General features: G+C 44.2%; 2 protein-coding genes and 1 non-coding gene across 9 annotated transcripts; 2 read left to right on the top strand and 1 right to left on the bottom strand.

Annotated features, from left to right (window-relative positions):
- The first annotated feature begins 8,968 nt into the window (after positions 1-8,968).
- LOC130297027 (P2Y purinoceptor 1-like) lies at positions 8,969-10,158 on the top strand. The gene has a single exon (XM_056549188.1). The coding sequence runs from the start codon at positions 8,969-8,971 to the stop codon at positions 10,022-10,024; it is 1,056 nt and encodes a 351-aa protein (XP_056405163.1). The 3' UTR covers positions 10,025-10,158.
- A 19,686-nt stretch (positions 10,159-29,844) lies between these two features.
- On the top strand, positions 29,845-30,032 carry LOC130297181 (U2 spliceosomal RNA). Its single transcript, XR_008849441.1, has one exon. It is a non-coding gene; the product is annotated as a U2 spliceosomal RNA (small nuclear RNA).
- A 6,868-nt stretch (positions 30,033-36,900) lies between these two features.
- Positions 36,901-139,834, bottom strand: ARHGAP27 (Rho GTPase activating protein 27). 7 transcript variants are annotated; one of them, XM_056548374.1, is made up of 19 exons: positions 139,286-139,834; positions 138,809-138,929; positions 138,583-138,683; positions 137,535-138,354; positions 65,210-65,641; positions 63,542-63,733; positions 63,192-63,272; positions 60,234-60,344; positions 58,226-58,293; positions 54,489-54,576; positions 53,786-53,887; positions 50,993-51,100; positions 50,503-50,596; positions 50,259-50,360; positions 50,086-50,184; positions 46,631-46,708; positions 42,954-43,088; positions 42,364-42,469; positions 36,901-38,781 (listed from the first exon to the last, which is right to left on the bottom strand). In XM_056548374.1, the coding sequence occupies exons 4-19, from the start codon at positions 138,333-138,335 to the stop codon at positions 38,604-38,606; spliced, it is 2,775 nt and encodes a 924-aa protein (XP_056404349.1). In that variant the 5' UTR covers positions 138,336-138,354; positions 138,583-138,683; positions 138,809-138,929; positions 139,286-139,834; the 3' UTR covers positions 36,901-38,603. The 7 variants fall into 7 exon arrangements, with proteins under 7 accessions (XP_056404349.1, XP_056404350.1, XP_056404355.1 ...); XM_056548375.1 differs by lacking the exon at positions 138,583-138,683 and having other exon boundaries at positions 138,809-139,834; XM_056548380.1 differs by lacking the exons at positions 137,535-138,354; positions 138,583-138,683; positions 138,809-138,929; positions 139,286-139,834 and adding an exon at positions 137,212-137,338.
- Between the last annotated feature and the right edge of the window lie 4,345 nt (positions 139,835-144,179).

Raw genomic sequence — 144,179 nt, 5'->3', positions numbered from 1 at the left:
TGGAAATGCCGATAGGGGAAAGAAAATCCTCCTAAAAAGTGGTGTCTTCTACGGCGCTCTCCTCCGCAAGGTCTGAATCTTAACTTAAACAATTAACCGGCAGAATACGGAACCACTGAATAATAGACAGGCTTGCTCTTCAGAAGTCCTGGAAAGCTGGATGACATCCCCAGAAAATTTGTACTAGCAGATGTATCTATAGACTGTGGAATGTATCATTTTTGGCTGCATGTGATCACCAGGACAGCTCTATATAAGGATTTACAGTACATATTATTGATACAGTAATCGATATGACAGTCAGTACTATGCGATTGAGTATGTTGGCTGCCTGTGGTCAACATACTCAATCACGTAGTACTGACTGTCATATCAATTACTGTATCACTAATATGTACTGCAAATCCTTATATAGAGCTGTCCTGGTGATCACATGCAGCCAAGAATGATACATTCCACAGTCTATAGATATATCTGCAAGTACAAATTTTCTGGGGATGTCATCCAGCTTTCCAGGACTTCTGAAGAGCAAGCCTGTCTATTATTCAGTGGTTCCGTATTCTGTATACTGCCAGTTCATTGTTTAAGTCAAGATTCAGACCTTGCCGAGGAGAGCACCGTAGAAGACACCACTTTTTAGGAGGAATTTCTCTCCCCCATCAGCATTTCTGTTCTAATATTGCACATTGAAAATCCAACTTTTGCACACTTCTTTACCAGCGAAAATACTGTAATTTTCACCTCCCCCACTACTTCTTCAGCACCAACAGATAAACTTATTTCAATTACACAGTTCTGTACACTTTGCTGGCGCACACTTTTTCGCAAAGGCATGTGATTTTCAATTAGACACAGTTCAGACTTGGGGGGTAGGACTTGCGGCAACTTGCCTTCGGCACACACCTGCATACTGTTAATGGGTGGCCTGACTTGACTTGGCTTGGTGGGGGAGTGGTTAAGGCACACACCTGTATCCTATTTGTGATGCCAAGATTGTGGTGGACCACCAGTGTATGGCGGGACCACGGGTGTAGTGGTGTGGTGGGATCAGATGTTATTAACCCTGGGGGCAAGATGTTGTTAACCCCTAGTGTTCATGATGCCAGTGTAGTTTTAGGGTTCCGGAACACCACACACCTGGATTCTCCGCTATCCCAGTTTCTAGTAGTGAAATGAGAGTCCACAACAGTAATGGTCAAAGGAACAGATTTCCCAGAGAGGTGGCCAGGACCCAGAAGGACCTCACAGCTTGCTTACTTGTAATTAACTTGACTTGAGATTGTACTTGACTATATGCAGGGCTTGACTAGTTTCAGTGACAGCAGACATAGACTTGAGACTTACTGGAATGACTGTAGCTTTTGGGGTCTTCCAGATGCTGATCACGTGCACTAAGATCTCTGGTGTTTGCTGTCCCAGTAAAGACTGATGGTACAAGAGAGTGAATTGTAATGGCCGCCCCTTTATATAGTGGGAGGCTGGACTAAAGCCCATTGGTCAAGCTGCGGGTCATAGGTTAAGCTGGTGCTCTCTGGGAGAACATGTGACAACAAATCATGTAACTGCATAACATAACATGTGACAGACTCACACAGGTCCTTGAGACCTCCCACAGGTCCTTTGTACTATCTATACATAAGGATACTGTCTAGGCATTAAAGTGATATACACAATATTATGGAACAACAGGGGAGACCTTGCAGGGGAGCTCCCAGGTCACTGAGGGTCTCAACCTGACAGGATCTAAGGGTAGTACAGGACCATGTCCTGTACTGGGATATCACAATTTATTTTATTGAGATATATAGATGATCTATTTTACCTTTGGTTGGACACTTGAGAATAATTGATTATATAAATTCCTATAATAAATCACAAAACAGGGTGGTCAGGTGCTTCCATACAAAGAAACATAGTCAATATTTGGACTTATCCCTAATAGTTGTTCATACTCACAAATTTTTCAGTGAGAGTTGAGTAGATATCAATAGTTTCCAGTATTCCAGTTGTTACCATAAGAATGGCTCATGAACATTCTCTTCCAATGTATACCTATAAATAGGAATTACATTAACAATGCTTCCATACAAAGAAACATAGTCCGAATATTTGGACTTATCCATAACAGTTGTTAATACTTACAAATCTTTCACTACAGAAAAAAATATTTTAAAGTGAGTTTTGAATAGATATCAATAGTTTCCAGTATTCCAGTTGTTACCATAAGAATGGCTCATGAACATTCTCTTCTACCAATATATACCACTAAATAGGAATTATATTAGTAATATCACTTTCAGGGAACACTTTAAAATTCTGCAAAACATTTTTTTTCTAGCTAAAAGATACCCCTCCAAATGACCTAAAAATGAATACAAGACAGCCACTGGACTCTCAAAAGTGAACTGTTTACAGATTGTTTTTGTTTGGACAGACCCCCCTTACCTAGCACATTTATACTCATTTACAAATATTTATGAGGTACACATCTAATCTTACCAACTTTGCTTTGTGGAAAAACTCCTTTGTGTTTGAGGAGGCACCAGGCACCATATGGTCCCATTTGAGCATGTATGACGAGTGTAATGCCAGTGGGTTATCTCATGTCGTGATAACGTATTAGCCACATAGATGGGCAAAAGCTGCTTTGGTTCTCGGGAGAAAAAAAGTGTCTGCATTACTGAGCGCAGCCTCCAATTTTTGTTTTTCTTTTTATAAGAGCCATGAAAAGTGCTCTTTCACCCAATTGCAAAAAAAAGGATCAACCAGGAAGCGAACAAGGTGGCATCTCTGCCAAAGCGAGACCCAGGGTTGCAGGGAGGTGACAAATCAATTGGCCACACACACCTTCCCCTGGCAGAGAGGAGGGAGACCCAAAAGGGCACCACACCCTGACTGATCCAAGTGAGAAACACACACAAAAAGGGGCACAAGGACTAACAAAATAAAATAAATAAATATATGAGTGCTGTGATATACAGCAAGGTCATTTGGCCGGATTTACAAATATTTTTCTGAATCCAGTTGAAAGACCAGGACTAAAGAGGTGAGTGCCAAAAGGTGAGCGTTGCCAACACCACGAGTTCCAGCACTTTAAAGGGGAACTCCAATGGAAAACATTTTTTTTTAATCAACTGGTGCCAGAAAGTTAAACAGATTTGTAAATTACTTCTATTAAAAAATCTTAATCCTTCCACTATTTATCAGCTGCTGTTATGAGCCATAGGAAGTTCTTTTCTTTTTGAATTTCCTTCCTGCCTGACCAGAGTTCTCTCTGCTGACACCTTTGTCCATTTTAGGAACTGACCAGAGCAGGAGAGGTTTTCTATGGGGATTTGCTCCTACTCTGGACAGTTCCTAAAATGGACAGAGGTGTCAGCAGAGAGCACTGTGGTCAGACAGAAAGGAAATTCAAAAAGAAAAGAACTTCCTGTGGATCATAACAGCAGCTGATAAATACTGGAAGGATTAAGATTTTTTTAATAGAAGTAATTTACAAATCTGTAAATCAGTTGATTTAAACAAAAATGTTTTCCAGTGGAGTACCCCTTTAAGGTCACCATTTGTGGAGATTCGAAGTACCTTGGCTCCAACCTAATGAAGAGACCTGGAGGGAACAAGTCACATAGGGCAGCATTCTCCATACTGAAAGACTAAACTGAAAGTGTCTGTGAAGTGTGGGAGGACACAAAGTAATAAAGCATTGGTGCCAGGAGCAGAATTCCACAATTTATTGCTGCCATCAATGATTTACGTTGCAATGGATCTTTGTATCAGAAATTTCCTATAACATCCTATAAAACATCACAGAAATGATTGGGAGTTTTATACAGATTAAAGGTATTGTTTACCCTCCTATGTGCTGTGCAGACAGTATCCCAAATAATGCAATCCTTACTCTATGTAAATTGTATCCTAGAATGAGGTTTAAAATAATACCCTAACAGCCATTATTGTCTAAACCGAGGCAACAAAAGTGAGTATGCCTCTAAGTGGAAACGTCCATATTAGGCTCAATCGGCCATTTTTCCTCTCCAATGTCATGACCTGTTAGTGTTACAAGGTCTTACATTCTCTAATACTGGTCACTGAAGATCTAAGAATTGTTGCTCTATATAAAGATGTCCTAGGCTATAGAAAGATTGCCAAGACACTGATACTGAGCTGTAGTATGGTGGGCAAGTCCATACAAGGTTTTCACAGGACTGGTTCCACTCAGAACAGGCCTCTCGCTGAGTGCACATGCTCAGCGTCATATTCAGAGACTGTCTTTGGGAAATAGATGTGTGAGTTGAAGGTGTACGGGTCAGCCTGTCAGTGCTCAGACCATATGACGAACACTATCAAATTCTTCTTCAAAACTGTCATCCTAGAAGGTAGGCTTTTTTAAAGATGAAGCACAAGAAAGGCTGCAGACGGTTTGTTGAAGAGAAGCAGACTAAGGACATGGAATACTGGAACCATGTCATGTGGTCCAAGATTAAGCTATTTGTTTCAGATGTGTCATGCATGTGTTGTGGCAACCAGATAAAAAGTACAAGACAAGTGTGTCTTTCCTACAGCCAAGCATGGTGGTGGGAGTGTCATGTTCTGGGCTGGCATGAGTTCTGCTGGCACTGGGAACTACAGTTCATTAAGGGAACCATAAATGCCAACATGTACTATGACATACTGAAGCAGAGCATGATCCCCCTTCCCTTCAGAGACTGGACCGGGCAATATTCCAACAAATTCACCGCAAACTAATAAACCTTTTTAGTGTATCTGAAACTCTTATCACTGAAACTCACTAAAACCTAACATTTATTAGATAACTAATATATTAAAAGAAAAACTAAAACTGATCGGTCTCAAGGCCACCAGCTTACAAATAGTCATAAAAACATCGGGTGCATTTCCCAAAACTAGAGATGCAGACCAGATCAGTGATGAGTGCCTACAGGTCAGGAGCGGGAAAAAGGGGAGGGTGTATAGGAACTAGAGGAAAGGGAAGAGTCTTATGGACATGCGACCTTTACTTATTAGACCATTTATGATTTCCCCCAAAAATACCCCTACAATTAAGTGGAGTAGATACCTACCGCTCCTCACAATTATCCTAAATACATAGGGCTGGAAAGTTCTCTGTCTCATTAGAAATAAAGCTGTCTAGTTCTGTTGGATGGGAGAAAAGGTAGTGCCAAGTATATATGACCTATGTATTTACAAGTAGAATCGTTTCCTGCCCAAATGGAATGCAGTACAGTGTCTAATAGGGAGAGTCATCAAAACCTGTCCAGAGGAAACATTGCTGAGTTGCCCATAGCAACCAATCAGATCTCTTCTTTCATTTTGATGGTATTAGCACAGCAACAGAGTCTGATGAATAAGAAAAGACCTGGTAATATAGCTGAGCTGTTAGAACAACAGAGCTGGTCAGCAAAAAAAATGGTGTGATTGTCAATTTAGGTCATGTACAGGAGAATCAAGCAGGTACAAGGGATGAGGAAGAAGCAGGGTCAGAATATCATACTCGTCAGACATAGGTATTCAAGACAGGAACAAGGGAACAGACTCCATCACTAGGAGAAACTACAATATTGCTCAGGCACCAGAGGAAAAGAGGACTGCTCTCATATAGGGGGTGCAATGCACACGTGCTGCCCCTTTGGGACACACCAGGACCGTTGCAGGATGTGAAATTGAGGTCTGAAGGCAGAGGAGCCTCACGCACAGCACAGTACTGGTAAGCAGTGGTACACGCTGTGCGCTGGTGAATAGTGATGAGCGCCAAGGGCAATATTCAAATTTGCGATATATTCGTCAATATATGGATGAATATTCGTCCTATGTTTGCGAAATTGTCATATTCGCTATGTTTGTTCACTTTTTTTTCATGCAAAATTCGTAAAGAAATTCATATAGTGCGCATGCGCGATTATATAGTGATGGGGTGGGCAACTTTCCTATTGGTTGCTTGGGATGTTGCTAACCTCTGACAACTGTATTTGCATCCTTCTCATTGGCCCACAAGCTAAAAGAAAAGGAGGAATCGGTGTCCTTTGGAAGTGCCAATATTCGCAAATTTTTAGCATTTTCGCATATACGAAATATTCGTGCTACACACTGAATCTCACAGTAAATAATATTGGAGCCTTCTTTGGACCACAAGCTGGAACCAGGGAGGGATGACCAATTTTTTTTTTACACAGTACACATCATTGTCGAATATATAGCGCTATATCCTAAAAATTCGCGAAATCGCAAAGTGACAATATTATTGGTAAAAATTTGCATTTCGAAAATTGGCACTCAACACTACTGGTGAACTCCAACTGCCTGTGTTACATTCACCAGTTGCTTAAATACACACATACACACCCTCACCACTTATGTAGACACGCTAATACACACATATTCCACTCATACATTTATTCACCACATAGTTCATTAGGTTGAAAAAAAGACAAATGTCCATCAAGTTCAACCAATATCTCTACTAGAGGAAGTCAACAACTCTTATGAGGCCGATGTCAATTGCCCCATACCAGAGGGAAAAATTCCTCCCGACCCCAATATGGCATCAGAATAAATCCCTGGATCAACGTTCTGTCCCTATAAATCTAGTATCCATAACCTGTAATGCTATTACTCCCCAGAAATGTATTCAGGCCCCTTTTGAACTCTGTTATTAAGTTCATCATAACCACTTCCTCCGGCAGAGAGTTCCAAAGTGTCACTGCTCTTACAGTAAAGAATCCCTGTCTGTGCTGGTGTAGAAACCTTCTTTTCTCTAGACATAGAGGATGCCCCGTTGTTACAGATACAGTCATATACATGTTCATCATTTACACTACATAGACACACTTATGCCCACATCCACCACTTACAAGATGCAGTCATACCCACATTCACCACTTACATAGACGCTCTCACACACACATTTATCACTTACAAGGTGCAGTCATACACACACTCACCACTTACATAGGCGCAATCACACACATTCACCACTCACAAGATGCAGTCATACACACACTCACCACTTACATAGACGCACTCACACACACATTTACCACTTACAAGGTGCAGTCATACACACATTCACCACTTACATAGGCACACTCATACATACATTCACCACTTACAAGGTGCAGTCATACACACATTCACCACTTACAAGGTGCAGTCATACACACATTCACCACTTACATAGGCACACTCATACACACATTCACCACTTACAAGGTGCAGTCATACACACATTCACCACTTACAAGGTGCAGTCATACACACATTCACCACTTACAAGGTGCAGTCATACACACATTCACCACTTACATAGGCACACTCATACACACATTCACCACTTACAAGGTGCAGTCATACACACATTCACCACTTACAAGGTGCAGTCATACACACATTCACCACTTACATAGGCACACTCATACATACATTCACCACTTACAAGGTGCAGTCATACACACATTCACCACTTACAAGGTGCAGTCATACACACATTCACCACTTACATAGGCACACTCATACATACATTCACCACTTACAAGGTGCAGTCATACACACATTCACCACTTACATAGGCACACTCATACATACATTCACCACTTACAAGGTGCAGTCATACACACACTCACCACTTACATAGGCGCAATCACACACATTCACCACTCACAAGATGCAGTCATACACACACTCACCACTTACATAGACGCACTCACACACACATTTACCACTTACAAGGTGCAGTCATACACACATTCACCACTTACATAGGCACACTCATACATACATTCACCACTTACAAGGTGCAGTCATACACACATTCACCACTTACAAGGTGCAGTCATACACACATTCACCACTTACATAGGCACACTCATACACACATTCACCACTTACAAGGTGCAGTCATACACACATTCACCACTTACAAGGTGCAGTCATACACACATTCACCACTTACAAGGTGCAGTCATACACACATTCACCACTTACATAGGCACACTCATACACACATTCACCACTTACAAGGTGCAGTCATACACACATTCACCACTTACAAGGTGCAGTCATACACACATTCACCACTTACATAGGCACACTCATACATACATTCACCACTTACAAGGTGCAGTCATACACACATTCACCACTTACAAGGTGCAGTCATACACACATTCACCACTTACATAGGCACACTCATACATACATTCACCACTTACAAGGTGCAGTCATACACACATTCACCACTTACAAGGTGCAGTCATACACACATTCACCACTCACAAGATGCAGTCATACACACATTCACCACTTACATAGGCACACTCATACACACATTCACCACTTACAAGGTGCAGTCATACACACATTCACCACTTACAAGGTGCAGTCATACACACATTCACCACTTACATAGGCACACTCATACATACATTCACCACTTACATAGGCACACTCATACACACATTCACCACTTACAAGGTGCAGTCATACACACATTCACCACTCACAAGATGCAGTCATACACACATTCACCACTTACATAGGCACACTCATACACACATTCACCACTTACAAGGTGCAGTCATACACACATTCACCACTTACAAGGTGCAGTCATACACACATTCACTCTTTTCTCACGGTCTAATTCGAGCAGATATGTCAAGCGTGGTGCAGGTGCTTTGCAGAAGCTGCTTCACATCTCAGGATAGAAAAGTATCTGCATTCTCCACATGGAAAGACAAAACTGAAAGTATCTACAAGGTGTTTACAGCAGCACGAGACAGCCAGCAGTGTGGCTAGAAAAAAACTTTGTTTAGTAAAGGGTGGGGCTGTTCTCGCTATGAGATATCAGGTCGCTGCACTCCAGGAAACGTTTTGCACTCTCCACGCTGACTGCTTAAGGTCTCCATCTGAAGTTACATGTCTGCTCCATCCTGAGCAGCCTCTACACTCCATCATGGAAGAGGACTTCTTTGAGTCGCCTATAACTGCAGGAAAATTTAATATCACCTCACAATGTAATGTCAACAAGAGTTTTACTTTTCGCTACTTATCTTCTATTTACCTTCTTGTCTTCCTGTCTGGATTATTGGGCAATGGGTTTGGCTTGTGGAACCTTTGCATGAACTGGAAGAAATGGACGTCAATTAATGTGTTTGTATTGAACCTTGGCATTGCTGACCTTCTCTATGTGGGAACATTGCCCTTATTTGTCTCCTACTACCTCAGTGAAGGCGTTTGGATGTTTGGTTATGGATTCTGTCGCCTTGCACGTCTACTTTTCCACATTAATATGTATGCAAGTATTGCCTTTCTCACCTGCATCAGTGTCCAGCGTTACCTGGGAATAGTACACCCAATGAAAATGATGGGCAACTTACAGAACTTGCGCCCTTCATTTTATATAAGTCTCGTCATGTGGATATTGGTTGTTGTTCAGATCTTACCTAACCTGTACTATACTAATGCCATGAAAAATGACACTTATTGCCACGACTCGACAATAAATGAGCACTTGGAATCCTATGCGCCCTACACACTGAGCATCACAATCACAGGGTTTGTCATCCCGTTCCTCATAATAATGACTTGTTACATCCGGGTACTTACTGTGCTGACAAGAAACAAGAATGTGGACCCAAACCTAAAGAGCAGAAGTGTCAAGCAAGTGCTTATCATCCTGACCCTGTTCGCTGTCTGCTTCTTCCCCTACTATATTTTTCGGAACCTCAATTTACTTTCCAGAGTTTGGCAGCTCAGGGGAACATGCACACAAAGTTTAAAGAATGTCTATATATCCTATCAGGTTACCAGAGGACTGGCTGCCATGAACAGCGCCATCAATCCTTTACTTTATTTAGTAACCAATGAAAACTTTGTTTCAAGATTTAGAAAGATCCAGAGCAAAGCATGGTATGCCCTTGTGTATGTAGCCAGAAACCATTCTCTCCCTGATATCAAGGCTATGCGTATGAATGAGAAAGAAGAAGAGGACATATCTGAAGAACTGTGATGGAGGCATTACTACGTTTTTCCTGGTCTCATCAGGCAGTAATAATACTGCAGAACTTTCCAACATAGGGGTGACGTAAATATTGTATTATTATCTAGCCAGCAACACCCCAAGATGTAGCCCTTTACACTATACAAAACCCACACTGTGAACACAATGGGAGAGTAGATGATGGTGAGAAGACTCATCAGTTATATAATCCCATTGGGATAATAGCCCACATTCACTGTTGTGTGTTTGACAGTTTTTTTTTTATTTCCCTTCCAAATCCTGAAGTGCACATCATGGTGTGCCCAAAAATGCTGAGAAATTAGACAGTCTCTTCATTTTTGCTTGAAAGCCTGAGGGATGTTCCTTTACCTTTGCATACTTGTAGACAGATTTACTATTTCTTTACACTTTTTTTTATCACATTTCTGGTGCTGGATAAGCGAGAATGATAGCAATGGTATGCTTGTAATTTTTTATATACAGGGTGGACTTTTTATATGGATACACCTTAATAAAATGGGAATGGTTGGTGATATTAACTTCCTGTTTGTGGCACATTAGTATATGTGAGGGGGGAAACTTTTCAAGATGGGTGGTGACCATGGTGGCCATTTTAAAGTTGGCCATTTTGAATCCAACTTTAGTTTTTTCAATAGGAAGAGGGTCATGTGACACATCAAACTTATTGGGAATTTCACAAGAAAACAATGATGTGCTTGGTTTTAACGTAACTTTCTTCTTTCATGAGTTATTTACAAGTTTCTGATAAAATGTATCTAATAAAATGTATTCAATGTGCTGCCCATTGTGTTGGATTGTCAATGCAACCCTCTTCTCCCACTCTTGATAACAACACCGCAGGAGAAATGCTAGCACAGGCTTCCAGTATCCGTAGTTTCAGGTGCTGCACGTCTCGTATCTTCACAGCATAGACAATTGCCTTCAGATGACCCCAAAGATAAAAGTGGATCAGATCGGGAGACCTTGGGGGTCATTGAACTGGCCACCGATGACCAATCCACTTTCCAGGAAACTGTTCATCTAGGAATGCTCGGACCTGACACATTCCCTGAGTTTTTCCAGCAAGATGGTGACCACCACATTATGGGTGTCAGTTCCGAGCATTCCTAGATGAACAGTTTCCTGGGAAGTGGACCAGTTGAATGGCCCCCAAGGTCTCCCGATCTGACCCGCTTAGTCTTTTATCTTTGGCGTCATCTGAAGGCAATTGTCTATGCTGTGAAGATACGCGATGTGCAGCACCTAAAACTACGGATACTGGAAGCCTGTGCTAGCATTTCTCCTGCGGTGTTGCTATCAGTGTGTGAAGAGTGGGAGAAGAGGGTTGCATTGACAATCCAACACAATGGGCAGCACATTGAACACATTTGATAAGTTGTCAGAAACTTGTAAATAACTAATGAAAGAAGACAGTTACATTAAAATCAAGCACATCATTGTTTTTCTTGTGAAATTCCCAATAAGTTTGATGTGTCACATGACCCTCTTCCTATTGAAAAAGATGGATTCAAAATGGCCAACTTCAAAATGGCCGCCATGGTCACCACCCATCTTGAAAAGTTTCCCCCCTCACATATACTAATGTGCCACAAACAGGAAGTTAATATCACCAACCATTCCCATTTTATTAAGGTGTATCCATATAAATGGCCCACCCTATATAATGATGCAAATATTTTCCGTTAGCACTTCATTGTTTTATTTATTTTATTAATATATATATATATATATATATATATATATATATATATATATATGCAAATCATAAAATGTTGCAGTATCTTGTAATACCTTTTTTATTGGACTAACAGCATTTTGTAGAGACAAGCTTTCCGGATTCCTCCCTTTATCAAGTCCAAAGCAAATCTAAGCTCACAAGTAGAAGACACGGGTTACATCTCACAAATATGCAGGGGTTAAGACAATAGATGTGAAGAATTCACACTAAGATGGGCCATAAATTATCCTGCTATAGGAACATAGACTAAATAGATAAGGATGAGAAAAAGGGGGAGGGAGGGGGGAGCAGGGGAGAGACTGGGAATTAGCAGGACATAGTGAGATGCAAAAGAGAAAACAGTGCAGGTTATAAGAAATTTTGATAATGAGATAAGAAGCTCAAATCCACATTAAGTCCCCTGTTTTTCGAGTCAAAAAAACAGTATCATTTTGGCTTCAAATGTCTTTCTCTCTTGTGTGTTTATGAAGTTCCCTCTCAGTATCTTGATTGTAAGGTCATGTATGGAGTGGCCCGTTTGAGTAAAATGGTGTCCAACTGGGGTGCAGTGGTCATTTTCTTTATGGCGGTTGATGGAATGTCTGTGTAGATTTATCCTTTCACTGAGTTTCCGGCCAGTTTCACCAATGTAGCATCCCATGTCACACTTGGTGCATTGTATCATGTAGACCACATTTGGGGATGTGCAGGAGTATAGTCCCCTAATGTTATATGTCTTGTTGTTGTGGGTGGCTTCCATCTTAGTGCAGATATGTTTCCCATAACAGGAAAATTTATGGCCCATCTTAGTGTGAATTCTCCGCATCTGTTGTCTTAACCCCTGCATATTTGTGAGATGTAACCTGTGTCTTCTACTTTTGAGCTTAGATTTGCTTTGGACTTGATAAAGGGAGGAATCCCGAAAGCTTGTCTCTACAAAATGCTGTTAGTCCAATAAAAAAAAAGGTTATTACAAGATACTGCAACATTTTATGATTTGCATCTGCATCACTGGACTAATACGGCTACTCAAATTTACTATATATATATATATATATATATATATATATATATATACATATATGTTGTGTGGTCATTAGTTAGTAGTAGTAATCACAAAACATACTGTTGTGTGATGTCATGTTAAATGACATCCTGGCTCCTAACATATTTTTGCTGGATCCTAGATTCCTGACAAATTTATCGAGCCCTGGCCCAGACTGAAGAAGGGTTTTTGAGGTAATAAACTGTTTTGTTTGAGTTATGTCCCTTATTTATACAGTTTCCTTATCCTATATACTCATCAAGTGCGATATCATTGTTGAGTCCTGTATAATTATGTCTTGATACGCAGGCACAATGGTACTCCATCCACATGCACCAAGACACCCCAATGACACAAATACCACAATCTATGCTGACAGTAACATCACATTTACACTTAGACTTTTACCCCACCTACAATAATACCATAGCTGCCATATTGCTGCCTTTATCATGCTTGTGCACGGGTTCTTCAGAAACAGATATTTTTAGTTTATTTTAGAAGTGATCCAAAATCCTGACTGCTTATTTTAGGCTTCTTCCCTGGCAGTAGCTTGAATAATGAATATAAGGCTTTAAGTTGTTTCCATGATACGACTAAGGATTGGATTACATTCCAGACTCGAGGACTAAAAACATAGCCGCTTCCTATTCCAAGATATTAACAAAGATGAGAAACCTGTTTATCCTCAATAATGGTTCCCTGCAGTAAAAGTCAAGCATACAGACATTCCACACAATGTTCAGCCTTACGGTGTATACACATCTGCCACTGGAGCTCTGAGACTTGCAATGGAAACTTAATATCACACATGCATAAACTTGGGCCTGGACTGAGTTGTAATGTTCTTGCGGTGATTGCCAGCTTGGTGAAGTAATGCCACTGCCATGTTCCTGCAAAAGCCAGGAAGCTGACAGGAGATACTGAGAAAGAGCTAGGAAACCAAATTACCACAAAGCCAAATCCCATGTAGTACAAACTATAGTTAAACGCTAAGGCTAAAGGCCTCATAGACCCTTGGATCCCTTCCCTCCAACTTTCCTTCAAAGCCACGAGCTGGAATTTTTTATTTAACTTTTTTTTTGTGGGGGGGGGGGGGGCTGGTTGATGGCCAACATAATGCCATACTGGTTAAAGTTTAACACAGACCCACATTACATTTTTCTCTTTTGCCACATTTTCAAACCTTTTGTGGTGTGGCTCAGGGCCAGTTTTCCAAAATCCCAGTATAGTGCTTTTTTCAGGAAATCTTGCCATTTTTGCTCCCATGGGAGGAAAACAATGGCAAGATAAGCACAATGTGTATTTCCAATTGGCATCCCGTCTTCCCCCCTACTGAAGAAGACTTCACTTCTCCCCTACTGAAGAAGACTTCAGTAGAGTTTCATGAATGAATGAATCACATGATGAATCACATGATGTGCAAAAATGCAGATGATAAAAGGTCATAGAAAAATGCCTCTACTAAAACACATTAAGAGTAGGGCCACACACAGAGCATCCGTATAGTATTTGACGCTGTGGATGCGCTGCCAGCAGTCACAGAGCAACTTCAGAGAAAGCTCCCTACTGCGACAGAAAGCTCTGCGACTGCCGGCAGCGCATCTGCAGTGTCAAATACGCTGCGGATGCGCTGTGTGTGACCCTACTGTAATTCTGAAAGAACACCACAAAAACGGCATCATGGGAGTGCACAACAAGAAGAAAAACCCCACACAAAAGTTGTATAAAGTCTCAGTCTAATACCTTTCAGCACAATTACTGAACAATGTTTCATATTGGCCAGACAATGTAGAAAAAACATCAAATAATTCTTTCTTTACAGCACCCAGATAATCAACCATAAAGCAGCAAGATATACAGCCACACAATATTTATGTCTAGCACAGGGTACTGTGGACATTCTGCCCGGAAATATTCATTGGAGGAATTCCATAGTGTGCACTGTGCAGCAGGATCTCATTGACACAAATGAGACGCTGCTGCACAGGAATTTGGAATGGAATTTTGTTCTAAAACTCTGTAGTATGAGCCGACCCGTCTACCTTGTTTCTTTTGTTAATGTGAAAAATGACAAAAATTTAATAAATAAACAGTTATATAAAAAGAATCAGAATCATTGTGATCTGTACAATGAACAGATAAATGTAAGGATCCTTGGTGGTCTAGGGCAAATATTTTTTAGAAATCCTTAAGACCTCACAGGCATCATGTACCATGAGTACAGGTCATAATTCACATCGCAAAATTACTTTTACTTAAGTTTTAGTATTAAGTTTTAATATTGTTGAAGTTCTGAAACCACAAAAATGACTGCAAGCATATGCAGAGATAAAGGAGGTAATAAATAAAAATCCCCAAAAAAGTCATGTCAAGCCAAATGTTCATTCACGCCATCAGAGCACCTCAAAGCATACGCAGCAGATGCCAGAGGCGTAGCTTGTAGCTTTGGGGCCCAAATGCAAAATCTGCAACAGGGCCCCATATGCCAATTAGGGCAGATAAGCTTTGTGGCCCCCTTAGGCACCAGGTTCCCAATGCGACTGCTACCTCTATAGCTATGTCCCTGGCAGATGCAACTGTAAGTTCTCCAAAGCTTACTACCCTGTTTGGTCCCATTCTTATTACCCTGTTTGGTCCCATTCTTACTAACTACCCTGTTTGGAAGTGCATTCTCAGCAAATTAATGATAGGGGTCATGGAAATATTGCCTTATTTTTAGTGCAATTAGGAAAAATATTGGTAAAATTCTGGTGGTATGTGGTAACGCTAATTAAAGGAAATCTGTCATCAGAATCACCCGCACTAAACCTGTTACACAGGCTTGTAGTGCGGGTGATCCTGATTAAAACGCTTCTTACCTGGTTAAAAATGGTTCAGCGGTTCTTCAGATATCTTTATTTTTAGTTTTCTGTTATTCCCTGGCTTGAGACTCAGTGGGAGGTCCCCATCAGCTCGGACTCGGCTCTACGTCATTCTAGCTGGGCGGAGCGGCCGCCCGGCTCATGAATATTCATGAACTTATCATTGTAGTCTAACTCCATTTTCTAAGTCACGTGGTGAGGGCCGCGCATGCGCCACGTTCCGTACACCCAGAAGCGACATTCTCCCCCCGGCTTAACTTGAGCTGCGGCCCAATACAAGTAAGAAGACGGGCTGCATGAGTGAAAAGCCGGGGGTGGGAGGAAGGGAGGGACGGAGGGTGTTACTCATGCAGCCCGTCTTCTTACTTGTATTGGGCCGCAGCTCGAGTTAAGCCAGGGGAAAACGCCACTTCCGGGTGTACAGAACGCAGCGCATGCGCGGCCCTCACCAGGTGACCTAGAAAATGGAGTTAGACTACGATGATAAGTTCATGAATATTCATGAGCCGGGCGGCCGCTCCGCCCAGCTAGAATGACGTAGAGCCGAGTCCGAGATGATAACACCTCCCACTGAGTCCCAAGCCAGGGAATAACAGAAAACTAAAAATAAAGATATCTGAAGAACTGCTGAACCATTTTTAACCAGGTAAGAAGCGTTTTAATCAGGATCACCCGCACTACAAGGCTGTGTAACAGGTTTAGTGCAGGTGATTCTGATGACAGATTTCCTTTAAACATTACATTTGAACACAGCCTGAATCTGATGGCCAATTATAACTAATTGGACCCAAAATGAATTTAAAAAAAAATCACTAATTTCATGTCACTGTATAGAAATACGATTTTTCTATATGGCAGTATTCTGGAAGCCTTGTGCGTACAGATGTATCAGTCATTTACACCGTTGGAATAAGTTCCAGCCCTTTTGGGATAAATGTGGGACATAATAATAGGTCCCAGGCACGCAGGTTCATGGGTGATGCACACGTGACTGGATTTAGTGGCGGACACTGGAATTTCCTCTATAAACACAGGACAGGGAATGTTGTCTGTATCCAGTCAGCTTTCCAGGGCTGGAATCTGTCACCATGTTCAATGTAGAAAAGTAAAAAGAAGAAAAAGACCATAGGATGGCGCCTCGTGCGTTACCCTGGATACAGAGGGGGAAGGGATTTTCCCTTGCGGGAGGGGGTTCTTGCAGGCTCTATAAATTAGCCGCTCACCTTGAGCATATAGGCAATATTCGTATCACCCCGTAGGGGGTTAGTAAAGATGGTGTGGATCTGTACAGCCCAAAGGTCCAAGGTGCAACCGGATGGTGTGCTATAGGTAAACTGGATACATATAAGATAAAAACGACCTTAGCAGCAGGTGCTCAGGATCCCAGAGGAAGTGGTAAGGTCATGAAGTGCAGCAACTTTATTTGATGTACAGCAATAAAACAATGACGCGTTTCGGGGTGAAACTACCCCTTCATCAGATTGACTGTAGTACATACACAACATGAGGCGTGTGGGCTTTAAATAGACAGGATAATTATCATACAAGATGGAGGATGGTGTAAAGGTAAAAGGTCATCATCTACATAACAGAATGATTATACTGAAATATACTTGTACTGAACCACTGTAGAGACTGGGGAGAGGAATATAATGTATATTATATGACGGACGATAAAAACAAACCCCAAGTAAACAGTAACACTGTGTAAGAACTGATACACTGTTATGTGAATAGGGGCTTGGGGCTTGATTCGCACTGTCAGTGCGTCACGGCAGTAAACACCGGCACGCTCAGGCTCTGCTGGTCAGCGGGGATATTTTGCTATAGACGCATTGCTAGTGAGGCAGACGCATCTATGCAGGCAGCCAATAGGAAGGAGATGTAGATGGAGAGCGTATGTCCTGTACACATCGTTCATTGACAGCTGGTTTGCGTGTCTGTGTAAAGGCAGGTGCCGTCTAAGGAGGTTATTTTATGAATGAATGGCTAGAAGGAGCGTGTCTGCACCTAGGAAAGCCGGGTGCAGCATAAAGTGCCTAGTGATAGATGGAATAGTTAGAAATGCTGGGGAAAGTTTGCATATCTGCATCCAGGAAAGGCGGGTGTAGTGTTAAGTGCGTGTTTGGTGACTCAATGAGGAGGGAAATTAACCCCTTAAGGACCGAGGTTTTTCCGTTTTTGCATTTTCGTTTTTTGCTCCTTGCCTTTAAAAAAATCATAACTCTTTCAATTTTGCACCTAAAAATCCATATGATTGCTTATTTTTTGTGCCACCAATTCTACTTTGTAATGACGTCAGTCATTTTGCCCAAAACTCTACGGTGAATCGGAAAAAAAATCATTGTGCGACAAAATAGAAAAAACCCGCCATTTTATAACTTTTGGGGGCTTCCGTTTTTACATAGTACATTATTCGGTAAAAATGACACCTTATCTTTATTCTGTAGGTCCATACGGTTAAAATGATACCCTACTTATATAGGTTTGTTTTTGTCGTACTTCTGGAAAAAATCATAACTACATGCAGGAAAATGTATGCGTTTAAAATTGTCATCTTCTGACCCCTATAACTTTTTTATTTTTCCGTGTATGGGGTGGTATGATTAACGGTACCATTTTTGCATTGATAGGACTTATTGACTTATTATTCATTTTTAAATGATATAAAAAGTGACCAAAAATGCACTATTTTGGACTTTGGAATTTTTTTGTGCGTACGCCATTGACCGAGCGGTTTAATTAATGATATATTTTTATAATTCGGACATTTCCGCAGGCGGTGATACCATATATGTTTATTTTTATTTACACTGTGTTTTTTTTTTATGGGAAAAGGGGGGGTGATTCAAACTTTTAATAGGGGAGGGGGTTAAATGATCTTTATTCACTTTTTTTCACTTTTTTTTTTGCAGTGTTATAGCTCCCATAGGGACCTATAACACTGCAAACACTGATCTTTATCATTGATCACTGGTTTCTCATAGGAAACCAGTGATCGATGATTCTGCCACTTGACTGCTCATGCCTGGATCTCAGGCACTGAGCAGTCATTCGGCGATCGGACAGCAAGGAGGCAGGTAGGGACCCTCCGGCTGTCCTGCAAGCTGTTCGGGATGCCGCGATTTCGCCGCGGCTATCCCGAACAGCCCACTGAGCTAACCGGCAGTTTTTACTTTCACTTTTAGCCGCGTGGCTCAGCTCTGAGCGCTCGGCTAAAGGGTTAATAGCGCGCGGCGCAGCGATCGGCTCCGCGCGCTATTAGCGGCGGGTCCCGGCTTCACTATGGCGCCGGGCCCGCCGGGATATGATGCGGGGATACCGGGAGCAGGACCAAGGGGTTAAAAGATATACTATATTTGGTGTATATCAGATAGAGGACTGCATGATGGCAGAAGAATATAAAAAAAAATATATATATATATATATATATATGATATCGGTATTCTATATAAAATATACATTGGTATGAATATAAATATAGCTATGAAATTGAAGTGGTATTGAGGTATAGCATGGTAGGGGTGGATAGCAAAATGTAATAGCATAATAAAATTAACAGTGTAGTACATATAAAATAATATAATGGAGGGGGGAGGTAATGTAATGTGTATGAAATGCATCATAGGTACAATAAAAAACCATAATTTATGCAATGTGAAATGGTGAACTGTAAAAATGAATTAAAATTATAATTATATTAAAAACAATTATAAGTTACTTTCTATGCATTCATTAAGACCTGAGGGAAATAAAGTACATAACTTAAATATCCAAAAGTTTTCTCGCTGTCGCAGTCTATTAAACCTCTGGGGGACATCATTATCAATAAATTCGATGCAAGTCACTGTGAAATCTGAAAAATTACCCCGATGGTGGGTCGAAGCATGTCTCGGAACACTATGTAATTGGTAATTTAAACGTATGTTGCTCAAGTGTTTGTTCGTACGATTACGGAGGCACTGGATGGTACGGCCTACATACTGTAGTCCGCAAGTGAACTCCAAAAGATATATGACATATTGGGAGTCACATGTCTTGTGGCTTTTGATTTGGAAAGTGTCTTTAGTGCTGTTGGACATAAAAGAGGTTTTTCCGTGTTCAAGAGAAGAACAGCACTTACACCGTGTGCGATTGCATTTAAAACACCCATTCTTGTGGAGAAATTTTTTCTTTTCATATTTTTTCTTTATTTAGATTTTTCTGATTGCTGGGGCAAGGATGTTCTTCAGAGACCTTGCTCTTGGGTAGGTAACTCTAGGTTTTGATGGGAGGGCGGATCGAAGAAAAGGGGTCATTGAGTAAAATATCCCAATATTTGGTAAGAATGGTTCTGATTTGGGTAGCATTATTCGAAAAGGTAGGGATGAAATTGCAAGACCTTTCGTAACTGAGATTTTTGCTATTCTGAATACTGGGTTCAGATTTAGATAGACATTCAGTTTGGGTTAATAGACTGGCCTTTTTGCTTGTTGCATGAGCCCCCTTGAGCTTGGGACCATTGGCGACTCTGCGCCGAAACTACCCAACAACAGCTTTGACATTATGAATTTCAAATCCACAAGACTCAACAAGAGAACCCTTCTTTTCCAGACTTCCGTCTCCACCTGTAAACATCTATACCCACAGTCTACCAATAACACCAACAATGAAGGTAGCACCAATCCTACACCATTTAGACAGCTCCTTTCTGAATATTGGTTGCTATGGGCAACTGGGCAACTTTTCTTCTGCACAGGTTTTGATAAATCTCCCCCGATGTGTACAGGACATACGCTCTCCATCTACATCTCCTTCCTATTGGCTGCCTGTATAGATGCGTCTGCCTCACTAGCAATGCGTCTATAGCAACATATCCCCGCTGACCAGCAGAGCCTGAGCGTGCCGGTGTTTACTGCCGTGACGCACTGACAGTGCGAATCAAGCCCCAATCCCCTATTCACATAACAGTGTATCAGTTCTTATACAGTGTTACTGTTTACTTGGGATTTGTTTTTATCGTCCATCATATAAAATACATTATATTCCTCTCCCCAGTCTCTACAGTGGTTCATTACAAATATATTTCAGTATAATCATTCTGGTATGTAAATGATGACCTTTTACCTTTGCTCCATCCTCCATCTTGTATGATAATTATCCTGTCTATTTAAACCTCACACGCCTCATGTTGTGTGTGTATGTACTACAGTCAATCTGATGAAGGGGTAGTTTCACCCCGAAACGCGTCATTGTTTTATTGCTGTACATCAAATAAAGTTGCTGCACTTTGCCATGTTCAATGGACTCATTCCTCCCCTTGCAGGGGGAAATATTGACTCTTCTCTTACAAACTTATTGGGTGACTGCAAGTTCCAAGAAGAAGCTCTCTCCATTCATGTGTCCGAGAGCAGCCATAAATCCACCTAAACACTGTATAATAGCTCAGCAAACGTATCACACATAATAGGCTTGGATACAGCAGCAGCACAGACAGATATGCTTAGATATAGTGGCTAAGCAGACAGTATCCCACATGCTAGCCTTGGGAACCCAATACACGGTGCTCGTTTACTGTAGAGGATTGGGTCGTTTAGGTGCCTTAGATACAGCAGTTCAGTAGACAGTATTACACATGATAGGATTAATAGAGTGAATCAGTAGAAGGTATCATATCATAGCCTTAGATACAGTGGCTCAGTAGACAGTATCACCCCCCTAGATGGGGGTGTTGCTGACTTTAATATAAACACCAAAAAAAATCCAGAAAAGAGATCTTTATAAAACATTTCAGGTACGGACCTTGTCTACACTTGAATATGATTTTCCTCCCAAAGTCTTTCCTTTAGCTACACAGCAATTTTCAACTCTATTAAGCAGAAAAATTGGGGAATGTCTGCCCAGAAAACAGTGGACATTTCCCAAATTTGCATGTTCTGCTGGTGCTAGGAATGCTTGGAAATGTTCCATTTTCATAGATCGTAATACATTTCCGAGCGGAATCCGCAGAATCAATGAAAATGGGATTTCCGCTGGAGATACAAATTCAACCATGTGCACGGTGCAGAAGAAGGTTCAAACTCCCGACTCTGCTGAAAGAATGAACATGTTTTTTGTTTCGGTGGAACTCTGCGCAGCCTGTATTCCGTTTAATGGTGACAGCACATGTCCAGGTGGTTCTAGCAGCAAAGGACATTTTGCTGCACCCAAAAGTGGAAATCTTAGGGCAGAGATGACATAGGTTTGCACCACTCAAGCCACAAGACACTTCAGGGGCTCCACCATTATCATTACAACCTTTTTTTCTGGCATCACATATTGGTCTCCTCTTGGGCATCACACTTCTCACGAGCCTGGGGAATGCAGCCTTACTATCGGGGAACCCTAATAACAAGGAACTCTTCTCTCACAGAAGATCTGTGCAAAGATGGGGGATACATTGTAGAACTTTATGTTCTGCCTATACCTGGTCCTGAACTCTGTGGCTGTTTTCGGGAAATACTGGAATTGAACTGTGGTGTCCTGGTGCAGAGCACCTTTGTCTACTTGCCCTGGATGTCACTATATGATGCCCGCTTCTGCCACCCCAGCTCCATCTCTAAATGTATTTCTTTATGGAAAATGCCTTTATTGTGTTTCTCACTTTTTAATGCCATTGTACCTTGAATGTCATGTAAGGAGTTAATAATATTTATTTGTGAGAATGGGTAGGAAACCACATGAACAGTCCAGACAATCAGGGCCCTCCTGCCCTTCCTCCACCCAGGTATGACCAGACAGGGAGGAGTTTAGTCTAGTCAGTGTGTGACAGAGGAGTTGGGAGAGACAAGACCTTTCCTGTGTGACCTGTCCCATACCTCAAGGGGACAGGCCCTAGACCCAGTTGCAAAATTATCGATTTAAGAATGTGGCAACACTCTTCGCATGGATCTTGCCAACCAGGTCGTCAGTCCAGTCCAAGTCAGCTTTGGGGACAATAAAAGTTTCTGACGGACCCCATAGCACCAAAGGTAAATATCCTCAAGCCACATCTGTCCGTTATAGTTCATCCTGGCAATAAGCACCAAAATTGGAATTCCTACTGTGAAGCAGTGCAAGTGTTAGTCAGCTCCCATAAAGTCAAGTCAAGTCTAGAAAGTCAAGTCCTAGTCAAGTCAGAAACGGTTAAGACTACAAGTCCCAGCAAGCTCTTTAAATGCAACTGTGGTTTCTTGCCACATTCATTGCTACAATTGCACAACTGTTGACAAGTATTTGAACTGTACTTTCAGCACTACTACCCTGCAATTTTTTATTAAAAATAACGGTATTGGCAATTAATACAGTCAATTGTCAATTACTTGAATACAATGAATAATACATTCCCCACACATAGCATGACAGCACAATATACAGCACACGTTCCCTACACTATACATCGTACCACATGCTACACTAACATTCACCCAAGTCACCCAAGTGCAAGCAAAAAGTACTAAGCGTGTTCACACAAAAAACGAGCAGGAGATTGCAGTCCATCACAAGCTGTTCTCCGAAAGAAGAGAGCCCCCCCCCCCCCCAAAAAAAAAAAAACTTGCACATGCTAGGTTTCAGGTACAATTTCTCCTTTTGCCAAAGCTACTCGGGCAATGTCAGGGAGGTAAGGAACCTTATGGCCACACACACCTCCCTAGACCGTCAGAAGGGACACCCAGAAGGGCTACCGCACCCTGACCAATCCTAATGCACATAAAAGAACACAAACATGAGCACAGTGACAAAACATAAAGAAATAATAAGTGAATGTGTGCAGCGTAATACTGCACAGACATTCAGCCAGATCTATAAAAAATCGTCTACTGATCAACAGCCAGAAGGCCGGAACACTAGAGGTGAATGCTCAGAAGAGTGAGAGGAAAAGTGCATGCTATGTGCTTTCTTTCAAGTGTGGTCGCAAATCCCAAGTGAATTCTGGCACCCTGGGGTTACCACTCCCAGGGCACTTTTGCACCTTGGCTCTTACTCTATCCAGACCTTAGGGCCAGATCCAGAGTGTACAGGTTGCTTCAGAGTCCACCACCAGGCCATACAGCTGACCCTGATACATCAGTCTTACTCTGTGTGGTTCCCCATCCTGCCTTGGGGGTCTACCACACCGCCAACTAACAGGAAAGGTACTACACTTGATCTTAGCCATTCAGTTATCATTAAAAGTCATACAATAAATTACAATCATACAAAGCATGACGGTACAATAGACAGCACAGGTTGCCTAAGCTATACACTATACCACATTCAGCTCCATCACTCATACATTACAGTCTGTGAATGGAGAGGAACGTGCTCTCTATCCCCCAAGTGTAAGAAAAAGTGCAAGACTCTGGGTCAGATGTTTTTGCCGAAACTACTAAGGGACCTCAAATGCTCCAGACATCAATCTAGGTGTTTACCAAGGTGTCAGCCAATGACCCAAAAGGGCTACCGCACCCTGACAATCCTGGTGAACAAAGACACAACAAACATGGCACAGTGAAAAAAAGTGTCATACAAATAAATATGTCTGTGATCTGAGCTTTATTGATCATATAGTCAGTACAAGTCATATCATAATTTACAATCTACAGTCACAATTAAAGGAGTAGTCCAGGGATAGGATAGGGGATAAGTTGCAGATCGCGGGGGGTCCGACCCCTGGGGCCCCCCGCGATCTCCTGTACGTAGCCCCGACAGCCCGCGGGAAGGGGGCGTGCCGACCTCCGCACCAAGCGGCGGCCAACACGCCCCCTCAATACAACTCTATGGCAGAGCCGAAGCACTGCCTTCGGCAATCTCCGGCTCTGCCATAGAGATGTATTGAGGGGGCGTGTCAGCAGCCGCTTCGTGCGGGGGTCGACACCCGGTATCTCGGCGGAGAGCCGGGGCCCCGTACAGAGAGATCGCGGGGGGACCAGCGGTCGGACCCCCCGCGATCTCAAACTTATCCCCTATCCTTAGGATAGGGGATAAGTTTTTCACCACTGGACTACCCCTTTAAGTGCTCTCTGCTGGTGACTGTGAAACAGCAGTGATAGCAGAATGCTTGAGTGGTAATGGTGAAATCTATAGTTACTATAGTGCTGGTTACCTATGAGAACTGCAGTCATAAGTGAGTGATGTATGATGGTCACTTCAAGAACTGGGGTCACAGGTGAATGCTATTAGGTGGTGACTATGAGAACTGCAGTGATACAGGAGGGATCTCTGGTGGAAGTTGTGAAAACTAGTGACAAGAGAGTGCTCTCTAGTGGTGATCGTGAGAACTTTGGTGACAGATTGGTGTTCTCTGGTGGTAATTGTGGGAACTACAGTTACAGATGGGAGCTCTCTTGTGGTGACAGTGAGAACTGCAGTCATATATAAGTGCTCCTTGTGGTGACCGAGAATTGCAATGACAGGTGGGTGCTCTCTGGTGTGAATTTGAGAACTGCAGCGATAGGTGTGTTCTCTTGGGGTGAGTGTGGGTACTGTATTGACATGATAATGCTTTCTGAAGATGACAATGAAAACTATATTTATAGGAGAATGCTCTTAAGTGGTGTCACTAAGAACTGCAGTGACAGGAGTGTGCTCTATAACGAGGACTCGTGACTGCAGTAACATGAGAGTGCTATACCCTGGTGGTGACTAAGAACTGTGGGAATAAGTCAGTGCATTCCAATGTGACTATTGCAATAATATGCCATCTTGGATAGCCCGGGTATCAGTGAAGAAGAGGAACAAAGACACCTCTCCTTCCCCATGTAGTTATTGTCCAGTAGTTTGGCCCTGTGATTCGCCCCCGTCCTACCCCCATAGTCTCCCATGCAGACCCTGAAGCGACCTGTACCCTCTGGATCTGGCCCTAAGGTTCAGGTAGAGTAAGAGCCAAGGTGCAAGAGTTCCCTGGGAGTGGTGACCGCAGGGTGTTGAAATTCACTGGGGAGTAGCAACCCCCACTTGAAAGATGCCACATAGCATGCACTTTTATCTCTCACTCTTTCCGAGCACTCACCTCCAGCCTTCTGACTGTTGTTCTGCAGAGAAATTATCATAGATCCGACCGATGTCCAGGCAGTTCTACACTGCGCACATTCACTTATTTATTATTTATGTTTTTGTTCCTGTGCTCATGTTTGTGTTCGTTTTATTAAAACTAGGATTAGTCAGGGTGCAGTAGCCCTTCTGGATGTCCCTCCTGCCAGTCTAGGGGCGGTGCAGGGCCGGACTGGCCTAGCGGGATACCGGGAAAATCCCCGGTAGGCCGACCGCACAGTGGGCCGGCAGGGGCCGGCCTGTGTGCGGCCACACAGTGGCTGCTCACTCACACAAGGCGCTGACATTAAGTCAGGACCTTGTGTGAAGCGGCCACAGAGAGGCAGAGCTATGTGCTGTAGGCTCCAAGCCCCGCCACTCAACCCAGTACCTGCGCATCCAGAGCACAGTGATTCCCAACCGTGTTTTTTTTTTTTTTAATTTCCCTCCCCGGCGCCACAGGGGGGAGGGAAGTTTATTTGCGCTATAACAGGACCTGCGATGATGTCACCGTCATGTGATCAGTCTCATGGAGGAGGAGGAGTCACATGATCAGGGGCCGCTGTTCTAGGCCTTTGCATACCCCTACGTCCCCCAGCCTCCCTTAGCTTCCCCCTCCCCCCTGCGACTCAGAGAGGGGAAGTATGCGGAAGCTGTGCCAGGCCGGTGTAGTGACCCGTGCCGCAGCGTACACCTCCCCCCTGTGGCGCAGTGAATGATTGCCCTGCCGGAGAGGGGAGAAAAATGGCTTTATTAAGGTACTGTACCATGTCCATCCCCCCCCCCCCCCTCACCCATGTCCATCTCCCCCTCACCCATGTCCATCCACCCCCTCCCTCACCCATGTCCATCCCCCTCACCCATGTCCATCCCCGCTCCTCCCTCACCCATGTCCATCCCCCCCTCCCTCACCCATGTCCATCCTCCTGTCATTCATGTTCCCCTTGTCCACCCCCTGTCCATCCCTGTCACCAATGTCCACCCTCCTATTCACCCCTCTGTCCCCGCCCTCTTTTATCCCCCTTGTAATCCATGTCCACCTTGGCCACCCCTCTGTCACCCCTGTCCATCCCCCTGTCACCCATGTTCACCCCCCTGTCCATCCCTCTGACCACCCCCCTGTCTACATCTGTCACCTATGTCCACCCCTCCATTCACCCCTCTGTCACCCCAGTCCACCCTTCTTTGTCACTCCTGTCCATCCCTTTTACCACCTTGTCACTCCTGTCCACCCCTGTCACCCCTGACGCCTCCCTGTCACCCATGTACAGTCTTCTACACCCCTCTGCCACTCATGTACACTCATCTACACCCCTCTGTCACCCATGTACAGTCTTCTACACCCCTCTGCCACTCATGTACACTCCTCTACACCCCTCTGTCACCCATGTACACTCCTCTACACCCCTCTGTCACCCATGTACACTCCTCTACACCCCTCTGTCAACCATGTACACTCCTCTATACCCTTCTGTCACCCATGTACACTCCTCTACACCCCTTTGTCACCCATGTACACTCCCCTACACCGCTCTATCACCCATGTACACTACTCTACACCCCTCTGTCACCCATGTACACTCCTCTACACCCCTCAGCAACCCATGTACACCCCTCTACACCCCTCTGTCACCCATGTACACTCCTCTACACCCCTCTGCAACCCATGTACACCCCTTTATACCCCTCTGTCACCAATGTACACCCCTTTATACCCCTCTGCCACCCATGTACACTCCTCTAAACCCCTCTGTCACTACTCAACACCCCTCTGTCACCCATGTACACTCCTCTACACCCCTTTGTCACGCATGTACACCCCTCTGTCACCCATGTACGCTCCTCTACACCCCTCTGCCACCCATGTACACTCCTCTACACCCCTGTCACCCATGTACACCCCTCTGCCACCCATGTAATTTCCTCTAAACCCCTCTACCACTCCTCTACACCCCTCTGTCACCCATGTACACTCCTCTGTCACCCATGTACACTCCTCTACACTCATCTGTCACCCATGTACACTCCTCTACACCCCTCTGTCACCCATGTACACCCCTCTACACTCCTCTGTCACCCATGTACACCCCTCTTTCACCCCCATATACTCCTCTACACACCTGTCTCCCAGGTACACCCCTTTGTCACCCATTTACACTCCTCTACACCCCTCTGTCACCCGTGTACACTCATCTGTCACCCATGTACACTCCTCTACACCCATCTGTCACCCATGTACACCCCTCTACACTCCTCTGTCACCCATGTACACCCCTCTTTCACCCCCATATACTCCTCTACACACCTGTCTCCCAGGTACACCCCTTTGTCACCCATTTACACTCCTCTACACCCCTCTGTCACCCGTGTACACTCATCTGTCACCCATGTACACTCCTCTACACCCATCTGTCACCCATGTACACTCCTCTACACCCCTCTGTCACCCATGTACACTCCTCTATACCACTCTGCCACCACTGTAAACCCCTCTATCAACCCCTACACCCCTCTTTCACCCCCATATATTCCTCTACATGCCTGTCTCCCATGTACATCCCTCTGTCACCCATGTACACTCCTCTACACCCCTCTGCCACCACTGTAAACCCCTCTATCACTCCCTACGCCCCTCTTTCACCCCATATACTCCTCTATGCACCTGTCTCCCATGTACACCATTTTGTCACCCATGTACAGCCCTCTGTCTCCCCTGTATACTCCTCTACACACCTGTCTTCCATGTACACCCCCTCTGTTACCCCTTTACACCGATATGCCCCTGTATTCCTCTTCACTTGTAAAATGCTGGTAAAGTGCAGAGCCTAATAGATTTGTTTTGCAGGTTTAACGGTGAAGAGTTGTGGCTGGAAGAAATGGTCAGGACGGTCCAAACCAGACGAACGACGCTGATCAGAGAAGATGTCACATGTGAGTTGCAGTATAAAGCAGCACATTAAAGTACATACCCACTGATAAATAGATATTGGAATTTGTGTGCATTGCGGCTTTAAAAAAAAATAAAAAATTGTTTTTGCTCGTCAACTTTGGTCAGTGTGCCCCACAAAAAAAAAATTTCGGAGGCGTGCGCCGAGCCGAAAAAGGTTGGGGAACACTGGTATACAGGATTTGGTCAGTAACAGTATGATGTTAATATGTATGGTGATAATATTCCTCCTTTTATAGTGCCATTATTGTTAATATCAGTCTAAGTATAGAAGACTTGGTCAGTTACAGTGTGATGGTAATGTGGTAGGCCTCAGGGGTAGTGGTAGTGTATTCAGGGTATTGCTTCAGTATATCAAGGGTTAAGGTTAACCCTATTGTTCGTGACGCCAGGCTGAGGGCTAGTATGCTGAGGTAATTCTCCGGCCTATCACCCTTCCCAGTAACGCTAGGTGCATGCATAAAATGACTGAAGGTCCACAAGGCAGTTGAACTTGAACTTGGATAAACTTTACTTAAAGACTTGCGGTACATCCACTGAACAGTAACAGTCTCATTAATACAGTCTCCATACACTTCAGTGACTGACAGTTGTTGCGGACCTTGACTTTTGATATAAGTCTCAAAATTTAGGGTAATTTGCGAAGATCCGTCCAGATTTAGGGGTTAGATAAGGTCTGGTGATCTTAGGGATTGGGGTGCTTAGGGATTCATTACACTCACAGTTTTATAAAGATCAGCCGTCGCCGCAAGGCTCGGGCCTAACTCATTGATGACAGCAACGCAGATCCTTCCCTGTCAACAGCCCAGGAACAAGAGAGAGAGTAATGGCCGCTGCTCCCTTATATGGGCAGGGGCAGGGCTGTTTTGGATTGGTCCAAGTCAGCTGTCACTCACCGTTACATGGGTAAACACCTGACTTCTCCAAAGGTCCTTGAACTACAAACCATAGAGTCTTTGGAACGCATCACGTGACCCGCAGGTCCTGTGACGCTAACTAGGCAAGTACACATACTATATAAATATACACATTAAATTTAAATAATTTTAATTACAAAAGGGGTGACAAGGGGCTGAATAAGGATGAGGACCCCACCTACACCTAGGGACTCTGTCTTTGGGGACCTCACCACAAGGCAACGGATGCAATCCGGTGCCGGGACACGACAGTAATATTTCCTTTCCTCCCATACTATTGTTACTTGGTAAATGTATGACTTATATAGACATCGCTTCTCGGCCTTTTGGCTAAGATCAAGTGTAGTATCTGTTCTTATCAGTTTTTCATGCCGGTGGACAGTAACGCCGGTATGGGGCTGGTGGGGATGGGTGCTGCATGGAGGATGCAGGTGTACCAGGGCTTTCCGGGGCTGGTTCTGAGGAATCAGCTCGACGGCTGCCCCGATGTGACCTGTTCCCTCCGGGTCTCGCCATGAGGCTGAGAGGGTCTAGAGCCGAGGTACTTTGTGCCTCGGGGAGTGGTGACCCCGAGGTGCCGAAACTCACTGGGAGAATAGGCTCACTGAGTTGAAGCACGGGCACCATAATCTCTTCACCTTGTGGCACTCACCTCTTGATTCCCGGCCTTCTGGCTAGGATCAGAGAAATTTTTTATAGATCCGGCCGGATGTCCGGGCAGTATATCTGCACACATTCACTTATTTATTTCTTTTTTGTCTCACTGTGTCACTTTTTGCGTGTTGTGTGTTCACAGGATTGGTCAGGATGCGGTAGCCCTTCTGGGTGTCCCTCCTGGCGGTCTAGGGGAGGTGTGTGTGGCCATTAGGTTCCGCACCTCCCTGCAAACACCCCGGGTACTCCTGCTTTGGCAGGGTACCTACCGTAATCGGCTCTGCGGGCAGATACCTTGGCTAACGCCAAGGGGGATGCCGGGAGCATTTGTGGTCCCCTAGTAGCTTCGGCGAAAAGGGACATCGAACCTGGAACCTCGCAGGTACCTTTTGGTCCGGAGGCGAAGGGTAAGGTTTGTTGGGGGGCCTCTCTCCTATCGGAGAAGGGCTTGCGATAGACCGCATCCTTTGTGCACGTTTTTTTAGTGTAACACGTTTGCACTTTTTCTTGCACTTTGGGTGAATCGAAAGCACGTTCCTCGGCTTTAGAAAAAAAAAAAAATATAGACATATTCAGTATTATAATGCATGGAAAATTGACACATATATAAATTGCTCCAGCATAGTGAAATACAGTAGCAATTTATTTCTTCGAAATATATACCGAGGAAATATATATATATATATATATATATATAAAAAGCAAAATCATCGGTAGTTGCAGTATCTTGTAATACCTTTTTTATTGGACTAACAAGATTTTGTAGAGACAAGCTTTCGGGATTCCTCCCTTTATCAAAAGCTTGTCTCTACAAAATCTTGTTAGTCCAATAAAAAAGGTATTACAAGATACTGCAACTACCGATGATTTTGCTTTTTGCATCACTGGACTAATACGGCTACTCCTAACTAATCTATATATATATATATATATATATATATATATATATATATATATATATATAGTGTACTGTAAAGGGATAAATCTAGGCGTGGCTACCGATGGCTGATGCGATGCTATGGGGCTGGTCTGCAATTATTTCCAGGGCTGATTTTAATCCCCAGTCCGGCCCTGGGGAGGTGTGTGTGGCCATAAGGTTCCTCACCTCCCTGCCATGCCCTGGGTATCCCTGCGTCCGCAGGGATGCCAAACAGGTTTTACTGGTTCCTTGGTGACAACCTGGCTAACAACTAGTTGCTCTCCAGGAGCACTTTCAGTTCTTGAGTAGCTGTGGCAGAGGCCTTTTGGCCCAAAGGTAAAGGGTTTGGTTTATTGGGAGCCTCTCCCCTTTGAACAGGGACTATAGATCCCACAACCCTCCCCAATCACAGACTGTAATGTATTTTTTTTTTTCTGACATTGTTTCCTTTATAATGAGTGATGGAGCGGCAAGTTAGTGTAGCATATGGTATAGTGTATAGCTTACGGAGCCCATGCTGTATATTGTACTGTCATGCTTTGTGTGATTTTAATTTATTGTATGACTTGTAATGATTACTGAATGATCAATATAGCTCTTTCAATACCTCATCCTCATGCAGGTTTTTGTGTAAACACACTCTGCACTTTCCGCCATTAACCCCTCAGATGCCGTGATCAGTACAGATCACGGCATCTGCGGCAGTGCGCATGTTAAAATAGATGATCAGATCACCCGCAGCGCTGCTGCGGGGTTCCGATCATCTGTAATGCCGGACAGAGGTCCCCTCACCTGCCTCCATCCGTCTCCCGGCATCTCCTGCTCTGTTCTGAGATCGAGCAGAGCAGAAGATCACCGATAATGCTGATCAGTGGTATGCCTTATGCATTGCACTGAACAGTATTAGCAATGAAATGATTGCTATAGATAGTGCCCTATGGGGACATAAAAAGTGTAAAAAAAAAAAGTTGAAAAACGTTTAAAAAAAAAAGTGAAAAATCCCCTCCCCTAATAAAAATGAAAAATGTCAGTTTTCCCACTTTACCCCCAAAAAGCGTAATTTTTAAAATAAACATATTTGGTATCGCTGCGTGCGTAAATGTCCGAACTATCAAAATGTAATGGCGTAAACGTAAAAAACAAAAAAAAGTCCAGAAATGCTGCTTTTTAGTCACATTTTATTCCCCAAAAAATTTATAAAAAATTATCTAAAAGTTTTATATATGCAAATGTGGTATCGATAAAAAGAACAGATGATGGCGCAAAAAAGGAGCCCTAATACCGCCCTATATTCGGAAAAATGAAAAAGTTATAGGTGGTCAAAAGAGAGCGATTTTAGATTGTTGATTTTGTACAAAAAGTTTTATATTTTTTTTAAGCGGTACAAAAATTTAAAAGTATGTAATCATGGGTATCCTTTTAATTGTATTGACCCACAGAATAATGAACACATGTCATTTTTACCGTAAAGTGTACAATGTGAAAACAAAACCCTCCAAAATGTGCTAAATTGTGGTTTTCATTTAAATTTCCTCCCTAAAAAAATATTTTTGGGGGTTTTTATTGTACATTTTATGGTAAAATGAGAGGTTTCATTACAAAGTACAATTCGTCACACAAAAAACAAGCCCTTATATGTAGAGTCTGTAGATGGAAATATAAAAGAGTTATGGATTTTAGAAGACAAGGAGGAAAAACGAAAACGCAAAAATAAAATTGGCCTGGTCCTTAAGGTTATAAAGGGCTTAGTCCTTAAGGGGTTAATAGTATCCCACGCTAGTGGAGTATCCAGATATTGAAGTGCCAGACTACATCCTTTTGCACAGATTTCATAAAAATGTATCTATCACATGCCCTGCACCATTTGATACATTTGGTGCACATACATATTACCACCACCCAAATTAAAGGTGTAGAAAAATTGTTCACCTACACCAGCCTTAAAAAATTCCCTCCAAAGTCACTACGTATTAGAGGTGTTTGTGGCCTATGGGCCAATAGTGCTGTTGGTGAATGTGAGAACTGTGATGGGTCAGCACGCTCTGCTGATGACTGTAAGAACGGCAGTAATAGGTGAGCGCTCTCTGGTGGTTACAGTAAAAACTGCAGTAATAGGTGAGGGATGCATAAAGATTAGTGTTGAGCGGCATAGGCCATATTCGAATTTGCGAATATATGGACGAATATTCGTCATATATTCGCGAATATTCGCATACTCGTTATATTCTCGTTTTATTTTCGCATATGCGAAAATCCGCATATGCGAAAATTAACATATGTGAATATTAGTATATACAAAATTAACATACGGGAATTTTGCATATGCGAAAATTAGCATACACGAATATTCGCACGCCAGTCTCACACAGTAGTATTACAGCCTTCTTTACACCACACAAGCTGGAAGCAGAGAGGGGTGATCACTGTGATGTGTACTGTGAAAAAAAAAATTAAAAAAAAACCCGAATATTCGTAATTACGAATATATAGCGCTATATTCGCGAAATTCGCGAATTCGCGAATATGCGATATTCGCGAATAATATTCGAATTGCGAATATTCGTGAGCAACACTAATAAAGATGAATGCTGGATATGAAGAATACAAAGAACAGTGCAGAGCAGGATAAGGACATGTCAGGGTTTGACCCTGTATACTTCTGTGCCCTTCAGTAACTCTTTCCACTGAGCTACTGGTTTGGCTGTACAGCTTACCTGCTATATCCATTGTCTAGGTTTTTGCCTTAAAGAGGTTCTCTGGTGGAAAACTGTTTTGCTTTTTCTTTTAGGTCTTTTTAAGTCAACCGGCTCCAGAAAGTTAAACGGATTTGTAAATTACTTCTATTAAAATGTTTTAATCCTTTCAGTACTTATTAACAGCGGTATACTACAGTGGAAGTTATTTTCTTTTTGGATTTCTTTCCTGACTATCCACAGTGCTCTCTGCTGACACCTCTGTCCATGGCAGGAACTGTCCAGAGCTGGAGAAAATCCCCAGAGCAAACCTATGCTGCTCTAGACAGTTCCTGACATGCACAGAGGTGTCAGCAGAGAGCACTGTGGACAGACAGAAAAGGAATTCAAAAAGAAAATAATTTCCTCTGTAGTATACAGCTGCTAATAAGTACTGGAAGGATTAAGATTTTCTAATAGAAGTAATTTACAAATCTGTTTAACTTTCTGGCACCAGTTCATAAAAATAAAAAATAAAAAAGTTATCCACCGGAGTACCCCTTTAAGATTCAGGTTTTTTTATTGATGGGCTCTGTTTTGGACTTCCGATATAAGTCTGGCTCTAGCACTTTCACCTGTATGCCTTTTTTCAAGTTTACCACTGCTTTACTGCCATTCCCTAAGATACTGCTCCGTATTACTTGTGTACCGACAGTGACTGACTATGCTTCAGTCTTGGTCGCTATCAAAGGGGTTATCCAGCTTAGAAAAATGTATCTGTTGTGGCCCAGCATAGGATGTCATCCTGTGGGCTAAAGGTTGCCTTGGGCATCATTGCTGCTACTGTGCTGGACCCACTAATCCATCGTATATGTTGTTATATTGCACTTCATGATAAATTATGTTACTGTCTTTTTAAGGGAATGTTGCAGAGTAACCCAGGTGATCCTGACGCCCCATTGGGAGCCCGGAAACATTGGCCTTTATATAGTGTAGGGGGGAGGATCTGTTCCATTTAGTTCAGTCTAAATTTGAGTGCAGAGCTCAGTGTGAGCTGAAGTACAGTCAGTGTGTGTTGTAAGGATAAGTATAAGGAAGCCTAAGGAGAAGAAAACTCTCAAATCTGCAGCCATACCAATCTCAGCAAAACCTCACTGCTCAGGGGAAAGAAGGTCAAAGCCTGGCGGTAAGCACAAAGCTCCAGGGGAACAAGTCTTCTGTCAGTCTCTAAATTCCGCGTGGGCTGTCATTTATCTCAAATCTACAGTCTCAGCAAGGCGTCAGGCTTCCCGGCTTCATTCTGCACAAATCTTCACTGTGAGGATATTAAAAATTCCTGCTTCAGTAAAGATAATTATCCTTAACCCTGCATCGATGTCATCATTGTCCCCGCGCTTGGCCCAGCAGAAGCTATCTCAACCTCAGACCGCGTAGGTTTACGGTGCCCTGGCTTCACTAAGTGTACATCTCACCCACATTCCTCCCGTGTCACCACATATCCCCTAACAGGGACACCCCGGCTCTCCTTCTGCACGGAGGGTGGGTCAGCATATGTCCTCCATTCATCTCTACTGGAGAGCTTAAACGCTGTACTAGGGTATCTCCAGCGCTCCCATAGAGATTCATGGAGGGGGTGTGTTGATTTGGATTTGTGTGGTGGTCGACACGGCTTCATTTATGGGGAGAGCCAGGGCGCCGAGCAGGAGATTTCGGGGGGTCCCAGCGTTTGAACTCCATGCAATCTGATACTTATCCTCTATCCTTTGGATAGGTGATAATTTGTTTTTTTCAACTGGACTACTTCTTTGATATTATTGAAGTGTACCTGTCATTGGCAAAAACTTTTGTATAATGTAGATAATAACATATATATATATATATATATATATATATATATATTTGTTACATACATTGGTTAAAAATGTGTAGATTTTTGTGTGAATAAATGCGCGCAGACACACGCACACAAAATTCTGTGCCCCCCATTGGAAAGAGGGGATCAGAGGAAGAAGGATTAAAATGGCAAATGGGGGATCAGGGGGGGATTTAAATGGCACAAGGCCTCTGTGCCATTTCAATCTCCCTTCTCTGACCCCCCCCCCCCCCGTGCCTGTTCCATCCCCCCCCCTGATCTCCCCTGTGCAACTTCAATCCCCTCTGATCCCCCATGTGCCAATTTAACTCTACCCCCTCTGATACCCCCCTGTGGCTTTTAAATACCTTCTTCCCCTCTGATCCCCCCTGTGCATTTTCAATACCCTCTGATCCCCCTGTGCCTTTTTAATGCTCCCCCTCTGATCCCCCCGTGCCATTTTTATCTCTCCCCTCTGATCCCCCTATGCCTTTTCAATACCCCTTACCTCTGATCCCCCTTTGTCTTTTTAATTCTCCTCCCCCTCTCTGATCCCCCGCTGGCGCTGTCCTATACCACTACTCACCTGACCTGTGTCTACAGCAGGCTCAGGTGCAGGCAGCATCTCGGCAGGTTTGGGTGACACTGACGAGTGACGTTTTCCTGCACGGTTCCTCAGCAGAACATCAGGGCTGTTCATTATCAGTCTTGACTCCCAGCAGCCATTGCAGCTCACTGATTTAAAGTGGCCGCGGCTTCGGCTGCCTGTTTAACAGCTCATGCTGCGGTCAATTTAGAACAATGACCTGCAGCCCTGAAAAATACCTCCTATTGCATGGACGGTATTTTTTATATAAATATACCAGCAGGCTGGTCGAAATATCGTCGGTAAAATACCGGTCAGGTAGCAACCCTAGTCGGGACTTTTTCCACCCTCACTTCCTGTATTTTGTCTCTGCACAGAGTCACACAGACAATAGCTGCAGGGACAAGGCTGCATTTTTCCATCCAAAAATCTACACATTTTTTAACCAATGTATATTACAAATATAATGTTATTATCTACATTATATAAAATGTTTTTGCAAATGACAGGTACACTTTAATATCTGTGTACGGACCTCTGGCTGATCAGTGGCCATTTATTGTTTATACCTGTGTCTTGAGCTCTGACTGATCTCTGACCATAGTAACATAACTCATAATGTTGAAAAAAGACCAGAGTTCAGCAAGTTCAACCTACAGTATATATTTCCTTATTGTGTTGATTCAGAGGAAGGCAAAAAACCTTATGAGGCTGATGCCAATTGCCCCATACCAGGGGGGAAAATTCCTTCTCGACTCGAAATATGGCATCAGAATAAATCCCTGAATCAATCTTCTATCCACATAAATCTACTATCTATAACCTGTAATGTTATCACTGTCCAGAAATGTATCCAGGCCCCTTTTCAATTATTTTATTAAGTTCATGATAATCATTTCCTCAGGGAGAGAATTCCACAGTCTCACTGCTCTTACAGTAAAGAACCCCAGTCTGTGCTGGTGTAGAAACCTTCTTTCCTCAAGACATAGGGGATGCCCCCTTGTTATAGATACAGTCCTGGGTACAAATAGATCATGGGAGAGATCTCTGTGCTGCCCCCAATATATGTATAAATAGATATTAGGTTACCCCTAAGCCTTTTTTTATTATTATTAAACTAAATAACCCTAATTCTGATAATTTTTCTGGGTACTGTAGTCCTCCCATTCCCCGTATTACTCTGGTTGCCCGTCTTTGAACCCTCTCCAGCTCCACTATATCTTTCTTGTACACTGGTGCCCAGTACTGTACACAGTATTCTATGTGTGGTCTGACTAGTGATTTGTACAGCGGTAGAATTGTTTCCTTGTCGTGGGCATCTATGCCCCTATTGATGCACCCCATGATTTTATTAGCCTTGGCAGCAGTTATCTATTGCTGATACCATCTGTTGGTGATACCTGTGTACTATGTACAGAGATGTTACTTGTACTCTAATCCTGACTCCAATACAGGAGAGTGCAGCAGGATGTAGGCTAAAGAGCAGGATAAAAGGAGTGCAGAGCAGGATGACAGATCACCCTCTGCTTTCTCAGATACCTTGGTTAACACCTATGTGGATGTCGGGAGCATTTGTGTTCCCTTAGTAACTTTGGCAAAAAGGGGCATTGAACCTGGAACCTTGCAGGTGCCATTTCACCAGGAGGGGAAGGGTAAGGTTTGTTGGGGGCCTCTCTCCTTTCGGAGAATGGTTTGTGATAGACAGTATCCTTTGTGCGCGTGTTTTTTTTTTTGTGTAACACGTTTGCACTTTTGATGACTGAGAGCACGTTCTTTGGCCTCTGCTTTTTCGCCTAAAAATTGGAAACAAACTCTGCATAAATTGGATAAAACAAGTGAGTATTTGTGAATGATAGAACCAGCGCTCAGCGCCTCTTACAGATACAATTGACAGAGATGTAAAGTGACAGCATGCATGTGTGATGCGGATACATAGACATTCACAGAGGCCTCCCGCCTTCCTGTCATGTATCGGGGTCCTGTATTTCTTACTATGCACACCCATGTGTGTGTGGATACAGAAGGGCTTTAGACTGAACCAGATAAGAGGTAGGGAAAGACAAGGTGATGGAGGACCCTGTACAAAAACAGAGGACCCTAATGTTCCTGCCAGTAGCGTCCAGTCAAAATGTCCCGAGAGTTCCGCTCGCCACAATATTATATTGTCAGATACTTTTCATACAGTCTGTTCCTTATATTATATAGATACATGGAGTATAAGGCACATGTCTTGCTTTTTCGCTCACACTGTGCAGCTAAATCCTTTCCCATAAAGCTGATTTTCAGGATATGTACATGTGGAATGGTCTATACATTAAATAGGGAGACGTCTTCAAGCGACCTGCGCCTTCATGTTACTGTCGGTGAGTGTCCTCTCAGGGGCCCATCAGCTGCTACCGAAGATGAACTTGTACTGGATGAGGATCTGCTCAACAATCTGATTTTGGTAGACCATGTTCATGGCAATGTTGCTACCCTCCAGCTCGGGCCTCAGCAGGGTCGGCCCAAACACGATGGCGACACTCTGGACCGACATCCGGTTTGAGTCTTTATATTCGATAACCCTGAAATCACAAAATGAAGACATAAGAGGTTTTGTGTAAGCAGGTTGTAACAACCCCTTTTAATAAGGATCCCCACAGATTCTTCAGCTCACATTAGTTTTGGCATAAATTAGACAATTTTTTTTGCAACTCCTGCCATAACTGATGGGCTTTAGTCTACACTGTACATAGTAAAACATAGATCGTAAACAGTAAAAATGTAGGCACAATTACATGACATACATTTATAATATGTATATATGGGGAGATAGGGAGAGAAGCCAGGGGGCCGGGGGAGACAATGTGAAGTAAAGAAAATTATATAAATTTAAAATAACAGCAACTATGTATAACAAACATGTCACTAATATGGGCCCCAAATGAGTTAGTCGCACCTCAACACCAGTCCACCCACAAACTGAGCCACTACCCATCACTTACACTAGACAGGACACCACAGCTCAAATGCCCATGTTCTCCCACTCTCTAGCGCTAACACGGTAACACGAGCCATAACTTATACACTATAGGGATTCCTAGAGCATCAAGGTAAAGCTATCAAAGACTGTTATAAGGAGAAGAACATCTCAATTCTTTTCCAGAGCAGATTTGGAGAAGTTGCTGACTTCAGACTACGTAAGGCTTCCTAGGGCTCTCTGTCTGGGAACAGACCCCTGCACACGGCAGCTTCATGTTGCCCAGAGCTGAGACTTTCCCGCTAGGCATTTTACCTTGACATAAGTATTAAAGAGTAGTCAGAAAAAACAAACTTATCCCCTATCCTGTGGATAATGGGGGCCTGACTGCTGGGACCCCCCACTATCTCCTGTGCAGGGCCTGTCCTTCTTACTCAACCTCAGAACACTCATCCGGCGCCTGTACTGTGGAGGGGAGAAGACGCGGGCCCTGCAGCTGAGGAGATCGCTGCGTGGGATATCAGGTGACCATCCTTTTTTTTTTTTCTCAACTCTGCATACACCTATGGGGAAGGGGAAGGGGGGGGGGGTTACTCTACATATATACCTATACGGGAGGAGGGGGGTTACTCTACATATATACCTATACGGGAGGAGGGGGGGGGTTACTCTACATATATACCTATACGGGAGAAGGGGGGGTTACTCTACATATACCTATGGGGGAGGAGGGGGAGGAGTTACTCTACATATACCTATAGGGGAGGAGGGGGGGGGTTACTCTACATATACCTATGGGAAAGAGGGGGGTGTAACTGCATATACCTATGGGAAAGGGAGGGGTGTAACTGCATATACCTATGGGAAAGAGGGGGGGTGTAACTGCATATACCTATGGGAAAGAGGGGGGGGGGTGTAACTGCATATACCTATGGGAAAGAGGGGGGGTGTAACTGCATATACCTATGGGAAAGAGGGGGGGTGTAACTGCATATACCTATGGGAAAGAGGGGGGGGGGAGGTAACTCTGTCTATACCTATGGGGAAAGGGAAGAAAAGGGGGGGGCAACTGCCTATACCAATGGGGAAGAGGGGGGTAACCCTGCCTATACCAATTGGGAAGAGGGGGGGGGGGTAATCTGCCTATACCTATGGGAAAAAGGGGTTTAACTCTGCCTATACCTATGGGAAACGGGGGGAGGTTTTTCTTTTTAACTCTGCCTATACCTACGGGGAAAGGGGGTGGGGGGACACTGTTGCCTATACCTAAGGAGAAAGGGGGGGGGTTAACTCTGTTCCTATACTTATTAGGAAGGGGGTTTAACTCTGCTGCCTATACCTACAGGGAAGGGGGGCTACCTAACTTTATACCTGGATGCCTAACTACTTACCTACATACCCAGCTACCTATGTACATACCTGGCCTTCATACATGGCTGCCTAACTACCTAGCTAGCCGCCTACCTACCTAACTTGTCACCTACCTACATATCTGGCTTCCTGATCTACCTACCTAGTTACCTATTTACCTGGCTACCTACCTACTTGCCCTTTTACTGTGCAGGACACCAAGGAGGGCATTATTACAGTTTGTGGGCCTATAGATGGAAAGTTTGTGTAGAGGAGGGCACTGGAAAAATGCAGAGTCTGACATGTTTTTCCTGCAGATGTTAAGAGATCCACATGGCGGTTTTATCCGGATGGAGAAGAAAAGTAAAGAAGACGCCGCTGATAAGAAAATACGTAATTGTGAGTCCCAAAATGTAACTGCAATCACTTATATGGTATATACATTCTGTGTACAGCTGTTATCTACCACCATATGGTCCTGTATATAATCACTTATATTGCATACAGATTCTTTATAGTATACTGATCTGTGTATGGTGGTTTTATTCAGTACAGTATGGCGATATTATCCAGTTATTGTGTGGTGGTATTTATTTACTCCTTGTATACCAGTATTATTGGTCATGGAAATTTACCTACGTTAAAGTGTTTCTTATATTTATACATTTTAGTTTATTGTGTGTGGGATTTAGGTGGAATATTGGTGTGGCAGAAGATTGACGAGCTGCCGAGCCTAGCAGGGGCCCTTGCTTTTTTTTGTCCGTGGGCTCTGAGTGTTGTCAGTCCGCTCCTGGGAGGGGGTGTAATTAAGGGGGTGGGGTGCCAAACAAAGGGTCCGCCCCTGGTGCCAAATGCTCTAGGTACGCCCCTGAGTATATATAATAGATATACACCTCAGCTTCGGCTCTATCTGTATACTGCTCTTCTGCTATCTCTATGGAATCCGGATGTATAGTAGATATACACCTCTCCCGAGGCTGTGTTCACTCATTTCTTACTGCGTTCTTTATGTTTTTTCTGTGAAATCACAGCAAAAAAGGTGCTATTTTACTGTGTCAGTAAACCCTGTTTTGCAACATGTCCTCCCCGGGTCACTGCACATGCACATCTGCATAAAATAGTCAACAATGATCTGAACCTGTGATGGTGTGCAGTGGTATCTGTACCAAAAGGTCAGCCGCAAATCAGAGGTGCATCCTCCATAAAATGGATTGAGATCCAGACAATTTGGATGTTGAGTCACCTCCTTCATCTCTTTGTCATGTATGAAGTGTAGCTGCGCTTTATTCTGATGAAAGAGAGGGTCCCTGCCATGAAGTGCTCTGTGCAATCATTATGTAGGTGGTACGTGTTACAGTAACGACCACATGATGTCAAGTTAAGGTGTCCTGAGATTTGACAAGTTTCTAGCATAGATTTTCAGCAGTTTGCTCTACAGAAGGTTTTCATATTGGCTAGCCTTCAACCCACACACATCAGAGAGTCTTGGGCCCCATGACCCTGTTCCTTGTCACTGGTTGGTCAATACTAACCCCTACATACTGGAAATACCACACCCTAGAGATGCTCTGACCATGTCATGTACATATTACAATTTGGCCGCCACGCCCCCTCCCATAGACATGAATGGAGGGGGAGTGGCGTGACATCACGTCCCAGTCCCGGAAACCTGCAGGGTGTTCGCGGGGGGTCTCAGCACCAGGCCCCCCCCCGCAATCAGACATCTTATCCCCTTATCCTTTGGATAGGGGATAAAATGTTTTTGCCCGGAATACCCCTTTAACACGCATTTACATGCCCATATTCCAGCACAGCAGAACACATTTCACCTACTGACCTGCACAGATGCCTGAATAGCAGCCGCATGGTCTCCAGGTTTGGCAGTGGCAGCGATAGGATCAGTTCCTTCAGGCGTTGGATCTTTTGATTCTGCTCACTAAATTCTTACAAAGAAAGAAAAGTCAATTTATTAAGGAACCTACTGATAAGAAGGAAATAAGAAAAGAGGGTCTTTTAAATGAGCACTGTCAGATTCAAAAATGTTTATATGTTGTACATATTGACAAAAAAAATTAACCTTTCAAATATACTTTATGAGAAAATGTCATTTCCTTTTATAGAAATCATGGTTTATCTTTGTCCCAGCTGAAGCACAGGCAGAGACAAAGTCCAGTTAGTGAGGGTAGGACTAGCACTCCTCTGTGCTCACTCCAGTCCTATCAGATATTAGCATGCATAAAAGAGAGGAGGGGTTACAGAGCAGCCTGCAGTGATTGGACAGCACAGCAGACTCAGAGAGGAAGATAAATCCTGCAGAGTGAGGACACGCCCCCTCTATAATCAGGATTAGGTACTGGGTAACATATAAATTCTTGCATGTTGTGTATGAGTTTACCCTACAGGTACCAGCATGGGACAAGGACTTACTTATGGCTTCAACAAACTGCTCATAATGACTGTAAGGAAACAAAGGTTCTGGCAGCTCCCGGAAAAAAAGCTTTAAGGCGCCAGTGATCACGTGGACGTCCTCCCACCGACCATCGTCTAGGCTAAAGTTCTCACCTGGAATACAATATAAGAATGTTATGGGTGTTGGAAAAGAATATGGTTTATGCGGTTCAGGAACAATGTGTACAGGATACTATGTCCGGGTCTCTGATGACAGAGAGTGCTGTACAGGATACATTGTCAGAGTCTCTGGTGATGGAGAGTGCTGTACAGGATACATTGTCAGAGTCTCTGGTGATGGAGAGTGCTGTACAGGATACATTGTCAGAGTCTCTGGTGATGGAGAGTGCTGTACAGGATACATTGTCAGAGTCTCTGGTGATGGAGAGTGCTGTACAGGATACTATGTCCGGGTCTCTGATGACAGAGAGTGCTGTACAGGATACATTGTCAGAGTCTCTGGTGATGGAGAGTGCTGTACAGGATACATTGTCAGAGTCTCTGGTGATGGAGAGTGCTGTACAGGACACATTGTCAGAGTCTCTGGTGATGGAGAGTGCTGTACAGGATACATTGTCAGAGTCTCTGGTGATGGAGAGTGCTGTACAGGATACATTGTCAGAGTCTCTGGTGATGGAGAGTGCTGTACAGGATACATTGTCAGAGTCTCTGGTGATGGAGAGTGCTGTACAGGATACATTGTCAGAGTCTCTGGTGATGGAGAGTGCTGTACAGGATACATTGTCAGAGTCTCTGGTGATGGAGGGTGTTGTACAGGATACTATGTCCGGGTCTCTGATGACAGAGAGTGCTGTACAGGATACATTGTCAGAGTCTCTGGTGATGGAGAGTGCTGTACAGGACACATTGTCAGGGTCTCTGGTGATGGAGGGTGTTGTACAGGACACATTGTCAGAGTCTCTGGTGATGGAGGGTGTTGTACAGGATACAATGTTAAAGTCTGTTGTGGTGGAGGGTGCTATACAGGATAAATTGTCAGGGCCTCTGGTTACAGAAGGTGCTATACAGGATACATTGTTGGGGTCTATGATGACGGAAAGGGAGCTGTACAGGATACATTGTTAGGGTCTATGGTGATGAAAAGGGAGCTGTACAGGATACATTGTTAGGGTCTATGGTGATGAAAAGAGAGCTGTACAGGATACATTGTTAGGGTCTATGGTGATGAAAAGGGAGCTGTACAGGATACATTGTTAGGGTCTATGGTTACAGAAGGTGCTGTACAGGATACATTGTTAGGGTCTATGGTGACGGAAAGGGAGCTGTACAGGATACATTGTCAGGGTCTCTGGGGATGGAGGGTGTTGTACAGGATACATTGTCAGGGTCTCTGGGGATGGAGGGTGTTGTACAGGATACATTGTCAGAGTCTCTGGTGATGGAGGGTGTTGTACAGGATACAATGTTAAAGTCTGTGGTGATGGAGGGTGCTATACAGGATAAATTGTCAGGGCCTCTGGTTACAGAAGGTGCTGTACAGGATACATTGTTGGGGTCTATGGTGACGGAAAGGGAGCTGTACAGGATACATTGTTAGGGTCTATGGTGACGGAAAGGGAGCTGTACAGTATACATTGTCAGGGTCTCTGGGGATGGAGGGTGCCGTACAGGATACAATGCTGTAGTCTGTGGTGACAGGTAGTAACAGAGGGTGCTGTATAGAACACATTGTTAGGGTCTCTTGTAAGGGAGAGGAATCTGTACTTGATATAATATGGGGGCTGTTTACAGAGGGTGTTGTACAGGATACATTGTTGGAGTCTCTGGTGATGGATGGCGCTGTACAGGATACACTTTCAGGGTTTCTAGTTACAGAGGGTGCTGTACAGATTACAATGTTGGGGTCTTTGGTAACAGAGAGTCCTGTACAGGATACAATTTTAGGGGTCTCTGGTGCCGAAGGATGCTGTAAAGGATACAATAATGGGGTCTGTGGTGGCAGAGGATGCTGTACAGGAGATAATATTGGGGTCCTCGTTGACAGAGGGTGTTGTACAGGATACACTATTGGGGTCTCTGGTGACAGAGGGTGCTGTACGGGATACATTGTCAGGGTCTTTGGTGACAGAATGTCACAGGGACATGCACAGGTTGACTAGAAAGGGGGCTTGAGCCCCTGACAAAAGTGCATTCATGCAAGTCATCATGGCAAGGTCATAGCTAAGGTGTGGCAAATGAGGCAATGGCCTCAAGTGCAGCTGCTAGGGGTCTAACCCACCCCCTAACAATGGGAAATGATTGTCAATGCATACAATGCATGCATCGCAACTCAGCATTGTACAAGTGCAGTGCAGGCTTATGCTTTAGGCTGCATGCAATGACATCATGCCATCACTATGTGGTGTAATGGAAATGGTCATGGTGTGGCGGAATTATTTGTCTCTTGTATAGAGGTGTTATTGGTGAAATTGGTCTGTGTATAGTGGTTCTTATTGAGAATCATTATGGTGGTATTATCCAGTCACTATGTGATGTAAGGGTAGTGATCATGGTTTGGCAATTATTTATCTCTTGTGTATTAATGTTTTTGGTGATCTTGTTCTGTGTATACTGTTTGTTGTTTTTTTTTTGGACCAATATGATGATTTAGTCACTGTAGTAGTAATATATTGTCCTGGTGTGGAGGTATTATTTTATGTTTCTAAACCCCAACCTATGATAAAATCCAGTGTGTTCCCTGGGTGAGTGGCTATGAATACGCCGTATGCATCGTCACTCGGTTAGTGGTGGCTACTGGGCAGTGGTGGGCAGTGTGACATTATTATGTAGGCATTTAAATGAATAATTATGAGAAGTGCCCTCCAAATATCTGTGCTCGCCCCTGGAGTGTCACTTTATATGGGTTTTGTTGTGATAGATGGTTGTATATACAGTGGTCCCTCAAGTTACAATATTAATTGGTTCCAGGACGACCATTGTATGTTGAAACCATCGTATGTTGAGACCAGAACTCTGTGGAAACCTGGTAATTGGTTCTGAAGCCACCAAAATGTCATCCAAAAATAGATAAAAGTCAGGATTAAAGGTAAATAAGTAAATAACTTAAACAGATAAAGCAAATCCTTACATATATAAAAGTAAGAAAGATCTGCTGGGAGCGGTAAATCACTGTCTATTTCAGTGTTCCCCAACCAGGTGCCTCCAGCTGTTGCAAAACTACAACTCCCAGCATGCTCGGACAGCCAAAGACTGTCCGGGCATGCTGGGAGTTGTAGTTTTGCAACAGCTGGAGGCACCCTCTTTGGGAAACACTGGTCTATGAGGACAGAAGCTTCTTCAGGGTCCTGTACAGAACATGCAGTGTCCTAAAAAAAAGGAAAATGGAGCCGCCCTCACCTGATGCCCAAAGGAGCAGCTAACTCTGGCACAGGTAAAGAGTACAGAACATGTAATACCTCCCTGTACTGTAGGGAGGCGCTACCAGACATCAGTCAGTGCATACACTTTAGGAATACAGGGGTTTTACCAGTGAAATATCCATTCTGATTGGTCGGTTCTTCCAGCCATTGACACGTTTCGCAGATTCCATAGCATTGTATGTTGAGTCCGGTTTCAAGTTACAATGGTCCAGAAAAGACAATTGTATGTTGAAACTATTGTATGTTGAGGGATCACTGTACACATTACACACTCACCATGATCCACCTTATAGCGTAACTTCTGAATGACTGCCAAGTTCCCACTGATCCTGTATAAGCCATCAATGTCCAACCCTATTAGCACAAAAGATAAGATAGAGGATGGTGAAGCAGAAGGGGTTAATCTGTAAGATGCCAGGGCACACATTGTATAGACTAGGACTACTGACAACTCAGACTTTTTTTTGTCTCCCTTCCCTTTTCACATCCTGGCTTTCACATCAACCTCAGCTAATATTAGGTATATTTCTGCAAAACGGAAACCATAGACAATAGTAACTGCTTCCAGGTTTTCTTTTCTTACTTTTCATACTGCTTAGATATTCCGGAGAATACCTTTCATAACCTGTGGACAGTCTCATAGAGATGCTCAGAGATGTTTTGAGTGAGAGGTTAAAGGGGACCTCTCATCAAATAAACTTTTGATATATTTTAGATTAATGAATGTTGAATAACTTTCCAATAGCATGTTAATGAAAAATATGCTTCTTTCTATTGTATTTTTCCTGATCAGTCCTGTCAGCAAGCATTTCTGACTCATGCTGGAGTCCTAAACACTCAGAGCTGCCAGCCTGCTTTGTTCACAGCCAAACAGGCTGTGAGCAAAGCAGGCTGGCATCTCCGAGTGTTCTCCTTTGTGAGCAAAGCAGACTGGCAGCTCGTAGTGTTTAGGACTCCAGCATGAGTCTGAAATGCTTGCTGCCAGGACTGGTAGGGAGACCCCTAGTGGTCATTTCTTCAAAGTGGAAAATTAAATAGAAAGAAGCATATTTTTTAATAACATGCATGTTTTTTTGATGAGAGGTACCCTTTAATAAGTCCATCAGATGAATGTCCTATAGACAGCAGGAGACCTCTACACTCTCAGTACTAACAGACATACAATGCATTTGGAATGTCTTCAGACCCACTTTTTTTTTTTTTTACATTTTCTTATGTTGTAGCCTTGTGCTAAAAAATTCCCATAATCAGAATGGGAAAACTTTTACAAATGTTACACATGTTTGCAAAGATATAAAAAAGGCTAAACTAAAATGTTGCATGGATATAAATATTCAAACCCTTTTCAATGAAACTTGAAATTGAGTCAGATGATTCGACAATCTGGAAAGACACAGCCTTGTCTATACAGCTCACAAATGCATATCAGAGCAATCACCAAGCCATGAGATGGAAAGAACTGTCTGTAGAGCTCAGAGACAGGATTATTTTGAAGCGCAGATCTGAAGAAGGGTACAAAAAAATGCTGCTGCACTGAAAGGTTGAAAGAGCACAGAGACCTCCAGAGACCTTCAGAATTCTTGAATTGGAGAAATTTGGAATAAATAGGACTCTTCCTTCCCTCAAAATAAGTAATTGGGGGGAAGCCTTGGTGAGAGAGGGGACAAAGAACCCAAAGGTCAATCTGGCTGAGCTCCAAAGATCCTGAGTGCACAGGGATGTGCACAGACATTCTGGGGGGCAGGGGCTGAACTAAAAAAAATTTAAAAAAAAGCCATGTTTTATAATTATTTATATAAATGCCCACCCCTTTGTAGTCAACCTGTGCACGTCCCTGTGTGTGCACATTGGAGAAACTTCTAGAATATCAACCATCACTGTAGCACTCCACCAATCTGGGTTTTATGGCAGGTTGACCATAAATAAGCCTGTGAGAAAACTTCTCTGGTCTGATGAAACCAAAAATTGAAATGTTGATGTTAACTCTAATCATCATGTATGGAAGAAACCAGTCACTGCTCATCACGTGCCCAATACCGTCTCTATAATAAAGCAGCATCATTGTATGGATGTATTTTTCATCACCCATGAGACTGGTCAGGTTTGAAGAAAAGCTGAATGGAGCAAAGTACAGAGAGATCCTTAATTTTAACCTGATCCAGAGTGCATTAAACCTCAGACCAAGCCAAAGATTCCCCTTCCGAAGACAATGACCGTAAGCACACAGCCATGGCCCTGTTGCTTGTTCACTGGTTGTCCTAACCGCTGCATACTGGGAATACCCCACAAGACCTGCCAATGTGGAGATGCAATGCAACTAACTATTTACTAATCACAGAGGCGTAACTTGTAGCTTCTGGGCCCCAATTCAAAATCTGCAACAGGGCCCCATGTGTAAATTATAATACTGGTCTCTTATGGGGCAGATGTGCTTTGGGGCCCCCTTAGGCACCAGGGTCCCGGTGCGACTGCTACCTGTGCACTCCCTATAGCTATGCCCCTATGCCTAATATATCCCACCCCTTGACAGATGTCATTGTCACAAAATAATGAATGTCGTCTGTCAGTCTTAAATGTTTTATGCTGAACAGTGTGCATGTTTCCCTGTACAGAAAGGGCTTCTAATATCAGTGTTGTCCTTGAGTAGCCCAGCCAGGGCCCAGACTTGAACCCAATGGAACATTTCTGGAGAGACTTGAAATTGGCTTCTACCAAAGCTCCTTATCTCACCTGACCGAGTGTGAAACTATGTGCGGAGAAGAATAGCAGAGAATCCCCAAATCCAGGAGTGTAAACCTTGATGCATCATCCCTAAGAAGACTGGAGGCCGGAATCCCTGCCAGAGGTGCTGCTACCACTACTGAGTAAAAGGGTTTGAATATTTATATCAAGTATATTTTTTACATTCTGCTTTCACTTTGTAATTCTAGAATATTGAGTGCACATTGATGGGGGAAAACCTAATATTTTTTTAAGCACATCATAACAAAATATATGAAAGTGAAAAGGTGAAAAACTTTCCAAATGCATTGTAGTCTATTGAAAAAAGACCCAACAGTGTTTACCCGACAGGGCTTTCAGTAAACACAAACAACGACTCTTGCTGCTTAAAGGGGTACTCCGCCCCTGGCATCTTATCCCCTATCCAAAGGACGACCGCCACGCCCCCCTTCCCATAGACTTGTATTGACGGGGGTGGGTCGTGACGTCACGAGGGGCAGAGCCATGACGTAACGATGCTCCGGACCCTGTATTGCCTCGCTCTGCGCAGTAATGATAGCGGGGTGCTGCAGCAGCGATCCCCGGGGTCCCCAGCAGCGGGACCGTGGCAATCTGACATCTTATCCCCTATCCTTTGGATAGGGGATAAGATGTCCAGGGGCGGAGTACCCCTTTAATGAGTCAAACCATAGTTTTTTAAACTAATTCAGATTATATTCCCTAACTACTCCTAACACCCCTCCTGACCATACAAAATTTTTCCGAGCTTTAAAAAGGTCTGTATCATACCTTTCCCTTTGCTCACATTGTGTGAGTTCCTCTGACTAGGTGCTCTTTTAGCTAGAATTACACATCTAGAAGGACACTGTTCTGGTGGGACCTCAAGGGCACACAAGGCGATGCACATGATAAATTACATTTTCCACAGCAACCAACACATATCAGTAATGCTTATACACCAGCAGGAGACAAGGCATAAATTATCTATATCTCTCTCCTTATAAATTTACCTCGTCTCTCTACCACTTCAATGGATTGACTGACAAACTCGGGCACGTCCCTCTTCTCTCGTTCGCACAGCTGATTCAGGGGGCAGCCAAAGACTTGGTCTGTAAAGAAATAATGTCAGCATGGCAGGCACACGTACAAGGGATTTGCGCTGTCAGGCCGCAGCTCTACTTACCACGGATGTAACCTTTGTCTCGGAGGGACTGTAGCGTTGGCCTTCTCTGCAGAAACTTCCTCAGCTTGGCCCGCACATTGCGGTCACTGTCAGAGTTCTGTCCTGTGGATACACAACATGAGGCACTTTTCTGCTTGAATAACATTCACGGTAAAATTGTCATCATTGTCACTGATCTCAAAGGTTGTGATGCCATAATGCTAATGTGTCCATTCCCAGAGGGAGTATTGTGTAGTTTTCTTACCAGGATTCTTCTTCTCCTCTTTTATTCCTAACTTCTCTGTTGAACCAAATTCACTCAGTGACTCGGTCTCATTCTCTGAGGCATAATCTGAGGACTAGAAGAAAGTTACTCAGTCACAGAGAGAAGTTGAGGAACACAAAAACACAACACAGATAGTGATCTCAACCAGTGCCCCATTTATTTCCAAGTCTTGAGGAAGAAGCAATGACTGGTGGTAGCTGGAACGGGCATGAGCACAGCTTCAGAGAACATCAGTATATCACAGATCCCACTAAGGCAGGGCCATAAAAGGTGCTGGAAAGAGGATCTATAGGATATGACGTCCCTTCCCTATGACTCCCCTAAGATGTGCTCTAAGCCTATTATTTGCATGCATTAAAGTCAACTGCACTAGTGAAGTCAGCAGGTAAATGAACACAGCTCAGGATTTCTACCCTGGTGAAGCCCATGCCAGACTCTTGTCAGTCACATGACTGGGCTGAATACTTACTATGTGCACGCTCTTGCCAATACTCTTGCTTATAGATGCGAACCAATCTTTAGTGATGGCCTCAGAGTCATGGTGAATCAGATACTCGCACCCATCCCGCGTTCTCAGCTGAAGAATGAGAACAACTATATTAGTCCAAAGACAACTTCAACATAAAACATTAAGACTGGAGGGCTGCAACCGGTGAAAGCCACAGGGGGCAGTACTGACAACCAAGGCCCCCACAACCTTCAGAATGGGGGGACAAAAAACAAAGGTATTTAAGACTCTTTGTTTTTGGAATAGGTGGGTCTCCCCAGGGGAATATACAGGGTACAGGACACAGCAAGGAATATACAGGGTATGGAAGATGGGGGAATACACAGGCTACGGGATACAGGAAAGAATATGCAGGGTATGGAACATGGGGGAATATACAGGGTATGGAACATGGGGGAATATACAGGGTATGGAATATGGGGGAATACACAGGCTATGGGATACAGGAAAGAATATGCAGGGTATGGAACATGGGGAAATATACAGGGTATGGAACATGGGGGAATACACAGGCTATGGGATACAGGAAAGAATATGCAGGGTATGGAACATGGGGGAATATACAGGGAATGGAACATGGGGGAATATACAGGGTATGGAACATGGGGGAATATACAGGCTATGGGATACAGGAAAGAATATGCAGGGTATGGAACATGGGGGAATATACAGGGTATGGAACATGGGGGAATATACAGGGTATGGAACATGGGGGAATATACAGGGTATGGAACATGGGGGAATATACAGGCTATGGGATACAGGAAATAATATGCAGGGTATGGAACATGGGGGAATACACAGGCTATGGGAAACTGTAAAGAATATGCAGGGTATGGAACATGGGGGAATATACAGGGTATGGAACATGGGGGAATATACAGGGTATGGAACATGGGGGAATACACAGGCTATGGGATACAGGAAAGAATATGCAGGGTATGGAACATGGGGGAATATGCAGGGTATGGAACATGGGGGAATATACAGGGTATGGAACATGGGGGAATATACAGGGTATGGAACATGGGGGAATACACAGGCTATGGGATACAGGAAAGAATATGCAGGGTATGGAACATGGGGGAATATACAGGGTATGGAACATGGGGGAATACACAGGCTATGGGATACAGGAAAGAATATGCAGGGTATGGAACATGGGGAAATATACAGGGTATGGAACATGGGGGAATATACAGGGTATGGAACATGGGGGAATATACAGGGTATGGGATATAGGAAAGAATATGCAGGGTATGGAACATGGGGGAATATACAGGGTATGGAACATGGGGGAATATACAGGGTATGAAACATGGGGGAATATACAGGCTATGGGATACAGGAAAGAATATGCAGGGTATGGAACATGGGGGAATACACAGGCTATGGGATACAGGAAAGAATATGCAGGGTATGGAACATGGGGGAATATACAGGGTATGGAACATGGGGGAATATACAGGGTATGGAACATGGGGGAATATACAGGCTATGGGATACAGGAAAGAATATGCAGGGTATGGAACATGGGGGAATATACAGGGTATGGAACATGGGGGAATATACAGGGTATGGAACATGGGGGAATATACAGGCTATGGGATACAGGAAAGAATATGCAGGGTATGGAACATGGGGGAATATACAGGCTATGGGATACAGGAAAGAATATGCAGGGTATGGAACATGGGGGAATATACAGGCTATGGGATACAGGAAAGAATATGCAGGGTATGGAACATGGGGGACTATACAGGCTATGGGATACAGGAAAGAATATGCAGGGTATGAAACATGGGGGAATATACAGGGTATGGAACATGGGGGAATATACAGGCTATGGGATACAGGAAAGAATATGCAGGGTGTGGAACATGGGGGAATATACAGGGTATGGAACATGGGGGGATATACAGGCTATGGGATACAGGAAAGAATATGCAGGGTATGGAACATGGTGGAATATACAGGCTATGGGATACAGGAAAGAATATGCAGGGTATGGAACATGGGGGAATATACAGGCTATGGGATACAGGAAAGAATATGCAGGGTATGGAACATGGGGGAATATACAGGCTATGGGATACAGGAAAGAATATGCAGGGTATGGAACATGGGGGAATATACAGGGTATGGAACATGGGGGAATATACAGGCTATGGGATACAGGAAAGAATATGCAGGGTATGGAACATGGGGGAATATACCGGGTATGTAACATGGGGGAATATACAGGCTATGGGATACAGGAAAGAATATGCAGGGTATGGAACATGGGGGAATATACAAGCTATGGGATACAGGAAAGAATATGCAGGGTATGGAACATGGGGGAATATACAGACTATGGGATACAGAAAAGAATATGCAGGGTATGGAACATGGGAGAATATACAGGGTATGGAACATGGGGGAATATACAGGCTATGGGATACAGGAAAGAATATGCAGGGTATGGAACATGGGAGAATATACAGGGTATGGAACATGGGGGAATATACAGGGTATGGAACATGGGGGAATATACAAGCTATGGGATACAGAAAAGAATATGCAGGGTATGGAACATGGGGGAATACACAGGCTATGGGATACAGGAAAGAATATGCAGGGTATGGAACATGGGGGAATATACAGGCTATGGGATACAGGAAAGAATATGCAGGGTATGGGACACAGGGAAAAATGTTGAGTACAGGACATAAAAAAAATTCTAAACAATATATGGTGGGTTGAGGTACTCACTTCCATGACGTGCTTTTTACTAGACTTGTCCTTGGGGGCCCAGCTGAGTGTCGCCCCCTGTAATCTGACAGTGTGCTCCGGAACAGTGAGCAGAGATTGCTTCTGAAATGGGAAAAAAACAACGAAAATAAATTATGTTATTTTTATTCTGTGGGTTGGTAGGATTATGGCGATACCCAATTTATATAGTTTTTTATGTTTTTTTCCTACTCAACAAAACCCTTCCCCCCCCCCCCCCCCTTTTTATGTATTGCCATGTGCGGACAACCATAACTTTTTAATTTTTCCTCTGAAATCTCCTTTCCATTGTTTACATCTTCTCCATATAATCCACGTTACTCTATATATTCTGCATCACTCAGTTGTGTGATGCCATCATGCCCATATGGAGCAAAATCTCTGAGGAATGTTTCCAGGTCCATATGTATATATCAGGGTGGACTGACACCTTATTTCTTCTCTAAAAATCTACTTATCCCCCGTAGATTATACATCCCCCCTATAGTTTATACATCTTCTCTCTATTATCTATATCTCACCTATATATTCTACTTCCCCTCACAATAATCTGCGTCACCTTTGTAGATGTATCTCATCTATATCATTTATTCCCCCCCCCCCGCATGTATTCCACATTGCCCTTTTATGATCCATATTCCTCTATAATCTACATCCCCTTCATATAATCTATATCTTCCCTCACCATGCTGTTGGATGAAAGGTTTTTCGTATCCTTGAAGAATGTCAGTATTCCTCCTTCCAGCACAGTCCAGGATGAGCTCCAGTTTTTCCTGCTCAAGGGAAGACAATGGTGGCTCAGTCAGGTGGTCATGTATCAAGCATTCAGTGGAACACTTTAGTAGTCCCATGTTTATTGGTCCTTTCAAAAATTTTTAACCGGTTAAGACGGTCTCTTATGTTGGACTTGCCTCGAAAATTGAATATCACAAAATCTTTTATTATTCTTTTCCTAAGTCTATGTCTCCATTGACCCCCAGATGTTCTTATCCAGGGTGAGCCTGAGAACTAGGTTAAGAAGATACTTGATTTCTGCTCTATTCTCTTAGAATAGAATGGAGGGGTTATGGTCCAAAGAAGTCTTGGGAGCCAGCTAGAAATATCCATGTTAAAGGGGTTATCCAGGAAAAAAAAATTTTTTATATATCAACTGGCTCCATAAAGTTAAACAGATTTGTAAATTATTTCTATAAAAAAATCTTAATCCTTTCAGTACTTATGAGCTGCTGAAGTTGAGCTGTTTTTTTTTCTGTCTAAGTGCTCTCTGATGATACGTGTCTCAGGAACCGCCCAGTTTAGAAGCAAATCCCCATAGAAAACCTCTTCTACTCTGCTCTCTGCTGACATCTCTGCTTGTCTCGGGAACAGCACACTGCTGCCAGACAGAAAACAACAACTCAACTTCTGCAGTTTATAATTATTGAAAGGATTAAGATTTTTTAATAGAAGTAATTTACAAATCTATTTAACTTTCTGGAGCCAGTTGATATATAAAAAAAAAGTTTTTTCATGGAATACCCCTTTAACAGCCTGATAAGAACCTTTCATGCAGCCAGTGTAGATAAACCCAGGAATAAAGGGGTGGTCCAGTATAACAAAAATTATTCTAATCTATTTTTGCAAAAACATCAGCTCTCCTGTTCATAGGTTAAGTGTAGTACTGCAGCTCAGTCCCATTTACTGCAGTGGAGGTGAGCTGCAATACCAGACACAACCTGTCGACAAGAGAGGTGCTGTTTTTGCCAAAAAAGAAGCAGCATTTTTCTAATACTTGACAACCCCTTTAAGGGCTCTACAGCCCTCCCTCAGTGGAAAAGGACTAATGGTGCCAATATAAAGAACCTTTCTGTAGTAACTTGCTTAACCCCTTAAGGACCTAGCCCATTTTGACCATAAGTACCAGGCCAATTTTATTTATGCACTTTCGCTTTTTCCTCCTCATCTTCTAAAAATGGTAACTCTTTTATATTTTCATCCACAGAGTAAGGGGTTTGTTTTTTGTGCGACCAGTTGTCCTGCGTAGTGACATTACTCATTTTACCATAAAATGTATGGCGCAACCCAAAAAATACTTTTTGTGTGGGGAAATGAAAAAGAAAAACACAATTTAGCAAATTTTGGAAGGTTTCGCTTTCACGCTGTACAATTTACTCTAAAAATGACATGTTCTTTATTCTGTGGGTCAATACAATTAAAATGATACCCATGATACCATACTTATCTATCTTTTTACCAAATTAGTATGTTTAAAATCCTTCTATTTTGACGACCTATAACTTTTCCATTTTTCCGTATAAGCGGCAGTATGAGGGCTAATTTTTTGCGCCATGATCTGTACTTTTTATTGATACCACAGTTATGTATATAAAACTTTATTTAATTTTTTTATTAATTTTTTAAAAATAAAATGTGATAAAATGTGACAAATTTTTTTTTTTTTTTTTACGTTCACGCTGTTCACCATACGTGATCAATAACATTATATTTTAATAGTTGGGATATTTACGCATGCGGCGATACCAAATATGTGTATTAATGTTTTTGTTTTTTTTTACACTTTATGGGGGTAAAATGGGAAGAAAGGACATTTTTATTGGGGAGGGGATTTTTCAAATAATTGTAACTTTTTTTTTTTACTTAAATTTTAACACTAACAGTCTCCATAGGAGACTATTTATAGCAATCCTTTTATTGCTAATACTGTTCAGTGGTATGCATAAGGCATAGCACTGATCAGTGTTATCGGTCATCTTCTGCTCTGGTCTGTTCGATCTCAGGCCAGAGCAGAAGACTTGTGTAAAGCGGCGGAGGCAGGTAAGGGGACCTTCGTGCACCGTTCTGGATGATCGGATCGTCGCGGCAGCGCTGATCTGTGTTGGTCACGGCATTCGAGGGGTTAATGGCAGACATCTGCGTGATCGTGGATGTCGGCCATTACTGGCGGGTCTCTGGATGCGATCAGCAGCCGGGATCAGCCGCCCATGACCCGAGCATTGCTCTGATGCTCGCGGTCATGTACAGAATGTTAATAAACATCCTGGTGCGCTATGTACCGCAGCACCAGGATGTAAATTTACATCCTTGGTCGTTAAGGAGTTAAAGGGGTACTCTGCTGGGGGGGAAAAAATGTAAATCAACTGGTGCAAGAAAGTTAAGCAGATTTGTAAATTACTTCTATAAAAAAAAAATCTTAATCTTTCTAGTACTTACAAGCGTCTGTATGCTCCACAGGAAGTTCTTTTCTTTCTGAATTTCCTTTCTGTTTGAACCACAGTGCTCTCTGTTGACACCTCTGTCCATTATTCACAGTTATGTCCACTAAGGGATACTTTGAGTACCAGAGAGTACAAAAATTCACAGAGGGGTACACACTTTAAAATATAACTTTTAATCAGACACGTCTAAAACCAATCAATAGCACAGGCCCCACAACAAATAGCCAGTACAATTGAGTTGACACCAGATCTAAAATATCCAAAACAGACCACAATGGATGGAAGTATGTCTGTATTGGGGGATAATGAGGAGAGCAGGGTCCCAAAATAGTGCATTAATCACCCTAAAATTCCCTATCGGGGAGATATAGTGAAGACTACCCCTGCTCCCACAGGGACCGTCGGGGCACTCGTCCTAAAAAGAGCGACCCCATTTTAGGAACTGTCCAGAGTAGGAGAAAATCCCCATAGCAAACCTCTCCTGCATTGGACAGTTCCTGACATGGACAGAGGTGTCAGAAGAGAGCACTGTGGTCAGACAGAAAGGAAATTCAAAAATAACTTCATGTGGAGCATACAGAAGCCTATGAGTACTAGAAGGATAAATATTTTTTAATAAAAGTGATTTACAAATCTGTTTAACTTTCTGTCATCAGTTGATAAAAAAAAAAAAAAAAATACATTTTTTTTTCCAGTGGAGTACCCCTTTAAGGTATTTGCAATGCAATTCTCTCACAGCTGACCTATTGCTGGATTAGGTAATCATAATTGCTCTGACCTGGATAGCGTTGGGTAAAGTCACAGGGATATTGCAGGGACAGTGAGGTTAGATGTCTGCGGATAGGTAAATGTTCAGGGAATAGGTCTAGGGACAGTTAATGCTTGTATTCTATTTGTTCTTGTTTTGTCACAAGATTAATTTCGGTCAGCCATCAACATTGTTCATTTCATTATGTCTGGTTCCTGTTGTCTATTGGTGAGTTGCTATTCTGGCTCTTTTTTTATCTGACAGTATTGATACATGCTTTTAGCTGCCTGCTGTTCATACTATTCAGCCCTAATGTAAGTCCCGGGGGTATTTAAGTACTGCGAGCTATAGTTAGGGTCAAGTCTATCCATCTAGTGACCAGCCAGTTATTACAAAACCTACACAGGAGAACGTCCAGAATTGGCCCCAGTCATTTTACATCTGTCAGCCACCACTTACCGCATCCTCTTCCCGTTCTCAGTGATCTTGGTCTTGTGTAGAACTCCCGCTTTCTCCAGACCTTTTGTCTGCAATGATGAAGAAAACAAGAAGTGAAGATAAGAAGTCAAAAGAAAGTCCATGAGCCCACATCCTACAGAACTACTGCTTCTCCAGCATATCCACACACTGCAGAAGGGATCATTTATTATGGATCGGTTGCTCAAATTACTCATTACCCCTGACCTAAGGACTTCACCTGCATCTGAAACATCACAGACACCACGTCTCTACCTTTACTCATAGCAGCGGGGACACCCAATGGCCCTGATTTACTAAGAATGGAGTGTACTTTCCTTTGTGGGTTTTAATTACCGACAACTTTTTTTCCATTGTACAGTGGTCCCTCAACATACGATGGTAATCCGTTCCAAACGGACCATCGTTTGTTGAAACCATCGTATGTTGAGGGATCCGTGCAATGTAAAGTATAGGACAGTGGTCTACAACTTGCGGACCTCCAGATGTTGCAAAACTACAACACCCAGCATGCCCGGACAGCCAACGGCTGTCCGGGCATGCTGGGAGTTGTAGTTTTGCAACATCTGGAGGTCTTCAGGTTGAAGACCACTGGTAATGGAGGTTATACTCATGGGTCCCCGCCGCTCCGGACCGTCACCGGTGCCCTGGATGTCGCCTTCCATCGCTGTCGCCGCGTCCCTGGGGTGTCCCCGATGCTCCGGCAAGGCCTCTGCTTCCCCGGCATCCTCGCTCTCCGTCGCCGCCATCACGTTGCCATGCACGCCGCTCCTATTGGATGACGGGACAGCGTCTGCAGCGAATTGATGACGACAACGGAGAGCGCCGACGATGCAGGGGATCGCGAAGAGGACGCGCCGGAGCCCCGAGGACAGGTAAGTGATCGTCAGTGGACCACACGAGGCACCGTAAACGGCTATCCGGTGGCAGCTGAAGAAGTCTGAGCTGCCGGATAGCAGTTTATGCGATGGCCCCGACATACAAAAGCATCGTATGTTTATGCTGCCTTCAACATGCAATGGCCTCTGAGAGGCCATCATATGTTGAAATGATCGTATGTCGGGGCCATTGTAGGTCGGGGGGGTCACTGTATTTACTAAGGTTTCCCTACATTTTGCACTTTTCCCTACATTTTGCTTTTTTTTTTACACATGCTCTGATCTGTAGGGTTTTCCTTAGAGATGAGCGAACTTACAGTAAATTCGATTTGTCACGAACTTCTCGGCTCGGCAGTTGATGACTTTTTCTGCATAAATTAGTTCAGCTTTCAGGCGCTCCCGTGGGCTGGAAAAGGTGGATACAGTCCTAGGAGACTCTTTCCTATGAATGTATCCACCTTTTCCAGCCCTCCGGAGCACCGGGCTGAACTAATTTACTAAGGTTAAGTTATCAACTGCCGCGCCGAGAAGTTCGTGACGAATCGAATTTACTGTAAGTTCGCTCATCTCTAGTTTTCCTCAGCTTAAATACACCACATTTTCTGTGGAAACCTAAGTAAATATGTTGGGTATTTCGCCCCTTTTTTGCGGCCACACCCACTTCCCTGGCAGCCACGCCTCTTTTTCGGTATTTCACAGTAAAATGGAGAGTTAGTCTGTTTTTTTTTCGAATTCTGGCGCAAATTCTGGTGCACATTCTGGCGCAGACAGAATTTCTGGTGCAATGCTCAAGAATCTGGCGCACAACCCGACAAAATATGTCGGGTTTACAATGGTAAATCAGGGCTAATGTGTTTACACAGTAAAGCCCATACTGCATCCTTCACCACCCTGTACAGCCTCATACATGACAACTGCTGAAGGACTAACTGTTTAATACCTGATGTACACTCAGGATTCATAATATAATGGTTAGCACCTGAGACTGACGGAAATTGTTTCTATGATTTATTATTGTGCTGTTAGATCTGCAAAGGGGGCCTCTGATGGCAATGTTTAAAGAGATTTACCAAATCTGACAACAGAAGACACTGAGGGTATTGGGGTCTTACCTCTGTCTGTTTCGGCAGGGAAATTGCAGTAAAATTGTGTTGCCAGGTGGTAAAGACATTGCTATTCTGATCGAGGTCACTGCTTCCGGTCTGTAGTTCTGAGGGTCCAAGCTTTAAGTAAAAAGTCAAATAGTTATTATAACAGATATGAGTAATCTAGGGATGATTAGGGATTAGAGGAGTGTGACCCAGGGATCATGGGGATATGAGGAGTGTGACCCAGGGATCATGGGGATATGGGGAATGTGACCCAGGGATCATGGGGATATGAGGAGTGTGACCCAGGGATCATGGGGATATGAGGAGTGTGACCCAGGGATCATGGGGATATGAGGAGTGTGACCCAGGGATCATGGGGATATGAGGAGTGTGACCCAGGGATCATGGGGATATGAGGAGTGTGACCCAGGGATCATGGGGATATAAGGGGTGTGACCCAGGGATCATGGGGATATGAGGAGTGTGACCCAGGGATCATGGGGATATGAGGAGTGTGACCCAGGGATCATGGGGATATGAGGAGTGTGACCCAGGGATCATGGGGATATAAGGGGTGTGACCCAGGGATCATGGGGATATGAGTAGTGTGACCCAGGGATCATGGGGATATGAGGAGTGTGACCGAGGGATCATGGGGAAATGAGAAGTGGAACCAAGGGATCATGGGGATGTGATGGGTGTGACCCAGGGATCATGGGGATATGAGTAGTGTGACCCAGGGATCATGGGGATATGAGGGGTGTGACCCAGGGATCGTGGGGATATGAGGGGTGTGACCCAGGGATCATGGGGATATGAGGGATGTGACCCAGGGATCATGGGGATATAAGGGGTGTGACTCAGGGATCATGGGGATATGAGGAGTGTGACCCAGGGATCATGGGGATATAAGGGGTGTGACTCAGGGATCATGGGGATATGAGGAGTGTGACCCAGGGATCACGGGGATATAAGGGGTGTGACCCAGGGATCATGGGGATATGAGAAGTGTGACCCAGGGATCATGGGGATATAAGGGGTGTGACCCAGGCATCATGGGGAAATGAGAAGTGGAACCAAGGGATCATGGGGATGTGATGGGTGTGACCCAGGGATCATGGGGATATGAGGGGTGTGACCCAGGGATCATGGGGAAATGAGAAGTGGAACCAAGGGATCATGGGGATGTGATGGGTGTGACCCAGATATCATGGGGATATAAGGAGTGTGACCCAGGGATCATGGGGATATAAGGAGTGTGACCCAGGGATCATGGGGAAATGAGAAGTGGAATCATGGGGATATGAGGCGTGTGAGCCAGGGATCATGGGGATATAAGGGGTGTGACCCATGAATCATGGGGATATGAGAAGTGTGACCCAGGGATCATGGGCATAGGAGGGGTGTGACCCAGGGATGATGGGGATAAGGAAAGTGTGACCCATGGATCATGGGGATATGAGGAGTGTGACCCATGGATCATAGGGATATGAGGAGTGTGACCCAGGGATCATGGGGATATGAGGAGTGTGACCCAGGGATTATGGGGATATGAGGAGTGTGACCCAGGGATCATGGGGATATGAGGGGTGTGACCCAGGGATCATGGGGATATGAGGAGTGTGACCCAGGGATCATGGGGATATAAGGGGTGTGACCCAGGGATCATGGGGATATGAGTAGTGTGACCCTGGGATCATGGGGATATAAGGGGTGTGACCCAGGGATCATGGGGATATGAGGGGAGTGACCCAGGGATCATGGGGATATGAGGGGTGTGACCCAGGGATCATGGGGATATGAGGAGTGTGACCCAGGGATCATGGGGATATGAGGGATGTGACCCAGGGATCATGGGGATGTGATGGGTGTGACCCAGGGATCATGGGGATATGAGGAGTGTGACCCAGGGATCATGGGGAAATGAGAAGTGGAACCAAGAGATCATGGGGATGTGATGGGTGTGACCCAGGGATCATGGGGATATGAGTAGTGTGACCCAGGGATCATGGGGATATGAGGGGTGTGACCCAGGGATCATGGGGATATGAGGGGTGTTACCCAGGGATCATGGGGATATGAGGAGTGTGACCCAGGGATCATGGGGATATAAGGGGTGTGACTCAGGGATCATGGGGATATGAGGAGTGTGACCCAGGGATCATGGGGATATAAGGGGTGTGACCCAGGGATCATGGGGAAATGAGAAGTGGAACCAAGGGATCATGGGGATGTGATGGGTGTGACCCAGGGATCATGGGGATATGAGGGGTGTGACCCAGGGATCATGGGGAAATGAGAAGTGGAACCAAGGGATCATGGGGATGTGATGGGTGTGACCCAGGGATCATGGGGATATGAGGAGTGTGACCCAGGGATCATGGGGAAATGAGAAGTGGAACCAAGGGATCATGGGGATATGAGGCGTGTGAGCCAGGGATCATGGGGATATAAGGGGTGTGACCCAGGAATCATGGGGATATGAGAAGTGTGACCCAGGGATCATGGGCATAGGAGGGGTGTGACCCAGGGATGATGGAGATAAGGAAAGTGTGACCCATGGATCATGGGGATATAAGGGGTGTGACCCAGGGATCATGGGGATATGAGGGGTGTGACCCAGGGATCATGGGGATATGAGAAGTGGAACCCAGGGATCATGGGGATATGAGGGGTGTGACCCAGGGATCATGGGGATATGAGGGGTGTGACCCAGGGATCATGGGGATATGAGGGGTGTGACCCAGGGATCATGGGGATATGAGGGATGTGACCCAGGGATCATGGGGATATGAGGGGTGTGACCCAGGGATCATGGGGATATGAGGGGTGTGACCCAGGGATCATGGGGATATGAGGGATGTGACCCAGGGATCATGGGAAACGTGACCAAGGGATGATGGGGACATAAAGACTGGGGCCCAGAGATGATGGTGGGTGTAAGTAGTGTAGATGGGGGTTATGGTGTCGCTCGCTTACCTGTGGCAGCTTCCACTGGGAGTTGGAGCCATCTGGAGTGTAGAAATATGTCTTGCCGTACTGGTCCTCAGACTGCAGCCACTGCAATGAGGAGGTGTAATATTTGCACACACATTTATATAGGGTAGAATCTCTTCCATAACATACGCTGTATCCGGTAATGGCTTATTCTTACTTGCTGGCCACAAAAAATGAGAGCTGCAGACCTCAGAGCATTAGTTATCACTGCCCAGAACACATACCAAGCACCCATTTTGTGGATAAACTATAACGCCTCCATAATATGCCCAGTATGCACTGATCTGCAGGATGTTTTCGCAGTTTAGGAGGGGGTTGGGTTTGGTACTCACCCTTTCACCACTGTAGTTGTTGATATACAGTTTCTGTCCATCCTTGATCTGACAGGACCAGCCTGAGAACTGACCATTTGTTGGTGCTTGCTGGGGGTGAGGGGGTATTAAATGTCCATCATAATCTGCCTCTGGATAATTGTCTAAGTTGTCATGAGAATATTCAGGATAGTCGGCTTCTGGAGTTGGAGGCTGTGGACATAAAAGGAGATATTGATCTACATTTCTGGCATATTACAGAGACATGGGAGTGTGAGCAGCAGAGGTCCTGCACTGAATGTTAATCAAATTCCAAAAATAACATACAGTATATGTCAAGTCTATCTCACAATAAGGATCCCCCCAAATACCCCAAGAGACCGCAGAACAGCTCATATACATCCCTTCTTGGCCAGTGTCATTATCAGGACCATATACAGGAGAAGGTAAAGGCTGAATTACTGGGGACTCTTCCACTTGATTCATGGGTATAGGTCACCATGAACGCTGACTGAGTCTTTGTAAACAATCTCTTTTTGATTAATATATTATGCTAGGACAGTGCTCCCCAACCCTTAAGCCCTGATCCGGGGTTCCCCAGAACACAGCAATATCAAGGCTTGTCACTTTTACAATATAGAAGGCAAAGTGATGTCATCCTGCTCAACAAGTTATACAAGACAATAAACTTATCTGAGCCAAATGATAGCACTGGGTAAGAATTATAAGACGTTTTACCCATCCCTACGCAAAGATTCCTTGAAGCTGTAATGTGGTGTCCCAGCACCAAAGGCTGTCCTGTGGGCTGCGGATCTCCTCGGGCATGCCTGCTGCACCTGTGTTGGGTCCGCGGTTATATTGTTTACTATGGTTATGTATGTTATTATATTTACTGTATTCTTTTATTGTATATGCACTGTACCTTTAAGAAGGAGATGCAGAGTAATCAGGTGACCCTGTCTGCCCAATGGGAACCCCCAAATTGTTCTGTATATAGTGTAGGGGAGGGGAGGAGTTGCCCCAGTCTAGTTCAGTCAGAGCTAAGCTCAATGTAGGAAAAGTGTGAGGTGAATCTAGAGGGAAGCCTGAAGAAAAACTCCTAATCAAGTCAGCCCCGCCATTCTGAAAGTGTTCCCCCATCCAGGAGTTGGTGAGTCATACCCTGGTGGTGTCAGTGAAATTGTACCTTAGCAGAACCCTAGTCAGTGTGGGATATCTCCTAATCTACAAGTCTCAAGCATATCTAATCCAAGTGGGTGAAAAGCACCATAAGTTCCAGCAAGGCAACAGGGCTCCAAGGGTTACACTACATCCCTTCTACTCTGCTCCGTACTGTGTGTAATACCATCTGCACCCTGCTCAGTAAAAGACAGTTATCCGTAACCTGACGTCAGTTTGTTTCATGTCTGGCCCAGGAGAAGCTGTCTCCACCTCAGACCGTGTATAGGTTAATGGTGCCCTGGCATCACAAATTGACAAGAATCCCTTGCATCCCCGTGACACCACAGTAATATCATCAAGGGTTCCCCAGGAGTGGAAACATTTTTCAGGGTTTCCCTGCAGTAATAAGGTTGAGAATCAAAGTGTTAAGGAATAGTTTTAGATTCTATCAGCTAAATGAGCCATAATGCAGACAGGGACAATGCCACCAGCTGGTACTGGAGACACACTAAACACTCATATACCAACCCTTCTGTCCACTGATCCATAAGGGGAAAACATTGGCTTCTCCCCTGGAAGATGCAGCTCACTTTCAGGAGGTGGATCCCAGGAGGTCTCTCTCGTCACTGAATTATAGAAATAGAACTGCCCACTGGATTCATCAAAATGTTTCTCCCACTCCACTTCTCCAGACAGAGGGCTCAGGGAGGCTGGAGAGATTGGTGACTGAAGTGCCTCCTCTGTTTGGTCAAATGGACAATCCCAAGTGGTCTCCCCAGTGACAGAGTTGTAGTAAAACTGTTGACCACTTCCCTTATCAGTGTGGGTTTCCCAGTCCTCTATGGTGCTAGTGGAGTAGCGCTGCTGGGAGGACGTTCTTTGCCTCTGTCTGTCTCTACGAAAGTCTTCCAAGTTGGCATAAATGGGAGATGGAGAAGGAGTCTCGTCTTCATTCACCACCTACAACAGAATAAAGAGCAGTGGGTAGTACTGGCAAGTCTAATAATGTCTGGCTATTACACCCAATATTATAACATATTTTCAGAACTGCATACAACATATTCCCACACATGTGCATGACTGGGTAGCTTTGTATAAGGCTCTGATATATGCAGATACAGTGTAAAGTGGTTCCAGTAAGAGAGATATAGCTTTCCAATAAGTGCCTTATCAAGAGCCATTAGCTATTTTACCAGCACTTCCAGTACTATATCCACTGTCATGTGTGTTCGGTGACACTTCCTTGCTCATCAGCATTTTTGTTCTGTCATTGTCTCCAGACTCCTACATAAGCTACAATTATTTCTCTGTATCTTATTGTCTGTGCTGAATAAGTAATCCCTTACCCATAAAACATTAAAGGTTTGTAGGCAAAAACAGGGATAATAGAGGATGCATCCTATTTTCCACCCTGACAACCACTGTAGGGTTTCCCCCTGGGGGCACCTAGACCAACTTCACAATTGGCTGTGCACCTGTTGCATAAACGGGATAATGCTGACAATGATGGAAGTGAACGGCCACACAAACCATCAGACGACGATCTACTTGTACATAGATGATCAGAACCTCTATCTGGCAGCTGTCGGCCCATGTAAAAAGCCCCTTATTGCTTTAGACAATATCATCCGTGTAAAGTTGATTATATTTATTGTAACAACAAATTCAGTAACATCAATTGTAAGTTGACTCCCCAATGGCAAATAGCCTGATATTTGGCCTATGAACTTATGCTTTTGGGCATTGTTGGGCTTTGTTTAGGAAAATTTTAAATTCCCCTCTTCATTTTCTAGATAAATTTCTTTTACTTACTTTACTGTAAACTTTACTACTTATAAACTCTTAACTGCTTTTCTTTACCATGAGATAAGGAGCTCCTGCATATCAGTAAGACTGTCAAGAGACACAATTTTTTTGCCCTTTTTGGCCTTAAAGGGGTACTCCGGTGAAAACCTTTTTTCTTTTAAATCAACTGGTGGCAGAAAGTTAAACATATTTGTAAATGACTTCTATTAAAAAATCTTAATCCTTCCTGTACTTATTAGCTGCTGAATGCTACAGAGGAAATTCCTTTCTTTTTGGAACACTGATGACATCACGAGCACAGTGCTCTCTGCTGACATCTCTGTCCATTTTAGCAACCATGCATAGCAGATGTATGCTAAGGACAGCATGGTGGCTCAGTGGTTAGCACTGCTGCCTTGCAGTGCTGGGGACTTGGGTTCAAATCCCACTAAGGACAACAATAAATAAAGTGTTATTATTATTATAATAATAACGTCATCAGAGAGAACTGTGCTCGTGATGTCATCAGAGAGCATTCCAAAAAGAAAAGAATTTCCTCTGTAGTATTCAGCAGCTAATAAGATTTTTTAATAGAAGTAATTTACAAATATGCTTAACTTTCTGCCACCAGTTGATTTAAAAGAAAAAAGGTTTTCACCGGAGTACCCCTTTAAAAAACAAAAATTCCCCTAAATATTCTCCTACATGTTTTTTCTCTCAAAATAGTGTGTATTAGTAAAAGCGTTTTCCTCAGTACAAGTCATGAGGAAAACAATACATATATACATATAATACATATATACATATAATACAAACATACATGTACACATGTGTTTGAATGTTTTTTCTTTACACTTATAGAAGTCTACAAATTCTGGAAAAAATGCCAAAGTCAATATTGCCACTGAGTCAATAAAGCCACTAAAGGGTGAGAATGTCAAAAATTTAAATGCCATTTGTGTGGCATTTCATATTTCCCTGCTGCTTCCCAGATAACATCTGGCCAGCGTATTTTTATGTCTTTGGCCCAAAAAAAGGGCATTTTTTTCTTTAACACAACTGACATGTCTGTAATCCAACCCTAAATTATGGTGCATTCACATCACGTTTTTTACATACGGTTGCCGTATTTGGTTATCAATGTGAAAACCTTATGCAATCGTCTGAAAAATGTATTAATCCACATCCCATACAAAGCTGTGCACAGCTCGATGTATCCAGTTATGTACGGTTTTGATCCTGTACGTCTTTTTCCCATTTACAAAACTGCGGTGTACTAAGGTTTTGGGCAAAGGACTGTCCTGTTTTGGAATCTTAATGTTATAAGAACCGTATATGGTTTTTTATAACATTGCACTCAATGCAAAATGCATTGAGCATTAAAGGGGTACTCCACTGGAAAACATGTTTTATAAATCAACTGGTGCCAGAAAGTTAAACAGATTTGTAAATTACTTCTATTAAAAAATCGTATACCTTCCAGTACTTATCAGCTGCTGTATGTTCCACATGAAGTTCTTTTCTTTTTTAATTTCCTTTCTGTCTGACCACAGTGCTCTCTGCTGACACCTCTGTCCATGTCAGGAACTGTCCAGAGTAGGAGCAAATCCCCATGGCAAACCTATCCTGCTCTGGACAGTTCCTGACATTGACAGAGGTGTCATCAGAGAGCACTGTGGTTTGACAGAAAGGAATTTCAAAAAGAAAAGAACTTCTGATGGAGCATACAGCAGCTGATAAATGCTGGGATTAAGATTTTTTTTTTTTTATAAAAGTAATTTACAAATCTGTTTAACTTTCTGGCACCAGTTGATTAAAAATGTTTTTTTCCAGTGGAACATCCCTTTACAATACATACAGTTGTGTCCGTTTTTTGTTCCCTGTTTAGGTAAACAAAAAAATTATACAGCAACCGTGTGCCATAAACGTGATGTGAATATAGCCTTAGGGTGCGTTCACATGCTGTTTGTTACTGCGGGTTTTCCGCTGCGTATTTGAAAGTGGGTGGGCTCTTCTCGGCTGTCTGTAGCAGATTTTCCGCATGGGAATTTACGCTGAGGAAAACCTGCCACAGTCCCTACTGAAATCAATGGGGCTTGCGACGGATTTTCTGCAGCGTGAATTCCTCCGTGGAAAATCTGCTGCGGACAGCCGAGAAGAGCCCTCCCCCTTTCAAATACGCAGCGGAAAACCCGCAAAAACAAATAGCGTGTGAACGCACCCTTAGGGCTGAAACGCCGCAGTTTGATTTGCTGGAGGATGATGCTTCCCTCCGATAACCTGACTGCATTGAATCTGCGTGGCTGCTATTCAGCTGAACTGCAGACAGACCACACAGTAATAAGCCACATAATAAGCCGTCTTCCTGTCAGTGTAAGCAGGATGTATGTATATAGGAACTAGAAGACCTCACAAAACACCGTTCAGGCAAAATGCTAAATATTATACCAGTTATTCCAGTTCTATGAAGGTCCCGTTACACCTCCCCATCATGGTACTATGAGGAGGAGGACAACTATTTCTAGAGGTGTCAATGTTAAAGGCACATATTCGGGAATAACATTGCCAGGCTGCTTGTGAAATTCACAACTTCTCAATAAGGTTTCCTGCTCGAAAGCCGCAGGTTTACAAAACATCCAGCCATCACACCAATGAACCTCCTAACATGTAGCATGCAGAGAGCCTGGACCGGCAACAACATGAACATCTGGACCTCCTACGAGTTCATGGACACATTACAACAAATAAAGTGTATGAATGGGTGTCGGGCCATCGTGTCTTCACTAAATACAGGTTCCTAAAAACCCGAGAGGGCAGAATTCATGTAAGAGCTGCCTCAACCATAGTGGTGGCTGAAGTATCTGCAACTTCTATGTCAGTGACCACTACTACATTAAAGTATTAGGCTGCATGCACACCTCGTTTTTGCAATACAGTTCCCGTATCAGGTTTTTGATGAAAAACGGATTCCTCAAAACCGGACTAAACTGTATCAAAACGTGTGTACAAATTTGAACCCATATACGATTGAAAACCAGATAGGGTTTGAAAAATGATGTCCAGTTGCATCATTTTTTTTAAAGAAAAAAACTTATATGTTTTTAACTTTTCACTCCATTTTGAATAAAGTTTCAATTGTTTGATTGAAATTCCAAGAAAAAAACTGAGCAAAGTCAAAAACCGTATGGTTTATGGCTCTGTACATATGGTTCTGTACAGTTCCCATTGACTCCCATGTTAAAAAAAAAAAAACGTATACGGTTTAATACAGTTTTTCACCCGGACCAAAAAACGTGGTAGACTACGGTTCTGGGTACGGGCAAAAAAATGGACAAAACCATCTAAGAAGCAAAACAGACTAAACCGGATGATGCGTTTGACATACGGTTACCAATGTTAAGTCAATGCATACAGTTTTCTATACAGTTCCATACGGTTTTTAACTTGAAACTGTACACGGGAACTGTATAGCAAAAACGTGGTGTGCATGTACCCTTATAGAGATGGTAAAAAAAGAGGGAGCCACATCATATCTGATCGCCAACTTAAATAAAGTTCCTTGTACCATGCTGAGCAGACACAGAGCCTCAAGAAGTTCATTATGAAGCCAACTAGACGTCAGATGGTGGCCATGGACATGCACTGTGTAAAAATGTCAGGTTATAGCCACTTATGGGGGGGAGATTTATCAAAACCTGTCAAGAGGAAAAGTTGCCCAGTTGCCCAATAGCAACCAATCAGATAGCTTCTTTCATTTTTAAAAAGTCCTCTGCAAAATGAAAGAAAGAATCTGATTGGTTGCTATGGGCAACTGGGCAACTTTTCCTTTGCACAGGTTTTGATAAATCTCCATGGATCCTATAAAGTGTGAGCCCCGATACAGATAGGAAAAAATCCACAGCACCTGGAGAAGGCAGTACACAAACCATAGCTCCATACTGAGCAGCATATCTGTGCAATGACACAGGACACTATATAATATGGATAAGGGAAGGGGGTGGGGGTTGCACTAATGGGCAACACGCCACAACCCCCCCCAAATTCCACAGAGGTCAATGTGTTCTGTGCTGCTGTCCACAAACAAACCCCAGGTCATCATACCTCAGGGATACTAGGCGGCTGTGGCCCCTTCTTCGTCATCCTCCTAGAGCTTCTACTGAAGAAATCCATGATTGTCCCAGAGCCCTTTCCTCACATTGGCAGTGCCCATCACCTCATGCACACAGTTACACGGAGCAGCCCCACTGCAAGTGTTGAGAAAGAAGAAGTAGACGCAGTTGTGAAGAGTTTTGCACATTTCCTGTATGAGGTGGAGGAAGGAAACTCTCTCAGTGGAGAAGATCAGATGGCTTGTCCATAGACAGACAATGGCCCTCATTTACTTAGAGTGTTGTGTAGGTTTCTTTGTGGGTTTTAATTCCCTACAATTTATTTTCCACGGTATTTACTAAGGTTTTCCCTACATTTTCCACTTTCCCTACATTTTGCTTTTTTTTTTTTTTTTTTTACACATGCTCTGATCTGTCTGGTTTTCCTCAGCTCAAATCCACCACATTTTATGTGGAAACCTTAGTAAATATGTTGGGTTTTTGTGAAAATGTCAGGAACACGCCCCTTTTCGGTGGCCACGCCCCCTTTTCGGTGTTTCTTAGTAAAATGGAGAGTAAGTCGGGTTTTTACAATTCTGGCGCAAATTCTGACGTAGACAGAATCGCTGGCACAATGCGACAGATTCTGGCGCACAACCCCACAAAACATGTCGGGATTGCAATAGTAAATGAGGGCCAATGAGTTCTGTACAGAGGAGACTCTGTTCCCCTGGTATTTCCCACTGCTGGTTCCATTCTGGCTAGGGTTGCCACCTGGCCGGTATTTTACCGGCACAGCCAGTATTTTGGCCACCCTGCCATTTTTTTTATACTGAAAATACCGGCTATGCAATGGCCGGTATTTATCCAACCCATCCTTCAACTCCCAAAATTTGGCACCATATACTATACCAGTGTTTATTAACCAAAGCGCCTCCAGCTGTTGCAAAACTACAACTCCCAGCATGACCGGACAGCCAACGGCTGTCCGGGCATGCTGGGAGTTGCAGTTTTGCAACAGCTGGAGGCACCCCTGGTTGGGAAACACTGACTTATACTGTATACTAGTTGTAGTTTTCATTTGGGGCAGCTGCTGAGCCACAGGCTGTATGAGGCCATGCTGGGAGTTGTAGTTAGTAACTAACTGCAACTCCCAAATTTAGTAAAAAAAAAAAAGTGATCAGAAAGTCCCATCAAAACAAAAATGGTACTGGTCGGGTCGCAAAAAATTAGCCTTCATACAGACCCGTATAAGGAGAAATGAAAAAGTTATAGGGGTCATAATAGGACAAAATTAACAACCCCCCCCCCCCCCCCCCCCGCATATGTGTATCCTGTGATGTTATACATATATTATTGATTATGCAAATTACCATGGCCGGTATTTTTGGGCAAGAGAGGTGCCAACCCTAATTCTGGCCTACTGCGAACTTCACAGATTACAACCAAGTATAAGAAAGAATGTGTGTACTGTGACACTCCTGCCTGGATACATCTCCTGCTCTCCCATCGTTGAATTGTCTCTTGGCTCTTCTCCTGCTCCAGTTTATGTGATGGATGGCCTCTATTTGGCATTAGTAATTCCTGCATCTTTAGAAGGCACCTCCTTGCTATATAAAGGCTAGAGCCCTGTTATTACATAAAATGCCAAGACCCACCTTGTACTGCTTGTAGTCCTATCTTCTGGCTTTTCCTACTGGGGTAACCTCTTCATTCCCCCCCTGAGAGACAAACTTCTTGTAGGTTAAATAAAGAAAAACTAAAGGAAAATTGGACATCCAAAGTGGCGCCTACACTGAGGGAATAAACAATGCCGAAAGGTAGAATCAAATGGTGTTTAGTAGATAAATTGCAGCTTAGTCGTTTCGAACCCCTAAGGGGTTCGAAACGACTCAGTTGCACTTTATCTAATAACCACCATTTTATTCTATATTTTGGCATTGTTTATTCCCTGGGTGTAGGCGCCACTTTGGATGTCCAATTTTCCTTTAGTTTTTCTTTTTTTAACCTACAAGAATAACCTACACGAAGCCCAAATTTTAGGTGGGTCCAGTTTGGCAGCAGCTGAGACCAAGACATATTGTCAGGATCTGCAAACTGTTAGCCATAGGCACATTGGTTGTCAATGCAAAAATGAAATGGTAAGTGGAAACCTCACAGTAGGCAGTGAGGCATTGCACTGGTAGACAGGTACCTGAGCCAGAGCACCAGTACGGTAAACATTCGGTTTTCAGCGGCACAGGTTAATCTCCAAAGAAACATCCTTCTGTTACAACAATTTCTAGGATCCGATCTATCTATTGGGAAGGATATACTGGGAAATGCTGTTTCACCAGCAAGAATGCTACTACCTATCTTTAACCATCTTAAACAAAGCATGCTACAGCCAGGCCGAAAAACAGTGCCATCCAGTGACTCATTGGTGATGTCTTCTCTGACTACAGACAAACATTCTTCTTTCCTTCCACATCTGGTCAAGACCTTCATAATTAATTGACCCCTCACTGCAGATGCCCAGATGTGTTCTGCTTCTCACTTTTGAAGAATATCCCAATACTGTTCTTCCTAGATATACTGTGCCCACACACTAACCATATAGTATGCCCTCTGAATACACTGAGCCACACACACTAACCATATACTATGCCCTCTGAATACACTGTGCCCCACACACTAACCATATACTATGCCCTCTGAATACACTGTGGCACACACACTAACCATATACTATGCCCTCTGATTACACTGAGCCACACACACTATAACCATATACTGTGCCCTCTGAATACACTGTGCCCCACACACTAACCATATACTATGCCCTCTGAATACACTGAGCCACACACACTAACCATATACTATGCCCTCTGAATACACTGAGCCACACACACTAACCATATACTATGCTCTCTGAATACACTGTGCCCCACACACTAACCATATACTATGCCCTCTGATTACACTGTGCCCCACACACTAACCATATTATATGCCCTCTGATTACACTGAGCCACACACACTAACCATATACTATGCCCTCTGAATACACTGTGCCCCACACACTAACCATATACTATGCCCTCTGAATACACTGTGGCACACACACTAACCATATACTATGCCCTCTGATTACACTGAGCCACACACACTATAACCATATACTGTGCCCTCTGAATACACTGTGCCCCACACACTAACCATATACTATGCCCTCTGAATACACTGAGCCACACACACTAACCATATACTATGCCCTCTGAATACACTGAGCCACACACACTAACCATATACTATGCCCTCTGAATACACTGTGCCCCACACACTAACCATATACTATGCCCTCTGATTACACTGTGCCCCACACACTAACCATATTATATGCCCTCTGATTACACTGAGCCACACACACTAACCATATACTATGCCCTCTGAATACACTGTGCCACACACAATAACCATATACTATGCCCTCTGATTACACGGTGCCCCACACACTAACCATATTATATGCCCTCTGAATACACTGAGCCACACACACTAACCATATACTATGCCCTCTGATTACACTGTGCCACACACACTAACCATATACTATGCCCTCTGAATACACTGTGCCACACACACTAACCATATACTATGCCCTCTGAATACACTGTGCCACACACACTAACCATATACTATGCCCTCTGATTACACTGTGCCACACACACTAACCATATACTATGCCCTCTGAATACACCGTGCCCCACACACTAACCATATTAAATGCCCTCTGAATACACTGAGCCAAACACACTATAACCATATACTGTGCCCTCTGATTACACTGTAACCATATACTGTGCCCACACATTGTAAATATATACCATGCCCTCTAAACATCCCAATACTGTTCGTCCTACATATACTGTGCCTCACACACTAACCATATGCTATGTTCTCTGAATACACAGTGCCACACACACTATAACCATATATGGTGCCCTCTGATTACACTGTAACCATATACTGTGCCATACACACTAACAATATACTATGTCCTCTGATTACACTGTGCCCCACACACCATGCCCTCTGAATAAACTGTGCCACACACACCATAACCATGTACTGCGCCCTTTGATTACACTGATTATATGTGCCCAACACACTGTTAACATATACTGTGCCTTCTGATTACACTGTGCCACACACACCGTAACCATATGCTGTGCCCCCTGATTACACTGTAACCATATACTGTGCCCACAGACACTAAACATATCATGTGCCCTCTGATTACACTGTAACCATATACTGTGCCCCACACACTAACCATATACTATGCCCTCTGATTACATACACTGTGCCCCACACACCTTGCCCTCTGATTACATTGTACCACACAAACCGTAACCATATACTGTTCCCTCTGATTACTATGTAACCATATACTATGCCCTCTTATTACACTGTGCCACACACAACATGCCTTCTGATTACACTATGCCACACACTGTAACCATTTACTATGCCCTCTGATTACACTGTAACTATATACTGTGCCCCACACACTGTGCCCTCTCATTACACTAGCAAAAGTACAGAAAATTATCCCCCTCTAGGCGCTACTTCTCCGGATGGAATCATACAAGGGATGGTTGAGAATAAAATAGAATATTTTATTTTACCAATGACGCGTTTCGGGTATACACACTTCCTCAGATATGCCAATCTGAGGAAGGGTGTATACCCGAAACGCATCATTGGTAAAATAAACAATTCTATTTTATTCTCAACCATCCCTTGTATGATTCCATCCGGAGAAGTAGCGCCTAGAGGGGGATAATTTTCTGTACTTTCGCTATACTACTTGTGGACGGACCGCAGCCTGTCTCCGCATCCCTATGGCTTTGCAGCACTCCTAGGAATCCACCAGACATCTATACCCACTGAGTTGGGTGATATGTGCATTTATTTTGTGCTCCAGGTGAGCGCAATACAACTTTGTATACCCATTTGGATATTTGGGATAAAACACTAGGCGCCCTGTGTGGTTCTGTTTTTTGTCTCTTTTATTAGCTCTCATTACACTGTGCATGTGCCTTTATGTCAGATACTAATATAAAGCACCTGATAAATGATCTATGTCTGCAATTTATAAGGATATGATGAAGCTGATGAGCTATGTTTGTCTATAGGTCATAATACTGATTTTCGAGGCCGGAAGAAGCGCACACAGCGTGAAACCGCCGGCAGTCACCTCTGAGCACCCTACATCAGGTCTGGAACCGGTGATGTCCGTGTGAACAGTTGAAGTGGAGTCGGCCGACTGAAGCCTAGCGGTGAGTGCGGGTATCTGTGTCTCTTCTTTGCTATTAATACTGATTTTATCAAGCTGATAAGTCATGTTTCTTTACATCAGACACTAATATTATAAATCTTATACGTGATATGTGTCTATAGGTCAGATACTAATGAGATGAAGCTGATAAGTGTTATGTCCTTAGATCTGATAATGATATTATCAAGCGGATAAGTAATATGTCTATAGTTTAGATATTGATATGTTGAGGCCGATAACGGATATGACTTAAGGTCTTATACTGATATTATTCATCCGATTAGTAATATGTCTATAGGTCAGATACTGATATGATGAATCTGCTATATGATTTGTTTCTATTGGTCAGATAAATATATGATGAAACTGATAAATGTCTATAGGTGAAATACTGATATGATGACGCTAAGTGATCTATGTCTATAGGTCAGATATTGATACAATGAAACTGATAAGTGATATGTCTGTAAGACAGATACTAATATGATGAAGCTGATAAGTAATATTTCTTTAGTTCTGATACTGGTATTATTAATCTGATAAGGAATATATCTATAGGTCAGATATTGATATAATAAAACTGATGAGTGATTTGTGTAGCCAATAAGTGATATGTCTTCAGGTCAGTTTCAGAGATATCCAGGGAAAGGGAGATGTATCGCGCTGCCACCAGACATAGACCTGAAGGATAAGATTATTTTATTGAACAAAAGGGATCCACGAAACGCGTTTCAAAGCCGCTCTGGCTTTTTAACGCGTTGCGTGGATCCCTATTGTTCAATATAATAATCTTATCCTTCAAGTCTATGTCTGGTGGCAGCGCGATACATCTCCCTTTTCCTGGATATCTCTGAACCTGTACTGTGCGCTTGGACGCTGGGAGCCACAGCAGCCGCCGCCTTAGGAACCTGAATCAAGCTCCTTGAGTGTTGTGCCTCTATTCGTACAACGCGCACAGGTGAGTGTGTTTTGATCGGGTTCCATATTAGCCTACAAGATCGGATTCCACCTGGGGGAGTGCACCCTGTGTTCTTCTTGTATGTCTTCAGGTCACATACTGAAATGATGAAGCTGATATATGATTTGTTTCTATTGGGCAGATAATGATACAATGGAGATTTCATCAGTGTTTACTGTATAAAGATAAGAAATACAATACTCGCCATAGACATGGTCATAAACATCTCCTATTTTAACAGACTTTCAGCAACACTCAAAACAGGAGTAGCACTGGATGTACACAATAGCGATCTCAACTAGCCCCCAACATCTCTTATGAAGGGATGCCAGAACTCGATGGGTTGAAATTACCCAGGTAAAAAGTGCAAGTGTTCGCACAAAAAAAAAAAAAGAGCAGGAGGATGTGGTCCATTGCAAGCCCTTAGCCCTTCTCTGAAATTAGAGAGCCCCCCCCCCCCCCCCAATAAAAGCATTAACCCAGATGGCAGGCGTTAAAACGTGTTGGCATCCCTGCCAAAGCAGGAATACCCAGGGATAGGTAGGGAGGTGAGAAACCTGATGGCCACACACACCTACTAGACCAGCAAGAGGGACACCAAGAAGGGCTACCGCACCCTGACCAAATCCTATGGACAAATAAACACAAAAATGGACACAGTGACCCAAAAATAAATGAATGTTTCCAATCCATTTTAGATTGTCAGCTCTCTTGACAAAAATGTGCAGACAGGTTTATGGGGAAGGCATATCTGTTTGAGGTGTGTAGCCAGCATAATAGGATGCTTGAGGACTACTAGGATTTGTAAGTGCCCGGTCGTATGGGTGTGTTACACTCGCTCATGACACAAATTTTCTGCGTGACAACAACACAAAACAAACAGCAGTGACATTCTGTCTCCCACTGTCAGGTGTGGCACATGCAGAGCTGACATACTAAATTACTGGATGTAATTGATTGAGCTGCAGGAAACTTGTCTTCAGTAATGTTTGGTTCTTTGCCTTTTCCAAACTTCACAGACATAGCGTCCACCATTAAATCATGCAGTGCCTGTAATATAACAGACCATGGTCCAGGGAAGGATTTCTCAATCACTAACAACCCAAATGGTCGCCCAGATGAGGAGAGTTATGGGCTGTACAGTACCTGCTGCCACAGATCCTGGCTCTGATGTCCAAATCCACCTGGAGAGGGAGACACTGGAGGTGTAGGTCACCTGTCCTTCCTCGGCTCTGGTTCTCACAGCCACATCCTGTGTCAGGTGACGCCGCATGCTATTTGAAGAGGGAGTGGCCAGCAGCCTCTGCACCTTTTCTTATGGATTTAACCCTATAGTGAATGAACGTGTAATTCTGGTCTAACCGCTTTTCATTGCACTCTGTGTCACATTCTTGTCATTCACCGTTATTATCTGCATTGTAAACCTGGCGTAAATAACCAAATCTACGTCGTTCTTTGCTAGGGCTAGGGTCCATATACTCACAGTATTAGTGATCTGGGGTAAATATTGATAGATAGATTGATTGACAGAAAGATAGAATGGATCCCTCTCATATTTATTGAGTTCAGGTGTTCAGCCACACCCATTACAAGTAGCTTCATAGAATCCAACATGCAGCCATGTAATCTCCATAGATGTATATCAGTTGTAGTATGGCCCCTAGTAAAGACTGTAAAGTGGTGCTGCCATACTCATTAACTTCCTGATCTTCTAGTTCTGGTGATCTTTAAAGAGTAGCTCCCACCATCCTTTTTTTTTCTGTCCCTGCCTATTGCCCATCTATCCCCCTCCCTGCCTTTACATTTGTTATTACTATATTAAAAATGGCTTTTTGTCTGCCTGGTAGTTTGCTCACAACCAGGCAGACTCACCCATCAGTCACGTCACTGATGCCTGCTGGGGCCGACACTTACGCCCTTAGTTCACTATACAGGGTGCATCCAGCTGTTTCACCACTACAACTCCCAGCTTGCCCTAACATCTCCTGGCTGTCAGGGCATGCTGGGAGTTGTAGTGGTGAAACAACTGGAGGCATTAGAAAAAGGTATCCAGCACTGGAGAACAGATAAAACTCTTTGCTTTTCAGGTCCGAAAGACGCCAGAGTTGCTTCTCCTCTCCACCATACCCACATCGTTTCCCCATCACTCCCGCAAACTCCTCCGCTTCCTCCTATTAGCAGCCAGGACTGTAATCCCCAGGTTGTGGAAATCCACGACCCCTCCCTCAATATCATCCTGGATGCAAGAAGTATCCCATGTCTGTAGGATGAAAGAACTGACAGCTGATTCCAAACGACAGTATGATAAATTCTATTACGTATGGCAACCCTGGTTAGATTACATGTCTGCTCCTGACTTCCTCCAGGCACACTAGACAACAGGCCCCTCTAAGTAGACTAAATATCTATAACACTCACGTCCTTTGTGTGGTGTCGCCCGGGTCAGGGGGTCCCTCCGTTGGGCGTTCGGTTTGCAAGGTAAGTCCCTCCCTTAAGCCTGTGATACTTTTCTCGCCTCTCCTACCTCCCAACCTTCTCTTATAGACCTCTCTTTTTCTTTTCTTCTTTTCTTTTCTTCTCTTCTTTCTCCCTTGCGCACTCCTGCTCGCTCTCCTCCACATTCTTTGTAATGCCAGTTTTTGCCACCATATTAGTCACACTTAATTTCTCTTAAGGCTTATGTATAGTTGATGGTGCGAGTGTCCGGATGCTCTCCAACATTGAATATTGTTACGGACACTTGAACCTTGTAGCCGCTCGGTTATTCTCATAATTTCCATAATGTACTACTCAGATGGCTACCCATTTTGACTGCCTGGGACGTGCTGTCCCCTGGCTGTTGCCCTGGTTGCTTTTCTTGCATGTTGATATGGCATTTACTGATGACTGTTACTGACTTGTTTTCTTACCATGTGAAATTTAATAAACTTCTACTTTAAAAAAAAAAAAACTCTTTGCTTTATTGAGGCGACTACGCTCCGGTGTATGTACGTTATGCAGATGCCTCAATAAAGCAAAGAATTTTATCTGTTCTCTGGTGCTGGATACCTTCTTCTATTGCTATTTCCAGTGTGGAGGGGAACATCACCCCCCAGTCCAAGCACGGCAGCAGATACAGAGATTGGAGCGGAGCTATCAAGCATTAGTAAACAACTGGAGGCACCCTGTGTTGAAAACAATAACTTAATTAGCGCCATGGCGCTATCCCGAACCCCGCTCTCTCTCCCCCCCCCCCCTCGTTGAAATCAATAGTTTTGTATGGGCCGCGACGCTATCCGGAACCCCGCTCCCCCCCCCCCCCCCCCCGTAAAATCTATAGTTGCCACAGCGCTATCCCGAACCCCACTCTCCCCCAGCCATACCCGAGTGCAGAGCAGCAGCAGCAGCGGCGGCAGCAGCGGCGGCGTGTAGATGCCGGGAGGCAGGGCCAGCGTGTGAAGCCAGGAAGCCAAAGCACTCTCAGTGCTCGCATCCGCCTGTCTGATTGACAGGTAGGGAGAGAGCGCAAGCTAAATGAATTAAGACCGATGCCCGGCCGGCATCGGTCCGAATTCATGCGTGACGTCACGCAAGCTTTTAATGAAAAAGTACATACATAAGTACTACAACATATAAAAAAAAAAAAAAAAAAAGCTTGGTGACAGTGCCCATTTAATGTAGTACTCCTGAAGGAAAACATTTTTTCAAATCAGCTGGTGCCAGAAAGCTAAACAGATTTGTAAATTACTTCTATTTAAAAACCTTAACCCTTACAGTACTTATCAGCTGATGTATGCTCCAGGGGAAGTTGTATAGTTCTTTCCAATCTGACCACAGAACTCTCTGATGCCACCTTTGTCCATGTCAGGAACTGATCACAGCATGAGCAAATTCCCATAGCTTTCCTCTCCTGCTCTGAACAGTTCCTGACACAGACAGATGTGGCAGCAGAGAGCACTGTGGTCAGACAGGAAAGAACTACACAACTCTGAAGCATATCGCAGCTGATGAGTACTGGAAGGGATAAGATTTTTAAATAGAAGTAATTTACAAATCTGTTTAACTTTCTGGCACCAGTTGATTTGAAAACATTTTCAACCCCTTTAATCCCTTAATGACATAGGACGTAAATGTACTTCCTGGTGCCCTGGTACTTAATGCAGCAGGACGTACATTTATGTCCTATACATGATGCGAGCACCGGAGCGGTGCATCATGCATCATGCATGGCAGGTCCCGGCTGCTATCAGCAGCCAGGTACCCGTCGGTAATAGCAGACATCAGTGATCGCGCTGAAGTCCACCATTAACACCTGATCACAGCATCTGCAGCAATGCGGCAGTGCTATGTATAGCACTTAGCAGTATCTGCAATCCAAAGATTGCAAAAATAGACACATAAAAGGTGTAAAAAAAAAAGTAGCAAAAAAATGTAGCAAAAAAAAAGTTTTTATAGCTCTCAGGAATGCTTTTTCTCAGGCACAAGGCAACAAAGATCCGACAGGGAAGTGAGGAGGGTGGAGGAATTTATCAATGAGCCACAGGTGAATTACACTTATGAGCGCACTGGCCCTTTAAATCTTAACGCTCCGGCGCACGCACACCCTGGTGGACAGGGACACGCATGCCGGAGCAGAGAGGCAGAGGCTAGGGCAGCAGAAGCACCAGGTGAGTGACGGCCTGGGGTTCACATGCGGGAGCGTCCCTCGAAGGGAGTCCCAGCCCCGCCGGCAGCAGCAGGTAACAGGAACATGCGCTCACGGCCAGTGTGTTTGGCAAGAGCGCATAACGTAACATACGTAAAAAAGTGGTACCAATAAAAACTACAGTTCACGGCGCAAAAAATGAGCCCTCATACAGCCACATATATGGAAAAATTTGAAAATTATAGGTGGTCAAAATAGGGCAAGTTTAAACATACTTATTTTGTAAAAAAAAATTGTTATAATAATAAGTTTGTTTTTTAAAAAGCAGTACAAAAAGAAAAGGATATAAACATGGGTACCATTAAAAATATTGACCCACAGAATAAAGAAACATGTAATTTTTACCTTAAAGTGTGCAGCGTGAAAACAAAATCCTCCAAAATGTGCCAAATTTTGGTTTCCTTACCCAACACAAATAATATTTTTTGGGATTTGCCATACATTTTATGGTAAAATGAGTGATATCATTACAAAGTACAATTGGTTGCGCAAAAAAAAACAAGCCCTCATATGGATCTGTGTATGGAAATATAAAAGAGTTGTTATTTTTAGTAGGCGAGGAGGGAAAAAATGAAAATGCAAAACATTTTATTAGCCTGGTCCTTAAGGCCAAAATGGGCTGGTTAAGTGTAAATATTATGGAGTGGATGCATCTAGGAGTAAAAATTATGATCCTCAGTTATATCATCAATGGAAGAGATACAAACTGGTTCTGGAAGTGACATCAACACAAGAACTGCACTATGGAAGCTTCATAAAATGGGTTTCCAAGGTGAACACAAGCCTAAGATCAGCATTCACAATGCCAGGCATCAGCTAGAATGCTGTAAAGCTTGGCATCACATGCTTATGATTAGTGTGCACCATGCTAGGCGTCAGTAACAATGGTGTAGAGTACATCCTCGTCGTACCACATGCGGTGCACATTCGCTGAGGAAACAACTTTGCACCTTTTTTGGCACTGCCTATTTGCCGAGGCCCTCTGTGAACCCCTGAAATATTAACTCAGAGACTCTGTTCCCAGGATTAGCCTATGGCATCATCATTGGTGCTTTACAGACTATTTCCTGGGGATCACACAGTTTGTGGTCTGCCAGGAAAAACCTTGGTATAAATTCGGAGAGCATGTCCATCCAGTACTGCCACAGTCTGGTCCGCAGCCTGCTTAGAGACTATTCCACCAGGGAAAGTCTAGACTGTGAGGAAGTAGAGAACTAACACTCTCCTTTCCTCTCTCTCCTCCTCTTGTGTTTTGTATTTCAATAAAGCTTGGGCCTGTAAAAAGAAATGTCCATAAACACATGGAGTGAAGGATTAAGTGTGAAGAAACTTAAGTGGCTGCTACAAACCCGGCCTCAACACCATTCAACGTCTTTGGTATGCAGATTGTGTTGAGTTGACCTAAACCTTCTCCCCCAAACATTGTTGCCGGACCTTATAACTAAGGCATGATTTCCCACCAAAACACCCTAATGGTCAGTCCACTCACTGTTTGCTATATATCTTCCACTATTGACTTTTAAATTTTGATCCAGGTGGAATAAAAAAAAAAAACATGGTGAATCAAGAGGGGGGAGGGGACCTCACGTTGAGCACAGACAACTCGTACTACAAAGCAATACACGTGTAAATGTCCTTGTACTCCTCTATAAAATCTGACGTCCCCTCACACTATAATGGCCGCTCCCAGCTAGTAAAAACAGCGGTAGAGCTATCTATAGAATACATTATGTTTTCATTAGGAATATAATGCTCTTAAGCCTTATCAGACACTCTGTGTCCCCAGCCGAACATTTATAGACAGCCAGAGGGTCCACCAGGTTTGCAGATACTGTAGTCATACAGAGGATACGACTGGTCTGAAGATCCTGCTGTAGTCACATAGGGGGAGAGTTATCAAAACCTGTCCAGAGGAAAATTTGTCTAGTTGCCCATAGCAGCCAATCAGGTCGCTTCTTTCAATTTTCAGAGGCCTTTTTTTTTTCCAAAATGAAAGAAGCGATCTGATTGGTTGCTATGGGCAACTGGTCAACTTTTCCTTTACACAGGTTTTGATAAATCTCCCCCATAGAGAATACACTAGGGTCCTGATTTATCAATCTGTCTGAGACAGAAACTGGAGTGATTTTCCCAAGCAACCAATCACTGCTCAGCTTTCATTTTACCAGAGCTCCCTAAAATATAAAACATGAGCTGTGATTGGTTGCTTGGAAAAATCACTCCAGTTTCTGTCTCAGACAGATTGATAAATCAGGGCCTAGGTGTAGAAATACTGCTGTAGTCCATAGCCCATAAGATCATGGATGTCTGGGTGCAGAATCATTTTTTAGCTATCTTATTAGCTCCTCCTTTACAAATGTCTCCTCCCCTTTACAAACAATAATTTTCCATTATAATTCCATATATCTCTAAATAACTCATACAATTACCAAAATAGACTAATATTTCCAATAATACCAGTATACAAGCAGCAAATATTAGAACCATACATATAACACCATACTGACCAAATCCTGTATACTGAGATTAATACTACCAGTATACAAGGGATAATAATACCGCCACACCACAACCACATATTGCCACCATGTAATGACTATTACCACGTTACTTAATAAAATCCACTATACAAAGACCAATATATATCCCCCATACAGTGACCATATAGTGGTACATACCAGCACTACACAGGTGCTGGAGACCATATACCACAGGTGACGTATTGTTAACTTTTCCTTTTTCCCCTACCTAGCCCAAGGCATCTTGGAGATTTCTCCTGGACACAACTCGTCTTCTCTGAATCTGCCAGACAAACATTTGTGGCTCCTTGTTGGAACACCCTTCAAACCTCTTTGGTAGCCCTTGGGGGGTGTATGGTAGGGATGGTATGATGTTGGTATATGAGGGGTTAATATTAACCCAGTCACTCGTGACGCCAGGGTGAGGGCTGGTATGCTGAATCTATGTTCCGGCCTATCGACGCCCTTCCCAGAAGCGATAGGTGCAATGAAATGACTGAAGGTCCACAAGCAGATTTAACTTGAATAACTTTAATGCAGTGCTTGCAATATCCAATGTGTAGTAACAGTCTCATATAACAGTTCTTAGGTTGCTTAGCGACTGGCAGAAGTTGCGGACCTTGCATTAAACTTATAGTCTCTGAATTTAGGGAGTGATGTGCAGATCCGTTCGGATTTAGGGGAAATATTGGGTCCGGTGATACTGCAGAGTGCTTAGTGGATGGCACACTCTATAATTTTGATCATTCAGCCTTTGCCGCAAGGCTCAGGCCTAACTCACTGCGATTACTGCTATACAGGTCTTGCTTGCTTGCTATCCCAGGAACAAGAGAGAGATAAGATGGCCGCCGCTTCCTTATATGGGCAGGGGGCGTGGCGATTTTGATTGGTCCGAACGTCTGCCACTCACTTTACATGGTATCATGGGATTGCTTACATCACAGGATCTATATACATTGCAAAAACCCAAAATGAGGCTAGAGATACCAAAGTGAGGCCTGGAACGCATGCAGAATGAGGCTTGGAACGCATCACATGACCCGAAGGCCCTGCGACACCATGGAAACAAGTAATTAACCATTTATATGCAGAAATAATACTATATACATTATTCTACGGATAAATTTGGAATCTATACACTATAATAGAGGCGACAAGGGGCGGACTGACTAACAGATATTACTAAGTCCTAGGGACTCTGGCTATGGGGACCCATAGATAAATAAGTACCGTAAGAAATGCGGTACTGGGACACCACACCTCCATACAAACTCCCCCATGTATATTGCCCCATACAGTAATAATGCCAACAGTAATAATGCCAACTTTGTGCCCCAGTAGAGTAGTTATATTCCCTGTGTTCTCCCCCATAAAGTAGCTAGGTCCTCTCTGTGCTTCTATATACAGTAGTATTAGGCACCCTTCTGGCCCCCCATGCAGTATTAGGCTCCAGGACTATGCTCCCACACACTGTGGTACAGTAACCCCCCGACATGCGATGGCCCCGACATATGATCAAATCGACATACGATGCTTTTATATGTCGGGGCCATCGCATTAATTGCTATCTGACAGCGCAAAATGCTTAAGCTGCTGTCGGATAGCAGTTTAAGCATCCCAGACAGGTTCACTTACCTATTCCCGCTGCTCCGGGTCCACTTCGCGATCCTCCGGCGTTTTCTGCATCTTCTCCGGGGTCCGGGCCTCGCTTTCCGGCGTCGTTATTATGTCGTGCGCACGCCATCCCGGCGCCACAACATAATAACGTCACCAGAAAGCGAGGCCGGGACACCGGAGAAGATGCTGAAAAAGCTGGAGGATCCCGAAGAAGACGTCGGAGCAGCGGGACAGCATCAGGAGCCCCTGGGACAGCATCGGGAGCGGTGAGGACGCGGTCCGGAGCGGCGGGGACAGGTGAGTATAACTTCCTATACTTTACATTGCACGAATCCCTCAACATACGATGGATTCAACAAAGGATGGGTCGTTTGGAACGAATTACCATCGTATGTTGAGGGACCATTGTATTAGTGGTAAATGAGTCATTATCAGACTTATAAATAAAGTCCAGGAGATATGGGACTACTTAAAAATTGCTTTATTGAAAGCATTAGAAAACTGGCTTAGGTTTGGCAGTAAAAGCAAAAAAAGGAAGAAACCATTGTGGTACTCAAAATAATAAATAAAATAAAAAAGCATTTAATAATCATAAAAAACCCAAAGCATGAAGGTAGACAAATCTATAAGATTAGGCAGAAAGAAGCCTAGCAAGTTATAACAGCTTCTAAAACACAAGTAGAAGAGAAACTAGCTCAGTCATTGAAAAAAGGGGATACGACATTTTTCAGATATAGTATCTCACATAAGTGAGTCCTCCCCTCACATTTTTGTTAATATTTTATAATATTTTTCATGTGACAACACTAAAGACACTGTGCTACAACATAAATTAGTGAGTGCTAATTTTGTGTTCCCTCAACATAACACACAGTTAATTAACCCCTTTCCGCTATTGGACGTATGCATACGTCCAGGCGAATTACACGTTCGCGCAAATGGACGTATGCATACGTCCAAGCGATCTCCTGCTCTGCCGCGGGCAGCGCAGGAGATCGCGGGTGGGACTCAGCTGTCAATCACAGCCGGAGTCCCACCGCAGCTGCCGGGGCCGCGATCGCGCCGATCCCGGCAGCATTAACCCCATAGATGCCGTGATCAGTTCTGATCACGGCATCTATGGTGTTTACAGGGGGAGCGCTCTCCCCCTGCCCATCAACGGCGGCTCCGCGATAAAATAAGGGGGATCGAGGGTGTCCAAGACACCCTCGATCCCCCTTGAAGAGATAGGAGTGAGGTGGCAGGGTTGCCACCCCTCCTATCCCTGCTATTGATCGGCCGAGCGACCGACCAATAGCAGACTGGGGGCGGGGGGGTTAAAGTTCGGTTCCCCCCGCTATGCCCACCCATCGGTGTCCGGGCACAGCGGGGGGAACCGTGTAGTAGCGGCGGCGGCTGTGATCACGGCGGCGGTGGAGGTGAGTATGACGCCGCGTGTCCGGGAGTCTGTTGCCTAGCAACATCTGCAGGGCGACAGTTTAGAGAGTGGTCTCTAAACTGTCGCCCTGCAGATGTTGCAAAACTACAACTCCCACCATGCCTTGACAGCTGTTTGCTGTGTTGGCATGCTGGGAGTTGTAGTTTTGCAAGATTTAGAGGGGTTCAGGCTAGAGATCACTGACAGTGGTCTCTAAACTGTAGCCCTCCAGATTTTACAAAACTACAACTCCCAGCATGCCCAGACAACAGTTTCCTGTTTTAGCATGCTGAGATTTGTAGTTTTGCAACATCTGGAGGGCCACAGTTTAGAGACCACTGTCAGTGATCTCCATACTGAACCCCTCTAAATCTTGCAAAACTACAACTCCCAGCATTCAGGAACAGCAAATGGCTGTCTTGGCATGCTGGGAGTTGTACTTGCGTGCCTCCAGCTGTTGCATAACTACATCTCCCAGCATTCCCTTTGGCAATCAGTACATGCTGAGAGTTGTAGTTCTGCAACAGCTGGAGGCACACTGGTTGGGAAATACCGAGTTAGGTAATAGGTTCTATTACCTAACTCAGTATTTTCCAACCAGTGTGCCTCCAGCTGTTGCAAAACTACAACTCCCAGCATGCACGTTCTGTCAGTGCATGCTGTGAGTTGTAGTTTTGCCCCCCCCCCCCCTCCCATGTGAATGTACAGGTTACATTCACACTGGCTGCGGATTACAGTGAGTTCCCTGCTTCAAGTTTGAGCTGCAGCAGCCGCAGCTCAAACTCCTAGCGGGAGACTCAGTGTAATCCGCCGTCAGTGTGAATGTAACCTAAAAACACTACACTACACTAACACAAAATAAAGAGTAAAACACTACATATACACACGTACACTGCCCCCCCCCCCACCACCCCTTCCCCCCCAATAAAAATGAAAAACGTATCCTACAGCAGTGTTTCCAAAATGGAGCCTCCAGCTGTTGCAAAACAAAAACTACCAGCATTTCAGGACAGCCATTGACTGTCCAAGCATGCTGGGAGTTTAGCAACAGCTGGAGGCACCCTGTTTGAGAATCACTGGTGTAGAATACCCCTATGTCCACCCCTATGCAAATCCCTAATTTAGGCCTCAAATGCACATGGCGCTCTCACTTTGGAGCCCTGTCGTATTTCAAGGCAACAGTTTAGGGCCACATATGGGGTATCGCCGTACTCGGGAGAAATTGCCTAAAAAATTTTGGGGGGCTTTTTCTTCTTTTACCCCTTATGAAAAGGTAAAGTTGGGGTCTACACCAGCATGTTAGTGTAAAAAAAAAAACATTTTTGTACACTAACATACTGGTGTTGCCCCATACTTTAAAATTTCACAAGCGGTAAAAGAAAAAAAGCCTCCAAAATTTGTAACGCAATTTCTCCTGAGGACGGAGATACCCCATATGTGGGCGCAAAGTGTTCTGGGGACGCACAACAAGGCTCAGAAGGGAGAGTGCACCATGTAAATTTGAGGTCTAAATTGGTGATTTGCACAGGGGTGGCTGATTTTACAGCGGTTCTGACATAAGTGCAAAACAATAAATACCCACATGTGACCCCATTTTGGAAACTACACCCCTCACGGAATGTAACAAGGGGTACAGTGAGCATTTACACCCCACAGGTGTCTGACAGATCTTTGAAACAGGGGTCTGTGAAAATGAAAAATAAAATTTTTAATTTGCACAGCCCACTGTTCCAAAGATCCGTCAAATGCCAGTGGGGTGTAAATTCTCCCTGCACACCTTATTACCTTCCGTGAGGGGTGTAGTTTTAAAAATGGGGTCACATGTGGGGGGGTCCACTGTTCTGGCACCACGGGGGGGCTTTGGAAATGCACATGGCCAAATTCTCTCTCCAAAAGCTCAATGATGCTCCTTCTCTTCTGAGCATTGTAGTTCGCCCCCAGTGCACTTCACGTCCACTTATGGGGTATTTCCATACTCAGAAGAGATGGGGTTACAAATTTTGGGGGGTATTTTCTGCTATTATCTCTTGTAAAAATGTAAAATTTGGGGGAAAACAATCATTTTAGTGTAAAAAAAATAATTTTTTTTTTACATATGCAAAAGTCGTGAAACACCTGTGGGGTATTAAGGTTCACTTTACCCCTTGTTACCCCAAGGGGTCTAGTTTCCAAAATGGTATGCCATGTGGGTGTTACGCCGAGCGCTCCGGGTCCCCGCTCCTCCCCGGAGCGCTCGCTTCACTCTCCCCGCGGCAGCGCTCCGGTCACGTCCTCTGACCCGGGGCGCTGCGATTCCGCTGCCAGCCGGGGTGCGATTCGCGATGCGGGTAGCGCCCGCTCGCGATGCGCACCCCGGCTCCCCTACCTGACTCGCTCTCCGTCTGTTCTGTCCCGGCGCGCGCGGCCCCGCTCCCTAGGGCGCGCGCGCGCCGGGTCTCTGCGATTTAAAGGGCCACTGCGCCGCTGATTGGCGCAGTGGTTCCAATCAGTGTGTTCACCTGTGCACTTCCCTATATCACCTCACTTCCCCTGCACTCCCTTGCCGGATCTTGTTGCCTTAGTGCCAGTGAAAGCGTTCCTTGTGTGTTCCTTGCCTGTGTTTCCAGACCTTCTGCCGTTGCCCCTGACTACGATCCTTGCTGCCTGCCCCGACCTTCTGCTACGTCCGACCTTGCTTTTGCCTACTCCCTTGTACCGCGCCTATCTTCAGCAGCCAGAGAGGTGAGCCGTTGCTAGTGGATACGACCTGGTCACTACCGCCGCAGCAAGACCATCCCGCTTTGCGGCGGGCTCTGGTGAAAACCAGTAGTGGCTTAGAACCGGTCCACTAGCACGGTCCACGCCAATCCCTCTCTGGCACAGAGGATCCACTACCTGCCAGCCGGCATCGTGACAGTAGATCCGGCCATGGATCCCGCTGAAGTTCCTCTGCCAGTTGTCGCTGACCTCACCACGGTGGTCGCCCAGCAGTCACAACAGATAGCGCAACAAGGCCAACAGCTGTCTCAACTGACCGTTATGCTACAACAGTTACTACCACAGCTTCAGCAGTCATCTCCTCCGCCAGCTCCTGCACCTCCTCCGCAGCGAGTGGCCGCTCCTGGGATACGCTTATCCTTGCCGGATAAATTTGATGGGGACTCTAAGTTTTGCCGTGGCTTTCTTTCCCAATGTTCCCTGCATCTGGAGATGATGTCGGACCTGTTTCCCACTGAAAGGTCTAAGGTGGCTTTCGTAGTCAGCCTTCTGTCCGGAAAAGCCCTGTCATGGGCCACACCGCTCTGGGACCGCAATGACCCCGTCACTGCCTCTGTACACTCCTTCTTCTCGGAAATCCGAAGTGTCTTTGAGGAACCTGCCCGAGCCTCTTCTGCTGAGACTGCCCTGTTGAACCTGGTCCAGGGTAATTCTTCCGTTGGCGAGTATGCCGTACAATTCCGTACTCTTGCTTCAGAATTGTCCTGGAATAATGAGGCCCTCTGCGCGACCTTCAAAAAAGGCCTATCCAGCAACATTAAAGATGTTCTGGCCGCACGAGAAATTCCTGCTAATCTACATGAACTTATTCACCTAGCCACTCGCATTGACATGCGTTTTTCCGAAAGGCGTCAGGAACTCCGCCAAGATATGGACTCTGTTCGCACGAGGCGTTTCTTCTCCTCGGCTCCTCTCTCCTCTGGTCCCCTGCAATCTGTTCCTGTGCCTCCCGCCGTGGAGGCTATGCAGGTCGACCGGTCTCGCCTGACACCTCAAGAGAGGACACGACGCCGTATGGAGAACCTCTGCCTGTACTGTGCTAGTACCGAACACTTCCTGAGAGATTGTCCTATCCGTCCTCCCCGCCTGGAAAGACGTACGCTGACTCCGCACAAAGATGAGACAGTCCTTGATGTCTACTCTGCTTCTCCACGTCTTACTGTGCCTGTGCGGATGTCTGCCTCTGCCTTCTCCTTCTCTACAGTGGCCTTCTTGGACTCTGGATCTGCAGGAAATTTTATTTTGGCCTCTCTCGTCAACAGGTTCAACATCCCGGTGACCAGTCTCGCCAGACCCCTCTACATCAATTGTGTAAATAATGAAAGATTGGACTGTACCATACGTTTCCGCACGGAGCCCCTTCTTATGAGCATCGGATCTCATCATGAGAGGATTGAACTTTTGGTCCTCCCCAATTGCACCTCGGAAATTCTCCTTGGACTTCCCTGGCTTCAACTTCATTCCCCTACCCTGGATTGGTCCACTGGGGAGATCAAGAGTTGGGGGTCCTCTTGTTCCAAGAACTGTCTAAAACCGGTTCCCAGTAACCCTTGCCGTAACTCTGTGGTTCCTCCAGTAACCGGTCTCCCTAAGGCCTATATGGACTTCGCGGATGTTTTCTGCAAAAAACAAGCTGAGACTCTACCTCCTCACAGGCCTTATGATTGCCCTATCGACCTCCTCCCGGGCACTACTCCACCCCGGGGCAGAATTTATCCTCTCTCTGCCCCAGAGACTCTTGCCATGTCCGAATATGTCCAGGAGAATCTAAAAAAGGGCTTTATCCGTAAATCCTCCTCTCCTGCCGGAGCCGGATTTTTCTTTGTGTCCAAAAAAGATGGCTCCCTACGTCCATGCATTGACTACCGCGGTCTTAATAAAATCACGGTTAAGAACCGCTACCCCTTACCCCTCATCTCTGAACTCTTTGATCGCCTCCAAGGTGCCCACATCTTCACTAAATTGGACTTAAGAGGCGCCTATAACCTCATCCGCATCAGAGAGGGGGACGAGTGGAAAACGGCATTTAACACCAGAGATGGACACTTTGAGTATCTGGTCATGCCCTTTGGACTGTGCAACGCCCCTGCCGTCTTCCAAGACTTTGTCAATGAAATTTTTCGTGATCTGTTATACTCCTGTGTTGTTGTATATCTGGACGATATCCTAATTTTTTCTGCCAATCTAGAAGAACACCGCCAGCATGTCCGTATGGTTCTTCAGAGACTTCGTGACAACCAACTCTATGCCAAAATTGAGAAATGTCTGTTTGAATGCCAATCTCTTCCTTTTCTAGGATATTTGGTCTCTGGCCAGGGACTACAGATGGATCCAGACAAACTCTCTGCCGTCTTAGATTGGCCACGCCCCTCCGGACTCCGTGCTATCCAACGCTTTTTGGGGTTCGCCAATTATTACAGGCAATTTATTCCACATTTTTCTACCATTGTGGCTCCTATCGTGGCTTTAACCAAAAAAAATGCTGATCCCAAGTCCTGGCCCCCTCAAGCAGAAGACGCCTTTAAACGACTCAAGTCTGCCTTTTCTTCGGCTCCCGTCCTCTCCAGACCTGACCCTTCCAAACCCTTCCTATTGGAGGTTGATGCCTCCTCAGTGGGAGCTGGAGCTGTTCTTCTACAAAAAAATTCTTCCGGGCATGCTGTCACTTGTGGTTTTTTCTCTAGGACCTTCTCTCCAGCGGAGAGGAACTACTCCATCGGGGATCGAGAGCTTCTAGCCATTAAATTAGCACTTGAGGAATGGAGGCATCTGCTGGAGGGATCAAGTTCTCCTGTTATTATCTACACCGACCACAAGAACCTCTCCTACCTCCAGTCTGCCCAACGGCTGAATCCTCGCCAGGCCCGGTGGTCTCTGTTCTTTGCCCGATTTAATTTTGAGATTCACTTTCGTCCTGCCGATAAGAACATTAGGGCCGATGCTCTCTCTCGTTCCTCGGATGCCTCAGAAGTTGAACTCTCTCCGCAACACATCATTCCACCTGACTGCCTGATCTCCACTTCTCCTGCCTCCATCAGGCAGACTCCTCCAAGAAAGACCTTTGTTTCTCCTCGCCAACGCCTCGGAATCCTCAAATGGGGTCACTCCTCCCATCTCGCAGGTCATGCGGGTATCAAGAAATCTGTGCAACTCATCTCCCGCTTCTATTGGTGGCCGACTCTGGAGACGGATGTTGTGGACTTTGTGCGAGCCTGCACTATCTGTGCCCGGGATAAGACTCCTCGCCAGAAGCCCGCTGGTTTTCTTCATCCTCTGCCTGTCCCCGAACAGCCTTGGTCTCTGATTGGTATGGATTTTATTACTGACTTACCCCCATCCCATGGCAACACTGTTATTTGGGTGGTCGTTGATCGATTCTCCAAAATGGCACATTTCATCCCTCTTCCTGGTCTTCCTTCTGCGCCTCAGTTGGCTAAACAATTTTTTGTACACATTTTTCGTCTTCACGGGTTGCCTACGCAGATTGTCTCGGATAGAGGCGTCCAATTCGTGTCTAAATTCTGGAGGGCTCTCTGTAAACAACTCAAGATTAAATTAAATTTTTCTTCTGCATATCATCCCCAGTCCAATGGACAAGTAGAAAGGATTAACCAGATCTTGGGTGATTATTTGCGACATTTTGTTTCCTCCCGCCAGGATGACTGGGCAGATCTCCTCCCATGGGCCGAATTCTCGTATAACTTCAGGGTCTCTGAGTCTTCCTCCAAATCCCCATTTTTCGTGGTGTACGGCCGTCACCCTCTTCCCCCCCTCCCTACTCCCTTGCCCTCTGGTCTGCCCGCTGTGGATGAAATTTCTCGTGACCTTTCCATCATATGGAGAGAGACCCAAAATTCTCTCTTACAGGCTTCATCACGCATGAAGAAGTTCGCGGATAAGAAAAGAAGAGCTCCCCCCGTTTTTTCCCCTGGAGACAAGGTATGGCTCTCCGCTAAATATGTCCGCTTCCGTGTCCCTAGCTACAAGTTGGGACCACGCTATCTTGGTCCTTTCAAAATTTTGTGTCAAATTAATCCTGTCTCTTATAAACTTCTTCTTCCTCCCTCTCTTCGTATCCCTAATGCCTTTCACGTCTCTCTTCTCAAACCACTCATCCTCAACCGTTTTTCTCCCAAATCTGTTCCTCCCACTCCTGTTTCCGGCTCCTCGGACATCTTCTCGGTCAAAGAAATTTTAGCTGCCAAAAAGGTCAGAGGGAAAAATTTTTTTTTAGTGGACTGGGAGGGTTGTGGTCCTGAAGAGAGATCCTGGGAACCTGAGGACAACATCCTAGACAAAAGTCTGCTCCTCAGGTTCTCAGGCTCTAAGAAGAGGGGGAGACCCAAGGGGGGGGGTACTGTTACGCCGAGCGCTCCGGGTCCCCGCTCCTCCCCGGAGCGCTCGCTTCACTCTCCCCGCGGCAGCGCTCCGGTCACGTCCTCTGACCCGGGGCGCTGCGATTCCGCTGCCAGCCGGGGTGCGATTCGCGATGCGGGTAGCGCCCGCTCGCGATGCGCACCCCGGCTCCCCTACCTGACTCGCTCTCCGTCTGTTCTGTCCCGGCGCGCGCGGCCCCGCTCCCTAGGGCGCGCGCGCGCCGGGTCTCTGCGATTTAAAGGGCCACTGCGCCGCTGATTGGCGCAGTGGTTCCAATCAGTGTGTTCACCTGTGCACTTCCCTATATCACCTCACTTCCCCTGCACTCCCTTGCCGGATCTTGTTGCCTTAGTGCCAGTGAAAGCGTTCCTTGTGTGTTCCTTGCCTGTGTTTCCAGACCTTCTGCCGTTGCCCCTGACTACGATCCTTGCTGCCTGCCCCGACCTTCTGCTACGTCCGACCTTGCTTTTGCCTACTCCCTTGTACCGCGCCTATCTTCAGCAGCCAGAGAGGTGAGCCGTTGCTAGTGGATACGACCTGGTCACTACCGCCGCAGCAAGACCATCCCGCTTTGCGGCGGGCTCTGGTGAAAACCAGTAGTGGCTTAGAACCGGTCCACTAGCACGGTCCACGCCAATCCCTCTCTGGCACAGAGGATCCACTACCTGCCAGCCGGCATCGTGACAGTGGGTTTTTTTTTCTGTCCTGGCACCATAGGTGCTTCCTAAATGCGGCATGCCCCCAGAGCAAAATTTGCTTCCAAAAAGCCAAATGTGACACCTTCTCTTCTGAGACCTGTAGTGCACCAGCAGAGCACTTTTCATCCCCATATTGGGTGTTTTCTGAATCGGGAGAAATTGGGCTTCAAATTTTGGGGGGTATTTTCTGCTATTACCTTTTTTAAAAATGTAAAATTTTTGCTAAACCAAGCATTTTTGGTAAAAAAAAAAAAAATTTTTGTTTTTACATATGCAAAAGTCGTGAAACACCTGTGGGGTATTAAGGTTCACTTAACCCCTTGTTACGTTCCCCGAGGGGCCTAGTTTCCAAAATGGTATGCCATGTCAGTTTTTTTTTCTGTCCTGGCACCATAGGGGCTTCCTAAATGCGACATGCCCCCCGAGCAAAATTTGCTCTCAAAAAGCCAAATATGACTCCTTCTCTTCTGAGCATTGTAGTTTGCCCGTAATGCACTTCAGGTCAACTTATGGGGTACCTCCATACTCAGAAGAGATGGGGTTACAAATTTTGGGGGGTATTTTCTGCTATTAACCCTTGAAAAAATGTGAAATTTGGGGGGAAACACACATTTTAGTGAAAAATTATTATAATTTTTTTACATATGCAAAAGTCATGAAACACCTGTGGGGTATTAAGGCTCACTTAATTCCTTGTTACGTTCCTCAAGGGGTCTAGTTTCCAAAATGGTATGCCATGTTTTTTTTTTTTTTTTGCTGTTTTGGCACCATAGGGGCTTCCTAAATGCAACATGCCCCCAAAAAACCATTTCAGAAAAACGTACTCTCCAAAATCCCCTTGTCGCTCCTTCGCTTCTGAGCCCTCTACTGCGCCCGCCGAACAATTTACATAGACATATGAGGTATGTGCTTACTCGAGAGAAATTGGGCTACAAATTCAAGTATAAATTTTATCCCTTTACCCCTTGTAAAAATTCAAAAATTGGGTCTACAAGAACATGCAAGTGTAAAAAATGAAGATTTTGAATTTTCTCCTTCACTTTGCTGCTTTTCCTGTGAAACACCTAAAGGGTTAAAACACTTACTGAATGTCATTTTGAATACTTTGGGGGGTGCAGTTTTTGTAACGGGGTCATTTATGGGGTATTTTTAATATGAAGACCCTTCAAATCCACTTCAAACCTGAACTGGTCCATGAAAAATAGCGAGTTTGAAAATTTTGTGAAAAATTTTAAAATTGCTGCTGAACTTTGAAGCCCTCTGGTGTCTTCCAAAAGTAAACACTTCAAGACAAAAAGAAAAAAGGACACGCGCCCCTAGTGTAATACTTCAAAAACTTTGGGGTAAGGGAAGGGGTTGGTATTCCACTTACCAGATGGTGTTGCGCTATGGGCACAACACCTAGATGAGCTCGAGTGATGATGCTGTGTGCTGAATGCAGCCTGGATCCTCCGGTATCAGCGTGGCTGGCCGGCTTTCAGAGATATCAGGAACAGGAAAGGGGAAAAAAGATCCTCAATAGGTGCAATGGACAGCAGTGAAGGAGAATTCAATGGTCATCCATCATTAATATAAAGATATTTATTGAGCACACAATGGCAACGCGTTTCTTGCCCGGATCGGGCACTTCCTCATGCACATTTGCCTGAGGAAGTGCCCGATCCGGGCAAGAAACGCGTTGCCATTGTGTGCTCAATAAATATATTTATATTAATGATGGATGACCATTGAATTCTCCTTCACTGCTGTCCATTGCGCCTATTGAGGATCTTTTTTCCCCTTTCCTGTTCCCAAAAGTAAACATTTGTCAATTTTATGATGAAAATATAAAGTAGACATATTGTATATGTGAATCCAAAAAAAAAATATTTGGAATATCCATTTTCCTTACAAGCAGAGAGCTTCAAAGTTAGAAAAATGCAAAATTTTCAATTTTTTCATCAAATTTGGGGATTTTTCACCAAGAAAGGATACAAGTTACCACAAAAATTTACCACTATGTTAAAGTAGAATATGTCACGAAAAAACAATCTCGGAATCAGATTGATAAGTAAAAGCATTCCAGAGTTAATGTTTAAAGTGACAGTGGTCAGATGTGCAAAAAAGGGCTGCGTCCTAGAGGTGAAAATGGGCTGTGTCCTTAAGGGGTTAAAGGGGTACTCCGGTGGAAAACTTTTTTTTTTTTTTTTTTTTTATCAACTGGTGCCAGAAAGTTAAACAGATTTGTAAATGACTTCTATTAAAAAATCTTAATCTTTCCAGTACTTATTAGCTGCTGAATACTACAGAGGAAATTATTTTCTTTTTGGAACACAGTGCTCTCTGCTGACATCTCTGTCATATGTTTACTATGGGGATTTTCTCCTACTTTTCTCCTACTCTGGACAGTTCTGAAAATGGACAGAGATGTCAGCAGAGAGCGGTGTTCCAAAAAGAAAATCATTTTCTCTGTAGTATTCAGCAGCTAATAAGTACTGAAATGATTAAGATTTTTTAATAGAAGTAATTTACAAATCTGTTTAACTTTCTGGCACCAGTTGATTTAACGGCACAACACCTCATGACCCCCTTCACAAGACCCCATGACCCCCCTTCTCCTGGACCACTGTGAGCTGAGGGGAGGAGCGGTCGCACGTTTGACACCCATGATTTAACCCCTTGGGAACTGAGCTCATTTTGACCCTAAGGACCAGAGTATTTTTTGCAATTCTGACCACTGTCACTTTAAGCATTAATAACTCTGGGATGCTTGTACTTATGAATTTGATTAAGAGATAGTTTTTTCGTGACATATTCTACTTTATGTTATTGGTAAGTTTTCGACGATACTTGCCTCATTTCTTGGTGAAAAATTCCAAAATTTGATGAAAATTTTGCATTTTTATTACTTTGAAGCTCTCTGCTTGTAATGAAAATAGCCATACGAAATAAATTATATATTGATTCAACAATATGTCTACTTTATGTTGGCATCATAAAGTTGATATGTTTTTACTTTTTGAAGACATCAGAGGGCTTCAAAGTATTGCAGCAATTGCTCAAGTAAATTTCAAAATCTGAGTTTTTCAGGGACCAGTTCAGTTTTGAAGTGAATTTGAGGGTCTTTTTTTTTTTTAGAAATACCCCATAATGGACCCCATTATCAAAACAGCACCCCTCAACATATTCAAAATGACATTCAGAAAGTTTGTTCACCCTTTAGGTGTTTCACAGGAATAGCAGCAAAGTGGAAGCGAAAATTCAAAATCTTCATTTTTTACACTAACATCTTGTAGACCCATATTTTTTTATTTTTACAAGGGGTAAAAGCAGAAAAAGCCCCCCAAAATATGTAACCCAATTTCTCTCAAGTAAGGAAATATCTCATATGTGGATGTAAAGTGCTCTGTGGGCGCACTTGAGGGATCAGTAAGAGAAGGAGCGACAATGGGATTTTGGAGAGCGAATCTTGCTGAAATGGTTTTTGGTCGACATGTCGCATTTAGGAAGCCCCTATGGTGCCAGAAAAAAAAAAAACACATGGTATACTATTTGGGAAACTACACCCCTCAAGGAATGTAACAAGTGGTACATTGAGCCTTAACACCGTTGAAGTTGGATGTGAAAATTTAAATTTTTATTTTTTTACTAAAATGCTGATGTTATCCCCAATTTTTTATTTTCACAAGGGGTAATAGGTGAAAATGTCCCCCATTTCTCTCAAGTAAGGAAATACCTCATATGTGGATGTTAAGTGCTCTGTGGGTGCACTAGAGGGCTCAGAAGGGAGGGAGCGACATTGGGCTTTTGGAAAGCGAATTTTGCTGAAATGGTTTTTGGGGTGCATGTCACATTTAGGAATCTCCCATGGTGCCAGAACAGCGAAAAACACCCCACATGGCACACTATTTGGGAAATGACACCCCTCAAGGAACATAACAAGGAGTACAGTGAGCATTTACACCCCACTGGCGTTTGACAGATCTTTGTAACAGTGGGCCGTGCAAATGAAAAATAAAATTTTTCATTTTCACGGACCACTGTTTCAAAAATCTGTCAGTCACCTGTGGGGTGTTAAGGCTCACTATACCCCTTGTTATGTTCCGTGAGGGGTGTAGTTTCCAAAATGGGGTCACATGTGGGTATTTTTTTTCTTGCGTTTATGTCAGAGCCGCTGAAACCAGCAGCCACCCCTGTGCAAATAACCAGTTTAGGCCTCAAATGTAGATGGTGCTCTCACTCCCGAGCCTTTTTGCGCGCCCGTAGAGCATTTTACGCCCACATATGGGGTATTTCCGTACTTGGGAGAAATTGTGTTAGAAATGTTGTGGGTCTTTATTTCCTTTTACATCTTATGAAAATGAAAAGTATGGGGCAACACCAGCATGTTAGTGTAAAAAAAATTTTTTTTACACTAACATGCTGGTGTAGACCCCAACTTTACCTTTTCATAAGGGGTAAAAGCCCCCCAAAATTTGTAGCACAATTTCTCCCGAGTACGGAGATCCCCCATGTGTGGCCCTAAACTGTTGCCTTGAAATAAGACAGGGCTCTGAAGTGAGAGAGCGCCATGAGCATTTGAGTCCTATATTAGGGATTTTCATAGGGGTGTGCCCGGATGCCTCCTCCACCAAAAATACTGTATGTCAGTTTCCCCAAACAGGGTGCCTCCAGCTGTTGCAAAACTCACCACATGCCTGGACAGTCAATAGCTGTCCGGCAATAGTGGGATATGTTATTTTGCAACAGCTGGAGCCTCCATTTTGAAAAAACTGACATAGAAGATGTTTTTTTTTTATTTGGGGGGGGGGAGGGGCAACAGTGTAAGGGTGTAGTGTATATGTAGTGTTTTACTCTTTATTTAGGGTTAGTGTATTGTATTGTTTTTAGGGTACATTCACACGGGCCGGGGTTTACAGTGAGTTTTCCGCTGCAGTGGAAAATTTGCCGCATCTCAAACTTGAAGCAGGAAACTTGCTGTAAACCCCCACCCATATACAGCAGTGAATATCACTTTATGGCAATCTTCACTGCTGCATCTGGGAAACCGCCACTGCTGCCTCCAATTGCCTGCGCCTCCTGTCAGCCGCCGGTCCATGGTCCCCGGTCCCCGCGTGAAGCCAGGTAATCGGCTCCGCATCCACAGGCCCCCCACACATCGCCGCCATCTTCCCCCGCTCTGCCCCGACATCCAGGGGTGGGCAGAGCAGGGGAAATGAATGTTCACCCCTGCCCTGCGATTCGCTGATCAGTCCTGATCGGCCAATTGCAGGGGATAGGAGGAGGTGGCACCCCTGCCACCTCACTCCTATCCTTTAGGATGATCGGGACAGTGTCTGACAGCTCTCTTCCAGGCTATCGGGTCATCAGAGACCCGATCAGCCCGGAATCGCTGATCTGAATTGATCTCTGAATGGTCTCAGGACCCCCCAGGCATTTGCATGGGATGCCTGCTTAATGATTTCAGCAGGCATCCCGTTCCGATCCCCGTCTGGCTAGCGGCGGGCATCGAAATTCCCACGGGCGTACAGGTACGCCCTTGGTCCTTAAATACCAGGACACAAGGGCGTATCCATACGCCCGTGGTCCCCAACAGGTCAAAAAAAAGTTTTCCACCGGAGTACCCATTTAATGGAATAAATGTATGATCGTGGGGGTCCAACCGCTGGGACCCCATGCAAACTTCTGCCCAGACCCCCCGGTTTTCTGAAGACTTCTGTTCAGAACACCAGCTCTCCTCGTGCAAGTGGCGGCAGTGGTTGACATGCCAGCTCCATGCACTGTCTATGAGAGAGCCGGAGATTCATGAGTGCTGTACTGGTGCATCTCCAGCTCTTCCTTAGACAGTGCATGGAGAAGGCCTGTCAACCACCGCCACTCCTTGCATGAGGAGAGCTGGTGTTCTAAAGAGATTGCAGGGGGTTCCAGCGTTTGGACCTTCGCGATTATACACTTATCCCGTGAATAGGTGATCAGATTAAAATTCTCAGAGTTCCCCTTTAATGTCTAAACCTTGGCAACAAAAGTTAGTACAACCCTAAGGGGAAATATCCAAATTTGGCCCAATTAGCCATTTTCCCTCTCCGGTGTCATGTGACTTCTTATTTTTACAAGGTCTCAGGGTTAAATGGAAGCAGGTGTGTCTTAAATTTGGTGCTGACTTCGGTCAGACTCTCTAGTCAGACTTCGGTCAGACTTCCTTCACACTGCTGTTAGCACACGGCAGTGTGACAGTCGTCAGGGGAGCCCAGGGAAATAGAGGAGAAAAATTACTGCTTGCGCCGCCTTTTTTTCCCGCTAATCCCGTCATAAAACAACAGCGCCCGGTGGCCCCCATAATAGTAAATGGGAGCCGCCAGGACCTGTTGTTGCCAGTTGCTTCCTGTCACGAGAACGGCCATTAAAGTCACAAAAAAAAGAGATTTTAACGGCCATCCTTGACGGGGAACAACAGCAGTGTGTAAGGGGCCTAATACTGGTTGCTGGAAGTTCAACATAGCCCCAAAGAACTGACAAAGAACATATGACAAAGAACTCTCTGAGGATCTGAAAAATTTATTTTTTTGTTCTACATAAAGATGGGCTAGGCTATAAGAAGATTGCCAAGAACCTGAAATTGAGCTGCAGCACAGTGGGCAAGACCATATAGTGGTTTTACAGAACAAGTTCTACTCAAAACAGGCCTTGCCATGGTCAATCAAAAGGATGAATGCAAGTGATCAGCATCATATCCAGAGGTTGTCTTTGGGAAATAGACGTGTATGTGCTGCATAGGTTGTAGGGGTGGGGGGTCAGCCTTTGCTAAGATCATGCACCACATACTGCATCATGGTTGGCATGGTAGTAATTCTCTTTTAACCACTTAGGGACATAGGGCGTACAGGTACACCCTGGTAGTTAAGAAGCCATGGCGTATCCGTGGGAATTTCGGTCCCCGCTGCACGCAGGGTGGGGACCAGAGCGGGATGCCTGCTGAAATCATTCAGGACCCCCTCCCCCGCCCCCACACACACACACCAGATCTGCAGCGATTCTGGTCATACGGGACCCGATGTACTATACACCGCCATTTCACCTCCTGTGGCTGGGGGGAGGTGGCGATCCTGTTACCTCCCCAGGAGCGCTGCTATTGGTTGGATGGTCCGATCAATAGCAGCCAGCAGAGGAGGGGTTAATGTCCAGGGACCCAATGCCAAGATCTGTGCCTCTCAGAGCTGAAGAAGAGGTGTTAGTGCAGGGTGAGCTTCAGTACAGGGACAGGTAGGAGGTAAAAAAAAAAAAAAAAAAAAGGAAAACAATATTTTTTTTTTACCCCCCCGACCCTCAAATAGGTCCTCAAAGGTCTGCCACAGATTTTGCAGTGCGACCCGGCCTCTATTAGGGTTTCAGGGAGCTGCATTTGGCCCCCCACTTTTTTTTTTTTTGGGCAGCAGCGTTGTTGTTTTTTTTTATAACAGTGTGTGATTTATAATACTATTATTATATTATACTGTTATTATATATACTGTTATATATAGTATATACACCAAGCACATACACCACACACTTCCCCGCCCAGTGACGACTTTGTAAATCATATGGTGGAGCAAACGAACTTGTACGCCCAACAGTTCATTGCCCACCACCCTGATTTGTTTTTGGCTAGGTCCAATGAATGGTACGCCATCAATGCAGCCGAAATGAGGACATTTTGGGGCCCGTGCTGCATATGGGCCTAATCAAAAAAAACAAACGTCAGGCAGTACTGGAGTGGGGACGTCTTCTACCAGACCCCACTCTACAGTATGGTAAAAGACACAGAAGTAGTTTGAAGCCATTCGGAAATGCCTGCATTACACTGATAAAGAAAGAAAAAGCAGGTCGGCGTTCCCAAGGAACTGAAGTTATAGGTGCCAGGATCATTCCAGGCCAGCACTTTCCAGGGGAGGTCCCCCACAATGGAAAGAAGGGAAGATCCCAGAAAAAATGCAGAGTGTGTTACAGGAGGAGGAGACGGAAGGACACTCTCTCCACCTGAGCGGTGCGCGCATTTAAGGCAACAGGTTAGGGAAGGCCACACACATCACATTCCCAGAATGATGATTCAGAGCATAGGGTTTGGGGTGCGGGTATTTTTTTGTTTTGGCTATGCTCTGGGTCATTATTCAGGGAACATAACCTATTTTGTCATTTTACGGCCCACTGTACCCCACTTTACTAACTTAGATTACCCCATGTAACGTTCCTTATGGGGGGGTCTCGCTGTTCTGGCTCCATAGGTAGCTATGTAAATGCTCAAGGCCCCTGACTGCCCTCCTGCTCTTCGGAGACCGGTGTCACCCACAGAGCAGTTTACTTCCTAATATGAGGTATGTCCTTACTCCAAAGAAATGTATTTACAAATTTACAGTGACATTTTCTCCTATTGCCACTTGTGAAAATTTAATATTTGGGGCATCCCCAGCATTTTAGTGTAAAAAATTACATTATTTTTCACATCTCACTTTATTGAACATTTATCAAACACCTGTGGGGTGTTAACCCCTTAAGGACCCGGGTTTTTCCGTTTTTGCATTTACGTTTCTTGAGGGGTGTAGTTTCCAAAATAGCATGCCATGTGGGTTTTATATATATATATATATATATATATATATATATATATATATATTTTTTTTTTTTTTTTTTTTTTTTTTTTTTTTGCTGTTCTGGCACCATAGGGGCTTCCTAAATGTGACATGCCCCCCAAAAACCATTTCAGAAAAACTCACTCTCCAAAATCTCATTGTCGCTCTCCTTCCCTTCTTAGCCCTCTAGTGCCCCCACAGAGCACGCCAGGTGGGAAAGCACCCTAAACAGTTTGCTGAAGGCAAGCAGACTAAGGGCATGGATTACTGGAACCCTGAGAGCCTGTGTAGAGAATAAATCCCATCAGAAATAATAGTCTATTATGTCCTCTGTACAGGCTCTGCTGCTCCTCCTATTATTAATAGATCCAGGTGAAGAGAGTTGTATAAAGGACATCCAGAGCTGCTTTGCACATCACATTGTACAGTAACAGCTCATTCTAGTAGAACACATGACGTCATAGTGACAAAACTCATAATAAATACTGTTTTTTTTTGTACAAATTGGACCAGAAATTGGTTGCCTTAAAAGTATATACAGTGGTCCCTCAACATACAATATTAAATAGTTCCGGGAGGACCATGGTATGTTGAAACCATTGTATGTTGAGTCCATAACTCTATGGAAAACTGGTAATTGGTTCCTGAGTCCCCAAAATTTCATCCCAAAGTAACACAAAAACTGAGTGTGGCACCAAAGGACTAGTATAGCGACATATAACGTAAAACTGTTTGGAGGTCAGAATGAAATATTACTCATGAAAAGGTAGCTTTGTCCGCCATATTACGCTATGGTAGTAGTGACTGCTTATTATTATTATTCAGAATTTAGATAAGGAGGTTTAGGGTGGAGCCCAAGGAGCCTAATGTGGCATACCCTCCCCCAAAGAGCCTAGTGCCAGGGACCATTCCCTGCTCAGCAGAATACGCAGGTCAGCGCCCGCTCTTTACCACACAGCGCAATGACAGGAGCACCAGTTACTGCGATCTTTGAATGGATTATATTATTTATTGATTTCTGTACAGAGACCCGCCCATCATCACTGCAGAGACAGAGAGAGACAATGACGTGTTTGCAGCGAAAGTGGACCGCTGTATTGTCACATGATCTGACGTTAAACAATACTTAGGCTGACTCACGTGATGATGAGAGACACTTTCAGTTTGTAAGCGGAAGTGTGGATGTCCGTCATTACTTGTCAGCGAGCAACATGATGATTGCTACGTATGTTAGGAGTTCGGGGCAGTGGACAGGGTCACATGCGGCGCATCCGCAGCGTATTTAATGCTGTGGATGCGCTGATGGCAGTCACAAGAGGGACTGCAGAGAAAGCTCCGGGCTGCGGCTGGGAAGCTCTGTGTGTCCGCTCGTAAGTGACGGATTTCAACAGAGGGAAATCCGCCCCTAGGATGTGACCTGAAGTGGTCACCTAGACAACAAGAGAAGGTGACATAAGACTGTGTAGGGGAATAGAGGAAGAGTTTCCCATAGCAATCAAATTGCTTCTTTCATTAATTAAAAAAAAGGGTATCTTAAAAATTAAAGAAGCAATTGGTTGCTATTGGCAACTGCACCACTTTCATATTAACATAGTGGGAGAGTCATCAAGACCTGTGCTGAAGAAAAGTTATCTAGTTACTCATAGCAACCAAGGTTCTTTTATTTTTCTGAGTCTTCCCCATAGTTTGTAAGGTCCATCAAGTTCAAACTAAAACCCTACTATGTTGATCCAGAGGAAGGCAAAAAAAAACACCATGAGACTGATGCCAATTGCCCCATGACAGAATGGAAATCAGAATAAATCCCTGGCTCAACATTCTATCCCCATAAATCTAGTGTCCATAACCTGTAAAATTTTTCCAGAAAAAACATCAAGGCCCCCTAGAACTTGTTTATTGAGTCAGACATCCCAACATCATGTAGCAGAGAGTCCCATAAATCTCACTGCTCTTACAGTAAGGAATCCCCGCCTGTGAAGATGGTAATACCTTCTTTCCTCTAGACCTAGAGGATGCCCCCTTGTCATGGTTACCGGCCTAGGTATAAAAAGATTACTAGAAATATGTCTGTACTGTCTGTGGTAGACGGTGTGATTCAGGGCAGATGGAATTACCCTAGGGGCAGATGGCATTAACCCCTTGTATTTGTGTTTATCATCAATACCACCTGAAGGTATACCACTGGATCCTGGGCTAGGCACGGGGGCAATAATGACTCTTACACCAAGTTACAGACAACGGTAGCTTTACTGAGGTTAGACAGGTGAAGAAGTCTACACAGTTCAGCCAGGCCCATGGAGGTGACCAGTGACTTCAGAGACCTTATGGGCTTGCTGGGACTTGTAGTAGAACGGGACAATTTAGTGCAGGCCACGCTGACTTGACGGATGACTTTGACTTGACTGGCTTGTGACTGACAATGCTGTGACTGTGGCTTACTTGTAGTTTGTGGCTGCAGACTGGACTTGAGGCCTCCTATGACTACAGACACACTCCTAGACTCGACTGCACTGGACCTCAGCAAAAAGAGCTCTAAGCTCCAAGAGAGCGAGCAGAGGCTCCACCCAGGGCTTATATGGGGGAGACTCTGGTGGGGTCCCATTGGTCACCCCTAGGTCACCTGGTCACTGATACCTCCTGGGTAACAATCACATGACAACTCACATGTTAAACAGTCTTAACCCCTTAAGGACTCAGGGTTTTTCCGTTTTTGCACTTTTGTTTTTTCCTCCTTACCTTTTAAAAATCATAACACTTTCAATTTTCCACCTAAAAATCCATATTATGGCTTATTTTTTGCGTCGCCAATTCTACTTTGCAGTGACATTAGTCATTTTACCCAAAAATGCACGGCGAAACAGAAAAAAAAATCATTGTGCGACAAAATCGGAAAAAAACGCCATTTTGTTACTTTTGGGGGCTTCCGTTTCTACGCAGTGCATATTTCGGTAAAAATTACACCTTATCATTATTCTGTAGGTCCATACGGTTAAAATGATACCCTACTTATATAGGTTTGATTTTGTCGCACTTCTGGAAAAAATCATAACTACATGCAGGAAAATTTATACGTTTAAAAATGTCATCTTCTGACCCCTATAACTTTTTTATTTTTCCACGTACGGGGCGGTATGAGGACTCATTTTTTGCCCCGTGATCTGAAGTTTTTATCGGTATGATTTTTGTTTTGATCGTACTTTTTTATCACTTTTTATTCATTTTTTAATGTTATAAAAAGTGACCAAAATACGCTTTTTTGGACTTTGGAATTTTTTTGCGCGTACGCCATTGACCGTACGGCTTAATTAATGATATATTTTTATAGTTCGGACATTTACGCACGCGGCGATACCACATATGTTTTTTTTTTTTTTTACACTGTTATTTTTTTATGGGAAAAGGGGGGTGATTCAAACTTTTATTAGGGAAGGGGTTAAATGACCTTTATTAACACTTTTTTTTAACTTTTTTTTTGCAGTGTTATAGGTCCCATAGGGACCTATAACACTGCACACACTGATCTCCTATGCTGATCACTGGCGTGTATTAACACGCCTGTGATCAGCATTATCGGCGCTTGACTGCTCCTGCCTGGATCTCAGGCACGGAGCAGTCATTCGTCGATCGGACACCGGGTAGGCAGGTAAGGGCCCTCCCGGTGTCCGGTCAGCTGTTCGGGACGCCGCGATTTCACCGCGGCGGTCCCGAACAGCCCGACTGAGCAGCCGGGTCACTTTCAGTTTCACTTTAGAAGCGGCGGTCATCCGCCGCTTCTAAAGGGTTAATACCGCACATCGCCGCGATCGGCGATGTGTGGTATTAGCCGCAGGTCCCGGCCGTTGATTAGCGCCGGGACCGACGCGATATGATGCGGGATCGCGGCGCGATCCCGCTTCATATCGCGGGAGCCGGCGCAGGACGTAAATATACGTCCTGCGTCGTTAAGGAGTTAAAGTGACAACGCTTTCTTCACACATTACACAGTATGCATGGTAAACATATGTACATAAGGGGACAAATGCAAGGGGGGCCCAGAGGACACTGAAGGAAGGCTGCTGCACAGGGCAGCAAGGGTACGGGGCAACAACTCCAATACTGGGCCACCACACACTCCCCCTCTTAAACACAGCCGTCCTCGGCGCCAAGTCCTGGAGGGTGGACAACCGTAAGTGGCCACTGGGGCTTAGTGACAACAGTTCCTGGGGCATATGTGTAAAATGTCCTTTACAGGTCTGATTATAGAAAGCAAAACAGAAACGAGTCCATGTAGCACTTAACGAAAAATGTCCATACATGCTCTTGGTGATATCAAAACTCAAACATGTTATATTCATTACCCATGTAACTGCATTTGTAACACACTCTAAACACTGAAGCACATAATTTGCAGATTGGGCTGCCAGAGGCTCTTTACCCAATGCCTTAGCTGCTGGGGCCCATCGGCACTAACCACTTCTCCCCAGAACTCAATAGGTAATTATATACTATACAACGAAGTTACCTTTCCCTACCGCACTCTGTCCCTACACGTGCTTATTTATCTTTTCAGAGGAACCCTCTGGCCAGTAGAGAACCCTGTACACATGGACAGGAAAAATGTTAGACATACATACCTTTGATATTTGTGGACTGGGAATATACATTTTGCTACAGTCCTAATCTAGACATTACATATGACTAGACTAAATTAGTGATATATAGACTTACTACAGTGGACTATATGTGGTACAACTTTATACAATGTACTGTGACTTACTCTTTGTACCTATCTGGCATTTGTCCTTGTGTTGGCCTTTGGGACCTGCGCAACAACACTTCTAGAGAGTCTGGAACTCTTGTGTTTTCTGGAGCTCTTGGTTCTTCTGGAGCTGCGGCTGGCTCTTCCTCAGCGAACTCAGGAGCTGGTATTAATTCAGGACTGGCTGGACCCAGAGTCACTGGCATCGATGCTGGAGAGGCTGGAGACAGGGATGGCACTCTGGAGACTGGTGTGTAGGCCAGAGCCAACTGTGACAAGACTGGGACTGGCGTGGAGAATAGTATGGGTTGAACCAGCCCTGGGGTTGGTGAGACACAGATCGCAGGCTGATTTGGAGAAAACATGGGGAAATCCGTGGATGGGTGGATTCCTTCATCCGGGACGTACTCTCTCGCAGGTCTGACAGCCAGAGGAGGTGGTGTTGGAATCACTGGTAGATCTTCTTTCAGACATAACTTGATTCGGTTTTGGTGAACAACTTGCGGCTCGTACTCAGGCTTTTGTACTTCATATACATCAGATTCCAGATAAGGTACGGCCATCACCCTGTACGGTTCTGTCTCCCAGATAGAGTCTAACTTGTGGGTCCTTGGAAACTTCCGCAGCTAGACTTTATTGCTCATTTTAAGTGGTTTGGCAGAGGCATGGCGGTTATACCCCTCCTGTGGTCTCTGCCGGGCCTCGCTCATCTTCTTGCTGTCAATTTCTTTGGCCTCTTGTATTCTTCTCTGGTGGTCAGAGACCCACTCCAGGGAGGCTTGAGGAGAGTTGTTAAACGGGGCTTGGAGACCAAATGTTCGGTCCTTAGGCAGCTGCCCATGTCTCCCCATCATCAAATAGAAAGGGGTGTACCCCATAGAACAGAGGACTGTGTTATTATAGATCTCCAATAGATCGGGCAGCAGTTGGGGCCACTCTTCTTGTCTTCACAGAGGCTGCTCGCAACATGTGGATAAAGACTTGATTGATGCGCTCACAGAGCCCGTTCCCCTGGGGGTTTTAAGCCGTAGTCCGGATTTTCTTGGAGGCATAGAATTGACATACTCTTGGAAGAGTTGGGCCTCGAAGGCCATTCCACGGTCTGTTAGGACAGACTCCGGACACCCAAGGGTTTGCACCCAATTGGAGTAGAACATCTGAGCCGCTGTCTTAGCTGTGATGTCTTTAACGGGTAAAACGACAACCCATTTAGAGTAGTGATCCACCATGGTGAGAGCACAAGTGTAACCGGACCGGGTAGGAGACAACTTGACATGGTCTAGCGCGACCAACTGGTTAGGCCTTTCACTCTGGATGGAATGGAGGGGTGCTCTTGCGTCCTTGCGCATGTTCTTGGTGACGTAACAGACAGCACATTCACTGCACCATTTCTCTATGTCACTCCGCATTCTGATCCAATAGAATCTTTGCCTGACTGTAGCTTCGGTCTTGTGGACTCGAAAGTGTCCTGACTGGTCATGGTATGCATTGAGGACCATCACCGCGTCTCTTCAGGGAACCAGAATCTGATGAAGTCGATCACCAGTGACCAGATCCAAAGAATTTCGGTACAACAGTCCTTTGAGCACAAACAGTCGCTTCGTCTGTCGACAAAGACGTTTCAGTTCATAATCACACTGGGCCCAGGTTGATACCTTTTTCATCAGAAGGTAGTCCAACAGATCCCCCAAGACTCGACTTTCATCTTGAAGAGTCTTCCAGGTGTACAGGTCTTCTTTAACCTTTTCGGACCTGGGCTAACCATCCATGAGGGCGGTCACAACATTCTGATTCACGAACCGTTTATAGAATGGGGCATCTCCATGTCTTCCCACCAGTCTTCGACGGGGGTTCCTCGCCGTCCTCATTTGTGGCAGTACATCGGCATTGACATTTGACCTGCCGCTTCTGTACTTGATGGTGAAACTGTAATTGGCTAATCTTAAAGTTCACCGCTGTTCGATGGCACCCAACTTGGCAGTGTTCAGATGGGCCAACTGGTTATTATCCGTGTAGACAGTGAACGGTGTGGCAGCCAAGTAGTCTTTAAACTTTTCAGTCACGGCCCATACCAAGGCGAGAAGTTCCAACTTGAAGGAGCTGTAATTTGCATCGTTCTTCTCTGCTCCTCGCAGGTTACGACTGGCATAGGCAATTACTCGCTCTTGCCCTTCCTCGACTTGGGACAGAACAGCTCCCAGACCTTCAAAACTGGCATCAGTATACAGCCGGAACGGTCTGGAAACGCCAAGATGGGTGGTTCTGTCAGCATACGTTTAAGAGCTCGGAATGTGATCTCTTGCTCTTCGTCCCATTCAACAGGTAGTCTTCCACTGTAGTTCTCCTTCGCTGTACCCCATAAGAGAGCTGTGCGGGGTTCTGCAATCTGGGCGAAGGGTGGGATTAAATGGCATTTGTAGCCGGCAAATCCCAGGAAGCTCCTGACATATTTTACCGTGTGTGGGGTTGGCCAGTTCTTTACAACTTCCATCTTTTCAGGATTGGGCTAGACTCCCTCTGCACTGACAACATGACCCAGGTAATGGACTTGAGGTTTGAGTAAATGACACTTTGACGGTTTAATCTTCAATCCATGCTTGATTAGGACTTGAGGCACATCTGACAGATGGCTGAGGTGTTCCCAGTAGGACTTGGAATACATAATAACGACGTCCAGGTACAATAGGGCACTTGGAAAGGTGCCTGGCCCATCTGAATTTTCAATCAGACGTTGGAACATACGAGGGGCATTGCACAGCCCAAACGGCATACTTTTAAACTCGAACAGTCCCATGGGTGTCACAAAGGCAGTCTTTTCCCGGTCCTCCACAGCCATGGGCACTTGTCAATATCTGCTGGTTAAGTCCAGGGTGGAGAAGTAAGCAGCAGACCCGAGGGCTGTGAGTGACTCCTCGATCTTTGGCAATGGGTAGGCATCCTTGTGTGTAACATTATTAAGTTTCCTAAAGTTGACACAGAAGCGGATGGCTCTGTCTTTCTTCTTGACCAGGACAAGTGGCGCTGCCCAGGGGCTCTGACTCTCTTGGATCATGTCTGCGTCTTTGGTGCTGGATCACTGAAGTCTGCCCAAAGTCTGTGGGGAGCTTTCTGAAAGCCTCATGGTACCTCTTGGCGACACTGATGATTCTATTGACTTGGTCCCTTGGGGTAGTGTCGTCGCCAACCTGGAGTTGCGCCCACCAGGACTCTGGAGAGCTCCTGCCGGATCCTTCGGCCACTTGAGCTTCACACTGTCGGGCCACCAGACATTCCATCACAATGTCCTTCGACTCTAGGAGTCTCCCGTTGGTGAAAGTGACAAGGCTTCTCCCAGCTCGAACCTGAGGATGATCTTCCAAATGCATGGGTTCCAGCAGGGTTTGATAGTCCCTATTCTTGACTCTGGGATGGGCACGACACCAGATGATGGTCTCCATGTTGGGTTGTAAGGTCACCAACCTGATGTCTTAAACTCGTACTCTGCAGATTTCACCTTGCATGTTGGCACACTTCTGCTCCGCCTATAGGACTTTCAAGTGGTGCTGCGCAGCCCGCTGGCCTAAAGGGGACATATTGGGAAGAGAGACATGCAAGGCATCTAACACTTCAGTGAAACAATTCTTCATAATGTACAACACAAATAGAGAAACATAGCCGCACATCCACCATTTGTAAATTGATTTACTCAGCATAATTTAAAAAACTAAAAGGTTGTTATTATACATTTTGATGTCACCACATCAAGGCCACCTAGCCAGTTGATCAAAATGTATACTTACAAACTGTTAGTTTTTTTAAATTATGCTGAGAAGCAAGTAGATCAAAATACAAATGGTGGATGTGCGGCTATGTTTCTCTATTTGTGTTGTACATTTGTAGTCTCTCCCTTCTTCCATGGCCAGCACTCCACTCCACCCATTCGGCCCAGGCATTTTTAAATAGCAGGAGACAGCATAAGGATTTCCTCCTTACATTCTCCCAGCCCTCTGACAGGGAGCACATGGTAAGTGTTCACACTGGCGTGGTTCTCTGTGGCGGCCATTGTTTCTGTGATGCTTTGACTGTGGGGTGATGCGGCCCAAAGCCAGGGGCTTGGTTGGGCAGCAGTGGGGCTGCCTGGCCACTGGGTCATTCCCCCCTGTGGGCATGGTGTCTCGGAGGCAGTGGTCGCCGCCCGACGCTTGGCCAGTGTTAAGTTAGGGACCCACTCTGACTATGTGACCTTGACATGGTGAGTGGGCTTATACTTTTTGATCAAAATGCATACTAACAACCTGTTAGTTTTTTTTTTATTATGCTGAGAAGCAGGTAGATCAAAATACAAATGGTGGATGTGCAGCTATGTTTCCCTATTTGTGTTGTACAGTTCTTCATAATGTTCATCCCTAAGATAAACTTAGCAGACCCCTTATATGTCACATTAGTTACAATCACTCCTTGCCCGCTAAGTACATGTTCTCCCAACTGAATGGTTGGCTCCCAGTATCCATGTCTAGGGACTGGTTGCCCATTACCAGCAACTACTCAGAAGTTAACATCATCAGGCTCACACAATAAACTAGCACCCCAATGCTGATAGAAAACACTTTTAGGTATAGTAGACACTTGTGACCCTTTATCTATCAATGCCTCAAACGGTACACCTTCTACAACAATTTTTACATAGGGACAGTAGGCGACATAAAATGAGAGTCTTGACTTTGGTCATTCGGGGATTGGACCTGATGACTGTTTTCCTGAGGGCCGGTCCTCGTTCTCAGGGGAAATCCGTTTAAATCCCAACACTGCATTTTCCAATGTCCTGACTTATTACAGTAAGTGCAAAAGGGTCTTTGAGGCCCTCAGGGTCTACTGGGCAGAGGATAGTGGTAATTGAAATTGCGTGGAGGAGCAGGGGCAGGTATTCTAGGCAGGGGCAATTTGCGGTCAGGTGGAGCGGCCCGGGTGGCAAGCTCCTTCATAGCCTTAGTCAGTTGTTCAATGTCCTGCCTAACACTGTAAATCTGAGGCTGCGGTGACTGGCAAAGTAAAGGACACTGGGGCGGGGGCTGATGACTGTGGTGGTATAGGTCTGGATACCACCCCTAGAAGCTCTAGAACGGATGTAAGGGGTGTACAAACTTCCTCTAACTCAGTCCAGGACTCAATCACTTGGATAGCCAGACTTTTGAAAGCAGGGCACGACATGTTGGGGTTTTGGACCGCTAACATTCTACGCTGTGCCTTGTCCCAATTACTAAGAGCCCCATCGATAAATCTGTCCATTAACACCTTGTTGCCCTGCTCGAGAGTTATACCATCTCATTTTAGGACAGTCTCTAGGGGATTCTGGAGGGCTACGGCATATGTTTTCAAGGTCTCACCTTGCTTTTGTCGCCTTTCATACAGCCGGAGACGTACCTCTGATGGAGACTGTGACTCAAATACCTGGTACAGTCCTTCAAAGATCTGCTCTACAGTTGCCTTCTCGGAGGCTGGCCAGTTGCGGACTTCCTCTAACACTGGTCCTTGTAGTTGTCCTGTGAGCAATTGCACCTGTTAGTTAGGAGGGAAAGAGTAAAAGACAAACAAACTCTGGATCCTCTCTTTAAAATCCCTCAAGGTGAAGGGGTCTCCATTGTAGGTAGGGAGGACAGGGTTCCCCATGAATACCGGTGCAGATGCTGGAACACCAGGACTGTTGATGTTGACTGCAGGCAGGGCAGGCAAGGTCATGACAGCTGGGGCAGGGGATGACCTCGCTGCTGGAGATGAAGGAGCGCTGGCACCTGGTTGATCTGGAGATCTGGGTTCTGACATCCTGTTGATTTTTGAGTGGGCTGTTGCTTTAAGAGAAATAAGGTGCGTCCTCCTTTAAGATGCTTAATGTAGCGCTGCAGCGGCTTTGACTTGGCTAATGGGGGTACTGTAATGGATGCTCCCCCTCTATTTTGCAGGCACTCGGTTGTGAATAGTCTTGCGACCAGACTTGCAGGCACTAATGGGTTAAGACTGACAGCTACTGACACTGGAGACCTAATACTGGCAATCGTTGGTGCTGCAGAGTCTGCGCTGCAACGGGTGCTTGACAAATAACCACAGAGACGAACACAACAGCCAGAGCTTCCAATATGGCTGTGCCCAGAGAATTTCCTGCTTTGGTCTGGTCGGCAAAATCTTCCCCTGTGCAACACAGGGCGACTCTTCGGTTCCTCCTTGCCGTGCTGAGGAGGCATCACTGCTGGGGACTGATGGGGCCGAGCTGTGACCGCTCGGGCGGGAAACACCGGACCAAGTTAACCCTTTTAGGTACCAACTCTCAGCAGTTCACAATAGCAAATAACAGTCCTTTCTTCACCTCTCCCCTCTATTTCACAAGCGCCTCGGGTAAAACACTTTCCACTGACAAAGTCCCGTACACTTTCTGGCGAAAATTTTATTCACAATGGCATGCGATTTTTGGACAATACTAGACACAGTTCAGACTGGGGGAGGACTTTAGGCATAAAGCACACACCCATATCCTGTTTGTAGGAAGCCAAAAGTTGTGGTAGAGGGTGTGATGCAGGGCAGATGGAATTGCCCTAGGGGCAGATGGTATTAACCCCTTGTATTCATGACACCAGGGTGTGGTTTATCCTCAATACCACCCGACGGTATACCGCTGGATCCTGGACTAGGCACGGGGGTAATAATGACTCCGACTCCGAGTTACGGACAACGGTAGCTTTACTGAGGTTAGACAGGTGAAAAAGTCTATACAGTTCAGCCAGGCCCACGGAGGTGACCAGTGACTTCAGAGACCTTACGGGCTTGCTGGGACTTGTAGTAGAACAGGAAATTTAGGGCAGGCCACGATGACGTGACAGATCACTTGACTGACTTATGACTGACAATACTGTGACTGTGGCTTACATGTAGCTTGTGGCTGCAGACTTGACTTGAGGCCTCCTATGACTACAGACACACTCCTAGACTCGACTGAACTGGACCTCAGCAAAAAGAGCTCTGAGCTCCAAGAGAGCGAGCAGAGGCTCCACCCAGGGCTTATATGGGGGAGACAACACACATGTTAAACAGTCTTAAAGTGACAACACTTTCTTCACATATTACACAATACATTACATGGTAAACATTAGTGTTGCTCGCGAATATTCGCAATTCGAATTTTATTTGCGAATATCGCATATTCGCGAATTCGCGAATATTCGCAAATATAGCGCTATATATTCGTAATTACGAATATTTGTTTTTTTTGGTTTTTTTTTTCACAGTACACATCACAGTGATCATCCCTCTCTGCTTCCAGCTTATGTGGTGTAAAGAAGGCTCTAATACTACTGTGTGAGACTGGTATGCAAATTTTCGCATATACGAAAATTTGCATATGCTAATTTTCGCACATGCGAATTTTCGCTTATGCTAATTTTTGTATATGCTAATTTTCACTTATGTTAATTTTCGCACACGCGAATATTCGCATATGCGAAAATAAAACGAGAATATTGCGACTATGCGAATATTTGCGAATATGACGAATATTCGGCCATATATTCGCGAATATTCGCGAATTCGAATATGGCCTATGCCGCTCAACACTAGTAAACATATGTACATACGGGGATAAGTGAAAAGAGGGCCCAGGGGACACTGAAGGGAGGCCGCCTGACAGGGCAGCAAGGGTACGGCGTAACAACTCCTGTACTGGGCCACCACATGTCCATTCATATATTTGTACATTGTGATCAGATCGCCCCTAAGACGTCTCTTCTCCAAACTAAATAACTCCAAGCTTGATAACCTGTCTTGGTCCTGTAATCCTCCCATACCATTACTTATCTTTGTCACCCTCCTCTGCACTCTCTCCAGTTCAGCCATGTCCTTCTTATATACAGGTGCCTAAAATTGGACACAATACTCCATATGTGGTCTAATTTATTGTATGACTTGTAATGACTGAACAATCAATACAGAGGAAAAACTATATCTATTTTTTTGCTCTTGCACTGTGCAAGTGTATACGGAGGGGCCCACATTTATCATTGTCTTTAGACTGTTTTTTGTGTCAAAAAAGGGGCAAAAAAGGGAGCAAGCAGGGTTTTTTTGCACCTTTTGGTTTACACATTTCTGCTGATTTTGAGTTGCAATCCACTGATTTTGGCAATACACATGATATAGAAGGGTTTTATCAACTGCGCCTTTTTGTGTAAAGGAGCAAAAAAGGCGCAAAGCCACTGAAAAGTCTCTAAAACTACACCAGCCCAGACATGGTGTAGCTTTTTGGTGTATGTGAAGAGAGAAATTTCAGTAAATGTGACCTGCACAAAATGTATCAAATGCTCTTTGGCCATTTAATAAATTTGGTGCTCCTACACATTACCAGCACACAAAAAAAGAGGTCAAAAAATGCTTCACTTACACTAAAATGATAAATGTGGGCCTATATGCCTCTATGCATCTCTTGATACATCCCATGGTTTTGTTGGCCTTGGCAGCAGCTGTATGGCACTGATCACTAAAATTGAGCTTACTGTCCACCAGTACCCCCTAAGTCCTTTTTGGTAGTTTTACCTAATGTCATATTTTTTAGCACCTAACTGTACATTTTTTTCTACACCCCAAGTGCAATCCCTCTGTAATATTATATTGTCCTCCTCTGTGCTGATCACCTTACCCAGTTTAGTGTCATCTGACAATATAGAAATTATACTTTGTAATGTAAGGTTATTAATAAACATATTAAAGAGAAATGGACCCAGTACTGACCCCTGTGGTACCGCACCCTCTGCTTCCTATCATAGAGCTACTTGCTAACACATTTACATATAGCCTCCCCTAGTCCTAGTATCCTCATTTTATGTACTAACCTTTTGTGTGGCACAGTATCAAATGCCTTAATGTCCAGTTATACAACATCCACAGCTTCACCCAGGTCTAATCTATAACTGACCTTCTCATAGAAGCTGATCAGAATAGTCAGACAGGGCCTATCCCGTATAAACCCATGTTGGTACAGTCTCTGGATTAATGGCGGATCCAGGAGGGGGGGGTCAACGGGGCCGTGTTTGTGCCCATAGAAAAAGAGCGGAGCAGCTAGAAGGAGGACACTCGCATAATAGGTTACCAGCGGCACGTCATCTTTGGTGCTCCGACCACCGCTCCTCCGGTCCCTAATTTAATGGCCAATAGGCCATAGCAGTAGATCATGACCCTTGACGGGAGGAGTGGTGGTCGGAGCACAGAAGTACACAGACATACAGCTTCCAGCCATACACTGTATATGGCTGAAGGCTGTATGTCTGTGGGGGCCACTGCCTACCAAGATGTGGGGGGAACTATACTGCCAGCCTAATGGGGGGGGGACTATACTGCCAACCTAATGTGGGGGGAAATAAAATAAAATATAATCAGGAGGATGGTGCTGCCAATGGATGATTGGGGTGCCACTGCCAGGGGGGGTGGAGGGCAGTAGCACCCCCATCATCCATCGGCAGGATCATCCTCCTGGCAGTAGCACCCCTATCATCCAGGAGGATGGTGCTGCCGATGGATGACAGGGGTGCCACTGGCAGGAGGATGATCCTGCCGATGAATGATGGGGGTGCTACTGCCGGGGGGGCAGTAGCATCCTCATCATCCACCAGCAACACCCCCCCCCCCAGCTGTAGCACCCCCATCAGCAGATCCTGCTGACGAATGATGAGGGGTGCTAATACCACATGGGGGAGGGGAGTTGCTGGTGGATGATGGGGGTGCTACTGTCAGGAGGATGATCCTGCCGATGGATGGTATAGATGCTACTGCCAGGCGAGGGGACCCTTGGCAGGGGACCCTAGGTGAGGGGATCCATCGGCAGGATCATCCTCCTGGCAGTAGTAGCACCCCAAAGGCTGTTTGAGAACACACTGCTTTATGGATGCTCTCCCCAGTGGAGAGCACCAAAAAAATGTTGTAATGTACCATTTTCTGTGCTTTTCTTTTCTTCTTGTTTCAGATACGTGTATCCTGTGGACTACATCGATGACCTGCGTTAAAAAATGTCAATAAAATTGTTAACAAGGGCTGGTTGTGGGGGGAGTTATTTTTGTAATAAAATGTTTTTTTCCGTGTGGTGTTGTATTTTTTTTTAAATTTACTTTACAGGCTTAGTAGTGGAAGCAGTCCTTATAGACATAGTCCATTACTAAGCTGGGCTTAGCGTTAGCCCCAAAACCAGCTAGTGCTAACCCCCAATTTTTACCCCGCCACAGGGGTGCCGGGAAGAGCCGGTACCAACAGTCCGGGAGCGTCAAATATAGCGCTCCTGTGCCTAGGCGGTAACAAGCTGGTGTTATTTAGGCTGGGGAAGGCCAGTAACAATGGTCCTCGACCACCCTGGTAATGTCAGGCTGTTGCTGCTTGGTTGGCATCTGGCTGAGAATGAAAAGACGGGGAAAAACAAACTTAAAAAAAAAAAATGGATTTAAATTCAAAAAACGCTGGTCATTGACGTAGTCCATAGAAATCAATAGTTATCCTCAGCATACACGTATCTGAAATTAGAAGAAAAGCACAGAAAATAGGTTAGTACATTTTGGCAGTGTGTTCCCAAACAAGGAGCCTCCAGCTCTTGCTGTGGAGGAGACACAGTAATGCAGGGGTGATGATGAGGGTGACATGAGAGGGGTTTGGGGGTTAAGGATACTTGGGATACTGACATCCACTAGTGTATAATTGTTTTATGGGGCATAGTTTGTTTTGCATTTATGAAGGAATAGTGTATATTGTAAGGTATATATGGGGTGGAACGTTTTTTGTGGGCTACAGTATGGGACAGGGTTATATTCTGAGGGAGCGCAGTGTGTGGGGTAGTATTATATTTAGAGGATACAGTGTCTGGTTGGGTTTTATTAATTATTGTTTTCATATAGAGGCTCAGAATCTGCTGACACCGTGAGGAGCCATCTGGGTTCTAGTCAAGTTCGACAGAGTGAAAATGTAGCTGGAACCAGTCCTAGCGGTATGTACCGACTGAATTATATAAGGAAAGACAATAAAGGAGACATCACCTGTAGTCACTGATATTATTGTGTATTCTCCTCACCATAGAGAAGACGTCACCTGTAGTCACTGATATTATTGTGTATTCTCCTCACTATAGAGAAGACGTCACCTGTAGTCACTGATATTATTGTTTATTCTCCTCACTATAGAGAAGACGTCACCTGTAGTCACTGATATTATTGTGTATTCTCCTCACTATGTCCCATCAGAGCTGTAGTCACTTGTAAGTTCTGTAGTTATGATGAGTGAAACTACAACTCCCAGCATAACCTTACCACTGCTTAGGTCCTACTGGGAGCTTTAGTTTTAAATGGTGAAAACTTCTTTAGCGCCATTCTGTGGCAATTGGTATATTCGATTATTATACTGGAATTTTTCACAATGTGCTACACCAGTGGCGTCTGTCTCAACAGGCTAAAAACTCATTTGGGGGGTTGTAGGTATGGGGTGACACCATTTTCTACCACACCGGGTGACACCAACCCTCGCAACGCCACTGCTGGTGTAGTCACACAGAGTATACACCAGGTGTTGAGATACTACTGTAGTCACACAGAGGATACACCAGGTGTTGAGATACTGCTGTAGTCACACAGAGGATACACCAGGTGTTGAGATACTACTGTAGTCACAGAGAGGTTACACCAGGTGTTGAGATACTACTGTAGTCACACAGAGGATACACCAGGTGTTGAGATACTGCTGTAGTGACACAGAGGATACACCAGGTGTTGAGATACTGCTGTAGTCACACAGAGGATACACCAGGTGTTGAGATACTACTGTAGTGACACAGAGGATACACCAGGTGTTGAGATACTGCTGTAGTGACACAGAGGATACACCAGGTGTTGAGATACTACTGTAGTGACACAGAGGATACACCAGGTGTTGAGATACTACTGTAGTCACACAGAGGATACACCAAGTGTTGAGATATTGCTGTAGTCACACAGAGGATACACCAGGTGTTGAGATACTACTCTAGTCATACAGAGGATTCACCAGGTGTTAGGCTAAGTTTCTATTTGTTTTTTTGTGCTGCGTTTTTTGGGTTAAATAAAACGCCGGAAAATACGCCTGAAAAAACGCCAATGCAATGTCCTGCGTCTGGCGTTTTTTCTGGCGTTTTTTCATTTGTGTGGAAATTGCACCTTGGCAGTTTTTTTTTGGTACCCAAAATTGAGTACCAAAAAAAAAAAAAAAAAAAGGATGCAGCAGTGATGGAAAAAAAAATTATTAAACGAAATGTATATCTTTTATATTTTTTTAAATAAAGTGTGTGTGTTTCACTTTTTTTTTCCTCAATTTTTTTTATTTTTTTTAGGTAGTACTACAACTCCCAGCATGGAACAGACTGTTCCATGATGGGAGTAGTAGTACCTGTACTAATAGACATATCGCCCCGGGTCCTGACACCCGATGCGATCATCCATAATATAGCACTCGCATCTCTGCTCTGTACTCCGGCCAGTGATGTGAATAGAACATCATTCATATTTTCCGCCCAGGGTGGTGATTGGCCGGATGGTGGCAGCCAATCACAGCTCTGAGGGAAATATGAATGAGTGGCCGGCCGGAGTACAGAGCAGAGATGCGAGCGCTGTATAGAGCCGCTCCATCTCTGCTATAGACAGGACGATCACAGCGGGTGTCAGTAGTGATACCAGCTGTGATCTTTCCTTAACTGCAGGTACTACTACTCCCAACATGGAGTACACTCTGCTTCATGCTGGGAGCTGTAGTACCTGCATTAATAGACAGATCGCAGCCAGTGTAAGTTCTGACACCCCCTGCGATCTGTCTATTAATGCAGGTACTACAGCTCCCAGCATGGACCATGTTGGGAGTAGTAGTACCTGCAGTTAAGGAAAGATCACAGCAGATGTCACAACTGACAACCGCTGTGATCCTCCTGTATAATGTATAGATGCGGCCGCTCTTCTATGGTCCCCTGAACGGCCATATATATACACATATTCATATATCCCACAGAGTTGTGATTGGCTGGAACAATCTGGCCAATCACAGCTCTCTGCGGGAAATATGAATAGGTGTATATATACGTCAGTGCAGGGGACCATAGAAGAGCGGCCGGCCACATCTATACATTATACAGAAGGATTGCAACGGGCGATCTGTCAATTAGTACAGGTTCTACTACTCCCATCATGGAACAGTGTGTTTCATGATGGGAGTAGTAGTACTACCTAAATAAAAATTAAAAATAAAGAAAAAAGTGAAAAACACACACACACTACATTTTTATTATTGTCGGCTACATTTTTAGGTCCCCGCCCACATAAATTGATCCCTGTTTAAAAAGTAATAAAAATGTTGTTATAAAAAGATAAATTTCATTAGATACAATTTTTTCCTTCACTACTGTATCTTTTTTATTTTTAATGGTACCCTACGGAATTTTATTTAAAAAAAGGTAATCTACAGACCCCCTAATATCACTGAAGAGATAGAAGTTCGGCTTCATAAACAAATAGAGAGGGCCGCCCGGGCAGGTACAGTGGTAATAATGGGAGATTTTAACTATCCAGATATAGATTGGGGTCCGGGGTTGGCTAAAACTACAAAGGGGCGTCAATTCCCAAATTTATTGCAGGATAATTTTATGGGCCAGTTTGTGGAGGACCCAACAAGAAGTGATGCCTTGTTGGATCTGATCATTTCCAACAACGCAGAGCTAGTTGGTAATGTAACTGTGCGGGAAAACCTTGGTAATAGCGACCACAATATAGCTACTTTTGACTTAAAATGTAGAAAACAAAGACAGGCGGGGAAGGCAAAAACATATAACTTTAAAAAGGCAAATTTCCCTGGGCTGAGGGCTGCACTACAGGACATAGACTGGAGGGAGGTGTTGTCAAATACTGATACAGAAGGTAAATGGGACATCTTTAAATCAACTCTAAATAACTATACAGCTAAATATATACCAAAGGGGAACAAATATAAACGATTAAAACTAAATCCTACATGGCTGACACATGATGTTAAAAGAGCAATAAACAACAAACAAATAGCCTTCAAAAAATACAAATCTGATGGGTCAGCGATAACATTTAAACAGTACAAAGAGCTTAATAAAATCTGTAAAAATGTAATAAAAACAGCAAAAATTCTAAACGAGAGACAGGTGGCCAAAGAAAGCAAAACTAATCCTAAATATTTTTTTAGATATATAAATGCAAAAAAAACAAGGACAGAGCATGTAGGACCCCTTAATAATGATAATGGGGAGGTTGTCACAGGCGATCAAGAGAAGGCGGAGCTACTGAATGGGTTCTTTAGTTCTGTATACACTATGGAAAAAGGAGCCGACATTGGCCAGGTCAGTGCTGGTAACACATCATGTAATGTACGGAACAGGCTAAATGTAGAGATGGTACAAGGTAAGTTAAGTGATATAAATGTAAGGAAATCCCCAGGGCCGGATGGACTACACCCAAGAGCTCTTAGAGAGGTAAGTTCAGTAATATCTGTACCCCTGTTCATGATATTTAGAGATTCTCTGGTATCTGGTATTGTGCCAAGGGACTGGCGCAAGACGAATGTGGTGCCAATCTTCAAAAAGGGCTCTAGGTTTTCCCCAGGAAACTATAGACCGGTAAGTCTAACGTGCATTGTGGGTAAATTGTTTGAAGGACTTATAAGGGATTATATACAGGAATACATAGGGGATAATAGTATTATAAGTGATAGCCAGCATGGGTTTACTAAGGATAGAAGTTGTCAAACCAATCTAATTTGCTTTTATGAAGAGGTGAGTAGAAGCCTTGACAGAGGAATGGCTGTGGATATAGTGTTTCTGGATTTTGCTAAAGCATTTGATACTGTCCCTCATAGACGTCTGACAGGTAAGTTAAGGTCTTTGGGTTTGGAAATTTTAGTTTGTAACTGGATTGAACACTGGCTCATGGATCGTACCCAGAGAGTGGTGGTCAATGATTCGTACTCTGATTGGTCCCCGGTTATTAGTGGTGTACCCCAAGGTTCAGTACTGGGCCCGCTGCTGTTTAATTTATTTATCAATGATATAGAGGATGGTATTAACAGCTCTGTTTCTATCTTTGCAGATGACACCAAGCTTTGTAGCACGGTACAGTCTATAGAGGATGTGCATAAGTTACAGGATGACTTGGATAGACTAAGTGTCTGGGCATCCACTTGGCAAATGAGGTTCAATGTGGATAAATGTAAAGTTATGCATCTGGGTACTAATAACCTGCATGCGTCGTATGTCTTAGGGGGGATTAAACTGGCAGAGTCACTGGTAGAGAAGGATCTGGGTGTACTTGTAGATCACAGACTACAGAATAGCATGCAATGTCAGGCTGCTGCTTCCAAAGCCGGCAGGATATTGTCATGTATCAAAAGAGGCATGGACTCAAGGGACAGGGACATAATACTCCCCCTTTATAAAGCATTGGTACGGCCTCACCTGGAATATGCTGTTCAGTTTTGGGCACCTGTCCATAAAAGGGACACTGCAGAGTTGGAAAGGGTGCAGAGACGCGCGACTAAACTAATATGGGGCATGGAACATCTTAGCTATGAGGAGCGATTAAAGGAGTTACAATTGTTTAGTCTTGAGAAGAGACGTTTAAGGGGGGATATGATAAACGTATATAAGTATATTAATGGCCCATACAAAAAATATGGAGAAAAACTGTTTCAGGTTAAACCCCCCCAAAGGACGAGGGGGCACTCCCTCCGTCTGGAGAAGAAAAAGTTTAGTCTCAAGGGGCGACACGCCTGCTTTACCGTGAGGACTGTGAATTTATGGAACGGTCTACCTCAGGAACTGGTCACAGCAGGAACAATTAACAGCTTTAAAACAGGATTAGATACATTCATGGAACAAAATAACATTAATGCTTATGAAGAAATATAAAATCCCATCCCTTCCCCAATATCGCGCCACACCCCTACCCCTTAATTCCCTGGTTGAACTTGATGGACATATGTCTTTTTTCGACCGTACTAACTATGTAACTATGTTTCTCCATCACTCCAAAAAAGAATAAAAACCGCCTGCAAAAACGCCAAAGTTAAAACCCACATATCGTTTTCTTGGTGCTTTTTGACTCCCATAGACTTTGATTTACAGCTAACATTGATTTACAGCTAACATCTGGCCGCTGCGTGTTTGGCCGAAAAAATGCCATGCGGCAGAATTGGCGTTTTTCTTGGCGTCCCCCCCCCCCCCCCCCAAAAAAAAACAAGTAGAAACTTAGCCTAATGATACACTTTAGTCACGCAGAGGATACACTGGGTGTGGAGATGTTATATATAGGGTGGTTGTAGAGCTCAAGTTGAGCCATGATATCAATCACAGCTTACTGCAGTAGTGTATCTCATAACGTGGGGATAGAATTTAGTAGTGAGGTGAAAAATACAGTAGTCTGCACAGAATGAGACCATTTTCAGATGAGTCCCTGTCCAACAGTGGATCTAAGGATTTGCACCAAATGTGTCATAAATCCTCTTGATGCTCTCAGTTGGGGGTCATCAGTTGTGTAGTCAGACTGGGACTTGCTGTGAAATACGGATGTAAAAATGTGGTTGTATTATGTTGGTCTGCACTGGCCTTAGGCACATTAATTATGGTTTCCTGCATTTCTATTATCTGCTCTACACTCATTTCTTTAACAGAAGAACCTACCTGACACACCCTCCCCCAGCAGTCAATGAGAAGTGTGCTCACACAGCACCCCCTGCTGTTCATGTACTGCAATAGGACCAGATGCTCTAAAATATTTTATGCATACAGTACAGTATATATACACCGGGTGAAAAAAAACTGTTGAAAAAAACTGTTGAACACATCCCCTTCGGATAGGGGATAATATGTCTAGGTGCGGAGTACCCCTTAAATCCCTAGCAGACCATAGATGCTGAGAACTTTGTTAAAGTCTGTTTTTGCGCCTGGATTTCAATGGAAAAGGCATGTTGGTAGTGGGGTCTACCACTACAGGCAACTGGCTACATGCAATTATACACTGCTCAAAAAAATAAAGAGAACACTTAAACAACACAATGTTACTCCAAGTCAATCACACTTCTGTGAAATCCCAATGTCCACTCAGGAAGCAACACTGATTGACAATCAATTTCACATGCTGTTGTGCAAATGGAACAGACAACAGGTGGAAATTATAGGCAATTAGCATGACACCTCAATAAAGGAGTGGTTCTGCAGGTGGTGACCACAGACCACTTCTTAGTTCCTATGCTTCCTGGCTGATGTTTTGGTCATTTTTGAATGCTGGCGGTGCTTTCACTCTAGTGGTAGCATGATACTGAGTCTTCAACCGACACAAGTGGCTCGGTTAGTGAGCAGCTCATCCAGGATGGCACATCAATGCGAGCTGTGGCAAGAAGGTTTGCTGTGTCTGTCAGCGTAGTGTCCAGAGCATGGAGGCGCTACCAGGAGACAGGCCAGTAAATCAGGAGACATAAAGAGGGCCGTAGGAGGGTAACACCCAGCAGCAAGACCGCGCTACCTCTGCCTTTGTGCAAGGAAGAGTAGGAGGAGCACTGCCCGAGCCCTGCAAAATGACCTCCAGCAGGTCACAAATGTGCATGTGTCCACTCAAATGATCAGAAACAGACTCCATGAGGGTGGCATGTTTTACTTTTTATTTTGTGTAGTGTAGTGTTTTTAGGGTACATTCACACGGGCGGGGGTTCACAGCGAGTTTCCCGCTGGGAGTTTGAGCTGCAGTGGAAAATTTGCTGCATCTCAAACTTGCAGCGAGAAGCTCTCTGTAAACCCCCACTCGTGTGATTATACCCTGTACATTGACATAGGGGGACAAACCTCCAGCTGTTACAAAACTACAACTACCAACATATATGGTCTATCAGTGCATGCTGGGAGTTGTAGTTTGCAAAAGCTGTAGGCACACTGGTTACGAAACAGTGAGTTAGGTATCAAACCTGTTGCAAAAGCTACAACTCTCAGCATGCAGTGACAGCTGAAGGGCATGCTGGGACTTGTACTTATGCAACAGTTGGAGGCACACTACTGCAACTCCCAGCATGCCCTTTGGCTGCCCGTGCATGCTGGGGGTTGTAGTTATACAACAGCTGGAAGCACACTTTTTCATAGAAAATATGTGCCTCCAGCTGTTGCATAACTACAACTCCCAGCATGCACAAACTACCAAGGGGCATGCTGGGAGTTGTAGTCGTGCCTTCTGCTGTTGCATTACAACAACTCCCAGTATGCCTTTTTGTGCATGCTGGGAGTTGTTGCTAAGCAACAGCAGGAGACCAGCCTTACCTCCTGCTGCTGCGCACGCCGGATCCTCCTGCCCGCCACCGCTGACTCCGCTCCTGGGGCCCCGATGCCGGGTATCGGGGGCCCCAGCCTCAAGCATCGACTTCCAGCACCCGCTCTCGCCCTCCGGAGTAGAGCCAGAGTGGATGCCGTTAGGGACACCCCCACAGCAGGAGTCCTGATTTGTCAGCCGGTAACGGACTCAGGACCCCCCCAGGTGTTGTCAAGGGATGCCTGCTAAATGATTTCAGCAGGCATCCTGGTCCGGTCCCCGCCCGGTGACCGGAATTCCCCTGCGTCCCCAAGCGGTTAAAATAGACTGGCAGGTATTTACCAAAATCACCTTATGGTAGAGAATCCCTTTAAACAGATTTGTAAATTAATTCTTATAAAAATCCTTAAATCTTCCAGTACTTATCAGCTGCTGTATGCTCCACAGAAAGTTAAGTTCTTTTTGAATATCTTTTCTGTCTGACCACAGTGCTCTCTGCTGACACCTCTGTCCATGTCAGGAACTGTCCAGAGCAGGAGCAAATCCCCATCGCAAACCTCTCCTGATCTGAACAGTTTCTGAAATGGACAGAGGTGTCAAGCTTGGCAATGGCCATGTGAGATGGCCGAAACACCACTCAGATGCCTCTGTGTCTCAGCTCCGGCACGCGCGTCCCCGTCTCCTAGGGCACGCGTGCGCCGGAGTTCTGAAATTTAAAGGGCCAAGTGCACCCCTAATTAGTGTTTGCACCTGACATCACATTATAAGTCCATACACCTCCCACACTTCCCTGCCGGATCCTAAGTGCCCCTAGCCTGAGATTAAGCGTTCCATATTGCCTGTTTGCCTTACCCGTGTATCCAGACCTTCCAGCTACATTATTTGACTCCGCACCTTTGCTGCCTGCCTTGACCTTCTGCTATGTTTGACTTCGCTACTGCCCTATCCTCTGGTACCTCGCCTTGCCCAGCTACCTGTGTGGTACAGCCATGTCGGGGGTAGCGACCTGGATGTCGCCTGCTGCAACAAGCCCATCCTGCCTTGTGGCGGGCTCTGGTGAAGACCAGCGGCACCTTAGACTCCGCTCCCAGATACGGTCCGTGTCATCAGCCACACAGGTTAGAGGATCCACATCCAGCTCTGTTACAGTTGTCCTCCACCTCTGTATGTAGTTCCTACACATTGTCCTTGACCTCTAGATGTAGTTCCTACAGGTTGTCCTCCACCTCTGTATGTGGTTCCTACAGATTGTCCTCCACCTCTGTATGTAGTTCTTACAGGTTGTCCTCCACCTCTGTATGTAGTTCGTACACATTGTCCTCCGCTTCTGTATGTGGTTCCTACAGGTTGTCTTCCACCTCTGTATGTAGTTCCTACACATTGTCTTCCACCTCTGTATGTAGTTCCTACAGGTTGTCCTCCACCTCTGCATGTAGTTCTTACAGGTTGTCCTCCACCTCCGGATGTAGTTCCTACACATTGTCCACCACCTCTGGATGTAGTTCTTACAGGTTGTCCTCCACCTCTGGATGCAGTTCCTACACATTGTCCTCCACCTCTGGATGTAGTTCCTACACATTGTCTTTCACCTCTGGATGTAGCTCCTACAGGTTGTCCTCTGGATGTAGTTCTTACAGGTTGTCCTCTGGATGTAGTTCCTACACATTGTTCTTGACCTCTGTATGTAGTTCCTACAGGGTGTCCTCCACCTCTGTATGTGGTTCCTACAGATTGTCCTCCACCTCTGTATGTAGTTCTTACAGATTGTCCTCCACCTCTGTATGTAGTTCCTACACATTGTCTTCCACCTCTGGATGTAGTTCCTACAGGTTGTCCTCCACCTCTGTATGTGGTTCCTACAGATTGTCTTCCACCTCTGTATGTAGTTCCTACACATTGTCTTTCACCTCTGGATGTAGCTCCTACAGGTTGTCCTCTGGATGTAGTTCCTACACATTGTTCTTGACCTCTGTATGTAGTTCCTACAGGGTGTCCTCCACCTCTGTATGTGGTTCCTACAGATTGTCCTCCACCTCTGTATGTAGTTCTTACAGATTGACCTCCACCTCTGTATGTGGTTCCTACATATTGTCTTCCACCTCTGTATGTAGTTCCTACACATTGTCTTCCACCTCTGTATGTAGTTCCTACAGGTTGTCCTCCACCTCTGTATGTAGTTCTTACAGGTTGTCCTCCACCTCCGGATGTAGTTCCTACACATTGTCCACCACCTCTGGATGTAGTTCTTACAGGTTGTCCTCCACCTCTGGATGTAGTTCTTACAGGTTGTCCTCCACCTCTGGATGTAGTTCCTACACATTGTCCTCCACCTCCGGATGTAGCTCCTACAGGTTGTCCTCTGGATGTAGTTCTTACAGGTTGTCCTCTGGATGTAGTTCCTACACATTGTCCTTGACCTCTGTATGTAGTTCCTACAGGGTGTCCTCCACCTCTATGTGTAGTTCCTACACACTGTCCTCCACCTCTGGAAGTAGTTCCTACAGCTTGTTTTCCACCTGGATGTAGTTCTTGCATTTGTCCTCCACCTCAGAATGCCACTCTAACAGGTTGTTCTCCACCTCAATGTGTACAGAACATTGTGTTTGTTTGCTGTAGCCACCCTTTTCTGTATTTAGGAGCAGCTCAGTCAACCTGTAAATAAGCCTGGCAGGAATCCAGCATAGGTACTAAAATGTGTTGCCGCAAAACCAGCTGACATTCACTTAAGATCCATGTGAAAGCTATTCCTTCTGACTAATGGGAGCCCCTGGGGACAAGAAGGTCGTGTTTGTTTCTTTACTAAATAAGAGTGGGAAAGGGGGGGAATCTATGACATTATAATATGAAACAAATAATGACAGCAGATCGTAGCACACATGATAGGCTTAGATACAACAGACAGTATTACATATAAGATTAGATAAACAGCTCAACAGACACTATCATACATTATAGGATTAGATACATGAGACAGTATCTCAAATGATAAGGGTAGGAACTATTATAAGCAGATGGTCTATATATATTGGTGCAGGATTCCTATCTGCTCCTCATATGTCAAGTGCAAGGAGATGACGGCCCAAAATCTTGGGCTTTAGAAGAATTGCAGGAACTTTCTTTTTCTTTTGAAAGGAAATGACTAATGTCATCATCTGTTAGGATGTAGACAATGGTCTTTGGGAGGAAGGAAAGGCCAACGGAGGCAGCTGTAACCTCAGGAACCTTGTGACTACATAGACAGGTAAACCTGCACTGGGCGACCCCTTATCACAAGGCAGCCAGGCACAGAACCCCTCCATCCATAGCTGCCTGGCGAAAACATCAGCTTGTCGCCCCAGAAGTGTGCCATCCACAGATCCTCCATAACAGTGAAGTATCCACAGATCCCCCAATAACAGTGTGTCATCCACAGATGCTACTTAATTCTGTCATCCACAGACCCCCCCATAAAAGTGTGTCATCCACAAATCCCTTTAACAATTTTTCATCCACACCTCCGTCACAATTTGTCATCCACAGAAGCCCCCATAAGGGTGTCATCCACAGACCCCCATAACAGTTTGTCACCCATAAGGGTGTCCTCTACAGACCCCCCTAACAGTGTGTCATCTACATCACTCTATAAAAGTGTGTCATCCACAAACCTCCATAACATTGTGTCATCCACAGATGCTCCATAAGTATTTCATTCAGAGACCCCATAACAGAGTGCGAACACAGATTCACCAATAAGTGTCAACCACAGATTCCCCCATATCGATGTCATCCACAGATTTCCCCATAACTGTGTAATCCACATATATCCAATCATATCAGTGTATCATCCACAGATCCCTACAACAGTGTGTAATCTACAGATCCCTATAACAGTGTGTTATCCACAGATCCCTATAACAGTGTGTCATCCACAGATCCCTATAACAGTGTGTCATCCACAGATCCCAATAACAGTGTGTCATCCACAGATCCCTATAACAGTGTGTCATCCACAGATCCCTATAACAGTGTGTCATCCACAGATCCCAATAACAGTGTGTCATCCACAGATCCCAATAACAGTGCGTCATCCACAGATCCCAATAACAGTGTGTCATCCACAGATCCCTATAACAGTGTGTCATCCACAGATCCCAATAACAGTGTGTCATCCACAGATCCCTATAAGAGTGTGTTATCCACAGATCCCTACAAACAGTGTGTCAACCACAGATCCCTATAACAGTGTGTCATCCCCAGACCCCCATTAAATGTGGCATCCACAGACCTCCATACAGGACTGGTGCAAGGATTTTCATCTACACAGGCGAATGGCATTTTAGTGCATTCCCCCCCCCCCCCCCCCCCCCCACACACACACACAATTCGGCGGATGACCCCAGTCGGTAGGTAGGGAATACATCAGGTAGATAGGTGTAACCAGGAAGGTAGGGAAGCGTGCAGTACTTAGACAAGAATTGCAGCCACCCAGTACTTACATAGGTATTTCAGCTCCCCAGTAATTAGATAGGTATTGCTGCCCCCCCCAATAGTAAGATTGGTACTGCAGCTCCCCAATAGTTGCATAGGTATTGCAGCCCCCCTCCTCCCGTTAGTAAGGTTTTGCAGCCATTCTGACCCCTCCCCCAAAAACAATAAAACTTTAAACACACCTTCCTTCTGCTCTGCTCCTCTTCCTCCCTAAGGTCCGGTCTCCAGCGCAAGACTTCTTCAGCAAGCCGCGTGCAATGAGATGACATCATTGCCCACTGCCTGCAATGGAAGTGCTGCACTGCGCCACTCTGAAGTGTAGGAGCAGGGAGAACTGCTGTTGCCTGCTCCTATACAGTACTGTGAGGGGCAATGCATACACTGGAGTTTTCCGCCCCTCCACCGCCTGCACCCTAAGGCAGCTGCTTGAGCTGCCTTATGTAAGCGCCGGGCCTGCCCCCATAAACTGTTATGGGGGCAGGCCCGGCACTTACAATAGGCAGCTCAAGCAGCTGCCTTAGGGTGCAGGCGGTGGAGGGGCGGAAAACTCCAGTGTATGCACAGATATTTATAACAGTTTGTCATCCACAGCTGCCCCATAAAATTGTGTCATCCACAGACCCCCATAACAGTGTGTTATCTACAGATGCTTGTGTCATCCACAGATACCCTTAAAAATGTATAATCCCCATACCCCTATAACAGTGTGTCATCCATAAATCTGTCAAAAGTGTGTGAACCACAGATGCTTCCTAAAAGTGTAATCTAGAGACCCCTATAAAAATGTGCCATCCACAGACCCCAATAACAGTATTATTTACAGATGCCTCATAACAGTGTGTCATCCACAGATCCCCATAAAATGTGTCATTCACAGTTTATCATCCAGAGATGCTCCTTAAGTGTGTCATCTAGAGATCCTCCATAACAGTGTCATCCACAGAATACCTATAACAATGTGTCATCTACAGATACCGAATAACAGTATACCATCCACAGATCCCCCATAACAGTGTGCCATCCACAGATATCCCCATAACAGTGTGTCATCCACAGTTACCCCCATAACAGTAAACCATCCACAGATACTCCATAAAAGTGTGTCACCCACAGATCCCAATAACAGCATGCCATCTGTACCAGCCCCAAAGGCTGTCCTGTGGGCTGAGGATCTCCTCGGGCATACCTTCTGCACATGTGTTGGGCTCACTGAGAAAATGTCAGTTATGTATAATATGTTCAAGCACTTTATTATATACTTTATTATGTTTACCATATTCGCTGTATAATGTGTTATCTGTGTACTATGCCTTTAAGAGTGAGGAGCAGTGTATACCTGGTGACACTGCCTGCCCAATGGGAACCCCTAAATTGTTAGGTATATAGTGTAGTGGGGAAGGAGTTGCCCCAGTCTAAAGTTCTGGTTTAGTTCCAGATCAGCTGAGTTACAGTGTGGAAAGGAGATGAAGTAGTGTGTGGAGAAATCCTGAGGGAAGCCTTAGAAAATACCTTCTCAAGTCAACCCCGCCATTCTGTTCCCTTGTGCAGTGGAAATTCAAGCCCTGGCAGTGAAAGTAATTGGACCTTGTCACAACCCTAGTCTGCGTGGGAAATCTTCAGTCTCTAATCACAAGTCAGTATTATTCAAGTGGGTGAAAAGCATCATAAGTCCCAGCAAGGCAACAGGGCTCCCAAGGGTTACACTGCATCCCTTCTACTCTTCTCCATACTGTGTGTGTAATACCATAAGCACCTGCTCAGTAAAAAGCAGTTATTACCCTCCCGTGTCTGGCCCAGGAGAAGCTGTCTCCACCTCGGACCGTGTATAGGCTAATGGTGCGCTGGCGTCATGAAGGGATTAGGAATTCCTTGCACCCCTGTGTCACCACACACAGATCTCCCAATAACAGTGTGCCATCTATAAACCCCCATAAGTGTATTATACACAGAACCCCCCCCCCCCAACAGTTTCTCCATAAGTGTGTTATTAGCAGATCCCAAAAACAGTGTCATCCACAGATTCACTGATCCCCCCCATAGCAGTCTGTCATCCACAGGTCTTATAATGGTGAATCATCCACAGATCCCCCATAACAGTGTGTCATGAACAGATCAGCCATAAGGGTTTCTTATCATAAGAGTGTATCATCTGCGAACACCCCATACAGTTTCTCCATAAGTGTGTCATTAATAGATCCCAATAACAGTGTGTCATCCACAGATTCCTCATAACAATGTGTCATCCACAGAACCTCCAATGATACACCTGATAGTGTATCATCTACAAATTTCCTGGAAACAGTGTATAATTCAAGGATCCCCTATAACAGTGTGTCATCCACAGAAACCCCCATTACAACGTATCATCTACCGATACCCCACAACAATCTGTCAGCCATGAATTTACCAGGCTTCTGTAAAGGAACTATGCACAGGCTGAGGCCAGGCTTATGTCGTGTATGTTGCAGTGGCGACCTTTGACCCCTCCCCGATCACAGAGTGTAATGTACTGTTTTTGACTTTGTTTCTTTTATAATGAGTGATGGAGCAGAATGTTGGTGCAGCATGTGGTATAGTGTATAACTTAGGGAACCTGTGCTGTATATTGTACTGTCATGCTCTGTATGATTGTAATTTATTGGATGACTTGTAATGACGACTGAATGTTCACCCAAGCCCTTCCAATAAACTTTCAGGGTACAGCCTGAACATGTTTTTTGTATATAGGTGCCTGACATTTGAGATCAAATGCCAGGCTTTCCTTCGTTATATGCTTTGCCCTTTCCCCTCGTGTGACGTCAGGGTGCACCAAACATAGAATACTCATATGAAAGCCTGGCACATTAAATGCCAGGATTCACTGTTCCCTGTGCAGCTGGTATGCAATTATTTCCAAGGCTGTACATTACATACATTATATATACACACACATCGGTCTGTTTCCTCTATTACATTACATGCATGCCCTGTATTACATTACATGCATGATTGTCCTGTGCCCTGTATTACATTACATGCATGATAAATACGCCAGCACGTGTCTCTTGGATTACTTTACATGATACATACACACATTGGTCTGTGTCCTGTATTACATGACATACACTAAACTTTCACATCGGTCGGTGTCCCCTATTGCATCACATACATAATACACACATCAGTATGTGTCCTGTCTTATATTACATACATGATACACAGATATCAGTATGTGTCCTGTCTTATATTACATACATAATATACAGATATCAGTATGTGTCCTGTCTTATATTACATACATGATACACAGATATCAGTATGTGCCCTGTCTTATATTACATACATGATATACAGATATCAGCATGTGTCCTGTCTTATATTATATACACGAAACACAGATATCAGTATATGTCCTGTCTTATATTATATACACGATACACACATCAGTATGTGTCCTGTCTTATATTACATACATGATACACAGATATCAGTATGTGTCCTATCTTATATTACATACATGATACACAGATATCAGTATGTGTCCTATCTTATATTACATACATGATACACAGATATCAGTATATGGCCTGTCTTATATTACATACATGATACACAGATATCAGTATGTGTCCTGTCTTATATTATATACATGATATACAGATATCAGTATGTGTCCTGTCTTATATTACATACATAATACACAGATATCAGTATATGTCCTGTCTTATATTACATACATGATACACAGATATCAGTATGTGTCCTGTCTTATATTACATACATGATACACAGATATCAGCATGTATCCTGTCTTATATTACATACATGATACACAGATATCAGCATGTGTCCTGTCTTATATTACATACATGATATACAGATATCAGTATGTGTCCTGTCTTATATTACATACATGATATACAGATATCAGTATGTGTCCTGTCTTATATTATATACATGATATACAGATATCAGTATGTGTCCTGTGTTATATTACATACATGATACACAGATATCAGAATATGTCCTGTCTTATATTATATACATGATATACAGATATCAGCATGTGTCCTGTCTTATATTACATACATGATACACAGATATCAGCATGTGTCCTGTCTTATATTACATACATGATACACAGATATCAGCATGTGTCCTGTCTTATATTACATACATGATATACAGATATCAGTATGTGTCCTGTCTTATATTACATACATGATATATACATCAGTATGTGTCCTGTCTTATATTACATACATGATACACAGATATCAGTATGTGTCCTATCTTATATTACATACATGATACACAGATATCAGTATATGTCCTGTCTTATATTACATACACAATACACAGATATCAGTATGTGTCCTATCTTATATTACATACATGATATACAGATATCAGTATATGTCCTGTCTTATATTACATACATGATATATACATCAGTATGTGTCCTGTCTTATATTACATACATGATACACAGATATCAGTATGTGTCCTGTCTTATATTACATACATGATACACAGATATCAGTATGTGTCCTGTCTTATATTACATACATGATACACAGATATCAGTATGTGTCCTGTCTTATATTACATACATGATACACAGATATCAGTATGTGTCCTGTCTTATATTACATACATGATATACAGATATCAGTATGTGTCCGGTCTTATATTACATACATGATATACAGATATCAGTATGTGTCCTGTCTTATATTACATACATGATATACAGATATCAGTATGTGTCCTGTCTTATATTACATACACAATACACAGATATCAGTATGTGTCCTGTCTTATATTACATACATGATACACAGATATCAGTATGTGTCCTGTCTTATATTACATACATGATATACAGATATCAGTATGTGTCCTGTCTTATATTACATACATGATATACAGATATCAGTATGTGTCCTGTCTTATATTACATACATGATATACAGATATCAGTATGTGTCCTGTCTTATATTATATACATGATATACAGATATCAGTATGTGTCCTGTCTTATATTACATACACAATACACAGATATCAGTATGTGTCCTGTCTTATATTACATACATGATACACAGATATCAGAATATGTCCTGTCTTATATTACATACATGATACACAGATATCAGTATGTGTCCTGTCTTATATTACATACATGATACACAGATATCAGAATATGTCCTGTCTTATATTACATACATGATACACAGATATCAGTATGTGTCCTGTCTTATATTACATACATGATACACAGATATCAGTATGTGTCCTGTCTTATATTACATACATGATATACAGATATCAGTATGTTCCCTGTCTTATATTATATACATAATACACAGATATCAGTATGTGTCCTTTCTTATATTACATACACAATACACAGATATCAGTATGTGCCCTGTCTTATATTACATACATGATACACAGATATCAGTATGTGTCCTGTCTTATATTACATACACAATACACAGATATCAGAATATGTCCTGTCTTATATTACATACATGATACACAGATATCAGTATGTGTCCTGTCTTATATTACATACATGATACACAGATATCAGTATGTGTCCTGTCTTATATTATATACATAATACACAGATATCAGTATGTGTCCTATCTTATATTACATACACAATACACAGATATCAGTATGTGTCCTGTCTTATATTACATACATGATATAAAGATATCAGTATATGTCCTGTCTTATATTACATACATGATACACACATCAGTATGTGTCCTGTCTTATATTACATACATGATACACAGATATCAGTATATGTCCTGTCTTATATTACATACATGATATACAGATATCAGTATGTGTCCTGTCTTATGTTATATACATGATATACAGATATCAGTATGTGTCCTGTCTAATATTACATACATGATATACAGATATCAGTATATGTCCTGTCTTATATTACATACACAATACACAGATATCAGTATGTGTCCTGTCTTATATTACATACATGATACACAGATATCAGTATGTGTCCTGTCTAATATTACATACATGATACACAGATATCAGTATGTGTCCGGTCTTATATTACATACATGATATACACACACATACACTACAGAATGCTAGGTCTGAGATCTTTATTATCAGATATAAACATGGCGGCTCTACATACAATATTCACGCTCCATTATAGTGATCATGTTAACCCTTACTTGCTCTCGGAAAGTAACCACTGGAACTGGTGTGTGATCAGTGTTAGCAACCAGATTTTTTCTTTTCTCTGCACAACTCCAAAAATCATAGACAGCCAAGAAGAATGAAAAAGAGTATATGGTAACACAACAGTATCATTTACTATGGCCATTAAAATAATAACTCCTACTATCACAAAGTTCCTCCAACTTAAAAAAAAAAAAAGTCACGGACGCAAGTATTTTTTTTTCAAGTATTACTAAAAAAAAGTCCCCATTTATGGCCATAACTACCACCATTCATAGGCACATTTGTTGCCCCCACCCCCTTCCCATGGTGTTACCTTTTCTGATGCTCCATAAGTGTCAGAGCCAGCCACGTTGCTTTGCTGAGTGTTCCCTTCTTCCATGTGAAGATGGATTTCTGGTATCTTAACTCTTTCAAGGGGGAAATGATCCGAGGAGGGCGCCATTGTCTTTATGAGCTGCAAGTCATTGAGAGACTGTGAGGGTCGAATCCTGGGTGGTAAATCTGGGGGGCCCATGAAGCTTATCCGCTTTAGTGGATCCATTATTTTTTTGGAGTTGTGGAAAGTTCTCAATGGGCCCAACTTGTGGTCGGTATTAATACTGTCCTGTGACATTCTCTGCTCCATTACTGTATTGTTTCTCAACTGTGAAAGGTCAAGTAGAGAGCGAGATGATCCTGTCGTGACCAGATGGCGCAGCTGCATATTGCCCGTACTGGCAGTGCCCATCTTGTGTAGACTGGACAGTGCTGCATCTTGTTGCCCATCAGGAGATAGCAGAGGAATACCTGCTGTGTCTTGTGGCTCGGCGGCCACAAATGTGTAGCTATACTGGGTACAAGTTGAATGTTGTACGAGATCCTCCGACTTCTCCCACACACCAGTCCCATAGGAACCCCAGCTGTTGGAGGATAGCACCTTAACATACTTTGCTGGGATATAAAAAGGCTTGGACTTCTGGTCTCGACAGACTTGCCACCAGTGCTCATTGGTCCTCTTCAGGAGAATGTAGCGCTCATGAGGCTTTATAGAGATAACACTGCCATCTTTAGCCAGGTACTCAAATCCATGCTCCACAAGAACATAGTCCTTGTCTAAAGTCCCAGCACTCTGCATCCTGATAGCTAGTGTTTGCCTATAAAGATGAGAAGTAATTGAGATTATTATTTGCGACCGTGCCCAGCGTTCTACATTATAATGCTGAATATGACAGGGGGTGATGCGAGAAAAGACCTGCATACATATCTGACATAGCTGAAATTCAACAGGAGGGGGTACATAAGACAGGTAACGCACAGTTCCAAACCTGCCTCGAGACACACAAAACAGACCTCAAAAACAGTCAGCCAGGGCCAGCTCTTACCTTAGAGTAAGTTCACAGGGCGCACAATTTCACCCCATAGGGAAGCTCAAGGCGCCTGTAGAGGAGCGACTGACTTACGGAAATGAATGTTCTCAACAAGGCTGCAATTACCAAAATACAGAGGTTGGGGAACTGGTAGTAGAAGACGTGCATACAGGTGACTCATACCCACCCAGAACACTGAGGCCACTTACTACTAAATCTAAGCACACACACAGATACACACCAGAGATGCAGACCCGGAATCGTATTGAAAGCTCTGGCCACGTCAAGCTGCAGGACATTCTCCCAGACAGGGCAGAGGAAGCCATTCCCAGGATACTTGTCTAGAACAATCTACTACATCCCTGAAAGGAAGGAGTTGGTTACTGGGCGGACATACCACAGAGCCTTCCTCATTTCATTTGCTCCATCATCCATCCTGCTCCTTCCTGTTCTCTGAGTTTGTAGAGACATAACAAGTGTGTGGAGCACAGGAAGAGTGAGGGGTTCCTGTATGTGATCAGCGACCCCCAACACATGGTGATGAAATTTACAGTCACATGTGACTACTATGGCCCTAATGGTCACAGCCTGCATCTATATTTATAAAGCAAAGGAAGGGGCAGCACGAAATTACAGCTATTAAAGAGTGGGCACCAAACCGGCCTCATCCCACTGTCGACCCACAGTACCAAAGTGAGGGCTACAGAGCTCTCCTTACCTGTTTCTCCCCACAACATTGTAACTCATCACAAGGTTGAATTAGGGAGAGGGTGTGCCAGCTCAGTGCTGGGTGCAGTCTCTCAGGTTGGCAGGCACAGGGCAGACCAAAACCTAGATTGAAAAAATGCTAAAAATAAAAAGCGTATGCAAGTAGTATGTGGCCATAGAGGTTGTGTTTTATATAAGAGCAGTATTGGACAGATATAGATACCAGGCGAAGTATAAAAGCAGCATAGAAGCAGGGTGCAGTATGAATGCAATGTAGGGTCAGTACTAAGGTGAGGTGGGGAATGTGTGCAGCATAGGAGCAGTACTAGGGTTAGGTGCAGAATGTATACAGTAAAGGATCATTATTAGGTCTAGGTGCACAATGTATACAGTGTAGGATCAGTATTAGGGCTAGGTGCAATATGTATACAGTTTAGGATTAGTATTAGGGCTAGGTGCAGTGTGTGTGCAGTGTATGATCAGTATTAGGGCTAGGTGCAGTGTGTGTGTGCAGTGTATGATGAGTATTAGGGCTTGGTGCAGTGTGTGCAGTGTAGGATCAGTATTAGGGCTAGGTGCAGTGTGTGTGCAGTGTAGGATCAGTATTAGGGCTTGGTGCAGTGTGTGCAGTGTAGGATCAGTATAAGGGCTTGGTGCAGTGTATGCGCAGTGTAAGATTGGTATTAGGGCTAGGTGCAATATGTATACAGTTTAGGATTAGTATTAGGGCTAGGTGCAGTGTGTGTTCAGTGTATGATCAGTATTAGGGCTTGGTGCAGTGTGTGCAGTGTATGATCAGTATTAGGGCTTGGTGCAGTGTATGCGCAGTGTAAGATTGGTATTAGGGCTAGGTGCAATATGTGCAGTGTAAGATTAGTATTAGGGCTGGGTGCAATATGTATATAGTGCAAGATCAGTATTAGGGCTGTATGATCATTACTAGTACTAGTGCAGTATGTGTGCAGTGGAGGATCAGTACTAAGAATGGGTGGTCTATGTGTGTGCTGTGTAGGCTCAGCAGTATGGTTAGGTGCAGTATGTGTGCAGTGGAGGATCAGTAATAGGGCTAAGTGCAGTACGTTTGCAGTGTAGAATTAGAACTATGGAGATGTGCAGCATATGTACAGTGTTGGATCATTATTAGGGGTAGGTACCGTATGTGTAAGATCAGTACTAGAATGAGGTGCAGATTGTGTGCAGTGTAAGATCAGTACTAGGATTATGGGCACAAGGTGTGCAATGCAGAATCAGTATAAGGTCTAGGTGCAGAATATGTGCAGTGTAGAATGAGTAGTAGGACTCAATACAATATGTGTGCAGTGTAGCATCAGTACTAGGGCTAGAATCAGAATGTGAGCAGTAGGATAAGTATGGGGCTGGGTGCAGTATATGATCAGCACAAGGGTTGGGCGTTGTGTGAGAGATTTGTTCAGGCAGGTCTGAGTCAGGCTCTGTATCAGCTTGCCTGCCTTCGTGAACATTTCCTGTTTAACTCAAAATTAACCGCTTAGCCTGAGATTCTTTCACTTCCTTGTAGTATAAGATGATAAACACTAAACCATGGTCAAAACCTTGTACTTGTACCTTGTATCTATTTGTTGGCACTCTGCTAGTAAGGGCTGTATATTTGAAATAGAGAAATCTGTTGAGAAAGGTTCAGTAAGGGTCTTCGACTTGTCCAGCGATTGTGTCATATAAACACTTGAGGAGCCACAAGCAAGTGCTGGGAGTCCGTACTTTGCATTGAACAAACCCCTCACTCTGTCACATTGTGTTGAACTACAACTCCTAGTTACTTTAGTACAGTGTAGCTATTCTGACCTATGAGAGGTGGGATCTGAAGGACCTAGTAAGAAAAATAAGTGATTCCTATGGAATAATCCCAACCCTTCCTTGATGACTAATAAAATATGATTTAGTTGTTCACATTTATATACAAAATCAATGGGAGAGATTTAAAAAAAAAAAAAAAAAAAAAAATCAGCATATTCGTTCAACAGAATAGAAAAATTTATTAAGAAAAGAGCCTAGCAGAGACAACTGGATCACTCATGTCTTTTATTGAGCACACTGAGTAAACATCCACCGTGTAGGGAGATAAAAGTATGTGAACTGAACTTGATGGAATAACTCTGACTGTTGTGACCTGACATAACACCACAATGAGGGATGTTCCCCATGACCTTTACAAACATCAACAATCATAACACCCATGTGATAATAGAGAACATGACTGTTTGGATGAAGGATAACCACAGCTTTATTACATCAGCATGTTACATAGTTACATAGTTAGTACGGTCGAAAAAAGACATATGTCCATCAAGTTCAACCAGGGAATTAAGGGGTAGGGGTGTGGCGCGATATTGGGGAAGGGATGGGATTTTATATTTCTTCATAAGCATTAATGTTATTTTGTTCCATGAATTTATCTAATCCTGTTTTAAAGCTGTTAATTGTTCCTGCTGTGACCAGTTCCTGAGGTAGACCGTTCCATAAATTCACAGTCCTCACGGTAAAGAAGGCGTGTCGCCCCTTGAGACTAAACTTTTTCTTCTCCAGACGGAGGGAGTGCCCCCTCGTCCTTTGGGGGGGTTTAACCTGGAACAGTTTTTCTCCATATTTTTAGTATGGGCCATTAATATACTTATATACGTTTATCATATCCCCCCTTAAACGTCTCTTCTCAAGACTAAACAATTGTAACTCCTTTAATCGCTCCTCATAGCTAAGATGTTCCATGCCCCATATTAGTTTAGTCGCGCGTCTCTGCACCCTTTCCAACTCCGCAGTGTCCCTTTTATGGACAGGTGCCCAAAACTGAACAGCATATTCCAGGTGAGGCCGTACCAATGCTTTATAAAGGGGGAGTATTATGTCCCTGTCCCTTGAGTCCATGCCTCTTTTTATACATGACAATATCCTGCCGGCTTTGGAAGCAGCAGCCTGACATTGCATGCTATTCTGTAGTCTGTGATCTACAAGTACACCCAGATCCTTCTCTACCAGTGGCTCTGCCAGTTTAATCCCCCCTAAGACATACGACACATGCAGGTTATTAGTACCCAGATGCATAACTTTACATTTATCCACATTGAACCTCATTTGCCAAGTGGATGCCCAGACACTTAGTCTATCCAAGTCATCTTGTAACTTATGCACATCCTCTATAGACTGTACCGTGCTACAAAGCTTGGTGTCATCTGCAAAGATAGAAACAGAGCTGTTAATACCATCCTCTATATCAATGATAAATAAATTAAACAACAGCGGGCCCAGTACTGAACCTTGGGGTACACCACTAATAACCGGGGACCAATCAGAGTATGAATCATTGACCACCACTCTCTGGGTACGATCCATGAGCCAGTGTTCAATCCAGTTACAAACTAAAATTTTCAAACCCAAAGACCTTAACTTACCTGTCAGACGTCTATTAGGGACAGTATCAAACGCTTTAGCAAAATCCAGAAACACTATATCCACAGCCATTCCTCTGTCAAGGCTTCTACTCACCTCTTCATAAAAGCAAATTAGATTGGTTTGACAACTTCTATCCTTAGTAAACCCATGCTGGCTATCACTTATAATACAATTATCCCCTATGTATTCCTGTATGTAATCCCTTATAAGTCCTTCAAACAATTTACCCACAATGCACGTTAAACTTACCGGTCTATAGTTTCCTGGGGAAGACCTAGAGCCCTTTTTGAAGATTGGCACCACATTCGCCTTGCGCCAGTCCCTTGGCACAATACCAGACACCAGAGAATCTCTAAATATCATGAACAGGGGTACAGATATTACTGAACTTACCTCTCTAAGAACTCTTGGGTGTAGTCCATCCGGCCCTGGGGATTTGCTTACATTTATATCACTTAACTTACCTTGTACCATCTCTACATTAAGCCAGTTCAGTACATTACATGATGTGTTACAAGCACTGACCTGGCCAATGTCAGCTCCTTTTTCCATAGTGTATACAGAACTAAAGAACCCATTCAGTAGCTCCGCTTTCTCTTGATCGCCTGAGACAACCTCCCCATTATCATTATTAAGGGGTCCTACATGCTCTGTCCTTGGTTTTTTTGCATTTATATATCTAAAAAAATATTTAGGATTAGTTTTGCTTTCTTTGGCCACCTGTCTCTCATTTTGAATTTTTGCTGTTTTTATTACATTTTTACAGATTTTATTAAGCTCCTTGTACTGTTTAAATGTTATAGCTGACCCATCAGATTTGTATTTTTTGAAGGCTATTTTTTTGTTGTTTATTGCTCTTTTAACATCATGTGTCAGCCATGTAGGATTTAGTTTTAATCATTTATATTTGTTCCCCTTTGGTATATATTTAGATGTATAGTTATTTAGAGTTGATTTAAAGATGTCCCATTTACCTTCTGTATCAGTATTTGAGAACACCTCCCCCCAGTCTATGTCCTGTAGTGCAGCTCTCAGCCCAGGGAAGTTTGCCTTTTTAAAGTTATATGTTTTTGCCTTCCCCGCCTGTCTTTGTTTTCTACATTTTAAGTCAAAAGTAACTATATTGTGGTCGCTATTACCAAGGTTTTCCCGCACAGTTACATTACCAACCAGCTCTGGGTTGTTGGAAATGATCAGATCCAACAAGGCATCACTTCTTGTTGGGTCCTCCACAAACTGGCCCAGAAAATTATCCTGCAATAAATTTAGGAATTGTCGCCCCTTTGTAGTTTTAGCCAACCCCGAACCCCAATCTATATCTGGATAGTTAAAATCTCCCATTATTACCACTGTACCTGCCCGGGCGGCCCTCTCTATTTGTTTATGAAGCCGAACTTCTATCTCTTCAGTGATATTAGGGGGTCTGTAGATTACCCCAAATATTCTTTTTTCAGTATTTCCCTCCTTTTGTAATTCTACCC

This window comes from Hyla sarda, chromosome 12 (genome assembly GCF_029499605.1).
Source record: "Hyla sarda isolate aHylSar1 chromosome 12, aHylSar1.hap1, whole genome shotgun sequence".
In the NCBI taxonomy this organism is placed as follows: domain Eukaryota; kingdom Metazoa; phylum Chordata; class Amphibia; order Anura; family Hylidae; genus Hyla; species Hyla sarda.
The sequence above is the reverse complement of the archived record's forward strand: the minus strand, read 5'-3'. Positions and strand labels throughout refer to the sequence as shown.

Coding starts and splice junctions, on each gene's coding strand:
- LOC130297027 (XM_056549188.1), top strand. CDS start 8,969: ATGGAAGAGGACTTCTTTGAGTCGCCTATAACTGCAGGAAAATTTAAT.
- ARHGAP27 (XM_056548375.1), bottom strand. CDS start 138,335: ATGCAGAGTGCTGGGACTTTAGACAAGGACTATGTTCTTGTGGAGCAT. Junction 58,294..60,233: donor CCCTGCCGAAACAGACAGAG/GTAAGACCCCAA, acceptor TCATCATTGCAG/ACAAAAGGTCTGGAGAAAGC. Junction 50,361..50,502: donor AGAGGAGAAGAAGAATCCTG/GTAAGAAAACTA, acceptor GTGTATCCACAG/GACAGAACTCTGACAGTGAC.